The sequence below is a fragment of the Rhinichthys klamathensis genome, unplaced genomic scaffold (genome assembly GCF_029890125.1).
Source record: "Rhinichthys klamathensis goyatoka isolate OS25496 unplaced genomic scaffold, OSU_Roscu_1.1 h1tg000111l_1, whole genome shotgun sequence".
Taxonomy (NCBI): Eukaryota; Metazoa; Chordata; class Actinopteri; order Cypriniformes; family Leuciscidae; genus Rhinichthys; species Rhinichthys klamathensis.
The window spans coordinates 12,510,208-12,654,386 of record NW_026606649.1 but is presented as its reverse complement, the minus strand read 5'-3'; the positions used below and the strand labels follow the sequence as shown (position 1 = coordinate 12,654,386).

The window sequence follows — 144,179 nt, the reverse complement described above, 5'->3', positions numbered from 1 at the left end:
CCATATGACAGTTGCAGCTCATACAGAACGCTGCTGCCAGGATTCTGAGCAGAACCAGAAAATATGAACATATCACACCAGTCCTCAGGTCTTTTACACTGGCTACCAGTCCCAGTTACATTTAGGATTATTTTTCAAAGTATTATTAGTGGTATATACATCATTTAATGGGCTAGGACCTCAATATATTGATCAGATCACTCAGATTATTAGGATCACATCAGCTAGAAATACCAAGGGTTCACTCTAAGCATGGAGAGTCTGCTTTTAGCTATCATGCCAGCCGCAGCTGGAACCAGCTTCCAGAGGAGATCAGATGTGCTCCTACAGTAGTTACATTCAAATCCAGACTCAAAACACATCTGTTTAGCTATGCATTTACTGAATGAGCACTGTGCCACTGTTCGTCCGACTGTTTTTACTGTACTGTACTTTATTTTATTTTTTATTCTAAACTCTTTTCTTATTTGTTTTGATTATTTTAATTTCTTCTATGTAAAGCACTTTGAATTACCATTGTGTATGAAATGTGCTATATAAATAAACTTGCCTTGCCTTGCCTAATATCAGGATTGCCACTGAAAGTTTGAAACATCTCCAATAATCGTTCTGAAAATGCTGCTGGATGCTCCCCTTTCCTCATCTGCATTTCAGATATTTTATCCCACTTAACTGACATCACACACGACTTCAAGCAGTGCCTTTTTTCTCTCTGACTTATTAGCGTTTCTGTCAGGCAAGTGCCAGGCAAGCACATTCTTAACAAAACGCACACATCACCATCTGTTAAATTGTACACTTCAGCATATTCCTCCAAGTTTTCCCGTTTTTCTAATAGATCTTGTTTGGCAGGATCAAATTTACCAATATTCTTGATCACAGTTTCTAGTTCAGTTGGATTAAAGCCTCGGACTATGGTAGAGGTCATTGGTCCTTCCATTCCTTCACTAGCACGCATAATCGAAGTAGTATGGGCTGGTACCATGGGAAATCTGACTCTACAATCAGAGTATTGGATACTGAATGACTGAGAATCTATTTCCCAACCCTCAGCGCTGTCTTCCTGCAAATCTGGCATTTCTGGAACTGGGTTACACAATGTGACACCTAAGAATGTCTTACTACGTTTTTTTCTCAGTTTTGCCATTCTTTATCATAAACTGACAAGCCGCCTTCGCTTCCTCCAAATTGTTGGACATTGTTTCCACAGATGATTTAAGCATACTATTGTTAGTTCTAAGAAGTGCGATCTCTTTCTGCATCTTGACCTTTTCTTCTTTCCATATCGTTTCACTAGCCAGGTAATTTTTTGTAGAAATTACCCCAACACTGAGTTGCTCATTTTCAGCCTTTAACTCATCTACTCTTCCCTAGTTACTTTGTATGAAGCAAAAAGTGCTTGAAGCACATTAGCAATTTTCCCATTTTTGTTCTTAGGCATTTTGGGATCATTTTCAAACTTTTCAACAATATTCTCTATTCCATCAAACATTCCCAGAGAACCGTGTTTAGTGATGTATTTAACAATCATTTCTTCCATTTTCAAAAGTCTTATCGGGCTTTAGAGTATCTCGTGATCTAATAGTTATTCCCAAAGTCTGATTTTAAATAACTACACGTTATCTAATTCCTTTAACAACTTCTCCTGCTAATACTGAATAAATCAAATTCTCTTCTGTCAAATTTTCCTTTCTGGATTTTTTAAACGAGGGGGTTCCCTGACAAAAAACAGCATACATGAAAGAAAAGCTTTTTCTTACCTTTCCCCGCTTTTTTGTTGGAAATACCTCGCTGGGTGGCTCGCCAATGTAAAAAAAAATGATGTGGACATCGAAGATCTAAAAAAATTAAGTTTATTACAGCATAGCAGTGGCAAGGTACACGAAGCACCTTGAGTTCACCGGCGTCAGAATGAACCCATAACATCCAAATCTTAAACCTTTTATCCTGTTACAGTTTACCACTCTTAATGTAAATAAAGTTGCTCTTGTTGAAACAGCTGTGTTCTTTATGTTAATGAAATTGAGACACCCCATTGTCTGAGACGGTTCTCGGTGTCCCACACCCATTCCCATTCTACAATTGTCAAGTCAAGTCAAGTCATCTTCATTTATATAGCGCTTTTAACAATGGATTGTTTCAAAGCAGCTTTACAGAGATAAACATATAATTTAAGGTAACAGAGATTGTTTTGGTTTTATAGCGGTTCTTGAATAATGTTATTTCCAGCTAAAGTTAATTTTGATTGGTTCACCTCCGTCGAAATGATCAGACTTTAAACGCGAACCTGTGATTAACGCTGACGGCGTTCACGTGCACATTCAGAATTGATTCTATAGTTATGTGCTTTTGAAAATATGTGCGCAGGTTTGTAATTCCATACAACCCATGCCTAAACAAACTACTTGTCTTGCCTATAAATTTTGATACAGAATTTTGTTTTATTTTATCACTTCGGGGTACGCGAACTGAAATTCACAACGCTTTATCTGTAGAGTGGGAAAGGGATCCTCCATAGGGAGAGGATAGTTGACACTTCAGCACTGCATTGTCATCGGGTCCAGGCGAATCTCCTTCGTCAGATCTGGATATGGTCTGGATCCGGCAGGCTGCGGGAAAACCTCGGGATAAACAAAGACACTAATATTAGCGTAGATGCCATTCTTCTTATGATGTAACGAGTACATCAAGGGAAGTGTTCCCAGTTCCGGCTGACCTAATCTATGCAGCCTAACATTGAATTATAGAAGTCTATAATGTATTGTGTGTATGCTAGGTCAAAGATATGTGTTTTTAGTCAAGCTTTGAACTGACAGAGTGTGTCTGCTTCCCGGACAATGGTAGGAAGACTGTTCCAAAGTTTTGGTGCTAAATAGGAAAAGGATCTACCGCCAGCAGTCGATTTAGATATTCTAGGTATTATCAACTGGCCGGAATTTTGAGATCGCAATAGGCGTGAAGGACTATAATGCGTTAAGAGCTCGCTGAAGTACTGCGGAGCTAAACCATTTAGTGCTTCGTAAATAATCAACAATATTTTAAAATGTATACAATGTTTAATAGGGAGCCAATGCAGTGTTGACAGAACCGGGCTAATATGGTCATATTTCCTGGTTCTGGTAAGAACTCGAGCTGCTGTGTTTTGAACTAGCTGTAGTTTATTTATTAAGCGTCCAGGGCAACCACCCAGTAGAGCATTACAATAGTCTAGCCTTGAGGTCATGAACGCATTAACTAATTGTTCCGCATTTCCCAATGAGAGCATATGGCGTAGTTTAGATATATTTTTAAGATGGAAAAATGCAGTTTTACAGATACTAGACACGTGGCTTTCAAAGAGAAAGGTTGGTATCAAAGAGCACACCCAGGTTCTTAACCGACGACGAAGACTTAACAGAGCAGCCATCGTGTTAGTGTTAGACAGTGTTAGACAGTATTCTAGGTTATTAGGTGTGGAAGTTTTTTGTCCAATAATTAGAATCTCTGTCTTTTCAGAATTTAGTAGTAGGAAATTACTAGTCATCCAATTTTTTATATCAGCTATGCATTCCGTCAATTTTGTGAATTGGTAAGTTTCGTTAGGTTTTGAAGAAATATATAGCTGAGGATCATCGGCATAACAGTGAAAGCTAACTCCATGTTTCCTAATGATATCTCCTAATGGTAGCATACAGAGTGAACAGCAACGGTCCTAGTACTGAGCCTTGTGGTACGCCATACTGAACTTGTGATCGAAAAGACATCTCTTCATTTACAGCAACAAACTGATAACGGTCAGTTAAGTACGATTTAAACCATGCTAGTGCAATTCCACTAATGCCAACATAGTTTTCTAGTCTATTTAAAGGAATGTTGTGGTCAATTGTGTCAAATGCAGCACTAAGATCGAGTAACACTAATAGAGAGATACAACCACGATCGGATGATAAGAGCAAATCATTTGTGACTCTAATGAGAGCAGTCTCAGTGCTATGGTACGGTCTAAATCCGGACTGAAAATCCTCGCAGATATCATTTGTTTCTAGAAAGGAACACAGTTGTGAGGATACTGCTTTTTCTAATATCTTTGACAGAAAAGGCAGATTCGAGATCGGCCTGTAATTGACTACCATTTGTTCAGGATGTGATCAACCCAAATGGTGAAGAAACAATATAACTTCACTTCCTTCACCTCTATGATAATTAAGCCATTTTGGGGATGAGCTCATTCTAAAATATATTTTGGAGTGGAATCTGGGTCGAGGCAGACTACAATTTCTTACAGAACTGATATAGCTTCTGACACGTCATCGGTCAGTCATGAGTGAGTGAATTAATACATGATTCTTGATGTGATGTGTGAGATGCGACTCCTTCCACAATGTACTCACCATCTCGGTCGATGGAACTGTAAAATAGAACTGTACTTTTACTCAAGTATGTTTCCAGGAACTCTTTACACCTCTGCTTCACTTTTGATCAATTTAATGCAGCCTTGACATTAGCCTAATTATATGGTCTATGACTTCCGTTGAAGTCAACTTTTGTTCTTGATTTCAAAGCTTTTACAAAACCTTATAATGTAAAATTATCATTCAATCCCCAACAATGTATCTGATCAGTTTGTTTTCATTACAGACTGTGACCTTCACGCAGTCAGCAAGAGCTTCTGTCATGCAGAGTTATGTCTTTAAGTGTCTTCTAAAGTCAAACAGGCCCAGAAGCTGTGAATAATTTGTCTTGCAGAGAAGGCGAGACGTGTGCCTTTGAAAGCCCTCAGGGCTTGTACATAGAGACCGAATCCTGACAGCTGAACTTTCTCAACCTTCTTCATAAGCCCTGACATGTGACACCCACAGTTTTACCGTTCAAGGCCTGTAAACAGTTCAGAGCTCTATAAAACATAAAGGGATAGTTAACCCAAAAATTAAAGTTCTGTCATCATTTACTGACCCTCATGTCGCTCCAAGCCTCAATGACATGCTTTGATACTTTGAATAGCATTCATAGTCTTCTGAAGTTTACAAGATTCAGTGAACAATGAGCAATTTTTTTTTATTAATTCAAGCAACTTGGAATACACTCTATTGGCATTGATGCTTCTACCAGAAAGACTCAGGAGATAAAATGATGTAACAAAAGCATATATTTATTAACAACCCAGCAAGCAAATATTTATAAATTTCTTTGGCATAGGCCCCGTCCGTAGCGTGCAATCCGAGGGTAGCGGAATCTGCATTTCCTGCCTGAAGACGAAGGCAGGGGCGCAGCTGACCCCCGGGAGGTATGGGAAGGGACCATCCTGGTGGTGGGGTGGAGGTAATTGTTTGCATCAGCATCTGCGAACTCAGACATGTAAGTACCGATCTTTTATACTCCAAGTATTAGAACATGATTGGTTAGATGTGAAGGTAATAACTGACTTAAAGATTGAGTCTTCCTGGCAGAACTTACGCTAAAGCTCTCATTTCCATGAAGAAATATCCATTGAATCTTTCAATCACACAAACCTTTCCATTTGTGGCGATATGGAAGAAATCCATACCGGCTTTTTCACTTTTTTTTCAAATGGGCGGAAACCAATGAGGAAGTAAAGAGGAAATTTTATATAAAAGAGAGAGAAACGGAAGAGGAGGAGCGGGGAAAAAAACAAACAAACGTGTACTGTAGGTTATCTGAGTGGGACACACGCTACCTGAAAGCAGTCGTTGCTGGAGTCTCTGTGCATGCACTTACTGGGTGAGATGGCCAAAGTGACGGAGAAATTCAGCTCTCAGCTCTACATGGTTCGCCTGCCTGGTGCAACACAATCCAGCCTGGGGTGCGTTTCCCGAACGCATCATTAGCCAACTATGGTCGCAAGTTCCGTCGTTACCAATAGAGTTCAATGGGATTTGCGACCAACTTGCGACCATAGTTGGCTAACGATGCTTTCGGGAAACGCACCCCTGGTTTGTTCGCCTGCCTCAGGTATTAGTCTTGATGTCCATCATCTTTTATCCCCACGGCAAGTCTCCAAACTCTTTCCCCGGCCCTTAATTTGCGACCGCTCAACGCAGTCCAAAAACACACACACACACACACACACATTTTGATTATTATTTATTTTTTTACCTTTTGGTTGAAATTGAACATGAAACACTGAGTAAAAAAGACAAGGGGGGGGGGGGGGGGGGGTGCGTGCACCTGAGACGGGTCTCTCTGTAGGCAAGGGCGTGGTTAGCTGGTGCCTGCTTACATCACAGGGCACCACAACTTCCAATAAGAAAATTCAACTGCAGTAGCCACTCAGACGTTTTTACACCATATATTGTAGAATTAAAACACTTTATACCCAAATGTCAAAAAAATTACTTGAATCAGTGAACAGCATTAATAAAGCCCCAGTCTTACAGATCATTAACTAAAAAAAGTTATTTTAGGGTTTAGTTACCCTTTAAGACATTGAATCAGGGACTCTCTTTTTTGTTTGTAGGTTGAAATGAACTGAACTTGAGCAGCAATCTCCTTACTGTTTGTCTTCATTCACTATTTTGTCATTTGTCATTGTGAGGCAAAGAAAAAATACAAACTCTGTGTGAAAATTTTTACTTTGTTTAACTGTTTTTTTATTTATTTAAAATGTTTGTATAAATAAAAAATTTTGACTGAAACCCTTCAATCTGTGAATGTGTGTCATTTAAGCCCTATATTGTGGGGAAGGCATTCATTTTGTGTAACAGTGGTTTGAGCTATTTCCCGGGAAACTGAACTTCATTTTATATACAGTCGTGCTCAGAATTAATGGTACCCCTGGTAAATATGATCAAACCTGGCTGTAAAAAATAAATCTGCATCGTTTATCCTTTTGATCTTTCATCCAAAAAATTGCCAAATATCTAACCTTAAATTGAAGTAAAATAATTGAAAGTAGGGGGGAAATCACATTATGAAATACATTTTTTTTTCTCCAAAACACGTTGGCCACAATTATTGGCACCCTTTTATTAAATACTTTTTGCAATCTCCTTTTGCCAAGATAACAGCTCTGAGTTTTCTCCTATTATGCCTGATGAGTTTGGAGAACAACTGACAAGAGAGACCATTCCTCCATACAGAATCTCTCCAGATCCTTCAGATTCCCAGATCCATGTTGGTGCTTCTTCTCTCCAGTTCACTCCACTGATCAGGTCAGGGAACTGGGACGGTCATGGCAGAAGCTTAATTTTGTGCTACGTAACACATTTTTGTGTTGATTTTGATGTTTGTTTGGATCACTGTCCTGATGGAAGATCAAACCACGGCCCATTATAAGATTTCTAGCAGAAGCCGTCAGGTTTTGATTTTTTATCTGTTGATATTTGATAGAATCCACGATGCCATGTATCTGAACAAGAAGTCCAGGACCTCCATCAGACAAATATGCCCACAACATTAAAGATCCAATGGTTTATTCAATTGTACACATGGGGTACTTTTTATCCTTGTGTGCACCAAACCCATCTAGCGTGTTTGCTGCCAAAAAGTTCTTTTTTTAGTTTCATCTGATCACAGAACCCTGTGCCGTTTGAAGTTCCAGTCATGTCTGACAACTGAATTTGCTGGAGTTTGTTCTTGGATGAGCGAGGACTAGGAGGATTTTTCTTGAAACCCTCCCAAACAACATGTGGTGATGTAGGGGTTGTTTGATTTTTTTTATAGGCTTTCTGACCCCAATAAACAACTAATCTCTGCAATTCTCCATCTATGACCCTTGAAGAGTCTTTGGCCACTCAAACTTTCATCCTCACCATCCATTAAGGCAATATAGACACACGTCCTCTTCCTGGCAGTTTTGTAATATCTTTAGTTGATTGGAACTTCTTAATTATTGTCCTGATGGTCAAAACGGGGATTTTCAACTCTTTAGCTATTTTCTTACAGCCACTTTCTATTTTGTGATGCTCAACAATCTTTTGATGCACATCAGAACTATATTCTTTGGTTTTACTCATTGTGATGGATGATTAAGGGAATTTGGCCTTTGTGTTCGTAAAAAAGGCCCCCTTGTGGCCGCTAAGCGTCAGATACTTTACTGTGATTTTCTCTCTCCTACTGGAAGACACCTCACTTCACCTGGACTCTTAGCCAAACACAAGTTGATTCAGGATCGCTGCGCGCGGGTAGTATTCTGTCAGAGGCCCCCTTGTGGCCGCTAAGCGTCAGATACTTTACTGTGATTTTCTCTCTCCTACTGGAAGACACCTCACTTCACCTGGACTCTTAGCCAAACACAAGTTGATTCAGGATCGCTGCGCGCGGGTAGTATTCTGTCAGAGAAAATACGCGCCAGTAGTGTACGCTAACTGCACAGACTCATAACCCGCCTTGATACAACTGCTTTATTCTGTGTGCGTCTTTACATGTAAGAATCTGTATTTTGATGTTTTTACTGTCATTGCAAAGGTTAGATTGGTAGTGTTTCGTCTGTTTAGTGTTGCTAAATGTAAGCTCAGGCTTTCCTGCTCGGCTAGGTCTCGTGTCGTGATGCTTCTTTCTATTGATGTATAAGTTGCCACTCTAGCATTATTCTTTGGTTACACATTGTGAAATACCAGTTTAGCACTTTCTGTGCATAGTTTGTAAGCTATCGTGGTGATATTTGCCTTCAATCCAGTTAATCGGTTATAGGGCGCGCGCCTCCCGCATATACACTGGTCATCACGTGAGACCTCTCGGAGCGGCTTGGTTTAGTTATTTATGTGACCAGCAGACGGAGTCATTGTATTGCTAATGGTTTATCCTTTCTCATTGTTACAGTTGTAGTTGTTTAGATCCACAGAACAGCCTTTTTCATTCTTTTAATGCCAGTTTCGGTTATGTTAAAATATTATTGTATTTTATTCTTGCTATATTATTAGAATAGGATACTGTTAATACAAATAGAGGTTTGTTGCATAAGCATTCATTTGCATTCAACTAATTATGTTTGTTTTATTTCTTCTATTTGTTTCAGAACCACACACACGTCAATGTACATATTCAATCATGCAGTTTTAAATTCAATAAATACTTTCGTTAGTTAGAGAAAGGAGACAGCTGAGGAAGCAATGAAAAAGAGCAGAACAAAGTCAGAAGGAGGGACTCAATCTCTTACAAAGGGCCATAAAAGATAAGCTGGCAACATTACGCAGAGCTGAGGACTCAATCTCTTACAAAGGGCCATAAAAGATAAGCTGGCAACATTACGCAGAGCTGAGCGCCTACGGAAACGCTACAAAAAGAAGGAACGTGCGAGGGCTAATTTCTATAAAGACCCATTCAAATTCGTAAAGAAGTTATTCACCAGTGAGAAGAATGGCACTTTAAAAACATCTAGGATTGAGCTAGAGAGATATTTGGAGGACACGCATACAGATGCAAAAAGGCATGAGCCTATGTCAATTCCATCAGACATACCACCTATCAACCCACCAGAATACCAAATGGAGGTCTGTGCACCTAAGTGGAAAGAGGTAGAGCAGGCTGTGAGAAAGGCAAGGGCTTCATCATCTCCAGGGCCTAATGGAGTTCCGTACAGAGTGTACAAGAGTGCTTCAGGAGTTCTGCGAATTCGGTGGAAATTGATAAAAGTGGCATGGGAAAAACAGGTTGTACCTAGAGCATGGCGCAGAGCAGGTGGAGTCTTTATACCTAAAGAAAAAGATGCTACAAGCATCAGTCAGTTTCGTCCTATTTCACTATTAAACGTTGAGGGTAAGATTTTCTTCAGCATTATTGCCCAGAGATTGTCCACCTACCTGTTAAAGAATGGCTTCATTGACACCTCAGTTCAAAAAGCGGGCATTCCAGGGTTCTCAGGATACTTAGAACACATCAATGTTATCTGGCAACGAATTCAGTCAGCTAAAAAGGAGAGGAAGGAGCTCCATGTGACATTCCTGGATTTGGCTAATGCATATGGTTCAGTGCCACATGAGCTTCTTTGGGCAGCATTAGATTTTTTCAGAGTACCAATGTCAATAACAAATTTAGTGAAAGCCTATTTTGGAGATTTGCAATTCAGTTTCTCAACTCCAAAATTCAGCACTGCATGGCAATGCCTAGAGGTTGGAATAATGGCAGGATACACCATTTCTCCACTGGCTTTTACCATGGTGATGGAAGTAATCATGAGGGCATCAAGATGGGTAGTAGGAGGAGAGCGCTTGGCTTCTGGGATGCGACTACAACCAATCAGAGCATACATGGATGACATGACAACCATGACTACAACAGTAGCCTGCACTAATCGGTTATTGGGGAAGTTAACAGATAATATTGAATGGGCACGAATGAAATTTAAGCCCTCTAAATCAAGGAGCATCTCGATAGTTAAAGGAAAGGTAATAGATAAAACATTCTTCATTAATGGTGAGGCAATACAACAGTTTCTGAGAAGCCAGTGAAGAGTCTTGGGAGATGGTACGATGGGGATCTAAAGGACACAGTTCGGGTGGGAGAAGTTAGACGACAAGCAGTGGAAGGGTTGAAGAGCATAAACAGCTGTGCTCTACCTGGTAAACTAAAACTCTAGTGCTTTCAGTTTGGTCTACTGCCGAGGTTGCTGTGGCCACTGACCATGTACGACATTTCTTTGACAACAGTGGATAAGCTGGAAGCGTTGATAAGTTCATACATCAGGAAATGGTTGGGAGTTCCACGCTGCCTCAGCAGAGTAGGACTTTATAGTAAAGGAATATTGCAGCTGCCAGTCTCTGCTTTAACCGAGGAGTTCAAGTGTGCCAAGGTCAGACTGGAAATGACCTTAGTAGAGTCACGCGACAAATGTGTAAGGGAGGCAGCCCCTGTGTTAAAAACTGGTAGAAAGTGGTCAGCAAAGAAATCTGTAGTAGAGGCAAAGGCTGCCCTTCAAATTAGGGATATCGTGGGACAGGTACAGCATGGAAGAGGGGGTTTTGGGCTCAGTTTAGCTCCTCCTAAATGGCACAAGGCAGGCCCAGCTCAAAGGAGGAAGCTGGTAGTCAACGAGGTGCGACAGCAGGAGGAGAGGATGAGGTGTATAAAGGCCATTTCCCAGGCCAAGCAGGGACAGTGGATGAGATGGGAGAGTGTGGAACAACGTAAGATGGGCTGGCAAGACCTTTGTTCAATGGAAGAGAGTAGGATCAGTTTCCTTATTAGGTCAACATATGATGTTCTCCCATCACCGCAGAACCTTAACATCTGGGTAGGAAAGGATCCCTCTTGTCCTTTGTGTTTATCACCTGCCACATTAAGGCACATTTTGACAGGATGTAAGGTGGCTCTTAGCCAAGGTCGGTTTACTTGGCGCCATGACCAAGTACTGCGATGTTTGGCTTTAGCATTGGAAGGCAAGCGTAGTATGACCAATAAGTTGCCGCCTGTTCTAGCAAAACATTACACGCAGAAGACAATATTCCTCCGCCCAGGCGAGCAACCACCAAGAAAAGGTGTTAACACCAATTCTCGCCCAGGACAACTGAAAGCTGCTAGGGACTGGAAGATGCTGGCTGATCTTGACCAACGGCTTATTTTTCCACCTGAGATTGCCACCACTAACCTACGACCAGATATTGTTTTGTGGTCTGGATCAGCACGCATTGTTCAACTGATAGAGTTAACAGTGCCATGGGAGGATGCGGTAGATGAGGCATATGAGAGGAAGAAACTGCGGTATGCTCATCTGGCCACTGAAGCAGAACAGCGAGGATGGAGAGTCCAGTTTTATCCAGTGGAAGTGGGTTGTCGAGGTTTTGTGGCACACTCTACAACCCGGTTCCTCAGAGACATCGGATTTAGCGGCCAAGAGTTGCGTCGCACAGTAAAGAACTTATCTGAAGCAGCAGAAAGGAGCAGCAACTGGCTGTGGTTGAGACGGAAAGATTCTAGCTGGCTGTGTGCAGGCCGCCACGCTACGGTTTCGTAGAATTCTTGAAAACTTGAAGAGTCTGTTGGTTTGTTTGTATACGTTCCTGTGGATATTGCGTGAATGACGGGTGGTTGGGCAGATATTGTGTTTTGCGGTAGGTGGTATGCCATACGGAACCGTTGTCCACTGAAACTGCATATTAACGCACCAGTGGGGCTCGACAGCTTTAGTCAAACGGGTTGGCGCGTATGGTCGGGTTGCGGAGAGATTGTGAGATTGTGGTTAGGTCTCAGCAGCAGGAGGGATGTAGAGGTCAGTAAGCTGGGCTGAGTTGAGTGGGGGACGGAGGGGGGTGACACTGGGACGCCAGAGTCACTGTCGAGTGACGACGGAAGGTGCCCACTTGAAGACCCTAGAGATGTCCCCTACTCGGTTTAATCCAGACGGTTGTCGTGCTGGTCCTGTAGTTGCAGCCGTCACGTGCGCTGACGCGCCAAGTACACTGCTGCCGTTAACGCCGGACAGAAGGGGAGTCACACCACCTTATGGAAAGAAGCGTAAATGAATGGAGAAGCATAGTTTACTGTAAAGCTACGTCTTAGTTTTGCTTATCTTGGCGAAAGCCGAGTACAAATCAGCATGAAGTTTTAACATCTACTCTCGTGTAATACTTCAACTTCAACTTCAACTTCAATCAACTTTATTAATCCCACAAGGGGCAATTAGTTTTAGAGCAGCATGTTTGCAACAATACATAACACAATCAAACACAATATTCAAAACATACTGTCAGTCAGTTATGTGCACATTTACCTCAACCTCAAAAAGCCCTACCTAGAGTTTAATAGTTTAATCGCAGAAGGGATGAAAGATTTGGAGTAGCGGTTCGTCCTACACACAGGAAGCGCATAACGACGCCCAGAAGGCAACATAGAAAATTCACCTGCCACAGCGTGTTCTTCAATGGAAATCAATGAAGAAATCTTGTGTGATTCTGACCGATCACCCGCTGTGAGCTCTACTTAACGATCCACAAACTATCTAAATCAAAGAAGCCAGTCCTCTTCTGCACAAAGTGGTCCTTCGATCCGGAGCCAGAGCCTGCTGCGGATCAAGATGTCTACCACCTCGGATAAAGAGTCTAGTGCACGATCTAGGAGGCAGCGGTCCCTCCCTAACTACTTGCAAGATTATGATTTGTCTGATCTCCCGTCCAGATCTCAAATCCAGAAGTCTTCTGAGTCACAGTCCAGAGAGCGGCAAGACGAAGAGGACCACAGCAGACCTGAATCACGCTCTGCATCCCCAGAAGGTCAGCTGCACCACAGCCCAGCGCGACCGTCAGATACCGATAAATGGGAATCTTCTGCAGATGAGTGGAGAAGGGAGTGCCACATAATAGAGCGTGAAAGGGAAGATCTCCTAGCATTAATGGAGGAATTGAAAATACAGAACGAGCAGCTCAGAGCCAGAGCGGAGCCCAGTATTTCCCGTTCAGAGGCACGTACTGTAACGGCCAGAGATAGACTTTACCGAGAAGGGTTGAATTATGGAGGTGCTTCAACCCGGTATAAATCAGTCTACTTCCGCGACAGGGAGACACAACGGTCCTCGGACAGTCGTCATGGCTACAGCAGAGAGACAACGGACTACAGGGAATCAACCAGGTATGACTCTCCCTCACCTAAGCACTCCCCTGAGCTAGTACGCAACAAGCACCGAAGCTATGAGTCCAGGGAAGGGCGCTACAGTTCTCATTATAATTATGAGCAGTCCAGTCACCGCCGCTCACCTGAGAGCCACGCCAGCTATAGAGATTCTTGTTATTCCTTCAGAGAATACAGAGAACCATCACGCCGAGGTGACTACTCTCCTGCACGCCGCTACACTCCAGACCGGCGTGAGAGACGTAGTCCCCCTTCACCTCGGCACAAGCCCAGGTGCCGGCGCTCCGTGACTCCCCCTGGTGGACAGGAAAGAACATACAGAGGGCCCACTCCTACAATCCCGAACTTCAACCGTCCAAACCCAAGAGACTTTGCGAGACTCCGTATTGCCCTAGACAATCTCCTTCCTAGAGATGCCACTGAACGTTTCAAGTTCCAGATATTAGTGGATCATCTGAAGCTGGAGGAAGCATTGCTGGTGGCAGATTCTTACAGCAATTCTGATTACCCCTTCACTGACACTATGGCAGCTTTAAACCAACAGTATGGGCAGCCACACCAACTCGCCCTTCAGCGTATTGCTGAACTGATGGATGGCCCCAACATTCAGAGTGGAGACATCAAGTCATTCAGGTTGTTCGCCCTGAACGTCAGATCCCTGGTGTGCATTTTGGAGCAACTCGGTTTAAAGGGGCAAGCTGAGCTGGACTGCGGTTCTCATGTCACCCGTCTACTGGGTAAGCTTCCGCACGACCTGAGGTCCAGTTTCAGGTGCTACATCCACCCTCTCCGCATTCCCATTCCTACTCTTCTGGACCTAGCAGATTGGTTGGAATACGAGCTCCAGATCCAGGAGGATATCGCACAATATCGATTGAGAAAGGACACCGGACCTAAGCCCAGAGACTCCAAGCGTACTGTCAAGTCGTCACCTAGGGCCTCAGTCCTCATGCTGAACCCAAATCGGTTAAGGACCCGGCCAAATCCACTCCTCCAACCAGTCTAGATGCAAAAAAGTTCTGCCCATTCTGTGAGAATTACAAGCACACTCTGAATAGTTGCGCAAATTTCAAACTGCTCAGCGCCACCCAGAAACGTAACTGGATTCAGGACAACAACCGATGTTGGCGATGCGGCAGAGAACACAGATCAGCTGAATGTGATCTGAAGATGTGCTGTAAAACATGCAACAGCAGACACTTGCTCGCTCTGCACGATGTCAGCGAGAGAAGTCCAGAAAAGACTGACAAAGCTGAGAGAAGGCCTGACCAGGTGAGGTCCAGTGAGAGCAAACCTTTGTCTGTACCAAGTGCAGACCAAGTGCTATACATTGGCAAGCCACCGCAGGGCCATCGTGTGCTTCTTAAAGGGGAAATGAAGCAGTCAGTCAAGTTTACATAATTTACAAGATGGATTACCACTATAATCAAAAATTATATAAGAAACATGACAAATGTTAACATAAAAGAAAAAAGAAACACCGTTAAATCTTTCGAGCGGCAAGGGCGCCGCCATTGTGCAGTATTATAACTGGTGACGTCACGGGGTTGGTTGACTCTGTGCTGAGTTCAGTAAAATACAGTGAAAGATGCATGTAAGCTGGTCGATCCAGCGAACAACTAACGTTAGGTACAGTCATTGTTAGCTAACAGATGTAAGCATGAACTAGCTAATGATAACTTAGTGTTTAGCTAGTGAACTTTATTAGTACCAGACAAAAAGACGATCGACGTCTAACGTTAACAAACTGCACATGGAAACATTGTTCGTGATGTCTGAAATCATATTCTTGTTTCTTGTCAAAACCATGGTCAAGATCAGCGTCTTGACAGCAGATGGATCGTGCTATCGTGGCGTAATAATATGTTTGGTTGTAAAATGTATTACCTGAATGAAATGAAATCGAATGTGTCGTCCTGTGGAATCATTCATTCACAGACAGCATACGAAGATGTTCAACTAATAAAGATCTTCATCGCTGGCAAACAATTTGATAGATTTGCTTTCACTAGACTGTACTGTAGGTCCATGGCCACTTCATCCAACGCTCTTGATGTTCTTAAATCTTCCTGTTACAACTCCGAGTCGAGTGTGAATAGAAAGCGCGTAAGTGATTCTGTGCGTGCAGAAAACTGAACAGATCATTCAAACTGATTCGCGAACCGATTTAGACAGATCTGCCAACTTGTTTGATGAAGTCTTTGAACATAAACGACAAAAAAAGAGTGATTCATTTGTAAATTGAGCATCGCTCGTGCCCATAAAAAAAGATACAGCCCAAATGGCCCAAATCTCGTTATATGCAGGGATGCAAACGGCGCACTTTATTTTAATGCAAACATGTTGTTAAATGCGCAGTTTATTCCAAGCGCGCTGTATCTTTTTTTATGGGCACGAGCGATGCTCAATTTACAAATGAATCACTTTTTTTTTTGTCGATTCTGTTCAAAAACTTCATCAAACAAGTTGGCAGATCTGTCTAAATCGGTTCGCGAATCAGTTTGAATGATCTGTTCAGTTCTCTGCACGCACTGAATCACTTACACGCTTTCAATTCACACTCGACTCGGAGTTGTAACAGGAAGATTTAAGAACATCAAGAGCGTTGGATGAAGTGGCCATGGACCTACAGTACAGTCTAGTGAAAGCAAATCTATCAAATTGTTTGCCAGCGATGAAGATCTTTATTAGTTGAACATCTTCGTATGCTGTCTGTGAATGAATGATTCCACAGGACGACACATTCGATTTCATTTCATTCAGGTAATACATTTTACAACCAAACATATTATTACGCCACGATAGCACGATCCATCTGCTGTCAAGACGCTGATCTTGACCATGGTTTTGACAAGAAACAAGAATATGATTTCAGACATCACGAACAATGTTTCCATGTGCAGTTTGTTAACGTTAGACGTCGATCGTCTTTTTGTCTGGTACTAATAAAGTTCACTAGCTAAACACTAAGTTATCATTAGCTAGTTCATGCTTACATCTGTTAGCTAACAATGACTGTACCTAACGTTAGTTGTTCGCTGGATCGACCAGCTTACATGCATCTTTCACTGTATTTTACTGAACTCAGCACAGAGCCAACCAACCCCGTGACGTCACCAGTTATAATACTGCACAATGGCGGCGCCCTTGCCGCTCGAAAGATATAACGGTGTTTCTTTTTTCTTTTATATGTTAACATTTGTCATGTTTCTTATATAATTTTTGAATATAGTGGTAATCCATCTTGTAAATTATGTAAACTTGACTGACTGCTTCATTTCCCCTTTAAGGTCAGTAAAGTTATCCTCCGCCATGGTGACCAGACTCTGGAGACATACGCTGTGCTAGACGACGGCTCTGAACACACCCTGCTCCCCCAACTGGCTGTCCAACAACTGGGACTTGAAGGCCAACCCGAGGATTTGCCTCTGCGTACCATCAGACATGCGTACCGTCAGACAAGTCTCATTTAGCATCTCTCCAGCCTGTTCTCCAGCCATGGTATACAACATCCAAGGAGCCTTTACCGCACCCAAGCTCGGTCTAGGCCAGCACACGTATCCCTTCAAAGCACTGCAGAGCAAATACAGACATTACAATACTCTAAAGCAGTACCTTATCGAACAACGCTGTCTTTTCACCACCTTCGGGGCTCCTCCCATGGCGCAGCGAAAAGGCCAGTAGGAGGTCAAGGCAGGACAAGTAGGCCCTTGAAGGCTTGGATAAACAGACGGTGCGAGTAGATGTTGATGGTGTCCATTGCTATGCTACTCCTCTCCTCCGCGTTAGGAACTTCCCTCAGCTCTGCGCACCAGACGAGGCAGTACTTCCTCAGCTTCGAAATACGTAAAGGCGGCTGTGTGCGTCTTTACAAGTAAGAATCTGTATTTTGTTGTTCTTTTACTGTCATTGCAAAGGTTAGATTGGTAGTGTTTCGTCTGTTTAGTGTTGCTAAATGTAAGCTCAGGCTTTCCTGCTCGGCTAGGCCTTGTAGCGACACTGACGGGTATCCGGCCAAAGGTTCGGAATTAGCAAATCCTGGTCAGTGGATTAAAATTACTGGAAGCTAATTTAATCAACCACAATCAACTCTACCCTTCTTTTTGGCTGTGACACAAAGAAGTGTTGTTCGGACTTGATTGAGTCACTGACTACAATTCGCACACACGGCAGTTCTCTCTAATGATTAAGTCAAAGAAGACTTTGTTTACCACCAAAAGACATTTGACCAAGAGCCCCGCTTTGGCGAGATCACGCGGAGAGCGCCCCGAGGGTTTCCTACGAAGATGACAAGACGAGCATTGTCAATTTAAATCCGCACACACAGGATTCCCCGGAGAAAACGCTGACTGAACAATCACATCCACGCATACCCGCACACAAACGACCGTCCTGTATGCATGCATATCTAATTAGTTTTGTCTTATTCTATAGATGTAATTTGAACTGTTCTGTAACTTCGAACCTTAAGTTTATTTCTAAAGAAAGATTCTATAACTCTCCCTCTTGCAAGGTCATAAAACTTTATGACTCCCAAAAGGAATTCCAAGGGAAAATCACGGCTCCCACTTGAATTCTGATGAAGAAAGAGGAATAGACTCTGCAATCTTATATTGTCTATAAGTATAACCACTTAAGAAATGCATAAACATGAATTTGATATTTCCTAGGTCATGGTAGCAGGTATTATGGCTTTATAGTCGTGTGAAGAAACTTTAAAATGCTTGTAATTCTGCATATGAATGTAACTATGTTCTTCTACTTTTACCTGCCATGTCTGGTAGCTGTTTGACCGTCTTGTTTTGACTGAACCAGTCATACATAGGATATTACTGTAAAATCTATGGTCCGGTTTGTACAATCTTTCTGGGTAGGAATGACAAAATGTTATACCATCATAAATGATCCTGACAAGACAAAGAGGAATCTTCCGCGGGCACTTTTCTCCCAGCTGATTGGTGCCTTCATGCCAGAAGGGGCGTGAACCTAAGTGTCCTTAAAGAGACGCGCCGAGCTTCCCTTCTCCCCTTCTTCTGAAAAACGCTTCTGAAAGCTTCCTGAAAACTCTCTGCCTAAACTCCCTGGCTCTTCCTGCTCTTTGTGGCTTCATCATGTGACTCCTCGTGCATCTGGACCTCGCCTTAGTGTGATGATCCATCGTTTCTCTTTTTGTTTTCTTCAAGTTTATTTTATCTTTTTCGAAGTCTCCTCTGTTCATGTCTTCTCGCGAAGAAAATGAACACAGCCAGACTGGCAAGCTTCACCTACAAGGACATTCAAACACGCCGCGCTCGCTGGACGAACCCGAACGCTCGGCATCCACATGACAGAGATACACGCACACGCCCTTTTCAGATCAGTCACACCCAAGAGCTGTACCTGTGCAAGTATCCGTTTTACTATGCTTATTTAAGATCTGTTGATTCTTGGTGTCTAAAAAGGTTCTGTCTGTGATGAATTTTGCCAAACTAGAAGATCTCTCATCTTCTTACTCTCTCTCTCTCTCTCTCTCTCACTCCTGTTTGTTATTCGTCTGTCTCGTTAGTTTTACTGTTTAACTGTACATACATGTATCCTGTGTTCAAATGTAGAATTCTGTATCCGTAGTTTCAATTATTAAAACCATATTCTTGATTGATCCTGAAGTGCTCATTTACCAGTCAATGAAATGCGATCCTACAGCTACAAAAGCTTTATCGTTGACTACGTTGGGTAGTCTAATTTTATAAACACCTGAAAATTAATGTTCACGGCCGGAACATTGAGATTTCTTGGAGTTTATAAAAAGGGATAACGTTGTTGAATTAATTGATGGGTTAATCTTACAGCCGTTTGCTGGACAAACCGATTGTTTGATAGCCAATTGATTCCCTTAAAGTTATCTCATATAATCGATCTGTAATGAGACCATTGATATATGAATGAGGAATTATAATTCGTTATGATTGATCATTCATATATACAATCGATCTATTTTCAATTTCGATAATTTAACTGTAATATGCAATATATTAATCATATTCATGATTAATTATTGAAATTCCCTATGCATAATTTGAGCTAATTAAGGCACATCTCAATGTGGCTACAGCCTCGTGTCGTGATGCTTCTTTCTATTGATGTATAAGTTGCCACTCGGGCATTATTCTTTGGTTACACATTGTGAAATACCAGTTAAGCACTTTCTGTGCATAGTTTGTAAGCTATCGTGGGGATATTTTCCTTCAATCCAGTTAATCGGTTATAGGGCGCGCGCCTCCCGCATATACAGTACACTGGTCATCACGTGACACCTCTCGGAGCGGCTTGGTTTAGTTATTTATGTGACCAGCAGAGGGTGTCACTGTATTGCTAATGGTTTATCCTTTCTAATTGTTATTGTTGTAGTTGTTTAGATCCACAGATCCACAGAACAGCCTTTTTCATTCTGTTAATGCCAGTTTCGGTTATGTTAAAATATTATTGTATTTTATTCTTGCTATATTATTAGAATAGGATACAGTTAATACAAATAGAGGTTTGCTGCATAAGCATTCATTTGCATTCAACTAATTATGTTTGTTTTATTTCTTCTTATTTGTTTCAGAACCACACACACGTCAATGTGCATATTCAATCATGCAGTTTTAAATTCAATAAATACTTTCAATGAAGAAATCTTGTGTGATTCTGCCCGATCACCCGCTGTGAGCTCTACTTAACGATCCTCAAACTATCTTAATCAAAGAAGCCAGTCATCTTCTGCACAGTGTTTCCTCATATTTAAACTCCTGTGAAACAATAAGTCATGGCTGGACAATTTCATGTTCCTAGTCCTCCTGGTGTGCTAAAAAAGGTAAATATTAAAGGCACACTACGCAAGAATTGTACCTTAATATAACAGCTTCAAAGTCATTTCTGTGGTAAACAAACTCATAGTAGAGCGAATCATCCTGGTAGTAAAGCTTGGGGGGGACGCCGCTGGAAAAACCAGCAATGCAAGTTTGAGAGGAGCGCCCCCGACAAATCTCGCGAGAATCACGACATGCTTTACGGCAACGACGTCACACACATCAACAACAACATTTAAAGCATGAAGACACTTGCACGCATTTCAGACGTGATACTCGACGATGGAAAAGGCAAAGAAATCGCGGTCGGAAGAGACTAGGAAAAGGAAAAGAAAATCTGACCGCGTGAGGAACCGGACAAGAGTCCCACTCGGTCGGGCTTTCACTCGTTGGCGCGAGCTAAAAAGCAGTGATGCTGACCTGGCGATCTTGTTGATGGACTAGTAAGTAAATATTTCTAAGTTTGTCAAGTCAAGCCAAGTCACCTTTATTTATATAGCGCTTTTTACAATACAGATTGTATCAAAGCGCTTCACAGTGATAACATGAAAACAATATAACAAAGTTTGTTTCTAAAAGAAATTGCGTCAACGTCCACCTTAAGTAAGGCAGATCAATAATATTATTGAATATTAAATGTTAAATGTCCCCAACTAAGCAAGCCAAAAGCCAAGGCAACAGTGGCAAGGAACCAAAACTCCATCAGGTGACAGAATGGAGAAAAAAACCTTGGGAGAAACCAGACTCAGTCGGGGGGCCAGTTCTCCTCTGGCCAACGAAGGAACAGTGCATGATTCGGGCAGCATTGCAAGTCAGATTGGATCGGAACATTTAGAGTATTTTTTGGAAGTCCAAGTATGCACGCCGGTCTTAAGACGAGTTGTTGAGGATCAGTGCCGTCCACCATAGAGAGTCCATATCGCCCGTGTTGAGTCGTCACTTCATAGGCTTTGTGATTGGAGCATCTGAAGTCTCCGTGAGAGGCTGGATACAAACTGGAGCTGATGAACGCCATTTTCTCGGGACTCGCGTCCCGAGATAACAGCAGAAAAGCAAAGGGAAAATAATTAGCGTAGCTGCTGTTCATAATGATGATTTCCATAACACAGGCGTAAATGACAAAACATGAAGACAGTGACTCTTGCGTCCCAAAATCACCCCCCTCCGTCCCCCACTCTACTCAGCCCAGCTTACTGACCTCTACGTCCCTCCTGCTGCTGAGACCTAACCACAATCTCACAATCTCTCCGCAGCCCAACCATACGCGCCAACCCGTTGACTAAGGCTGTCGAGCCCCACTGGTGCGTGAATAGGCAGTTTCAGTGGACAACGGTTCCGTATGGCATACTACCTACCGCAACACAATATCTGCCCAACCACCCGTCATTCACGCAATATACACAGGAACGTAATGACTGCAAATACTATGCAACCTATACAGATAACCTACAGTCTCTTCAAGTTTTATAGTATTAAATGCATTTGATCTGATTCAGCAGTATTATAAAAGGTAAGCATTATGTAAATGCTTGGCTAAAAAGATGCGTCTTTAATCTAGTTTTAAACTGGGACAGCGAGTCAGAGCCTCGAACAATATCAGGAAGGCTATTCCAGAGTTTAGGAGCTAAATGTGAGAACGCCCTCCCTCCTTTAGTGGACTTAGATATCCTAGGAATGACTAGAAGCCTCGAATTTAGTGATCTTAAAGAACGCGATGGATTGTAGGGCGATAGAAGGTCCATTAAATACACAGGAGCTAAACCATTTAGGGCTTTATAGGTCAGTAATAGTACTTTGTAATTGATACGGAACTTGATAGGTAACCAGTGTAGAGATGATAAAATTGGTGTTATATGATCATATTTTCTTGACCTAGTAAGAACTCTAGCAGCTGCATTTTGCACTAACTGTAGCTTGTTTATTGAGGATGCAGGACAACCAGCTAATAAAGCATTACAGTAATCTAGTCTCGAGGTCATGAATGCATGAACTAACTTTTCAGCATCGGAAACAGATAGCATTTTACGTAATTTAGCAATGTTTCTAAGATGGAAAAAGGCTGTTCTTGTAACATATGAAATATGATTTTCGAAAGACAAGTTGTGGTCTAGTATAACTCCCAGGTCTTTTACCGTAGAGGATAAAGTAACAGGACATCCTTCTATATTAAAGTTGTATTGTAAGTGGTTTTGTGGATAGTTTTTTGGACCAACAAGTAATACCTCCGTTTTATCTGGATTCAGTAGCAGGAAATTATGCGTCATCCAGCATTTTATATCTTTAAGACACTCTGTCAATTTTGATGAGTTAGTGTTTTCATCTGGCCGTGATGAAATATATAATTGAGTGTCATCAGCATGACAGTGGAAATTAATTCCATGTTTTCTTATAATATTACCAAGTGGCAGCATATATATTGAGAATAGCAGAGGGCCTAACACCGATCCTTGCGGCACTCCATAGTCTACTGACGTTATCTTCGATTTTTCCCCATTTAAACAAACAAAATGGTAACGGTCTGATAAATATGATCTGAACCAGCTTAATGCCTGTCCCTGAACACCAGTGTAGATTTGTAGTCGATCCAAGAGTTTTTTATGATCGATAGTGTCAAACGCAGCACTAAGATCGAGTAGAACTAATATTGAGATACAGCCTTGGTCAGAAGCTAAAAGTAAATCATTTGTAATTTTAACTAGCGCAGTTTCTGTGCTATGATGCGGTCTGAATCCTGACTGAAATTTTTCATATATCTCATTTTCTTGCATGAAAGAGCACAATTGAGCGGACACAGTGTTTTCTAGTATTTTAGACATAAATGGAAGATTTGAAATCGGTCTGTAATTTGCTAAGTTATTTGGATCTAATTGCGGTTTCTTAATGAGAGGTTTTATTACTGCCAGCTTGAATATTTTTGGAACATGACCTAAAGATAAAGACGAGTTAATAATATTAAGAAGAGGCTCTTCCACTACAGGTAACACTTCTTTCAGAAATTTAGTTGGTATTGGATCTAATAAACATGTTGTTGGTTTAGATGCAATGATAAGTTTATTTAGCTCTTCCTGTCCTATAGTTGTAAAGCGGTGTAGTTGTTCTTGAGGGGCGATAATTGAGGCTGAATCATAAGACACCATAGAGGATTGTACATTTACAATTGTGTTTCGGATGCTTTCTATTTTCTCATTGAAGTAGTTCATAAAATCATTACAGCTATACTGTAACGGAATAATTTGCTCGGGTGATGTCTGTTTATTTGTTAGTCTAGCCACGGTGTTAAATAAAAACCTTGGATTATTTTGGTTATTTTCTATTAGCTTGCGGAGATGCTCAGCCCTGGCTGCTTTTAGAGCTTTTTTATAACGTGACATACTGTCTTTCCACGCGATTCTAAAGACCTCTAAATTTGTGTGCATTTTATTTTGTGATTTCACCGGAATGAATAGATAGTCTCCGCAACGGCGATAGATTGAAGAGCGCGTCCGAGTGAAGACTGCGTGCGCGCCGCCACAAGAGACACTATGTATCCATGACACTGATAGCAGCGGACACGAGCGCTCAGGTTGAGTTCAAAACACAATTTAGCGCTAGATCTCTTATTTAAAGGCACACTATGCAATATTTGCACCTTAATATAACAGCTTCAAAGGGGTATCAGCCGTGAGTGCAGAGACCAGTCTATGGCAGACGCTCTGCTTGAGTGGCATTTACGACAGTAACGTTAAATACAAGTACTCCACAGCGACTCTAGGGGTCGCTGTTTGACAAAAACGGAATTCCTGCATAGTGTGCCTGCAAATGGGAATATACTTCAGAGATATTTTACTCGTAAAAATTTCTAGGGGTACCAATAATTGTGGCCAACGTGTTTTGGAGAAAAACATTTATTTCATAATGTGATTTAAATTTACATTTATTAAATCAAATTTGATTTGGGGCAGCCACCGTTACACATTGCCCATATTCTTTATAGTAGAAAATGTTTTCTTAGATTAATAATGTTCTTCACACACACAAAAAGGGTTCTTTAATTGCATTGCTGTGAAAAGCCCCTTTTTATTTTTAAGAGTGTAGAGTGCACAATTCACATGAACCAACTGTACATTTGCTGCTTTTTTGTCAATTTTGGTGCTTAAAAGCCTCTGGTCACTAACATGCTATCATTGCATGGAAAATATTTGCATGAACATTCTTCAAAATTTCTCCTTTTGTGTTTCACAGAAGAAAGTAATGTTTCGTAATGACATGAAGTTCTGGTCACATTTAAACCGGCAGAAAAATATAAAACTATTGATTTAAAGATTTCGATTATGTATAGAAACATTTTATGTTTATTGCATATGTAGATATATAAAAACATTTAAAGGTAGGGTATGGGATTTGCAAAATGGCCGGCAGATTTTGAAACTACACAACTCAAAAGGTTCTACCTTCTTTTCTCCAACGCTGGCCCTGACTCCACCCATTCGAAGAACAGGGACGCGCAATCATGCACAAATGGAAGCAACTTGCACTTACTCTCTCTCTCTCTCTGTACCGGGGCGACTTGCACTTACTGTGACTGGGTCACGAGCTTTGAGTATGCGCATGAAGGGGACACGTGAGCGAGGGGGATAGGGGTATGGTAGACCGTTTGATTGACGCACTTACTGTCCAATGATTCTAAGTGGTCTTGCAAATGATTGGCTGGAGTTTTTCGAGTCCTGCCCTTTCCACAGATGATTAAATTGCTTCATTTTCATTTCAGTGCTTCTAACTCAGTGGCTGTAAGTGGGTTAGGAATAGGATTTCAAGTGATTTTGAAAAAATGGTCAAAAAAGAAAATCACATACCCCACCTTTAAAGCAACACAAAGGAACTTTTCCTCTGCGGTCGCCCTACAGGTTGGAAGCGGAATTGTCCATTACCGCTGTCGTAAATAATTTAGCCTACCGCAGCCTACTGTCGCACGCGCATGCTCGCTGTTTATCCAGCACCGGCTTTGGAATCAACAATGGCCACAGACAATTTGAGGAAGTGGTGGGGGAAGTGACATATTCCGTAAAGCAGTCGAATTTTGTAGCTCTTTTTGTGCTCTGGTTACTACCCGAAACCCGAAGTTACATAGTGCAAGTAAAAGCGATACAGACCACGTCAGGCTATGGCTGACGTGTCATTTAACCTATTGTAAGTCGATGTACCATCACAAGGGTCTTGGAAATATATTATGAAGGTTGAAAAACTACATAGTGTTACTTTAAGTAGTTTAAGAGGGAGACTCACTCTTTTACATCTTTCATGATGCTTCATTGGAGTGGTAAATGCATTTATAGCTCCCCGCAACTCTGATTGGCGAATTTTCTTTACAGCATCATGGTTAATGTAGTTTTTCACAAGGAATTCCGGTATTAACTGATTATTTAAAAAATAAGTTGAAATAATGCAAGTTGATGGCTTCTGCAGAAGTATATACTATCGAACAGCCCATAGCTTACAACAGGTTTGTCTTTAAAGGATTAAGTTATTGTTAAAAATCTATTTTTCTATGGAGAAAATTAAAGGATTTTTTTTAACTTCTGGAACCAACTGTAACTGCCTCACAGTTTTAGTTGGGTTTGTTGCTGTTTTTTGGTTCCTACCTGAAAAATAATAGACCGTAGAAGCGGAACTAGCGCCGATTTTGTGTCCGCACCAGGGGCGGATCTACCGGGGTGGCATAGGGTGGCAAATGCCACTCTAAAAGAAAGCCTTGCCACCCCAGTTGGCAGCAACGAATTAAAAGTTATGGCCAATTTGACAATTTACGAGCGCGAATCTCCCATGTCCGACTGCAGTGAATTTGCTACGTGCATAATATGATGACCGTTGACGTTCGTACTTTAGTGTGTGGGCAAATACTTCCGGCGAAAACTTATGGTGATCTGACCGCGAGAGCGGGAGACAGCGAGAGCAAGAGACAACAGCGACCGAGTTGAGTTCCATTACCAGAGAGATACGTTTTCAACCCGACCAACTTTTTAAATGCATATCATTTTCAGTGTATTTCACCTGTGCGTTTCTATGCTTTATATTACTGCATTTATTTTGTGCAAGTGAGATGAGTAAAGCACATCTGTTTCATATATCATGTATCTGTCTGGTGTTTATATGCAGTAGCCTAACTTACGGTATTCCACAGTAAAACGCTCAAGTTGGGTGCTCAACAAAATAATATATATAAAAAAGGGAAAAAAGGTCGGCACACCTTGGCTCCAAAAGTTAAACGCACCCCTGCCTTTATACTCACACAGGGCTGGACTGGCCATAATATTATAACTATTATTATATAGTAGTATAATGTAGACAGACACTATATCACAACTAAAAGAGTTTTGAGTTTTTCTTTGTTCAATTTGGACACTGAATATGGGTTGGAGATCTCTATTTTGAACTCTCAAAGTGCACCAGATTGATGAATTTAACATTAAAAAGCACAACATTTTCTTACGGGGGTGCATGCCCCCGAACCCCCCTAGAGGGACAGAGGTGCACTCACCGCAGATTTCCCAAAATCCTGTGGGAAAAAACGCTATTGCTATACCAATGCAGCTTATAACTTGTTTTAGCATTCATCACTGAGGAGTAGGCCTATAGTTCAACTTAGTAGTTATTTCATCTGTTAACTCTTACTCACTCCTATTCACTTATGTTATGACATTAGTGGTTTTTATAGGAGTTGGTATACATATTCAAGGGAGTGCAAAGTTCGGTTGTGTTTATGATCATATGTAGTGGGCCAGTCTGGGCCAAAATGCCCGGGCCGATTTTTTGTCCCAGTCCAGCACTGTACTCACAGGTGAAGGTTTAAAGGTACTGCTAGAGCAAGAACGTCATATCGCAGAACTTGAAAGACTCGAAACTGAAGCAGCCAATTTACGAGCCAAACAAGAGGTTGAAAATGCAGAAAGACAAGGGGTGCTGGAAGCCAAGCGCAGACAACTAGAAAGACTGGAGACAATTAAGAAGCTAAAGGCTGCAAAGGCGAGACAGCAAGTATATGAACGAAGTGAATGCTCAGATGAAGAAATATTTGGGCTGCTCCATCAATGTGTCCCTCTGAAGGAGAATGAGGAAGTCAAGCATGAAAGTAGCCTATTGCAGCATCGCTCCCCACCTCACTCTCTGACACAACCAAAACAAGAAGACAATACTGCAGCTCTTGTTAGAGCATTCGCAGAGTCCATCAGTGCGAGTCGTCTTCCCGTACCTGAACCAACAACGTTCAACGGCTACCCACTCAGATTCAACAACTGGAAAGTCTCCTTTCAGACACTTATTGACAGGAAAAACATACCAGCTGAAGAGAAAATATACTATCTGTGAAAGTATGTGGGTGGACCAGCCAAAAAGGCCATTGAAAGCTACTTCTTGCTAGGCACAGAGTCAGCTTATTGTGCATCGTGGACCATCCTAGAAGAGAGATACGGCAATCCATTCCTTATCGCTAAGGCCTTCAGAGATAAGCTCGATACATGGCCCAAGATAAGCTCCAAGGGAAGTGTGGAACCTCAAGAACTCGCTGACTTCCTTCGCAGCTGTGAGGCAGCCATGTCTCAGATCAGAGGTCTTGAAGTACTCAACGACTGCAACGAAAACTAGAAAATACTCTCTAAACTTTCAGACTGGCTGACCTCAAGGTGGAATAGGAAGGTAATAGAAGTGGAAGAACAAAGTCACACGTTCCCAAGCCTTAGCCAGTTCGTCAAGTTTCTCACACGTGAAGCCAAAATCGCCTGTAACCCAATAACATCCCTCCACGCTCTAAAACCAAGTGAAAGTGAGAAGATCAAGGTTTCAAAGACAAGAGGTCATGGAGCAAATGTATTGGCAACTAACTCAGATGAGAAAGCTGTTACTACAAGCTGTGTCTTCTGTGAGAAGGCAGGTCACAGTTTACACAAGTGTCGCAAATTTATGGATGAGATGATTTCAGAGCGAGTCAAATTTGTTCAAGAGAAGAAATTGTGTTTCGGCTGTCTGAAGTTTGGCCATCGCTCAAAGGACTGTGAAAGCAGAAAGATCTGCGATATGTGTGAAAAAAGACATCCAGCTTTCCTCCATGACAATCGCACCAAGGAAGAAAGGACGTCAACACGGCCTAGTGGAGCAGGGGACAGTGGCAGGTCAAGGGAAAGGAAAATAGATCGGCCACAAGATAAAGCAGCAAGATCATCACGTGAGGCAACATCCAATAGAGTTATACAGAATGTTAAAGACACTCGCACATCCACAGTCGTTCCTGTATGGTTGTCAGTCACAAGCGAGCCGGATCGTGAAGTTCTTGTGTATGCACTCCTCGATACACAGAGCGACACGACATTCATCCTGGAAGAATCGGCTTCAAGAAACACAGTTGTGTCATGTCGGAAACTGACTGGACTACAAGTGAGAGGATTCTACTCAGACAAGAAAATTCCTCTGCCAGTGACCTACTCGAGAGAATTCATCCCTGCAAACAGAGAGCATATTCCCACACCAGAGACTGCAAAGGTATGGCCTCATCTGGAACACATCGCAGACGAGATTGCTCCTCAACAAAGCTGTGACGTGGGCCTGTTAACCGGCTACAACTGTCCTCAAGCTGTTAATCAACAAAGCTGTGACGTGGGCCTGTTAATCGGCTACAACTGTCCTCAAGCTCTTGTCCCAAGGCAAGTGGTGCCTGGTAAAGAAAATCAGCCCTTTGCTCAGAGAACAGACCTGGGCTGGAGCGTAGTCGGCTATGGCAACCCATGTCTCGACTATGGAGATGAAATTGGAGTAAGTCACCAGGTCATCGGGAGGCAAGTGATGCCTGGTCTTCAGTCCTCTTCAAACCTCACAAGCGAAGTTCACTATGTCTGTAGAACTCAAGTCAAAGAGGTAGTCTCACCTGCAGACGTCATCAAGCTGCTGGAATCTGACTTTGTCGAAAGGTCTTTGGAGGACAGCCACATCTCTCAAGAGGATCTCCGATTCCTGTCAAAGATGGAAAGAGGCATCAGGCTCATGGACAATGGTCATTATGAGATGCCGCTGCCATTCAAGAATGAAATACCCAACTTACCAGATAACATGGTGTGCGTAATCCACCGTCTCAGATGCCTAGAACGGAAGCTGAAAAGAAACAAACAGTACTACAAAGACTACAAGCCCTTCATGGATGAGATCATAACACGTGGAGATGCAGAAAGGGTCCCAGAAGAAGACATCAAGAAAGCTCCAGCATGGTACATCCCACACCATGGGGTGTATCATCCCCAAAAGCCTGGGAAGATACGTGTTGTGTTCGATTGTTCGGCAAGATTTCAAGAGACATCCTTAAACGACCATCTCATGACCGGTCCAGAGCTGACAAACACCTTGGTGGGAGTTCTGTGTCGTTTCCGGAAAGGTCCACTGGCAATCATGTGTGACATAGAACGCATGTTCCACCAGTTCCACGTTAAAGCAGAAGACCAAGATTACCTAAGATTCCTGTGGTGGGAGAATGGAAATCTTGAAGCCAAACCATCCATCTTTCGGATGAAGGTCCACTTGTTTGGTGCTGCTTCATCACCTGGCTGCCCTAACTATGGACTCAAGCACCTCGCAGCCGAAGGATAAGGACACTTCAGTGAAGCAACCATCAAGTTCATTCAGAAGAACTTCTACGTTGATGACGGCTTGTCAAGCTTAGCGTCTGAAAGCGTTAAGTTAGTGAAGGAGGCAAGAGAGCTCTGCAACAGAAGCCAAGACGTTAAAGATTTAGCCCCTCTTAGTAGAAAGCAGCATACGAGGTATGTTCTTTTGTATCCGGTTTTCCATATGTTTCGTGTGAATGCTTGTGTTGACTAGTGTGTAACAATAACGTCACAATTTGTATTCAAGACATACATACATGCATTGTATATTATCCTTTTATTTTTCTCTCTTCCAACACAGTTCTCACAGGTTGAGGGTTGACATATGTTGGAGAAATAAACCCTGTATTTTAAACAAGACCTCGTGTTTCGTGTTGACTACTGAGGGAGCTACACCAACCGTTGCACTCTACTGACAGTAGACCTTCTTTTTTATTTATACTATGCCTTTCAAGCATGTTTTGATATTTCAAAAGGTCCAACAAATAATTTTGCTTTATATGAACACTTACTAAGGAAAAATAGTGAGGAGACTGGGTTTTAATTCTGATTATTTTATTTAATTAAGACACAAGATTCCTATTATTGAAATAAAGAAACAATTAGCCACTTAAGGCTAAAAGTTGTGTAAAGTGTGGTTTTTGATACTGTCATTTGTATACAGACACAGACAACGGGCATACTGTATAACCTTATGCAAGCTCAGCAGCCTGTGCCAAGCACTTTGGCAAGACCACAGGAAAACAATCAAAGCTACAAGGCTTTAAAAATCATTTTCTTGACATTAGAATTGGTGATAGGCAAAGAGTAATCACCATGTGGGTGAAGTGCTTCCAAAACAGTTGTTGAATAGAAACAGTTTTCTTCCTTTGTCCTCAGTCAATATTTTTCCCCTTCAAAACAAATGATGCCCTCAATCCACACACATATCTGGTTTGTACAGTCACAACAACAAAATGGTTTATTGCCATTGTGTGTAAACAGACAGCAGGTCAGCCTGACATATTGACCTGATCTACAAACACATCTCCCAGGCCAGCAATGTGCTCTTAAACTGCCAATGCTGGTTTTAATAGCAGTCGATGGCTTTATCAACAGGCTGTGCTAATTTGGCTTCAGATTTAGGGGCCGTTCACACAGAACGCCTTTTTCCATTCCACTGCACTACTTTTCCTTTTTTTTTTTTTTATGTAAGCGTGCGCTAGACGGACGTCTTTAACCGTTGCGCTCCTGTCTTTTGCAGCTTCTCGTGCATGACACAGCATTTTAAAAACGTGACCCTCAAGTTAAAATGAGTTCAGTTTTTAAAAAAACGTGTCTCTATATATTGCGCTGTTTTTTGTTCTACTGGTCTGCATTCTGTGTGAACCGGCCCTTAGTCATGTATGGAATGGAGATGAAATGATGCACTATTCAAGCATTTAAAAACAAAACAGCATTATTGCAAACCCTTCACTTACCAAAAATGAGTTTAATCATTTTATAAACTACTTGGTATATTGATATAAGGTGCAGCATAAAAGGTTGCATTGTTACTTTTAAAGCCTTTTGTATTGATCATGTAATATTATGTGGGCTGTCAATGGTTGGTCTTATGAGATGGATAAATTAATTTGATTCAATTGATTGCAACCGCACAATACAATATTGTTTGACCTTGGTTCATATAAAAATTCTGCTTTAAGACAAGAAAACCCTTTTCTGACAAACCATGCTTGCCTGTCACTTGTTCCTGGACAAAAAGTTGATTATTATTCACAACCGGTGAAAATCATAAACACGTACTTATGTTGTCACGGTAAAGTGAACAGATAGATGCTCTTTTTCTTTTTGTGGACAAAACATTTGGGCATAGACTGATTTAAAATATTTGAGGCTTGGTATTCTATGACTGAAATGTATCCTGCTTGTATAAAGCCGAGCTTTTAGGTGAATCTCATGAAATCAGTCAATGTCATATTAGTCCATAAAATCAAGAGAAAAATTGCTTAAATAAAAGGAAGATTTTAAGTCCATTATGATATTTTGCAGTGTGACATTTTTTGAGAATTAAGCTAATTTATCTTCAAATTTTCATTACCATAAAAGTATTAATAAATTGTTTAGTTAGTGCATTTGTTTTAATTATTTTAAATTATTTTAATGAAAATGATGAATTTAATAAAATGATGATCATGAAAATGTTTTTTTGTGTGTCATTTGTCACAATGCCAAAAGAAGCTAATGGTTCTAAAGTAGTAATATATTTATATTTTAGCTATAATTTTGTGTGTGTGTGTTGTGTGAGATTCACCTTTTTATTTTAGACTAATTATCAGCAGCATGTCCTAGTGGCATGTTAAAATTGTAAAACATTTAGAAGATTTTGAGAATAAAGTTACAAGATGTTATGAGACCAATGTTGTAATGTTACATTAATAAAGTATAACAATTCAAAAATTAAGTGTAATGGTAACAGGTGTTAAGTAACGATTTACCAACTAAGAAATTCTTGCTCTTTTGGCACAATTTAATCTCGTAACTATACAATTTATTCTTGAAACTTATTGTCTTTATTCATGTAAAAGGCTTATTATGATATCCCCACAATTTTATTACCAAAATCAGTTTTTTTTTTTTTTTTCAACATGCCACTTAAACGGTATTATAATAGACAGAAAAAAATTATTCTACATCTCAGACCTGTGATCTGGGCAGTAGTTTGTCTTACTAAACGATAATATATGTCATATAGTGACTGTGAGGGTGCGAGTCTGATCCATGAGGGTTGTACGATCTGTCTAATGGTTTTAACACACAGTATGTCCGACCCAATCAAATTCTCTCCGCCACGTCATCCTGACAGCACCTCCCAACATGGAATGTCATGGAATGCAAAGAATGATGAGACGGATCTGAATGTGAATTTTTACCTGAGTTTAAACAGCAAGTGATGCACCTGAAGCGAGGCCGCAGGCGAACACTGTGCAACAAAGTGTGAAAACAAGAACCTTATTCTGTGTTTTTCTCTTTCTGCAATATCATCAGAAGGTAGGAAACCTGGATAGTCGTCAACCCGTGGAGTACAGCTCATTTCCCATTATGTACAGAACACAGCGATACACGGTTTTAAATTCAAACAAGCTTTTTTCTTTATATATAGATTTTCTCATATATAGATATATTGATAGAGAGAGAGCTTATTCATACTGTGAATGTTGAAAGAGAACACGACACATAATTTAATGTTAAACATACGATCAGTTTCAAATGCATGCCCCTGACACTATTAAGACCTTGCTGAAAGCTTCAGTCGTCTTTCTCCTCATAAATCGGCGGTGAATTCGAAGGCGACACCTCGCTGTGCGCTGTCTGATTATAGTGCTCATACAAAAGCCACTTTGCTTAAATTTTAAGCACACACGAAAGCAAAGCTGCATTTGAAAACAGCTGTGCAGTTGCTCGAGATGAATGCGGAATCAAATCAGATGGACCTGTGAACGCATCCACATCCGTATATATGAAAAAAAAAAATGCAAACCGGGAATATCTGGAATGTGATTGAACTAATCATTAAGCAAATTTAATAAATTAGATTTCCGTATGAGACTCTCACTCATTTATCAAGATAACAGTGAAGCCATTAGAATTTTTGATTTGCATATTCTAAGGTCCTTTTCCCAAAACGCATCCTTCCGTCCAGCTCTTCAGACGCCGTTCCTGTCCAGACACGAAAGCATGGCATTGCCACATATGCTCAAACCCTTCGGCTGCATTTACATTTGCGATTCTCGTTCGGGCCACAGTTGCGATGCCATGCAGATAGTGAAGATTCAGCACAAAGGTGGGGTCCATCAGAGAGAGAAGAGGAAGTTTGGGGTGGGCGAAACGTGTGTGGCGGGGGCGCGACGGAGACCGGCTCTGCGCGCGTTTAGCTGACTTCAAAGTTCTGAGGCTGCGAGGCCGATTCCGAGGGCGCCTCCTGCTGCTGGGAGGGAGAGATGGCCAGCGCTTCCGGGGGGTCGTCTGTGCTCGTGCTGGTGGAGACCTGAGTGGGCATGTGATGGTGTTGGGCAAGGGGGCATGACCCGCTGGGTCCGGCCTGTGTTTCCTCTTTCTCCTCGTCCTCCTGCTGGGAGCTGGAGTGCTGGAGCAGAGATCCCGGGAGCTTGACGGGGCAGAACGCAGAGCCGGTGGAGATGAAGTTGACCTTGTTTTTGTCAGGGCAGGAGAAAAGGGGGACGGTGGCTGACTGTCTGGACCTGAGAAGGAGAGGAAACAGATTTAAGAGAATGTTCCAAAGGGAATACTAATGTATCGCCAACTAAATACTACACATGCAAGGTTTTTTTTTTTTCACGATTTCTGTCACCTGATAGGAGTTTGCGTTCCTTTGCAACTGTTGCCTTTGGCTTGCTTAGATCGGGACAGTTAAAGGAGCTGTATGTAAGAAATTTATTTCAATTAATCATAAAATGGCCCTGAAATGTCACTAGACATTAAGAAATCATGTACATTTCAAATACTTATATCACTGACAACAGTAGTCTGGCCAGGATATTGTCATTTAAAAAGTGCAGTTGCAGCCCTCAACTGATGTTGATGTTGTCATGTTGTGTTTTGGTCTGATGCTCCACCCTCCACCTATCTACCAATCACGAAGTCAGTAGTGTTGCGGCATCCGGGTTGCCAGCTCTGCTCTAGTTACCACAGCTGCAGCTCGTCACGTTCCTGCTGGATCCTGCAGCCGATCTGGCAACCTCGAGTCAGGGAGGAGGGGGAGGGGATACACCACTCTACAGTAATTTGAAAGTGATTGCAGTACTGGTTTTGGCCACAATCTTACATACAGCTCCTTTAATATTCAGTAATATTATTGTTTTGACTGCACTGACAGTCTTGGATGAGAACAAAACTGAATTGATTTGCATGATGATTTCACTGATTTCTGCAGAGCTGCTTTATAACTGATTGAACTTTGTTATTGAACTGAATAGAATCAAAAGAACTGATGCAAAGTGAAAAACAACACTACTGTCTTCTGTGGAGCTGCTTATAGCTGAATTGGACTAATTTCATAATTGATAAACTTTACACAGAACTGAATCAACACTGAACTCCCTTCAACTGAATATTGACACTATTTTCTTTTTTAGAGCAGCTTTACAGCAGAATTAAATTATTTTTCCATCATTGATCATTATTTTGATGTTTTGTGTTCAAGTCCTTCATTGCGGAGTGCTTTTTTCCCCGCATCATGGCTGATTTGTAGATTGTATATATATATATATATATATATATATAAAAACATTCTGCATTTTCGTATTTCGCATTCATTTTCTAAGGCGATAGTACTAGTGTAACTATGTCAATTTTTATGTGTGTGTGTTCACATAGCTACAAAAGTGCCACAAGAGTCACATTTTGTAACATTCCGATAAAGTAAAATCATTTTAAAAATCAAAACAATTTTCTTTGGTCAAAAGTGGCCAAGGAGCACCTGAAAGTTAATATGATTTTAATTTAATATGAATTTAATATGAATGTTCCATACAGTCAGACGGTGAAATCACGAAATGCAAAACCAAGCCGAATCGTTGTCATTTAGGTTGGCAGGCCATGTAAAGAGCTAAACAACTGGCCTGACGGTGTCAATAAAATAAAATAAAAACATTTTTGTTGAGCCCTGCATGCTATTTCTTAACAAATAGTCTGCGAAACAATATGCAACAATAAACATGCTTCACTGATGTTTTACATTAGCATGTTTAATAATTAGTAATTTAATTACAGAAATAAATAAATTCATTCATGCATTAATGTTTTGCATTTTAAATCCAATTTCCTGAAATTATATATTAAAGAAAGAGATGATGTTTGATATTCTGATTTATTCATCACTCTTAAAATGGAGGATCAAAATGAATGCATTGTATAAGACACTATGTGCTATACTCTGGTTGGATACTGAATATTTTAGCAAATGTTGTAGGTCAACAGAGAATTCCATGCATAAGGAACATTTGAATACTGTGTACATTATACATACTGCATGCTGGTATGCTATTTTAGGCTCACTACAGAAAAAACTCTACTCACGTGATTTCCTCAAACACTTTGATCTTTTCACAGCCCTCTGGAGGCTCCCGTTTGAACATGTAGCTGTTGTTGGGTTTTGGAGACGAGGTGAACTTAGGCAGAGGAGAACTGCTGCCGCTGTCTGCAGGAAGAAATTACAAATCTCAAATTACTCTGGATTATTATCAGAGCTGAGAATCTGTCCAACTCTCATGATATAATACAGCAAACTATCAAATATCATATGAACTTGATATAGCTCCTTGACCAACAATCTGGCTTGATCACTAATCTGTAGGTTTGACCTTTGTCTCTGTCGTCCAGCATCTCGTCAGTGGAGTATGGGCTGCCGTCATGTGAGCGGGGTGGGCATGCGGGTGAGGGGCAGGGCGACAGGCTAGAGCAGCTACTGGAGCGCCCAGGCACTGATGGGGTCTGAGTGTCTATACCACGACTACTGCTGCTGCGCTGCTGGGGAGGAAACGGAGCCCTCCGTCCATCAGGAACCTCCAGCGCCTGAGTGCCAGGCAAAGAGAGAGTCTTTTAACAATTGTGCTCTGTGATCACTCTACTGTACAACAGCAGAATAAAATAGAGCAGATTTGTCCCATTTGTAAACATTAGTTAATGCACCATGAACTAATGTTAGCAGATATAGCATTTGATTTTAATATATTTATCAGTAAAGGTAGAAATTAACATTAACTAAGATTAATAAAGTAGAATAGAACAGAAGTATTATTCATTGTTATTTCATCTTAACTAATGTAGTTAATTAAAAATAACAAAGGAAATCTTATTATAAAGTGTAACTGTTTTTTTTTACTCAAAAGACATTTATAATGTTACAAAAGATTTATTTCATATTATATAGTTCTTTACTTTTTACTCAAAGAATCCTGAATTTTTTTTTTTATATATATATATTAAAAAATATTAAGCAGCATAACTGTTTTCAAAATTGATAATACTATGAAATGTTTCTTGAGCATCAAATCAGCATATTAGAATGATTTCTGAAGGATCATGTGACAATGAAGACTTGATGAAACCTTCTTTTCAACCACACACAATCATTATTTCTGACTTACAATAAGTCAAATTACTGTATCACATGAGTACTGGTATAAAAGTTTACAGTTCGGTTATAAACACTGTCTATGGTAGTTATTATCAAAACACCTTTTGAAAGTAACTGGAAGCTTAAAATAAAGATTGTATAAATGACATTGTTACATCAGTAAAACAAAAACAAGTATGTCACTGAATCATTAAATTCAAGAGATTCGTTCAATAATGCTGATTCATCCAGTAATGAAACAAGTCTTTATGACTAAGTAATTGAATCATTAATTCAATTCGATTAAAAAAAAGAAAAAATCATTCAAATGAATTAAATATGTTTAAAAAGACTGCAGCAATTAACACTTTGTCATTACCTCTAGAGAATTAGACTACATGTTATTGTTTAGTTGTCTATTTAGAATCATGGGAGAATTGTGAACTCTAAAGAAACCAGATCATGATTCTCAATTTATCCAGAATCATGCAGCTTTAGTAGCTCTCAGAGAACGGTCATTTAAAATTGTAATACTATTTTAAAATATTACTTTTTTCACTGTATTTATGTAAAAATAAATGTGTAAAAATAAACTTCTTTCAAAACATTAAAAAAAACTACAGACCCAAAACTGGATTTGAATGATATTGTATGTTGATTATGATCAAGATGTGTAATTAAATACTTTAAATTGTTTTTAGACAAAAATACATTTTACAGGTACTGTATACTGTAGAACAATATACTTAAACACTATTTGATAGTACTCAAATGACATGCATTTTTATTCATGATAAACATTTGTACTGAGTATGGCTTCATGAGTGTGTGTGTACCTTTAGCTCCTCTTTCTCTCCGTTGTCTTTGATGAAGACTTTCTCCAGCTCATGGTTGATGCCTTCCATGCTGCTGGGAACCCTGGAGATGGAGGGCTTTGGCACTGTGATGTTGGATAGTGGCATCTGTGCTGACTTCGACATGGACAACTGTACAGTGAGATGGTACAAATGTGCATTTCACAAACTATTCAGAAATTGCTGCATGTATTTATTAAATACACTGATATTACAGTGTGTGTGAGCGTGTGCGGACCGGAGCTTGGCTGGCTGTGCTGATGGTGGTGGTGCTGGTACAGTAGTGGAGGGGGGAAAGACGCTCTTTACTGTCTTTACACTGCCGGCCTCCGCCCTGTTTACTGCGCTGCAGCTGGAGCCTGAGTTTAGCAATCTGAAAGTCACAGAAAAATAAAGAAATTATAAGGACAGAGGAGACAACAAAGTTATTGTATCATCTACAAGGCTGGTAAATAAAAAAATAAATAAAAGCTGGGACTCGAACTCTGGCCGCCTGAGGCGCAGCTTTGCAAAATGTGAGAGTGCTGCCCATAAGGCTATGGCTACGATAAAATCCCTTAAATTAAAGTGCTTGCTGTAACTCAGCATGGCCACAAGAGGTCAATACAAAACAGGCAGCAATCTGACAAGGCTCGCCCTTTAAATCCTTTACCAACACACACACACACACACACACACAAAAGGCAAATGTCTTTCCTGGTCTATTAAGAATTGCTACCCGTAGTAGGAAGAACAACAACAAATGAATGATATTGTAGACAATATTCAAGATCCAACTGAAAACCCATCTCTTTTGTGAAACCTTAACTGCATCCTACATATTCTATGCTTTTACCATTTCTAAATCCCTCCTTGTTCTAGCTGATACTATTCTGAACAATGTCTGAAATTTTGTAGCGATAGCACATCTTGTGTTATTGCCTCCTTAAAGTCTATTGCTTGTTAAATTACTCATTTGTTACTTTAGACAGAAGTGTCTACTAAATTAATCAAACGTAAATATTGTAAATAATGAATCTACAACAAAAATTGGAAATTGATATTTAACCCTCATGGCCCAGGTCTCAATGTGACCCGCTCCACCTTCTCAAACTGGCGTGATCACTCAATAGTTTACTTTTGAGATTTATCTGCAGTAAATTACAGCTTTTGTTGTCTATATGTCCTGCGACAACTGAACAAGTCTAGACTTGTGCGTTCCTACTGAAAATACAATTGGCTTTCTGTACATGGATGTTTGTCTTGATAATGTTACAGAATATTAAAGTCACCATGAAATCAAAATTGACAATTCTATTTATGAAATATTGCAGTACATATTATTAATTATTTATCCGCGCATATCTTTTTTAAAATTATTATTCATGTGCTCTTTTAATCTTTAAATCAAATTAACTTCCCCTCCCTCTTGCAACAACATTCTCTTCTCTAATGACGTGTTTACCGGCTTGAGGGCGGGACCACCTGTCAATCACATGAGATCACAGCCATAGCAAACCACAACAATTTAAACAATTCCCAATGGACACAAGTCCCGCCCTACATTTTTCACGTTTCACGAGGATATACGTCACAGAAAAAACTATCGTAACTTCCGTTTTGTGCTGACTTTAAACTACAGCCGATACCACACCTCAAAAAGAGGCAGCATTTCCATCCACCTCTGTTTGTTCTACATTAGAGATGCCAATCTAGAAAAGACATGAACATTTAATGCAAATGACATGTACTTCATTTAATTCAAAAAGGCAGCAAAAACGCTGTTTGAAAATTACAGTGAAAAATGGTTTCTAGAGGTGCTGGGCATTGCATCACCTGAAATTACACAGTATGTGTTCAGTTGTAACAAGGGGAAATCCTGAATGTGCTCTCTTATAAAGCCCCTGCAAAGTATGTCAATATACACAACCTAAATCCACTTAAGAGGTGTAAGGGGTTATAAGCCACTAAGTGAAAGCACTTGACATGAACCTGGATAAAAATGTGGATAATGACGACATGAACTTTCCATATGCAGGGAAGGAAAGAAGGCCTAAACAGCCTTTTCTTGGAAAATCTCCCAAATGGGAAACAGTGAGATTATTCAGGCCTTGCAGAATGAGCTCGCTGTGATGAACTCCTAAGAAGCCTCTATTACTTGTGTGTTCATGAATATGAATATGGACACAATCCTGTGGCTGGAAATACAGCAGGAATTGTGTGCAAGCAGCCAAAACGACAGATTCACATAAGAATTTAGAAAAGAAAGAAAAGACAAGGCTGAAAATACCACAAAGTGGTTACTTTGGTGTCTCAAAAATGTAAGTATTAGATGTACAAATCTCATGCTTTTTTTGTTGTTGTGATACCTATTAAATATGTTTAATGCATAACTCTTTACAATAAAGTGCATTAGTTAACTACCTTAGCTAACATGAACTAAGAATGAACAATAACTCTTCAGCATTTATTAATCTTAGTTAATATTAATTTCAACATTTACTAATACGTTGAATTTGTTAACATTAGTTGATGCACTGTGAACTAACATGAACAAACAATGAACAGCTGTATTTGTATTAACTAATGTTGTCAAAGATGAATAAATACTGTAAAAAATGTATTTCTCTTTGTTAGTTCATACATTAACTAATGTTAACTAATGAACCACATGGTAAAGTGTTACCAAGTGTTTCCCCTTGATTACAAAAAAATGCAACTCCTACATTCCTCAGAATTGTGACAACCACAAGATAGCATTATTTGGATGTTTTCTACTGCATGACAGGAAGTAAATGTTCTTATTCTATTTCTAAATGTTTATGCAAGTTGTAGTTTTGACTGCGTTAATCAAGCTCAATCATTCAACCCTGTCACCGAAGGAATTGTAAGAAAACGATCAAACAAATATCTGTCTTTAATTTATGGGAAATATAAGTTGATTAATAATTACAAACCAACATTTGGTGGTTAGCCTATTTTGTGTGACAGCTTAAATTAGGCTAAATTAGCAGCTCTATTACCCATTGTGACATATCAAAATTATTTTTGTAATGTTTATAGCTATAAAAAGTTTAGGTTGAAAGTTTTAAACCATATTTGACAGCTCATAACTTCTGGTAACAGGGTTAAAAAAAAATGGCAAAGCCCATAGAAAATGAACTGCGAATAAAGCGGCTCATTTTCTGAGGGTTAAGCCCAGTGTCATCAGTTCTTTTTCCTAGCAAAAACTAATACTAATAATAACAATTCTGAGCAGACACTAGTTTGAGGGTTTGCACAGGAAATGAATTACTTTTGCACCTGCACGTTGATCATGCAAGAGAGGACTATAAGGCCTTTGTAAATTAGACCGGTTTGTGCACATCAACGATTAGGGCTTTCCATCAACACAATGTCTAATTGATAAAAATGTGACTTCAGTGCGAAAGGACACACGACATGACTTTGCACATATTACTTTCTCTAAAACCCACACGCGCGTATTGTTCCAAAAGCTTGGAGGTGATGGGAAAGCCATCAATTGGCAGGAGTGGGATAATGGTTGTTGCAGAGAGGGGAAGTTGATTGTTAAAGGGGGAGATAGTCTTATCTCACTGTTCCCTGAATAGTCAGGGAGGGGCTGAGCGCCCATGATAAGGCTGACTTTGCTGCGGCTAGCGCTAGCAATAACACGACGCGCAGTGCCGGAAGTCTGAAGCCACACAGGAAATTATATATAGCAGCGGGTGCAGGAGGAGACGGATGGTTCGTCGTGACTTGCAGTCTTGTATAGAGCTGTGTAACGGGGGTTTTATTTCCACCACCTGGCTACTTCGCTGGCCACACAGGATGAGATCATCGCAAATGCAGAAGTGCAATGCTCATCAGTTTCAGGACAGTGAGAGCTCTGTTAATAGCCGTTAGTGTGATTGCACTTTCTTGTTCTTCAAACCCAAGGGGAAAAACTACACAGCTGCGTGTGCAAGACACACATAGTATTTCACTGTTAAAAAAAGGGAGTGTGTTTTGCACTACTGGTGTAAGTACATGTGTGTGTGTGTGTACCTCTTTAAGATGGTCAGAGCTGCCCCAGGATGCTGAGCGCTGGTGTGTGCTCTTTTTCTCTTCGGTCTCGTCACTCCAACATCCAGGAGTCTGAAACACAAAATGCACTTTTGTCTTTTGACTATGGTGAGGATTTTATATTGTTTTAATGTAAAGCTAGTTCTAATTAATACAGACTAACTTCATATTTTTTATAATATATATATATATATATATATATTCATACTCATATCTTATAAATGGATATTGATATATAATATACACAATCATTCAAAAGTTTGGTGTTGATATTTATTATTTTTTTAAAGTCTCTTATGCTCCCCAAGGCTGCATTAAAAAAAATATATTACACCATTTCTCCAGTCTTCAGTGTCACATGATTCTTCAAAATTCATTCTAATATGCTGCTTTGGCTTCTCAAGAAACATGTCTTACTATTATCAATGTTGACAAAACAGTTGTGCTGCTTTATATAAAGTGTTGTAACTCTTTTCAGGATTCTTTGAAGAACAGAAAGTTCAAAAGAACAGCATTTATTTGAAAATCTTTTGTAAATGTATAAATGTGTTTGATGTCCCTTTTGACCAATTAAATGCTGTTTTAGTTTCTTTCAAAACATAAATAAAATCTTGACTTTTGAGCGACAGCGTACAGTGTACACTTTACTTACTTTATAAATAATTTTTACCTTTGGCAGTCCCATAGAGAAGTTTTGAAAGATTTAGTTAACTTCTGGGGACAATTTCCCCCCCAAATTGTAGCCAAGTAAACACACTCACACACACACACAGATAAATCACATTCCCATGCTTCATCCTCCTGACCCACTATTTCACACCAAAATCACAAAGGCAGCATTGTTCCTGCAAACGGTTCCTCAATAAACGGTCACCTACATTCCTTTCAAAAACAACATTCTCTGTTACTATAGGAAAGTCTGCAGGCACACGTGGATATGATGTGTGCACTCAGGTATGTTATTTGTTTAGTCAGCCCACCATGCAGCACACTCACTGTAAAATGTGAAGAGCACATAAATGAGGCCCTGAAGTGTCAATCCAGTGTGTTTAGCAGCATATTATGAAAAAGTCTATCATGAGCAGATGTCCACTGATATCTTCCTATTTTTATCTCAAATGTTGACTGTACAATTGAACTTTTGTATGGCGGTCGTTGGCTCTAGACGGACGCCGTCAAGTTTTTTGGGACGATTCAACATGTAGAATCGGCGTCAGGCCGTCAGTGAGAGAGAACTCTGACTCGTTCGCTAAACTGAACAGCTAATCAGTGCACGAGAATAAGATCAAAAATGACGAAAGCAAGCACAGAAGTCATGACGGCACAGACAGAAGGCTGTTCTTACGTCATCTCACCTGAGCATTCCACTGCGCGAATATTTTCATAATAACATGAGGGGAGTGGAATAAAGAACGTGATCAGCGTGATTGGACGAATACAGCTGCTTAAATAGACAGTTATCTCCTTTACACGCAGGCACAGAACGCGTGCTAGCTGACAATCACCTGTCGTCCTTTCGGTGCGCTCAAGCACAGCTTTTTCCCCCCGATGCAAGCAACGGGAGGCGACAACACAGTCGGCTTTCATCAGAGCTAGTTCTTTGGCGTCGGTTTGGTGTGTCCCTACCTTAACGCGCATTGATCTTATTCTCGTGCACTGATTAGCTGTTCAGTTTAGCGAACGAGTCAGAGTTCTCTCTCACTGACGGCCTGACGCCGATTCTACATGTTGAATCGTCCCAAAAAACTTGACGGTGTCCGTCTAGAGCAGGGGTCACCAACACGGTGCCCGCGGGCACCAGGTCGCCCCCAGGGACCACATGAGTCGCCCGCAGGCCTGGTCTAAAAATAGCACAACTCAGTAGTGAGCTGCGTCTGAAATGTAATTGTATTCTGTTGATATTCTTTTTCAATCACACCTGTTGCATTTATATAGCATATATTTATATATTTATATTTAAAAATGACAATATCTTCTGTTCATTATACATGAGTTTAGATAAGTTTAGGTGAACTCTGACTTACTCTAGTTCAGGGGTCCAAACGTCGCTCGCGAGCTACCAGTAACGTTAGCTCGTGGCCTGATTGGAGGTTGCTCGTCAAGGAGCCGTTCACATATCGAGTCTTTTGCGTCCTCAAGTTCGTTATTTCAAATGTAGGTGCGAGGCAAGCGCGCTCATAATTAAAGCGACGCGCTATTTTTTTCCAGGTGCAGCGAGATGAAAAAAATGCAACTATTCAGTATGCCGCAAACGTACCGCAGGTCAACCAATCAGCTTCACCCTTTCCATAACAACATTGAAAGCTCAGTCAACATGAAGGATGGGGGTGCACCCAAACACTACGGGTGTTTTTCTCTTCTCCGTAAATAAATCTTGTAGCAGAGCTACAGCAAGTGTTTTTCGGTGGTGGAAATCTATTAGCTACTAAAACTTCTTTGTCATTGTGGAGAGCGCAGTGCATGGTTGCATAGCAACGACAGACGCCACGGGAAAATCAGATCGAATTTTACTCTTAATAATAAAAGATAAGCTAATGTGCATTGTAAAAGTCAGTAATTTATCTTTTTTGGCTCATTCTTTTTATAAAAATGATTTAAAGGCTGAAATATGTGAGGTTTATATTTTTATAAAACATTTTTTGTCAAAACTTTATTTGAACTTGTACATACTTGTACAGTAGGCTAGATAACATGTTGCAAGACACTCCTTTAAAATCTAGCCATAATTTTTAATGTTATTATTTTAATGTTTATGTAAACAAAAAGTGCATATTGATGCGGATTTATTTGTTATTTGCTGGTTTTCGACATACAACTTAGTGAATTGATTTCATTGTGTAGTATTAGTACTTTTTGAACAGGATTCTGTGATTACCGTGATCATTTTGGTCACTAATGAAATTAAATTATCATGCCATTTCATATCTAGTCATGATGAACTATAAAATCAACTATAATTATGTGTTTTTACAATATAATATGCAAAGTACAATTTTCTATAAAAAAAATAATCTCTGATTCTGTTCTTTTCTCTGACATTTAAGGGTGACATAGGCATACAAAAACCCTTTTAGGTATAAAATAGTTTAGATAGTTGTTAATATGCAAGTTATGAGACATTATTTCAGAGATTTAAGTATTGTATTACATGAGTAGCTCTCGGCCACTTTCATTTTTAAAAAGTAGCTCTCAAATGAAAAAAGGTTGGAGACCCCTGGTCTAGAGCCAACGACCGACGCTCAAAAATGGCCCGACGAACTTATACAAAAGTTCAATTGTACAGTCAAAATTTTAGATAAAAATAGGAAGATATCAGTTGCACTTAGCACTGAACAACTTCCTGTCTTTGTCACTGGAGAAAAAGAGAAAGAAACATGAAATTGCCATGTAGATTTTATTCCGACCAAAGTACTTTATGTGATAAACAGATTTTCCAAAAGGAACCGGAGGCAGCAATAAATGCAAGAAGAAAACACCAACCACAAAATTCAAATACACTATTTCACAATTTTGTGGTCAGCAAGATTTTTTCCATCAAAAAAAAAAAAAAAAAAAAAAAAAAAAAAAAAAATTTCCACAAACTTTTAAATGGTAGTATATACACAGAATATCAATCACAATTCATTATGCAATGGAGTCATCGCTGTCAGTTACAACTTGCTTTAAAAAAGCAAAACAAGATTAAAAATCTCAATAGCTCTGTTAAACAGCATGACTATCTTCATGATACTTTGGGTTTTTTTAAGGGCTTCCTGTGGACCAATAGATGTGGTGGAAATGTGTATGTGTACCTTGTGAAAAACAGAGGAAATATATTTTCTAGTGAAAGATGAAAATGGCTCTTTTGAGCATACATTGGCTCTATAGGACTGCCTGGAGCTGCTGCTGTGGAGAGAGGCAGATTCAGGCCCAGTAAAACCCCACGCGTTCATCAGCCAAAACAGACGTCACACTTCAAAGCCTGGCCTTTGGAAACAGATCGACACTAGAAGGCCAAAAGGAAGGCTTTGAAAGCCTCGTTTTTTCTTTCTGTTATTCAAATTATTTTAAAGGATTGACAGTACATTTTTTTACTACCCTTTCTTTTTCTGTGAAACACAAAATGGTATATTTTTCATTTAGCTATTTATTTATTATTATTGTCTTTTATTATTATTTGTGAGATACTACTTTTAAAGTACTTCTTGTTCTTTACGAAGTTTGACAGCTCCTGGGCACACATTATTTTTTACATACTTTACATTATTGCAGCACCTCTATTCCTAGTCTGTCTAAAATGTTCTGATTGTCTAGCTGACCCTGTGGGTTGTGATTGGCCAAACACCTCAAGCGTGTGTTGGAAATGTAACAAGTTGCAACCCTTACCAATATCTTGAGTTTAGCTTCCAAGGCTTCTAAAGCAATTGCAAACAAAAATATATGAGCAAAGTGGGAACTGCCCCATTTTTTCAAAGGTAGTCTTTGTACTGGCATTGTACTCTCCTAGGTTCAGGAAGCTGTCCTCCGTAAAATGCACTGTACACAAGCAAATTTTTAGGTTGTACTGATCAGGAACAGCATTATGAATAAATCTTACCCATGACTCCTAAGTTCATCCATTTTTGGAAGGCCAAACAAAGGGGTTTTGCTTTTGCATTGAAACAAATAGCGTCTCCTCGACATGGAGACAACAATGGAATTCACTGAAGCGTCTGCCTTTCTTTGGGTATGCCTTTGGATGGGCATTATGCTAATGTTTCAAATTGTGGCATAAATGTTTGCAGAAGTAATATCGGGACTTTGATCGAGGAGTTTTAGGCAGGTATGGAACAATGATCTCTGTTAGAATAAATCCCTTTTGTGGGAGACTATGAGTTTTGTAACTTTGCAGATCTTATACATGCACAAACAGATATTTAATTGTATGGAAAAGAACAGTGTAAATATGCAACAAACCTCTCCTTGTTTCATGATAGAAAGAAAGTCATAAGGGTTTGGAGTAACATGATGGTGGTGTAAATAATGACAGAGTTTTCTTTTTCTTTCTCTGGGTGCGAACTATGCCTTTAAGAAAAGGGATGCAGGCTTTTGGTTATTCCGAGAGTAGAACATCCCAAAGTCACCGCTGTTCACCTGATCTGACTGTATTACTGCAGAGGAAAGCAGCACTGAATCACTGTAACAAAGGGGACGAGGGGTTAAACCCAAGACACGGTTCAATAATGGAGTGGAAAAAAATCTGAATCCCAACAGAGCTGCCGCACTAATCTATAAAGCTTTTGTCATTTCATCAAACTTTAAAGACAAGCTAACATGAGAGTTGTTTGTAGTTCTTTGACACCGGTGAGTAATAAAGGGTGAGACTTGAGATGGCCAGTCTTGGTAACACCCAGGCTTTGGCAAGTGAACATAATTATTGCAGGTTTTTAAACTGACTGGTTATACAAAGAATATTTAAAGAACTTCTTGCATGAAATTTCACACCAAGGAAATACAGTAAGCACTAAAATAATTCAGTATCTCGGTGTCAGTAAGCAGAGCAGAGCAGAGCCGCAGAGAGTGTGTGGCCTCCGTTGCCATGCAGCAGTGAAAACAGGATGCGGGGGGTCATGTGACGCGCTGCAACTCCTCCGCTGCTCTCACACGTCCAAATGGACCACAACACCTGACCTCTGACCCTTCATTCACTCACTGCATGTGTAAAAGGGGCCATATTTGGATCTTTTGTAGCATTATACTCTTATAATGTTACTCAAGGCTTGCAAAAGAAACCGTCGTAATAGTTTACATAATCATTTTCCATCCTTTGTTACTTTTTTAGAGTCAGGAGACTGAAGGCTAAACTAGAAGTTTTTGCTTCTGTATCTTTAAGCTCCTGTTTGTAAATGACCTCTGTTATGATTGACTAACCTCTGTGAAATGAATATCAGCACTCTGTCACTCATGTTGCCTTCAAATCGCCAATTCTCATTTATAATGAATGCATTCTGGTCAATTTGTTGCTGCAAATTGTTATCAGCATGAATGTCCTTTAAAGTTACATCACAGCTGTGTTATTTTAGGATAATTTACATTACTATACTATTTTTATAATTAGCTTTTATTTGTATGTTTTCAGTTTTCATTTTAGTAATTTTACTATGTGCTTTTTGTCATTTTTATTTAAGTTTTTTAAAATATTTTTAGATTAATTTTTAATTAAGTTTTAGTAATTTACCTAACAAAAAACTATCATGTGACTTCAAAAGACTCAAAATATTGCGTATGAGACACTTGGTGAACACTATGATGTTCTTTTTGGAGCTTGGTAGTACATGAGAACTACATGAGATTGAACGTTCACCCAAAAATGAAATTTACTCAAAGCACAAATAAAGTTCCAACAGAATTACAGACTAGCGTCTGGTTTACACAGAATGTGTTTTTGCTTTGAAAAAACGCAAGACGCGGGTAGTGGAATGGATAAAAACTGCATGGTCTCAAGACACGTTTTTAGTCGAACTTCTTTTAACTTGAGTGCCACGTTTTTAGAATGCTGTGTCATGCGCGAGCTGCTGCAAAATACGCAAGACATGAGCGCAACAGTTAAAGATGTCCATCTATCGCGTGTTTACATTGAAAATCAGTCGAAAAGTAGCGCAGTAGAATGAAAAAAAAATGCTTTCTGTGTGAACGGCCCCTAAGAACATACTGGACAGATGCACAATGTAGTTTTTTTTCTTCATAAACAAGGGGTTAACAGTGGAGGCCTTTAACAAGGAGGAACGGCATTCTTGTGCCATCTCGTCTTTCTGAACGGTTATATGACACTATGCATGCTGAAGCATACAATAAGAGGCACGGCAGAGTCATTACCTTTAGACACACTGCACTCCCGGAGGTGCCAAATCTCACCTTCAGTGTAGCAGCAGATGGTGGGTGGAACTGTGGGATTGTGGTGATTGTGTTCCGCCTGATACACCTGCTGACATTTGAGGGTAAATCAGCACCTGACCATAGGACAGGTGTGCGTGAGGTACGTTGTGTTTTCTCTAAGGACATGCCGTAGTAATCGACTAGTCACAGAGGCTATTTGCTCTGTAACTAACACCTCAAATTGACTGATTAAGCTTGACCTGCAACTAACCTCAACCACGTATGCACACAGGACTGTGATGACAGTGTGAAAGACACTCAGGACAGTTGACTAAATGGTTGATCAGTCAACGCTGCTTCGTCACGAAATTTTATCATTTGCACGATTTTAAACCATTAAAGTTCAAGAGGTTACAAGTCACAGAATTCAGTTCAGTATTCTTTTAGCGCACAAACACTGAATTGTTGAAAATTATGTCAAAATGCGTGTCTTGGCAATATTCCTGTCGGTTATGTCTTAAGTGAATGTAAACAACTGATAAAGAAAATGTATGTGTCAGTATATTGGATCCATGCATTAGATCTGTGACAGCAGCCTAATATTCCTGCTGCTGTCTGTGTCATTAATGTTAATCAAAGAACAAAAGAAAAAGAGAAAAATTACTTATTGCTATTGACTGAATAACTTTAATAAAGGATTCATCTATATTTAATTTATACAGAATGATGCAGTGCTTTCTTACATTTGATTATTTCAATTTCTGTACCTGAACACTACTGATAGACCTACCTGAAAAACTTAAAGCACTGTTTATTTCATTTGTATCACTGTTCTATTGTATTTATTGGTGCTATTGCTTGTAATGTGTTTATTTGTTCTTATTTTATTCTGACTGTTTGCTTGTCTTTAATTATTAAACTTTATTAGTTAGGCTAGTAGATTTTGTTGTTGAATCGAGAATTTCAAAATATTTGTTATCATAACCTTATTTATTAGAATACAAGGTTACATGGGTAAAAAAAACAATTGAAACAATAACTGCTTTATTTTACTGCTTTATTTATTTTTACATAGCAGGTTTTGACATTGCTCTGACAAAATGCTTGTATCAAATTATTTCACTCTACCTAATTAATCTTCTAATAATGATAGAACTGTGCTAGATAATGAGAGAGAGAAAGGAGATTTTTGGGAGCGAGGGCACCGGCATGTGTGTCTGGCTATTTTCACTTCCAAGGTAACAGATTGGTGTGCGTTCCTATTCTATGGCACATGATACATCAAGACCTGTCAATCTGAGCGATCAAACCAATCCAAGCTTGCTCCAGCTGTACAAAAGTGTCCGATTGGTCTCTACACATCGTCCCTACACACTAAACCAACCCATCACACCGGAGATCCAGTTTCCATTGGTTGAACTTTCAAATGACGTTGGAAAACACAATGCGTCATGATCGCATTCATCGATTCATCCTAAAGTCTTACAGCTTTAGCCAAACAGCATGTCATGTCACTGTGATCTACGCATTGACTTATGTTGTGATTGGGCTCGTTCGAGGCCACCTGCTCTAAATAAAGATATGTGATCTACTATGGTTTACTTATGTATTGCGAAGTTACAAACAACAACACGCCGCAAAAGCATCATGAGTATACGGTTTACACGTGTGTCGGCGGCGCTTTTTCATACAAATACTTGTCATAAATCATTGAAAAGGTACCAAACTATACCAAGTCTATCTGTTATGTTCGATGATCTTACAGATCTCATTTTCATGTAAGCAGTTATTTTTACATAGCTAATGTCATTTTTACATTACTGAAACAAATATGCTTGTTTTCTGCTAGTTGAGACCTTTTCAATGACTTATGACACAAGTCTATCTGTTGTGTTTGATGATTTTACAGATCTTATTTTCATGTAAAACAGTTATTTTTTCATGTTATGAAAATAGATCACTTCTGATATGTCAGCAAATTTAAAAGCACTTGTTAAGTGATGGTCATATTCCATATATTCACTGTAAAGCCAAGCTTCTAAGCTTTAAAACAACACTTATTTTGCGTTGGTTAAGCAAGTGGTTGTTAAGTAAAGTAATAACTTAGTAGCGCCCACTGTTTCGGATTAATGAGGTTAAGGTTGACGATTAATCGATTATTTGATCGTTAATTTAAACAATGATCGATTATGGGAATTTATGTAAATTGACATCCAAAGTAGGTAGTAGATGGCAAGGCAGCCCATGTTCATTAATAAATACTCAAACTCCACTACAATCACAACTGGTGATCATTACAGCCTCTGATAAAGTATTACAGTCTCTGAGTGATTTCTGCAATTCAGCTGTGGGTCAAATACCAGGCCCCATGTGTAAGCTGTGAAAGTCTTGGTTCCCAGTCTGTGGTTAATGGTTTATTTAATGCCAATAACAGTTTCATGCCAAATGCTAAAGGTAACTACAGTTTACAACCCTGAAGTTCTTTTAAAGTTTCCACGCATTTTGACCGATGAAGAATTTAAAAATAATTGATATATAATGTGAATATTACGTTAAAAAACAGTTAGTGTTTACACTTATTGAGAATCATCAGTTGGTTTCAGCTCACAGAAATCCCAGAAAATAGTCTAAAGTAACACAGGAAACATGCAAAAACCCAGAAGAACGATGTACCTGTAAAAGCTGTCAACCTAACGCTTGCAAACACACCTGAACACACAGGCTTTGAAGCCACAGTTAGATTTGGAGCACAGTGGGTAAAAGTGCCTACCTGCGTGGACTTGTCTTTCATGCAAGAGGGGTTGTGCAGGTGGGATTCACGTGGCCACTGCCCTATCAGGTAGGGCCCGGTGATAGCACCCAAAGAGGAAGTCCGTCTGATAGAACCTGTGCTCCACACCTGTTGCGACTTTGACCTCTCAACTGCCATAAGGAACAAACAGAAAGAGAAACAGATGGGTGATGAGCAGACGGACTGGGGTTGCAGCAGCCCTAAAGTTATTTCCCTACAAACTGCTACCCGTTTACTAGGCCTGCAACTAATGATTATTTTGATAATCGATTAATCTGATGATGGAGAGGAAAAAAAACAACAACTTTAAAATATTATACATTAAAAAGTATTTAAATTAAAATAAAAAATAATAATTTTAAATTAAAGATTTGAATCCATTATTTTAAACAATATTATTCCACATCCTACCCAATGCTGTCTTCAAACTGATGTGTAATATTAAGCCTATGAAAACAAATATAGTGAATGTATTAAATGTAGGCTATGCTGTACATTATAAGCAAAAAATATACAATTTGATTGCTAAAAACAACTGATTGCTTACTATTTTAAAGCAGAAATTAAAACAACTAAATTAAAAATGATAATAAACAAAAACCACAAAATGTTAACATACGAGGCATGAAAAACACATTCACGAATCACTCGTTTGAATGGACATAGAATTTATATTACATTAATGGGCTATTCCAACAATAGTGCCATAGAATTTTGTGAACTATCCCTTTACTATTTTGGTGAACTATCCCTTTACAAAGCTGCATAATTATAAAAATATCTTATCAGTCCATTCTGCTCATATCCCATCTACCGTAGATGTAGACTGGGGCTACAGAAGCAGGTTAACTTGTTTGCACTATGCATTTAAGCAGAATATCAATCCTCAATGCATTTGATAAAAATACCTCATATACATTCCTCATCCCACAAAGATGGAGGGAAACTGGGCCAAGGGCACATGAACTTTTCTAGTCAGCGATAGTCAGAGCGTGACATCTTCCTACAGCAGAGATGACAATATTTACTTCTCTCTGTGGCACTATGAATACATCATCAGATCCATGGATCATCTTTATGGCTTTCAGAAGACTAACTGTGTACACAAGGCAGCTGTATGCAAACTGATCTTTTGTCTTTATGAAAAGCTGAGCCATGGGAAGTAAATACAATGCCCTGGTGTTGAGTTCAAGTCAAGATTATTAACATTCATCAATAAACTCAATAGTTGACTTCCCTAAAAGTGCACTAATTGACATTAACAACTAGTTGACCATCAAGACCAATCTCTGGCAACCAGAATTGATGGTCAACAGCATGGATATGCTGGTCCACCAGCTAGACTAACACTAACCAGCATAATCCCACCTGGACAAGCATGAATCTAAACCAACTGGTAAACTGTTGGTCAGCAACTTCTAGTCTGGTGAATAATTTCAAAAAAGCAATTTTGCATTTTATCACATTTATGTGGTTCAGTACAACTAAACTAATAAGCTAGTCATGTTGTTGGAGGAATGGTTGGCCAGTCTGTCTCAATCTAGCAAAGTTTGTCTGGTCAACAGAATGGCTATGCTGGTCCACCAGTTAGACTAACACTGACCAGCATAAACCAGTGTGGAGCAGCATGCATATTCGGGATGAATCTAGAACTACATTTGTGACCATCTACATCTGTGACCTGTTGACTAGCAACTTCCAGGCTAGTCCTCAATTTTGCAATTTAAGAATTTCGAATTTTATCACGTTTATGTGCAATTTTGAAGTGTGCACCCTCACCCCGCACATCAAAAGTGACTTTTGACAGAAGTCAAGTTTAAGAGAGAACTCAACACAATAAATGTGTTATTACACTGTGACCCAAGTCGACTGCTTATTTTACAGCTACTGTATCGGTTGCAGGTTGCCAAAAGCTGTTCACACCTCCCTCAATTATATTATCATCGCCCATGTGTTTGCATGGTGTGAAGACAAGCAAAGCGAGCATCAAGTGAAACCAACAGAGAGAGTAGTAGCGATAAAAACTCAAAGGAGATGAGAGATCCATTGTTAGTTGATGAGCAAATGTCAGAGCAAGTGTGCAAAAAGTAAACCACGTGTTTTCAGATATGCGGTGTAAATAATTAGATCTCTAAGGTACTAAGCAGGATCCAGAGAATGGGATTAGGACTAAAAGACAAACGTGTGTACGAGACGCTGTGGACACGGAGAGTGTACTGTTGCTATGGTGATGAACAGGGTCATTCAAAGAAAAGCTTATGGATTATACAGTCCATTATAGAAGACCATATTTAGACTTGGCCCTTATCTCACTGTGTGCTAGGAAGTGCCTAACTAGAGACAGAGTCACTGGAAAATGTAGGTTAAATCATCTCAAACTACAATATAAATGGTTTTAACTGCAATCATACAGAATTTTCTTTTAGTATCTTACTTGTCATTGTTGCAAAGTGCACTGCTATAAAGATGACATTCATTGAGAAAAATCATATGGGTTACACTTTTTAACTTCTTTCATTAGTAATACTACTAACTCATAAATATCATGATTTTAGACCAGCAAATCATATGCATATTATATTGGATTTTCATGACATGCATTTGAATGCACATTAAAGGAAATCAGGTTACCATGAAGAAATATTAACCTGAATAAACAAACAAGAGTGCACTGACAATTATGCATTTACAGTAGGACAAATGTTGATTTAAAATGCACATTTTGTTTGCTTTTAGACTCTTTGGCAATTGACAGCATGTTGACAGCTTAATTTGCATTTAACTAATGTCATGTAATAATGTTTGTTCTTAATTTAAGGTATTATAAAGTTTTATCAATCATTTTAGTATTGAATACATATGAAGGGATGAAAGCTCTCTCTATTCAGATAGATGGGAAAAGCTAAAGAGAGGGAGTGAATGACAAATATCAGGTTAAGTACGATGTTGTAAAACAAGCTTATGCTGAGTTCCAATATCAAAGTTTGGCTCTGACATCTGGACTCAGGCCAGATATACCAGTGCAGTGCATTCACAAGTTCTTTTATAGATATATAAAAACAACCTCACTGAGAACTGTGTTAACAAAGGAACAGACCTGTCACCAGTCCTAAACACTTGATTCATCAAGTTGAAATGACAAAATACTATGATGTTCAAAACATATACAGTACGACATTGATGTTTGAGCACTGAAGACTGAAAGATTCAAAACTACTACAGTGGTTAAAGGTTCTACAACAAACACAACTTTTATTGAAACAGTAAGTTGGGGTGAGACATATGAAGAGGTTTGTCATTTTGTAGCCATTTTAGTTTGTCATAGCCTGGCAAAACCTTGACTTGCTATTTGCTAAGGCTAGTAAGAGGCAGGTGGCACTTTGTTAAACAAAAAATGCATAATTTTTTTTTTATTAACTGCATTTAATTGTGTGTATCTGCTAAAATATTATTTTACCAACATTTAGGAGTTTTCTAGTGTTTAAAAAAAATGTTCAAGCTTATTTTAAAATGGATAGTTCAATGAACATTATGACATTATTTACTCAACCTTATGTCATTCCAATCGGTATGACTTTCTTTTTTGTTAGATTTTAGATTAGTCCATGACCCTCAACATCCCAAAAAGGCTCATTCACACTATATTAAGCTATGCTTCTTTACAGGTGCCATAGTTCAACATGTTGTAGTATGTGTGCTAACTGTCAGACCACAGCTCCAACCTGAAATAGTTTTTTTTAGCCAAACTGTGCAGTGCATTTAGAAATGCACATTACAAAAACCTAAAGCTTGATTGAGTCAGAAATATGGCCTGGCAGTAATTTACTAAAAACAAATGCTTCTCACACGTGTGCTTTGTGACAATAACAGCTATGCTTATTTGCACGTCAAGTTGGTATTGCTAAACATGAGGGGGTCGAGGTTGACTTGGTGCACGGTTTGACTTGCCCAAATGTTGCTCAGTGAGTGTGGAAGGCATTTGCTCATGGAGCCCTGGCATTGGAATGCTTCCTCTCAGCCTGTTTTACAGTTTCCTGAGAGCAGATGGAAAGGCAGGGCAGGTTTAAGCCAAGAACCGTTTCAGGAGAGCACACTGACACCCCCACAGCAGGGCAGGGCATACAGATTGAGAGATTTCGTCATGTCATCTTTCCCTTTAATCACTTTAGAACTAACAACCATTTTGTTTACCGATTAATATGTTAATTATTTATATTATTTATTTGATTAATCAATGAATCAGATATATCAAATGAATAAAAAAATTCAGTAATTCCATTAAAATTCATTAAAAAAATGATATATACCATTATAAATGTTCACATTACAAGAATAAAAAAAGTTAAATGTAAGTAAATGTGTTTTTTCTTTGAGTATGAGCTCCGCATATTCTCACTATATTATACTATACGAACCATAAAAGCCTGATGAATCAAATGATACTCAACAAAAAAAAAAGTGCAAACTTTTTAAAAATAAAAATAAATTTAAAAAAAAAGAATCTGAGTATTATGTCATGCTTTACAGGGTTAAAGTGATGACACAGCACAAAAATAAATAACTAATCGTGAATAAATTTAGTTTTATTATTTTATTATATTATAATATAATCAGTTTTATTGTTTTAATCTATTAGCCGTGCTGTGTAAAAGGAACGGCACTATGAATGTCGTTAGTAAATGCGTGAGAGGTGACATTCAGTAAAATACTGCGCTAGCAAACAGAGAGAGAGTGCATGGGTGGACGAAACACTGAAAGACCTTCTGTTGTCATTCACACAATCACATTTTGACAAACATCGTCGCAATACAGCCCGTTTGGCTTCGAGCTGTGAATTAGGTCATATTAGACGAGGGACAGGTGGTTTTGCTTGCTGCACGGTGGGAAATAAAACAGAGTAATTGCTTCGCTGCAGAATTGCAGCCTGCAGGTTATGATGTCTTCACATGTTTGGAATTCTTTTATGGCATTAATGTGATTTAATTGGAATTGATGATCACTGCTCCTGGCATTCGTTCTTGATTCAGTTACTGCGGGTAAAGTGGGGTGAGCAAACTTTATTTAGTGGGATATATAGCGCATTAGTGTGACAGCCAAGGTAAAGGAAGTGCAAACCAATAACATCATGAACACTGAATATGTGGAAGTTTAAGGCTTTCAGAAGTAAATACAGTCCCTGTTGGGAGTCGATTTGCATTGCAGTAAACACAGGCGCTATTGTACGACATCCATCAGCACAGTCGGAGTGCTGTTGGGCCGAGCGAAGCGTTTCGCGCAAGGAAACAAAAACGAACTGCGAGGCAGGGGGACATGCAAACGTGAACTTTTCCCCTGCAAACGCATCAGTGTTCACCGCTCTTCTACGAACTCACCCGCGCACGTCACATTTTGAATCACAACATCACTACAGTATTCAGACAATCCTCTTTCACTTTTGGACGCCACACATCACATTAAAAAGCTGGGGTCATACATTTAATGGTAACACTTTACAACAAGAGCTCATTTGTTAACATTAGTTGTTAATGTATTAATAATATGAACTAACCATGAGCAATACATTTGTTACTGTATTTGTTAATGTTAGTTAATAAAATACAGCTGTTCATTGTTTGTTTGTTACTTCACAGTGCATTAACTAATGTTAACAAATACAACTTTTGATTTTAATAATGTATTAGTAAATGTTGAAATTAACATTAACAAAGATTAATAAATGCTGTAGAAGTGCAGTTCATATTAGTTCATGTTAACCAATGTACTTTACTAATGTTAACAAATGAAACCTTATTGTAAAGTGTTACCAAATTATTGTTCATTGTAAGTTCATGAAACCTAATAGTAAAGTGTATTAACCTCTTAACTGAGTAAGTAATAATTAGGATTCTGCACTATTTCTCGGTCACTAATCAAATTTGTGGCTTTGACCATTCAAACTTTGTACAGACGGTCAGATGTTATACTTCTATTGAAGCTTAATGCTCTTTGGATCATCCCAAATCATGCTTGAGAACATGATGATCATCAGATTTTACACAAACTTGTGGAGTTCATACAGCTCAACTGCCGATAATTTGCAATTTAAAAAGTATTTAAAAAATTTGCATAGGCAAAACTGCGCAATAGAAACATTGCATTTCAAATGTATCGATTTGATTGCAAGAGATCACTTTTTTACATTATTATATGATACATATTGTGGGTATTCAGTAACCTCTGAATATCCATAATGTAAGGTCAACAATAAACAGGGGTTTTTGCAATGCTTTTTTTTAATAGTTTGGGTGGCAATGGACCCTTTTTTCACATTTCCGGGGTTTTTAGAAGCGCAAATCATCATACTTGGGAAAACTTGTATAGCGGTGAATAGGATATGACAGCAAATATAATTTTTGTATTTGCATTTGCTATAAAAGAAAAAGAAAAAAATCTGCAATAGTGTTTCCACAACTTTCCAAAGAAAGATTAATTACAGCTGTCAGAAAGATGTCAATTTTGTTATCACTCCCTTAGCCATTGTATTAGAGACACCCATGGGAGCAGTGTTAATTCGTTTTGTCATTTACTGCCAAGGTAATATAACACAAAGTATAGCATTATAAATGTGTATTACATTTTGTTCATCACAGTCTGTGAAAAGGGTCAATTAAAGCATTGGAACAAATAATGTGTGGTATTACATATATGCAAAAAACTAGATTACTATTAGCAAATCTGGAGTCAATAGTTTACAGCTGTCAAGGTGTATTATTAAAAACAAAACCGAGAATACAAGTTGCAAGTATAAGAGAAAAACAACTTCAGCTAGGCCTATATCTGTACAATATGGTAGAAATGTGGTTGAAAGCCGCTGTACTAAAAGTAGGAACAGTCTTTTCTGATGATGCTGCAAAATGTTCTATGGTGCAAAATCACTTGTATTCCAGAAATAGCCCTTATTTAATAATTAATACAAATAAGAACTGAAGTCAGGGCAAGAAGCAAGTCAGTCTCCAATTAAATGTTGAAACACCCAAAGCCAGAGATATTTTCACACTGAACTATATATGGCAGATTGAAAAACATAATCAAATATTGATCTACTATCTACAGTATTACCATTATGTTACTGATAATTGTTTGGTACCTCAACGCTCAAAGATTTAAAATAAACACACCAAACCAGCATGTGTAGAAACATGCATTGGGCGATACTCCTCATAGTAAAATCATCCTATCGTCAACGTGTGAGATCGCTGATACACTAGATATTCGTCGGGGTGGGTGCTTTTTTTACTTAAGTAAATGAATGATCAAATTAATGAGCAAATTTGCCTGTTTATTTACTAATTTGTTTAATTATTTACTTACTTTTATTATCACAAGAAAATGACGTGAACAAAATGTGAATCGTAGTCCATCATTTTGCAAGCCAAGAAGGAGTTGGTGATAGAGAAAAAAATGTCACGTCGCAATATAGGAAACATTTCAGTTTTCCACATGAAGGTGAATTATGAGGTGAGTGGATGAGTGGACATAACACAAGCAATGTGCAAACTTTGTGCAAGAGATAAGTCGGCGAAGGAGTCCCAAACCCCAGTCAATTATTCACTACAGAAAATGAAATTAAAAATTGACAGAGCTTTCTTCATCTGACTCAGAGACGACGAGAGATGAATCTACTTCAACATATGCTGATAAGATAACGGTATATAACGGTCTTGCTTTATTTTCTTAATATTTCTCTTGTGGCACATACGTTAGAGAAAAAATTAGAAGAGAATTATTTTGTTTAACAAGTTTGTGTTTGAAATAAAGCTGCTCTTAATTTTCATTGATGACTCATTATAGACTGCTGTTACATAATTTTAATTATATAATTAATTGTATAATTGACCTACACGTTTTTAAATCCTTTTCAATGAGGAGTAAGCTAATTTATCCAAGCTTTTATTATCACAGAGTCGGTGTGATTCGCTAATTTGATAATAATAGTAGCCTAAAAATAATAATTTAGTACATTAATTAGAAATGCCAAATCCTCTTGATATATCGTCGATAGCTGATGCTTTCGACAATATCTCTGGCTTTCTTCGATACAACATATCAACATATATCTGCACAACCCTACATTTGTGTTGCATTTGTAAACTACTGTGAACAAGTCATGCTGTTGAATACAACAATTTCACACCACAACACTCACTGTAGACCAAAAAATTGTAAACATCCCTGAATTGCTGTGGGGTTTCTTTTGATTTAATATGTCCTGTCAAACTTAAAATAAACAAGAAAACATTGCATTGCATCTTGATATAAATAATATGTTATACATGATTATTAGCCTTTCAGGACATTACAATTACGTGCTAGATATTTTTGGCACAGATACATTACAAAGATCAACATGGGAACTGATAAATAGATAGTATATCCTTCATCTTTTGCTATTTTTATGTACTGTAATCAATTTCAAATAAGTCTATCATATGTTGTTGTAGAGAAGGGAAGTGAGAGAAAGTGTGTTTTTTTGTGATTATGTCATGATGCTGCTCTCAGGCCTGTTATCACACATCCACCCAGAAGCTGCACTTCAACAGCACTCCAATGCTCACTTGTCACGGCCAAAAATACTGCTGTCTTAGAGAACAAGACAAAAACTTACTAAGTACAACAGAAGTAATGTATTTCTCCAATAAATTAACTCCAGTGTTTCCCAAATTATGTAGATTCTGGTGGCCCACGATAGTCTAATCTGTCCTGCCACATTTTCACAATGAACCGAAAATATTTTTAAACTTCACCTAATATCATATAAGGTCTCCAACAATGTGTTTTGCGCCATTGCTTTGGCAAAGTATCTGTCAAACAAGCTAAATCGAAAGCATCCTTATCCAATAGCAAAAGGCTGCAAAAGTGCGATTTAAGCAAATAGTCTGTTGTAGGGCTGAAACTAAAGATTAGTTTTATTAAAGATTTAATAAAATTAAATAAAATAAATCATTAATCGGAGTAAAAATCTAGAAATTATTATACAAAAAAAATTTATTTGAATGAATCCATTATTTTAAGCAATGTTATTCCACATCCTGCCCAATGCTGTCTTCCAAACAATGTGTAATATAAAACTAAAGCACAAAATGTTGTTAACTTGTACGAGGAATGAAGAACACGCACTTACTCGTCTGAACATAATTATATTACATTAATGGACTTTTCCAACAATAGTGACTTTACTGTTACTGCTCTCATAAATATGACTGCTTGTGTTACATGACGAATTTTAAACTTACACTTAATATCTAAAAAATATATATATATTAGCAAAATGTGTATTTTAGTCAGAACTATTTTGCTCCTATTCCATTGCGTTGTCTGTTTAACGGGCTCGTTCATTTCATGTCGGTGAGGTTTAACAAGTCTCACTTGTTGTCAGAATATGCAAAACAGAAATGCTTGGGGGACTTTCTAACATTTACAGATAAGGATACAACCCTAAAATGTAAGTTGAGGAAAACACTTGTCAGAGGCATTAAAAAGCGAATGCATCTGTCAAAGCACCACGAAAGGGCAAACCACGGTAACAAGCTCTTATAAATATAAAGCATTCTTCTGTTTTGGACAACTTGGATCATGTACCTTTCCCGCAGCTTACTTTGTGTCTTCCGCTATTTTCCATATGCGTATTGTCCATTAGAAATTTGCTACTGTAAAGCGACGTGACTGGCTGATGGTTTCCGAGCACAGCGCGCCGACGCGACTAATCGATAATCAAATTCGTTGTCGATTATTTTTATTATCAATAATAATCAATTTTATCGATTAGTATTTGCAGCCTTAGTCTGTTGCGCTCCATGTTTAAAGCAAAGTGCAAACTTTTCTCACGTGATGAAAATGTGATCCACTCAGTTCACTGTGAATCCAGCGAACTACTCTATGCATGCGTTTAACACACATTTGGGAACAGTTAGTTCACCCAAAAATGAAAATTATCCCACAATTTACTCACCCCCAAGGCATCCTATATGACATTCTTTTTTCAGCGAAACACATTTAGAGTTATATTAAAAAATATCCTGGCCTTGGGTGTAATAATAATAATAATAATTGATGCATTTAACATTGCACAAAAATGTATTTTGGGTGGGGGGAGGGGTACAGTCTCATAAAATCACACGCCCCGTACAGTCTCATAAAATCCTGTGGGAAACACTGAACTCAGTCTACACTTAACATGACACTGAATTATGAGAGCTCAGAGACAGCATGTCTGAAACAAGAGTTACACTTCTAAAAATATCTGACTGTTCATTTAATTCATGATAAAAGGCCACAGAATCTTTGATGATTTCTGTAATTCAAAGAAACTACTGTAAATTAAAAGCTGACAATTTTTGTCAGTAGGTAGTTGATATGACATCAAGCAGTGTTAGCAGTGTGACACGATATACTTCATTTAAACTATTTTAACTAAAACTATTTTGAAATTCTTATTGAACATGCAACTTTATATCAAGGAATGGGTCCCACTTTTTGAGGCTAGTTGCTTAGTAAAAGCTTTTAAGGAAATCAATCTGATTACTTGGCTGTAAAATAAGCTGGGATATGATACAGTGTTTTAACATTAACAATCACACACAACGTTTAAATTAAACACACTTTCCTTTAAATATATACATACAAGATTAACTTAAAATCCGGATGCTGAATATTACAAATTAATAATAATATTCATCATATGATGTCCAACTTTGTGCCGTAATGCACATTACAAATTGCTTATTATAATAATAAAAACAATTTATAGTTAATTAATATTGTATTTGTAATATTTTTGTTATTTACAAATCTATTAATAAGCAAATATAGCCTTTGCACACTGCAGAAAAATACAGTGAGAACTTCAAACTGAAATTCAAACTTCAAATGGCAAAAGATATATGATTTTTCCAATGCTTGTTCAATGTCTAAACCAAAGGAACTTGAAAGAGAACATTTTCTTTCTTGGCTAAAAAAAACATTTAAAAAAAATTGAGCTCCTTCTAGAGATGGGTCATTCATGAACGATTTGTTCATTGCGTCTGTCAGGACTTGTAAGGTAAAGTAATTATTTATGTTCCTCATAAATTATATATATATATATATTTTTTAGTTTAGTTAGTTTTATTTCAGGAATACACGGCCTCTCGGCCCATAGTTCCAAAGTCACAATAGCATGACAGATGCTCTTTTTTTCATTCCATGATATATATATATAAATTATATTTGGCTGCATTATAATGATTTCTGAAGACTAAAAATGTACTGTTTAATGTTATTTTTTAGTATTATTTTTCTTTATTCATTTTCATAACTCCATAATGTATTTTATGAGTCAGAGTATGTTTGTACATGTGTGGTGATGAGAGAGCTGGGAGAGTTATATATTTTGCATACAAGTATGTGTGCAATGTAACGTTCACTGAGCAGAGATGTTCCACTAATGATGATACTTCAGTTGGCATGTTCTTTACAAGGAAATTAATGTTTCAACTTATGCAAATGTACCACTAATGTATACACAGAGGGAAAGTGGATTGTACCATGAGTAAGCATGAGGTATACGTTCCATTTTAAACATAAGCAACATGTTTTTCTACCTTACAGGGAAGTTGTAAGTCCCAGAGTGGTGTATATAAGCTTAATCTTACTGTACCACCTCAGAAAAACACAAAAGCATGAGGGGGTGAGGGAGGAGAAACCCAGAGAAACCATTTACAGCTGGCATGATGGGGTGAGAGGATAGAGAAATGGGGAACAGCGAAATCTGGAATGAAGACCACCTCTCATGTAGCCTTATTCTTCTATGCCTGTTTCTCTCTGTCTGATATGTATATTAAATAATAAATAGAGATCTCTTGGCAAAGTAACTGGTGTAGCCTCCGTGATTCAACAATAATGGGGAAAAGCATGATTTTCAAATCTACAATCTCCTAATTCGGAATATGATCAAGATTGCGTAGGTGGACGTGTTCAGGTATTTTGTCTGTTGAAAATATAACATTTAACGCCACTCAAATGAACAAAATGACTTCAATAAAGAAGATCCGTTCATTTTGATGAACGAGATTGAATGTCCGTAGTTTTTCCTCTTTGTCGCCATCTCTGTTCAAAATCTGCAATTGCAGTTATTCGCGGAATTATCAACTTTACGTGGGTTGTGCCTCGGCACGGCACAGTGCGGATGAATCCAATGTTTTGAGGAGAATGTGCGGCTGTCAGTCAACGCGCCGGTGTGGATACTGTCATTTGGAATCACAGATTCTACTTTTTGGAAACGACCAACATAAGAATTTTCACCGGAAAATGTCATCTGAACAAGTAACATCCACTTTTGTTCTGACCAACTTTGTTCTCAAATTGTTAATGTTAAAGTGTAAATTGCAGGTTACATTTTTCACGAAGATAATGCAATGTGCTTACTAAACATAAAGATAAGAACCGCCCACCATTGTTTTTTATACCAAAATGCTGAATATATTTTGAAAAGTTGGTACTTTTTACACTCCCCCTCCCTTCCACTAGGCTGGGCGTGACGTCATAAAAGCCTAGAGTTACCGTTAGTCTAACGGCAAGTAGGCTAGCAGTTATATAAAAACGTTTTTTTGGATTCAGAAGTGATGAATGAAATAACTCAATTGTAAACATACTTGTGTGTGCTGGCTTCAAGAGGACCGTGATCCTGCCTGAAATGAGAGTAAGCTATTCGCAAAACAAAGGGTTCAGGCAGCAATCGTCAAAACCAGGATGCTGCGTGAGGCACGTCAGATTTGCCGGTCGCGGGTCGAAAACGCGTTCACCTCACGGCAGCATACTCTCCACTGCTGATTCCATTGGGTGGCATAGCCCACACAAACACCTGTCAAAAACAGTGATAGGGACATCGATCTCTTTTTTTCTTTCTGACAATGAGCATAGCTAATTAGTTGCGTTTTAGCACAGGCAATATCGCGTTCTGTCAGCAGATGCCAGCAAAAGCGCCATTGTGCCTGTGCATTGTGTGCATCTCTACAGCTCTGATTAGGACTACTAACACCATGTAAATAATGTCTTCAGTCGTTGTCCCTCCTTGCTATTCTACATGACGGCAAGATTTTGAAAAGACTTTGGCTTGTTCCCTAATGTTATCCGGGTTAGCACCAGGCTAACCTAGGCTAGCTCTAGCTACTCACCAGGACACCTGGCCAACCCTCCACTCATTTTCCTCACACCAAGCATTGATAATTGATAAATTGTAGGGCTGTGGTCCATCAAGAATTTGATGGTTTCCCACCTCCTCAGTCTCCCAGTCGTTCTCCATAGTCAAGCCACAAACAGTAGGAATCTAGCAGAGTATGGGTTGCTACTCCCTCTTATGACGTCATCACCCAGTTACTGTAAAAAACATGCTACATTTGAAACCCCAATAAATGTTATTTTAACACATTTTAAGACAGAAATGTTATATACATATTGAGCACTTTAATTTACACATTAATTGGTTGTGGTGGTTAACCTGCAATTTACACTTTAACAACATCAGCATTGCGTGACTACATTTAATGCCCTTCAGATATTTTCCTTGTTTTCGCATGGGCCCGGTTGCAGTCTCTTTTTTTCTGTAGCCACTCAGAAGGAATGCCTTACCACAAACACCAATTCATAATCAATGATCAAAATAATGTCAAGGGATTCATGACGATAATGTCAACAAAAATGACTGCATACTTAAAGGGGTCATATAATGCCATTTTTATACAAGTTAATATGATTCTTTAGGGTCTAAATGAAAAGTTTGTTATATACTTTAATTAAAAATTCTCATTAGTATTGTAAGAAAACACTAATTTTACCTGGTCAAAAACAGCTCTGTTTTCAGCACGCCATTTAACTGCGTGTCTTTAAATGATAATGAGCTTCGATCACTCCACCCCTCTGTTCTGCGGGCGTTTTGACACGTGGAGTGTGGCCTTGACAACAGTTGAGGGTATATTTTGGAGAAAGAATGGCAGCGGGAGTCTCTGAGGACACATCTGTGCAACCGTATCAATTTGAACCGGAGTCAGACCCGGAACAAGATGACGGCTCCAAAGAAGTTCGACTTGAATGGTTGGTTAACGTAATGTCACTTTGATCTATCTTTGTATGTACTGGCAGGGTAGAGTAGTAAGATACGAACGCTATGTGTTTACTGATGTAACTTATACGTACAAAGTTTGTATTAACACAATAACCATAACGCGTTGTTCATTATAAACATGGGATTATGAATTATATTAAGAACGTCGTACATAGAAAGCATGCCGTAATGTACCCTGAGTGTAAACCATCGTGAAGCGTGCAAGCGATTTGCAAAGATTAATATAAAGGTTAATAAAACTTTACACTCACTTCTTTTGGAGGTGCAGCAGGAACACGAATAGTTGGTACCGATTCTTTTTTCAGGAGCAGCTTCTTAGCAAAACCAGCTTTATACTGACCCTTGTTTATAAAGCAGTCTGGTGAGAAATGATTCGCGCAAATATGAAAACATTGACGTTGATCGTGGGAAATATTTCCTTCGAAAACAAAACTCAGCCACTGCGTCTTCAGCGGTTCGGATTTAGGAACATCAAAATGACTGCTGTTTTCGTTATTACACCCAAGAACAGAACACCACAATCGCTTAGACGCCATTCTGCTCCAGCGTATCAACAATGGCGGACTATGATGACCGCTCGCTCAGGGCGGGTCTGTGTTGAAACGCTGCTGTCAATCAACAATCGTGGGAGGAGCGTCCAACCGCGTGACGTCACACAGTCAGACGGCTCGATTAGAGATAGGGGAAAACATATAAGGAGATAAAAAAATAAAAAAAAACACTGGATGTATTTTTATCATTATATGATGGTTGTGTACAGGCACTGCCAACACGCATTTCAGTACAATCAACTTGTAAAAGTACATGTACCATTATATGACCCCTTTAAACCACAATCTCCATCCATATACATTGGCCTCAGAAAGTATTTGGACTCACTTGCTCTCTAAATGTGATATCACTGCATGCAAATAAATTGTTTTTGGTTTGATATTTTGTTAATGCAATGGATTAAAAACAAATGTGAATTAAACATCCAAATCATTGATCTCTATAGCATAGATATCTATATCATTTTAGCAGAAGGGCCTGGATATGAAGACTGAAAATGGGAATGAATGAACATTTTACATGTTATTTATCTTAAATATACAGGCAACACGTCAAGTCGTTAAATACGGTTTTAGGTGCTCAATTTGCAACATTTAGGTTTCATAATAATGTGTTATGAAGCAGAACAGCAGGGTTGAGGTTGTGTGTTTGTGACGAGGCCCCCTGTGTGTGGCCTTAACACACACACACACACAACCTCCAATTACCCACGTAATTCTTTCCATCCCTGCCCGATAAACAACAATGAATTAACTACAACCATGAGAAAGACATGCAAGCTCATTCAAGACTGGAGACATAGAAAGAACGTAATATTGGTAGTTGTGCGTATGTTTATAAAGCTACAGATCGCTAGCTTTAGCAGGAGCTGACCCAGCGCGGGCCGTGTCTCTCTCTCGAAACCTAGCGAGCTCACTACATAGACGGCTTTTCTGGGCATCACAGGGGGCGTGTACACGGGACGCATTCTTGCGTTTAAGACAGAAACAGAATGGAACCGAACGCAGCGTTTCAAAAAACGCTTATGACACAACGGGATAAACGTTCGTGTTCGCGATATGCGATGACTGTCTAGGCAACTCACTAGGTTTTAAATCACAGCCATGGTCATGATGCATAAACATCCTGATTATGCACATTGGTATATATTAACGCTTTAAACGCATTTGGTTTCGATCTTAAATAAATAAGCAGATTTAGTTAATAGGGTTAAATGTAATTTAAATATGTATTCACTGTAATATATCTACATCTGTGATTTCTGTGTCATGTACCGGTATAACTGTTATGCGTTTCTGGTTTATAGCGCTATACAGTGACAGTTTTATGTGAAGAATATGGATGCGTTTTTCATATACAGTACATGACAAACACCCTGACCCAATTAAACGACTCCAGCAGCAGCGTATGTGAAGATGCTTAAATGAATGGCAGTAAATGAAGCAGGATTTGGGCCTGTTGTTTACCTCTCAGGACAGGTGAATGAGGGCAGCGCTCGGGTGAGCTCCTGTGGTCCGGAGGAGAGCGCCTCTGCCCCGGGATCAGCCGACCGTCCAGCGAGCCGTTTCCTGCCGGACTGGCGAGCGTCGGGCTGTCGGAACTGGAGCTGCTGAGCTGGGCTGCTACGGTCGGTTCTGTGTTGCTTCCGACTGAGATGGAGGAGGAGAAGGAGGAGGATAAGGAGGACGCGGGAGGGCGGGTCGGGCTGTGCTGCTGATTTCCACGCAGGAGCTGGTAGGGCACCGTGGCGCGAATGGGCTGCAACCGGCTCGTGTTGCCGGCGGAGGATGATGATGATGATGCTGAGAAAGAGGAGGAGGAGGTGTTGATGGGGGACCCGTCATTGACGCGCTTGACCCGAGCCGAATGCACAGGTGATGCTGACATGACTGAACCTAACTATGTGGTAGATTTACTAAAAAATACACTAATACATTCCTTACCAAGCCTTCATTAACTAAACTTATGTCATTAATTAAACTTCTTATTAAAAGTATTTTAACAGTTAAAAAAGCAGAAGCTTATTTTAATGTTGGTGTAATGCGCAGCCTCAGCTTGTTGGTTAGTGTGCTGAAATTGTAGCAATGTAGCTTCCCTGAACGAAGTTTTTGTCCTTTAGTCATGCAGATGATTGGATGACGCTAACTTGTCCTTAAAATGTGTCAGGGGTTCATCCTAGTCTGGAAACCTAAAAAAGTTGACGCTGAAGAAATGTTATCCCGACTGTCGTGTGTCTCTGCACCCCTCTTTGCCTAGTGTACTCCAAATGACAGGCTCTTCAGCGGCACAGTCATCGAGACGTGTGGGCGGGAGCGTCCGGCGCTCCTACGACCTCTGATTGGTGCATCGCAAGATCAAAATAAAATATGATTGGTTTGGCGAAAATGATGGACTCAGAAGGAGCCAATGGACTCATTGTGGTTAAGAACGTTTGGGATTCTGTCTTGCTATTGGTTGAGACTGTAAACTGACAGACTAATCTAATGGTGCAAAGTACAAACATTAATACTAGATAACACAGATGGTGTACTGTAACGGACTTAACGGTAAGCAATGCAAAGAGCATTAGAAGACATACGAGTGACCGGGGCTCTAAATGTCATTTATTAAATTTATTAATTACAATTTTAGCTCGAAGGTTGAGCAGCAGTTTTATCATGATAAGTTAACCCAATACATTTCAAATTGGGGCAAGTTGTCACAGTTTAAATGTCATTTATTACATTTGTTAATTTAAATGTCATTTATTCAATTCAGTAATTTAAAAGGTTTTTGGACAAAACAGTGGTGTGACATTTTTGTTAACATTACATTTTTTTGCCTTTTCTGGAATAGTTTTATATATATAAATAAATGTATTTTACCTATAAGTACAGTCGTCAATTTTATATAATTTTTGTGCTAAATAATATTTGCAAGATATGTACATTCAAAACAGCAAATTGCAACAAAACAATGTATGCAAATACGATTTTAATTAAACATTTTCATTACATTCCGCTCATGCTCAGAATTTAGCATAAACATCATGTGGGATCAGAATCAATGAGGAATTCTGTTCCAGATATGAATCAATAAGGAATCCATAGTTAAAGTGACATTACATTATTTTACAGACATTTTAAAGGGCAAAGACAGCACAATGCAAACTTTGATTACTTCAGTACAGTGTTTTGAAAAAGACTGGTCAGTGACTGAAAAATTAGGAGGAACCTTAGATTAAATAACTGCATCTGACAAATCAAAACAAATACCAATAAATACATATATATATTTAATAAACAAAAGTGAGATTTGATGTGATAAAGCAAATAAACTATCAAGTAAAGTACAGAGGATGTAAAGGAGACACAGCTAAACCTGAGTGCATTGTGTACATAGCAGCACGCACTATAAAACCCATTCATTAACAGAAATTCAGATGAAAGAGGGAGAAAAAGAGATCAACAACTATGTAGCCTGTTCAAACAGAACAGTAAATCCTATTAAAATCCATGTGCATGTTTTTGCAATCAAACAATGTTCAGAATACATATCTGCCTCTAAAAATGGGGCGTTATCTAAGCAGAACTTAAAATCTTCATGCATTAAAACCAAACAACAACAGTAGATGTATGCAGTTCACACCAACATTTTTTTATATATATGCATACATTTACAAACAAAGAGATATAATATTGGCCTATTTATAATGAGCAGTGAAATGTCCGTCTCTCAATTTTAAGTGCGATTTTTTCACTTAAGGTGATGTGTGTAATTTTTGTGTTGTAAAAATACTTCATATCCCAACTTAATATGCAGACACAACTACAAGTAAGCAAAATTCGAATTATAAAAACAAAATACTCAAAGGCACTCGCGTGGTGAATGTAAAAAGTCAAAACGTGTAGATATACACTTTTATTTGTAGGTTTTTAATGATTAAGCCCAGTTAATTAAAGGCTTTTTATTTTCACCATGTGAGTGCCTTGGACTATTTCATCTTTAGTTTGATCCAATGAGCACCAGTGGCTACGTAAAGACTACTGTGCAGTGTGCACCATTCTCTGCTTTTGTTGTTTTATAAGCTTTATTCTATACTGATTTCCCTGAAAAGTGTAAACACCATCAAAACATTGTTTGCATCCCGAACAGCCCGGCACAGCAACACTGACTCAACCAATGGCGTCAGTTAACGGCGGGACTATCTGTTTAGTTGACCAGTAGCAGACAGAGGAGTGTTTTTGCTACACCTTTAAGGTTTATAGGTACTCACTGTAGAGTTACAGCAAATCTAGTGGATTAGCCAAAAGGCCATTATGATTGTCATTTTTAATATTTATTTATATTTTAAAAATATAATTTATTTTGAATTAAATACTTAGAACTGTTTTCCAATTATTTATTTTAGATGTTTAAAGAATTGCATTGTTGAGTGACAGATTACTATAAAATCCTTCTTTCTATGTATCATGACTGGTTTAAGTGAACGATCTGCAAGCAAACTTCTTGAAACCGGTTCCATAAATTACAGTAAGTCTTTGCAGAACTAAGGAAAAACTGAGGAAGGCCAACGCAGACTGCGATGTCTGAAACATCAAACAACCGAATGCAACTACTGAGAAACACAGCTGTTTCGAAACAATTTCAGCCTATTATCTTATGCTACAGGACCCCACAGAGTCAAAATGCAAAATTGCACAGAATTTACACCCGTAAAATTGAAACAAACTACATTTGAAAAATGTAAAGCCATAGGTCATCTTATAAATACTCATCTACTGTTTTTAAATGAGGCGGTAACACTCATCTCACACAATCAAGTGCAAGATCCTGAGAGACTGTAAACCATCTTGATGCGAACTTCACTAACTTATTTAAACTAAATGGACAATATGTTCGTTTGAGCCCAACACCCTATAGTCAGTGACCGATTTTTTTCAGCTAACTAAAACTAGATCTTCATTTATTTAATTAAGAGGCAAGCGGTTAAGGAGAATCTTGACAACCAAAGCCTCATAGTTCATCACGTGTTAGTGATATGACCGATGGGCTGAGAGTCACGGCTCACAAAGCACAGAGTTCTCCAAGGAGAAGTCATAACGAAAGTTGGCTAGTTTGTCATTTATGTCGTGAGGCAAGGTGATATCTGTTACAAAGGGCAGGCCTGTCTGCATGGCAAGGATGTGTGGTGCTAAAGTGAACGGTATATCGCCTAGAAGTTCAGGGAGAGCAGGGGTGGCGTCTACACCGTGCGTTTCTGAGGACATCTTAGCAGATGTGGGCTGAGAGGAAGGCTGAGCCGTCTCTGCAAATCCTCTGTTCCCGGCACTGGATGGCTGAACAAAAAGAAAGAAAATCCACAGTGAAAACTGAGAAACCTGATCTGTTGAAGAGCAGTACTGTTATTATGTTCATCACAGCATGTGTGACTCAACTATAGTACCATTTACCAAATTGTGAGCAGGTCTTTAAATCCTCTTTAAATCCTCATCAATGTTGAATAAGTTCAGCCTTTACTCATTATCATCACCATCAAGATCAGGTGATATAATGTGTCAGGTATCAATTCCTTTAGCATTATTTGTTATTAGTAAGACTGACTGCAATGAGTCAAAAATGTGCCTCTCATTATTACCCCTAAAAAGAGAAAGCCTGCAGCCACAGAGCTGAGAAATCTGGTCTCATATGAGGTGGATGAGGATTCATTACAGCCCTGAAACATCACGATGAAGGAAGTCACATGTTGTACCACAACTAGAGCTGAACTTCACAGTCTGACACAACTAATGATGCACAGATGTGCAAAACAGTACAGCACATTTAAAACTGTTTGTAAATACAAGTGAATTATTTTCATCAAGACAATAAACAATTCTCATGCAACTACACTACTGTTTAAAAGTTTTGGGCCAGTGAGATTTTTCATTTATTGAAAGAAATTAAAACTGTTATTTATCAAGGACACATTCAATTCATCAAAAGTGCCAGTAAACACTTTTATATTGTCACAAAAGATCTCAACTTTTAAATGCTAGTCTTTTGAACTTTCTATTCATCAAATAATCCTAAAAGAAATTGTATCATGGTTGAAGACTGAAAAGTATTGATGCTGAAAATTCAACATTGTCATCACAGGAATAGATTACATTTGAAAATATATTCAAATAGAAAACAGATATATTATATTTTACTGTATTTTTTATTTAAAAAAAAAATACAGCCTTGGTGAGCATAAATGACCAAATCCTGACCAAAACCTTTGTATGGCAAAGAAAATTCTAAAGTATATAATAGTTTGTGTGTAGTGGTGTATTATAACATAATCAGCTCTAATACACCAGTTAAGACACTGTCAATGTGCATTATCAGTTAAGGTCAAATGTGAAACTAAATGCTCAAAAATATGTTAATTTGTCAGTGATTAAATGAGCAAAGCTTTCTTAAGCTGCAGGTAAACAGAATCTGGTTGTCTTAGTTGTGGAGGCTGGAGGTGGTTTCTTACTTTTCCTGTTTGTCTTATATGAGTGCCAAACAAATGTCAGACAGGGAATGATGATCTATTAATGTCAGTTCTTTACTGTAACACGAGACTGTAACAATACATAGAGGGAGAAGCAAAAACACTGAACAACTAACTGAACTAAATAAGGTGGAAATCTTAAATTCTATACTAATGAAAGTGGATGGTGATCGAAAGCTGTCCAGCCCCAACAAAGACTAAAAATAAATCCGAGTGAAACAGAAAAAAAAAAAATGTAGGGCAGGAGGACCTTTTGGATTTTGTCCATTGGGAACTGATTGGATCCTTGTTAATTGCTGCAATCTCATGTTAGCAACAGGTTGCTGGAGAAGAGGGATTATTGTCCCAGTGCACACGTCATCAGAGACGAGATGTTACAAGAGGGAGAGGACGTTAATGTTTTTATTAAAGATTACTTAAAAAAAAAAGGATGATGTGCAGTTGTGCACAGATAAATACTTTATAACAAACACCGCACCAATCCATAAAAAATAAGAATTTTCTATATTGATTTCATAGTGACTTTAACATTAAAGGGTTAGTTCACCCAAAAAAGAAAATTCTGCCAACAATTCCTCACTCTCATGTCGTTCCAAACCCTTAAGACTTTTGTTCATCTTCGGTGCACAAATTAAGATATTTTTAATGAAATCTGAGAATCTAGAGTCCATTCACCCATAAAGAGTTCATAAAGAGCTTGTAAAAGTAATCCATATTAATGGTTTAATTGATCAGCGAACTTACACAGAGCACTCAAATATAGTAAACGGAAGCTCAACTCTACTTTCTTGACGCATGAGACAGACCTCTGTTCTCTCAAATTCCATTAAAAATATCTTCATTTGTGCATCGAAGATGAATCAAAGTCTTATGGGATTGTAACGATATGAGAGTGAGTAAATAATGACAGAATTTTCATTTGTGAACTAAACCTTTAAAGCAGGGGTGTCGAACCTTGGTCCTGGAGGGCCACTGTCCTGCAGAGTTTTGCTCCAACATGCCTCAACACACCTGCCTGGAAGTTTCTAGTATGCCTAGTAAGACCTTGATTATCAGGTTCAGGTGGTGTGTTTAATTGGGGTTGGGGAACTAAACTTAATGTTTAGTTGCTGATGTGCTGAAGTTTTTCATGTGTTTTTTTCCATTATTTTGTCCACGTGATTGTAAAACGCACTCACAAGTCAACTCCAATAACTGACTCTAGGCTTTGGGATTTTGTGAAAGCCTCTCATATTCAATGAGAAAGAGTGAGACTGAGTGTCTTTCATTAGCCATATGTCTCCAGGCAGTGCTGGAACAGATTGCTGAATGGCAGCGGCACATGTTGGCGCTGTTCAGTCCTTTCCACCTGGCACCTGTCACACACCCGTTCGGCCAGCGCAACTCAAGGGGCTCTTTCTCTCCTCAGTGCTGTTGCGCGCCCAGCACACAGCATATGGAAATCACGCCAACCCACTAACATAGACGACTCTATGAGTGATCCTTAAGATTTAATTAGGATCATACTGAAAACGTAGCATACTATGTTTACTGATACTCAGCTCTAAGCAAAGAATGTTTTGATGTTTCATCATCCGCCAGGTCAAACTCGTAAGTTTGATCACTTAAAAAAAAAAAAAGTAACAGCACACCTTTCCTCAACAAGCATGCACATCATAGAGTCTTTATACAGCTCTTTGTGTAATGTGCGGTGACACTAGTGAAAATTTGCCAGCAAAAAAGTCCACTGTTAATGGTGCATCTATGTGTAAATAAAAAGTCACTTTAAAAATGAGCAGCTTTCTGTTGTTCAACTAAATTAAACCTGTTGCAAATCTTTCTGTGGAAATTTCTCTCCCTCACGAGAAATTCCAGGATTCCAAAAAAATGACAGATTTTTGCCCATGTAAATAACGGTAAATTTGACTGCACCTTGAATGCTGTCTTTATGATTCTGACTTGTGATGTGCACTACATTTACAGTCTTCTGCTATGTGATAGATTTATGTGAAGAATGGACTAAAATTTAAGTTGTTATTCACTGATAATCTTGCCCTCCAGTGAACCAGTGAACCTCTGGGTCTGGACCAATGAGTCAGTGAATTGTTCAATATTTTGAGCCTATACTTTCAATGAACCAGCAACGGCAATTTGTTACTGGTTTGTTTTGGAAAATTGGTGGGTAATTCAAATTAATTTCTACATGTTTGTATTATCTGCTTACGCCCTACTAATGGTTAGGTTCAGGGTTGGACCTTCATGCTTTTCCATACGAATCACATCGTACAAATTCATACAAAGTTTCAGTCTCACATTAACAGGTCACTGGATGGGAAGATTATAAGTGAATGATGACTTAAATTTTGTTTGAAGTTTGTTGTCATACCATCATTAAGTATTTGTAATTATGGATCACTCTACGAAGTAAAACAAAACACACCTTAGATGGTTGTACTATTACATTTGTTGCAGGCTGCTCAATGTTCATGGATTGAATCTTCCGTCGCTGGTCCTCGACAGTTTCACCTGAAAGGCAAAGTATAAAAACAATGAATACTTTTCAAATCAACCAGAGAAGAAAGGCATAGCGATTCCCAACGCCAGTCATAGACGCTTTACGGTAATGGCTTGATTTTCAAAAAGAATAATACATTTTCCTCCACGGCCAGGACAATAATGTGGATAGATTACTTTCTTAGATTACTATCGTAGATATATTATATTACAAAGCATTCCTTCTACGTACTTACAGCCACAATCAACGGTGTTACATAAGAGTAACCTGCAACACCTTGAAACCATAACTAGACCGAATGCTGTGTAACATAAAAAGGCATTATCCATGTAAGACCCGTTCGCATCATTACATCTTTTTCCTGTCTGAAGTTACAGATGGTGTAGTTCCTGCTTGAAAATGAAAGCCAGCCTCTTCCTGTTGCTCCTGAAAATCACACAGCTGAATGTCTTGGTGATCGTCTGCTCACCTCTGGGGCCTTCACACACACACACGCTCCTCCTTGTGTTATTAACACCTTCACAACACCTCCACAAATAACTCCCTCTGAGATGGTGTCCATTGTTTATGTTCAGGGAAAAAGCTTGTATGACTTGCGTTTAAAGGGGCGTTCACACTGACAGCGATATAAGTGGCACCAGAGGTCACCAGGTCTTGGTGTTAGTTTGCAAGTCACTGTTCCTCTCCTGGACTGCAGTTTCCGACTGCATCATGATGTGGGTCACATTCACTGCTTTTATTTTTTTTGCATGGGCAATGCTCTCTGTTCCTCATGTAGTCTCAAACTGCCATCTCCAAACGACAATGAATTATTTGCTGCAAAACACTGTAAGAGGGAATTTCTTTTAAGACCTTCCCTATACCAATTGCTATTGCAATTATGGTATTCGGTATTGCACCAAAATATATTTTTTAACGAAAACCACAATTCAAGTTTCATTTCCCTTTTGTTTTGATGTTTTAACTGAAAATCAAAACTGAAAGTAAAGTTTTGGTAATTGAACTCTGGTTTGATTGCTGTTAGGGTGTTCTGAACATTGTGTTCTCAGATAATAAATTAAGTTGATAGAGCTGATTCTTGATATTTCACCCAAAGAAATTTTACATATTGCAACCTGATGCTGAAGGCTGAAAGAGTCAAAACATAGTTTGTCTATTACTGTATTAAAGTTTGAGATCATTGTGACAGTCTGCTTTCCTGTTGTTCTTTTTTTAAAGGCCTTCCTGTGTGTTTTTGGTCATGCACCAGCTTGAAAGGTTTTTTTCTTTTTTTTTGGATGTGCACTGCACATACAGTAATTGGAGAAAAGCATAATTTAAAAAAGCGCTAATTAAACTGCATTATGTCGATCAATGATTTTGGCTGAAACCGAAAAAGGGCATATTTTTTGGTTGCCAGAATTTTGGTGCATCGCTAACAGACCTGATCCAATTATGACCAGATCGGACAAAATGGCTCTTTATGTTGGCCAAATTTGTCATATAATAAACTAGGGGTGGGGGAAAAAATCGATTCTTAGATGCATCGCGATGCGGATGTGGACGATTCTGAATCGATTCACAATTGTCAAAAATCGATTTAAAAAAAAAAAAAAAAAATTTAGATATATATTTATAATAACGTAATATTGACGGAACGCGAAAGACGGAACTCTGAAGCGCGGAAGTGCAGTGGCCGGACCGTCTGTGGCGTGCACATAACAGACGCGGACGCGATGGCTGAGCGCCAAATCCAAACACCCTCCTCGTTAAAAGCTGACGTGTGGAAATATTTTGGCTTCTGAAGTTGAAGGGGGAAAGGAGCTGGACAAGAGCCACACTAGTTGTAAGCTTTGTAGAGTAAAACTAAAATATAGCTGCGAGCAGCGATTACGGGCCCAAGCCGGTGGCACCGCAACCCCGGTGCCTTTAGTTACCTAAAGGCACCGGGGTGGCGGTGCCGCCGGCTTTGGCCCTTCATCGCTGCTCGCAGCTATATTTATATATATATATATATATATATATATATATATATATAAAGCCGGTGGCACCGCCACCCTGGTGCCTTTAGGGTTATTGTGCACGACGTGACACAAAATATCTGCTCGCTATCTGCCGAACGGCTCTGGTAGTTCTGCTTCAACACTGATGATGTTGTAGAAATAGTGCGCTCTGGTTGGTCTGGATTATTCGGGATTTTTTATTTTATACAGAAATAAGTTATTTATAATTCAGATGAGAATAAAGTTAGTGTTGATTAAAATGAAGGAAAACAAATATATTTATCTGAAATATAGCACATTAGTTTTAAATTTATTTAGGTTCAATTACCAAACATACAATCTTAATTTAATTTAAAGCAAACAATACATTTAAAATATATGGCGTGTATGCACTTTTTTTTTTATAAAAAAAAAAAGATATATATCCAAAAAGACAAGGCCTTAAAGGGTTAAACTCTTGTCACTGTAACAGACACAATCTCTCTCTCTCACACACACACACACACACACACACACACACACACACACACACACACACACACACACGTCAAGTCACTTACATTTTAGATGCAATATTGAATAAGCAGAAAAATCGGATTTTCTGCTCTGAAAATATAAATAAGCTTAAAAATTGAATAAGCACTTTGAATATTCTAAACAGAATAAGCACTGGTCGCTAATGTATAAGTACTAGTACTTAATGGAATAGATACTAGTATCTAAAAAATAAGTACTAGTAGCATGAAAATAGAGACTAGTAGGTTAAAATGATTAAATGTTAAAACGGCTTGCCATATTGGCTCAGAGAGAGAGAGAGAGAGAGAGAGAGAGAGAGAGAGAGAAAATTACCTTTTAGATACTAGTACCTATTAATAGATACTAGTATTTAGGCTCTAGATCCACTCCGAAAGTCACTTCGTGATCATTTAACCGCTTCATTTGAGAAAAACTATCATTATGACATAAACAAACAAACTCAAAATGTCTTCACGGCAACCCGTCAAAATAAAAGTTCGGTTTAACTTGACAGAAATATATTACCGGTGTACAGTAGAATTTAGATATGTCCCAATGTAATAATACTAACACTAATCCAAATAAATTATCATCAAAACTGAATTTAAGGAATAATCCATGTTTTAATTTTAACAGTAAAGCTCATTGTGCAGCACGTTATTTGACAAAAAGTTTATTTAATTTCATATGATTAAAATTGATGATAAATGATACAATTTGTGTTTTATGTCTTCATTTTATTACCAGAAAAAACACAACACAGAATTAGTGTGACATTTTTTTTCATATATTTTTTTAAATGTTGTATACGTTTAATGATTCATAATACACTATTTCAATTAATTAGACATGCTTTTTGATTGCTAAAAAATTTACACCACGTATTCGTAATACACCTGCTCCGCAACACTAGCAGTTCCCCCAATCCCCCACCCCCCCCCCCCCTGAAAAAAAATCCTAGGGGAAACACTGGGCATTCATAACGGTGCGCGTCCATGGCGACGAGCGAGCAGAGCTGAGCGAACGTTTAGTTAATTTATTCATTCGAGCGCTCTGCAAGCGCCACCATTATCAATGTGGACGTCCGTATTTAAAAGCTCTCGATCCTCAGTCACATACCAAATATGTATATAATTTTGAACACAAGAGGGCAGTATGGCCCTATGTATGAGTTGGTGTTTAAACTAAACTATCACTCAAAGAGCCCCTTCCCCCTTCCCCCTTCCCCCCACAGACACACACACACAAACAGAATGGCAGGGGGACAAGAAATCCATTCAAACTACAATATCTGACTTTCTGTTGCTCTGAGCTAATGACTTTAAATTAGAAAGTCGATTGGCTTGATGAGAACAATATGTGTGGCAAGTTTTGTAACTGTAGGTAAAACGAGCAAAGTTATAACACACTTTATGTGTCCTTTTTTAGTCATAAAATTAATTTCCTCGCCACGGCCAAACCGTTCGAGATATCAAAAATCCCTCCGGAATTTAGCATCATCAATGTCTTGACGTCATGCTGACCGAGTTTGCTTGAAATCCGATCAATTCCCAAGGAGAATTAAATAGAATTTCAGGGGTATGCGTTTCCAAACAAACCATGATAGCCGGCTTCCTGTTGGGATGTCGTAAAACTTAGAGCACGAAAGTTGTTCAACCCAATGAGATCTATAAGTGTACCGAGTTTCATATTATTACATGCAAGTGTCTTTGATTTATGGACAAGTGTTCGAATCCCAGTCCAGGGGGCGCTGTCGGTCCGCCCTGCCACGCCCGGGTACCAGCTTCAGTCCGGCCCTGATGGCCACGGGTTCTGACCCGTGTGCAAAGTTTCAAGAGTTTTAGAGGATGTTAAGGGCCCCAAAAGCCCCCAAAACCTTGATCAACAATAATTAAAAGCTTTGTCACTCAAACAGACACATCCCCCTCCCCCCACAGACACAGAGGTATGCAGAGAGAGGGAGAGAGTGACAGAGATTACTCCAAAACATCCCATTCAAACCAAAATATCTGACTTCCTGTTGTTCGGAACCAAAATCTGTAAATTAGAAAGTTGTCCGGCTTGATCTGAACAATATGCCTACCGAGTTTTAAGATTGCAGGTAAAACTATGAAACTAACCCTCTCACTTTTGTCAAAAGGTGGCGCTACTGAGTCCCTGCACCACGCCCGTTCCTGAAACTTTGCACATGTCTACTGGCTAATATATGTGACATGTCTGTCGAGTTTCATGCAATTTCAAGCATGCTAAGAGTCTCAAAAGCCTCAAAAAAGAATTTTGAAGTTTGATGTGTTGCCACGGTAACAGTATCAAAGATATCAAGAATCCATTCACAGGTCTACATCTGGCGTATGTTTACATTATAGTAGTGAAGTTTGAAGCAAATCGGGTAAAAATAAGAGGGTGATTTAAAAGCATTTTGAAAGTGACACACTTCCTGCTGCCAGTTGGTGGCGCTATAACTTTGACTCACAAAAGTCACATCCATGTGATCGGCCTCTTACAGCGAACACACTGCTGAAGTTTCATCAAGATCAGTTAATGTATGTAGAAGTTATAACACACTTCCTGTTTCACGTTTCTCGCCATAATTTCGTTTCCTCGCCACGGCCAAACCGTTCGAGATATCAAAAATCCCCTCGCAATTTTTCATCCTCAATGTCTTGAGTTCATGCTGACCGAGTTTCGTGGCATTTCTTTGAATTCTCTAGGAGAAGTACTTTAAATTCCATTGCATGCGTTTTACAAACAACCCTAAATAGCCGACTTCCTGTTGGGCTGGGGTAAAAAGTAAGAGCATGAAGTATATATGAACCGATGAGATCTATATGTGTACCGAGTTTCATATTCTTACATACAAGTGTGTTTGATTTATGGACCAAGTTTTCGGAGCCCATTCCAGGGGGCGCTGTCGAGCCCCCCTGCCACGCCCGGGTACCATCTTCACCCCGACCCTGATGGCCGCGGGTTCTGACCCGTGTGCAAAGTTTCAAGAGTTTTCGTGCACGTTAAGAGCCCCAAAAGTGCCCGAATAGTCGTAAGAAAAATAAAAGAGGAGAAAAAAAAAAAAAATAATCCTAAGGAAAACAATAGGGCCTTCGCCTTTTCAAGGCTTGGGCCCTAAATATTTCGGAAACAAGACACAAATGAGAAGCCATATGACACGTTTCCAGCCAGAGGAGGAAAAACACTCGGCTGTAACGTTACCGGTCGTTGTTATATTATTAATTTACTACAAATATGCTGCTGCTAGTTCAGACACACATGTATTTTCCTGTTGGTTCTTTGCAATGTTAATAAAATATATTGTACGTTAATTCTTTATGGGTCATTACTTTGTACTTTTAAAGCAAAGTATTTATAGTCACACACACACAAAAAAAAGATTCTGATAATCGATTTAGCATCGAATCGCAGCCCTCTGAATCGTAATCGAATCGAATCGTGAGGTGCCTAGAGATTCCCACCCCTATAATAAACACATGCTCTTCTTGAATGTATAAAGTCCCAAATCAGTTTTATACAGCTTTAATAGCTAATATCACGGAAAACCAACTGTAGCACATGGACACATTAAGTGCGAAAGAGCACAATTATTGAATTCATTCACTGGAAACCTTTACATTACACAAGCATCTGAAATCAAATAAAAAAAAACAATATTAAGAAGAGTAGAAAACTGTACTCAGTGCTATTGGCTGGATGACCTTAGCTGTAATACAGTCAGTCCCTTACAGCATTAAATCAATATCAACACCAAGAACGATAACTATCATCAAAGTAAAAAAAAAAAAAAAAATAGCACCCACACCACAACCGTAACGATATCGTTGGAATCACTTTCAGATCGATTTTTTTCAGGCTGGTGACCAATAAAAACATTGACAGCCAATCAAATCCATTTACTTTAAAGCGTGTGTTCTGGGTGTAGTGTTCTCAGGTGCTTAGAATAAACAGAATGTTATTGTCTCTTGGTGTGGATTGTGGACGCCAAGAGGTATATCGCTTGTTATAGCATTTGTTCTTGCTGTGAATGGGCATTTAATATTATATTAAATAATTCAAACAATTACAATTATAATGGAAACAATTACAAAACTCAACATTTTGCTTGTACTGTCCTTGTTCCAAAAATCATGGCGACGGACGGATATAGGATTACGTTTCTCACAGCCACCGCACTAGCCATTAATTTTAATCGAAGGAGACGTAGGCATGTTATCTAAGCATTAATGGCAAGGAAAACCCCTTATACTGGGAGCGGCCACATATGAGGTGTTTCTGGGAGGTTAAAGTACGCATAATTCTTTTGTCTTTTGAGTTTAATAAAATAACTTGTCTTCTGTCCAAACATACCACGCACACCCTCTTTAAAGAATGATGTGACTTTTACGGACGCCAAGTGACCTGTAAATGCAACAACAACAAAAAACATTGTTTCCATTGCAATTTTGCGAAATATTCCTTTTTCGAATTGCCCGAAAAACCACCTAATACGAGCGTAAAACCTTTTTTGCAAAATTGACGCGTTTAAGTGATCAACGCAGCCAAAACTGATTTGAAACAATCTGTATTGTATAAAGCACTATATAAATAAAGGTGAGTTGACATGGAACATAAACTGATCCTTTGCTAAGCTCCTACTATTTGCCATTTTACAAATCATATATGGCCTCATTTGCACTTCAAAGTCAAAGCAAGGAATTTCTTTCCCCAAGAGAAGTGGATCTGTGGCACAGATAAATAATGCAATGTAAAGTAAGCCTATATCGTGTCCCTTATGTGCTGTCAGCATGTTACCGCAGCCGCATACACAAGTTCCTTGGGCCTGTTCTAGTGTGCTGGAGGTGAACCGAATGAGAGGCTGCTCACTCCAGAGCCAATGAATGGAGCATGACGTACAGATCCCCTTCCATGTAATCTGGGCGTAATGAGTGGAGCTAGAAGGTCCAACCACACCCTAACCCTACCAATAACTATATCCCTCCACCCATTAGATCAACAGAGGTGGAGCTGGACTAGGTCAAGCTCCACCCATGATGTCCAGAGAGGGGGAGCTGGACGTCATTTGGCTCTGCAGTGAGCACTTCATATGAACAGCTCACACTCAGCAGGAGTTATGTGCAGTGCTACATATATCAATGACATGATAGACTAATTGTCAATTGCGATTCCATAAAGGAAAGATTATCAGAAATTTCAGGTAGTCAATTTGGAATGTGAACAAAACCGTATTTAGTGCTCCAAACCAAATCGACAATGTGTTCTGCTGCTGTGTGAAGGTAGCGGTCATGTGTTTGTCCCGTCAGCCAGGCGAACCCCTTAGGTCTAGTTCCAGGTTGAGCCAGAGCACTTCAATGTAGTCCAGGAATCATGCTTGAGTTGAGTTAATCTACAATTCTACCCTAAAGTACTAAGACTATGACTCAGAAATCAATAGAACAATAATAGATTTATAATCAGTTTGAAATAAACACTGAGACTTTAAATTAAAAATAATAATAATAATTTATACATCCCAGAACCAAACACAGTCAATATGAAATCAAAAACTGAGCCTATTTACTATATTTATGTAGGCCATACGGCCTTGCCAATAGTGCAAAATAGTATAATTTAATATCAGTTAACATTATTTTCATGATTTGCAGGCTTCATATAAATGTTAACTTCAAATTAAAAGCATCAAAGCATCACTCTCCTATAGTGAAATGATCTGTTTATTTCCAAAACATTCTCACAGCATGGTTAGCCTACATTGGAGAACCAGCATAGTTTGCCAAACATCCATCTATCCTCAGCAGTAATGTTCCATTCCCTGGTTACCAATATTTCCTCAAACTACATGAGCATGTGGTGCGAGCTATTCAAATCTCGCTCAAGCCCTCAGTAAACATATCCTGCTTTTTATGAAGCAAGGGATCTCTCTTACCCTTTGACCTACATTCCCTCTAATATAGTAAAATGTAGGCTGGGAGGCATAAAAACATAAAACCTTATTACTGTAAGTTGCAACTAGCACAACAAAAGGTAGGCTATGTTATATCATTGTATTAACTGTCGAGGCTGTGGCATTTGACCAACACTGGCCCTTGGCCATCTGTATCCACTTCAGGTACAGGAAATGGTGGTCTGCAGAGGTACAGAGAACCCCAAATACATGTCCTGATTGATTGCTACCTCATATTAAGGAAAAACACGTAAATGAGACTAGATAGAATTGTATTAACTATTACTATTGAAGAACTAACGTTACATTCGCACGGAATGTGATGATTGAACTATACTGTCCTCTTGTGGTGGATAGGAATTAACCAAACAATGTTTGGATTTATAGTTTACTATTAACAATATTTTGGATGGATGGATGGTCACACGGACAGGCAGTTAGATAGATAAACAGACAGAGAGATAGATAGATTTCACTTACTTATTCAACTAAAATAATAAAACAAAATATAGACAATGAGAAAGGTGCTTCTAAAATAAAATGACCAAATTACTTACCAATGATGACAAATCCATCAGTTTCCCTCTCAGAAGATTTTTTGGCTCCGTCATTCTTGAATCCGAAAAACTTAAACATCTTGTGTGCGTCTGTGTTTAAAAGCAGTCACTCCTCAACACACGTGATGATATGCTGATATGAAGCAGATTTCGCAATCAATCGAGTGTAACAAATATAATTTTCTTTTTCTGTATGCATTCAAAATCAATGTGATCTATATAAAGTCACAACATGAAGTCAATGAAAACTGCTGCTGCTTTGTTTTTCCCAGACAGCTCAAGAAACAAGCAAGTTAGCAAGCGTTGCTATACTACATTTCTGCTGAAATACAGTGAACAATAAAAAGAACAATCTTTTTGAGATTTGAAATACTGTCTTACTTAAAATCATATGAGTATAATATTTCAGTTGTGTTGTGGTAAAAGCGAGCTACTCGACTGAAGTTTTGTTTACGAGTCTTTCCCACGTCGTGTCCGTCTGCTTTTTCGCTCCGTGTGAAAACCAAAAGAAGCTTTTGCGTTTCACTCTTACAATGCGTTTCGAATAATTTTTTTTTAAAATGCGACAGTACTTCAAGCTCACGTAGTAAACCATTAAATATTTACTAGCATGTCCCTTACTAACAACTGTGAATATACTCTTATTATGTATGTGCCTATTAAATAACCACGTGCATGTGATTGTGGGTTGGAGAGTGTTGTTCACTTGGGGGTGACGTGACTTGAGAATTATTCTCTGTAAATATGAAAAAAGTTTCATTTTATTTTGATAGACAGATAATGCAATCAAATGGCTTTTATTATAAATCTATTTCTAATGATGGAAAATACCATATGAATAAACACAAATGGACTAAAGGAAAACCAAACTTATTGTTATTTTATGTAGAAAATGATTATTAGCCCTAGTGAGTAACTTATTTTTTTCTTATTTTTTTTTCCTCAAACTGTTATACTGTATTTTGATTCGGACTTACCACAACTAGGAACTATAGTTAACAGGCTATTTGTTTCGAGCGTTTTTCTCTGACGCACCGGAAACGTGGTCATCCGGGAAAAATACGTCACTTAATCCGAGTTTTCCCGCGGTTCTGTTTGACTCGACTGAAGTCATTTTGGGTTTTATTTCTTGTGTGTTTTGCCGTAAATATCCGCAATGTCAGGCGTTTATGAGTCCCCGAAGACCAGAATCAATACGTCGATGTTGTCTCAATACATCAATCGACCAGTCTGCTTCATTGGACGCTTGGAAAAGGTATTGACCGATTATTCACTTCTATTCGTGTCCTGAATTATGAACATTATATAATTTATTTACTCCGTAATGAGCCATCTAACGTTAGCTGTACGTTATAATGAAAATCAAGCACGAATGATGCATGATATGAGTGTTATGATACAGTGTAGTGTGTTTGAGTAGATTTCAGTATCATATTAACTGCAAGACGGACGAAGTGTTCCACGCATTGCAAAATAAAATCGTTTTGGAAGAGTATGAGTTCTGTCTAGCGTGTGAACATGACAGTATGGTTGTGTATTGACAGGTCCATCCATCAGGAAAGACTCTTACTCTTTCAGATGGAGAAGGAAAGACTGCATCAGTGGAGCTCAATGATCCTGTGAGTGATCAGTTCAGCAGCATATGATGCACTTCTGTGTATGATGTTGGTATTTATTAAAAAGGTCATATTTTCCCTGTCCTGTTTTAGTTGGATGAAGAGCTGAGTGGGATTGTAGAGGTTATTGGAATGGTGTCCAACAAAGGAACAATCATGGCTGTTTCACATACCCAGTATCGTGAGGACAAAGTCTCTTTCGGTATTAATTGTTATATTGATTATGATAGTTGTGTTGTCAGTGTCATTTGCACTGGCATGTAAAAGATTTCCCTTTTGCTTTGCAGATCTGGAACTGTACAACGAAAGCCTGAAAGTCCTTAATGACTATCCCCAGTATTACCCGTTTGAGGTGTCATTAAGCGGTTAAAAACAGCACTTTTATTTTCATTTTACAGTTTTTGTATAATTGGATATTTACTGTTTGTCCAGTTTTTGTTACTTGAAATAAAACTTATATAAAACTTTTGTTCACATTATTTAATTATTGAAGACTTCTACAGCTGTACATTGACAAAAATAATTCTGGAAGTTATTTACAACAAAATATTAGGTAAGTAAAATAAAGTTTGTACCATTTTTACACTGTTTTTTTTTTTTTCATCATGAAGCAAAGCATGACTAAATGAATGGATTTGTCTTAATTTAGCCAATTATTTTAGTTACAATGAGAGCGTTTTGTGCTAGATTTTACTGATGAATTACAATTTGTTTTAAAAGTGTAAAGTATACTTGTACAAAGTATATTTGCATTTAAAGTGAACTGAGCATAGTTCAAAAATTAATGTACCAAAAGGTTTTTTTGAATTTTATTAATGTGGTTATTTTTAAATAAGAATTTCATGTTTAAATGCACATTGATTATACTCAAAAAATAAAAATTTAATGACTGATCAGTCATTTAAGTAATCAAGTAAATTTTTGTTTTTCTAACTGTAATGGGTGAACAGGAGTGGTATGATACCGTATTGTGTTTAAACAGTTTTGTGTATCATAACTGCAAGATGAGTATAATAAAGGGATAGTTCATCCAAAAATGAAAATTCTGTCATCATTTACTTACCCTCGAGTTTGAATCTTCTGCTGAACATAAAATAAGATATTTTGAAGAATGTTTGTAACCAATCAGTTGATGGACCCCATTGACTTCCATAGTATGGAAATAAATACTATGGATATCAATGGTGTCCCACAACTGATTGGTTTCCGACATTCTTCAAAATATCTTCTTTTGTGTTCAGCAGGAGAAAGAAACTCATTCAGGTTTGGACAACGCGAGGGTGAGTAAATGATGATAGAATTTTTATTTTTGGGTAACCTCTCGCTTCGAGGCGATTACTATGCACATTGGAAGTAATAAACAAGATTGGGCAGCACTTGATGAACGAGGGGATATTTGAGGCTGGTCTACAGACATGTTTATTATTCCACATTCAAAAGTTAATTAATTATTCTTTTCAGGTTATTTTTTTCCAATGCGAAATGTGGACACCAAGATTAATCATTTTGGGCTTTTTTTGTATACAAGACTGGGTTCAATAAACTTGTTTTTATTCTACCACTAGATGGCAATGAAGTGAAAAACTAAACATGAAGGCCATGAGTTGGAATCATAGACTGTACAAATGGAATACACAATTTTATTTTATTTTATTTTTTAAATAGACAAAAAACATTTTGTTCATTTTTGTTGTTATGCTTTTACAACACAAGACCTAAATTGCAAGAAGTGAGGAAAACCATAAAGTTTAGCATCATCTTACTGTTTTACTTTTTATAAATAAAAAAAGTCTCTGGATTTGAACTGGTCTTGGTTTCATTTTATGAATTTTGATTATGAAAAATTTTAGTTAACTAACATTATTTGTAATATAATGTAAGACTATACTATACTAAAACTATGGTCTTATATTTACTATTTATGTATACTTATATTTAGCCTACTATTTACTCCAGACCAGTGAGCAGAGGAGACTGACACTCTTTGGAAATTAAAACCAGAATATTGGAATTTTCTTCTTTAATTATGCGAGGGGGGCTAATATTTCTATGGAAAAAACTTGTACAATTACAAAATTCATCAATCAGTAAATCACAACGTGTCAGGAGGGGGCGAATGAGCCAAATACCTCAATCAGTCACTTCAGCTGTCATGTTGAGTAACTCTTTGACAGGACAAACCATCTTCATTAGGATAAAAGGCATTAGGGTAAAATATGCATTCTGCATGTTGTAGTATTTAATATGATGAGCAATGGATAGCCTGCCTCTGTAGTGCTCAATGGTGTGGTGAGTTGCCCGAGGTCAAGCAGCTGCCATATTGTTGCAAGTTCTAACAAAGTGCTGTTTGTACCACTTGCACAGGAGTGTGGCAGTATCTATAGCCAGAAAAAAAAGTTATGTACATAAAAATTCACATTTTATTTTATTAGTATTGGAAAAGACTACAACATTCTCTTTTTAAAATATAAAATATGTTAAATAAAACAGCAGGAACCAAAAGACCAATTTGATTTTGTTTGTATTTGAAATGAGTATGTAACATCCTCTTCTCATTTACTACTGCAAATTTATACCAGCTTTTGGTATAAGAAACTCGTTGATCACATTTGATTAGGATAATATATATATATATATATATATATATATATACTGTATATATATTTATATATATACTGTATATATATATATATATATATATATATACACTGTATATATATATATATATATATATATATATATATATATATATATATATGTGTGTGTGTGTGTGTGTGTGTGTGTGTGTGTCTGTATCATATATATATATATGTATTATCCTAATCAAATGTGATCAACGAGTTAGGTCAAAAGGAATGTGTAAATTTAATAGATTGTTGCTAACTACAATTGTCTTCATGTAGCCTAATTAGTATTCATGGACTACAATTTGTAAGTAGCCTACTCAGCACTGTGATATTTACTTTCTAAATGGTTTTATTTCTAGGTCAGAAATTGAATAGGCTATATGCCGATTTTATCAGATGTAAAATACGTTTAATAGAGTCAAGCTTTTCACCTCTGACAGCTAGGAGAACAGCTAGGCTACTTTAAGAATAAATGAATTATTAGGCCTATAATAGACAGCCTAGCCTATACTTTTTAGAAACATAAATTGATTAGCTGAAGTGGATCGACCATGTGGTCATCCAAGTGCTAGTTTGATCAAACACTTATTCTGTTTCTAAAGATTAATATTCAGTCATGAGTTTTTTTTTTATTCAGTATGCTATAACAAATACGCCGACCAAATGTGCAAACCAACCCGATCTCTGGGTGTTCACACTTGGCAGATTTGGTCAGCTTCGAGCGAACTCTGGTGGGGTTCAAGAAAGCAACACGGACCAAAAGACAAATGAACCAAAAACGGGACGAGATGCAACCCTAAAAAGGAAATTGCTCAAGCGGCTGTTTTTTCTCGTCATACTCCCGAATCGTGATGTCCATCACAGTTCGGTTCAGGCATCAGAACCGCGTCTCCTCGCAGCAGGTCTTCATGTGTGACGGAGGAATTTCCGCTGCTGTTTTGACTCCTTTACACATTTTATAATCTCTTCACGAGTTCTCAGCTGGTCAAAATACCATCATATGCAGGCAACGCACATACAACAAGCGCATTTAGCCCAGCACACAGCATCTAGGATGTTCGGTAAGTTCCGTCATGAAATGTAGGCTAATAAAAGCTGACTAATCAGGTTGTGAACATATCCATGTGCCTTAAGGTTCGGTACATGGTCCGGTGTTAAAAATGCCAATGTGAACGCTAATTGACTTTATGCACAGCTGCACTACTTCCTGAACTTAAGCCAGCTCCTTTATTTCCTGTCTTACATTATTGGACACACTGATTAATCCAGGTGTGTCTGATTATTGTTGCTATGACTACTGAGGTCAGGCACACCTGAATTAATCAGTGTCCAATATTGTAAGACAGGAAATAAAGGAGCTGGCTTAAGTTCAGGAAGTAGTGCAGCTGTGCATAAAGTCAATTGGAACAAGACAATTTCTTTCTTCTTCTTTTTTTTGTCCGGACCAAACGAACCAATCAAACCGACCTACAAATGTGAACACAACACACCCAAGGAAAAAAGTAACTAGCCTATTTTACGAGGTGCCGATTTTGTATTCGTTAAATGTTAATCAAAGAACGTAAAGGTCCACCGCTAAACATAGGCCGTCTATGACTGGGGTGTAAACAAATTCTAAAATGTAGGCTATGTATGGATGAGTTTGTACAAATTCATAGTTAGGCTATTAGCCACCAATTTGTCAAAATAGTTACAACTTGCCATTAGATTGTGTTGGCAAACCCATCTGAAGTTCATGACCTTGTAGATTAAAAGTAACCCACTGCCACATGCCATTAAGTTGACACCTTGACCTTTGCCCTTAATTAAGATAACACAACTTCATACTGTATTTTTCTTCTAAAACAGCCTTTTCTGATTCATCTAAGCGTTTAAGGGTTTGCACTAAGAGATTTCCAATAGCATCAGATCTATCTGCTCCATGGTTGTGCTCACTGCCTCAGGAAGGTTTCTCCATATCATCTTCTGACATGTTTAACAAATCACCCAAGCACAATTGGTTCAAGAAAACCTTCGTACCCTGTGGTCATGCATGTAAGTTCCCAGGGCCGTCTTTTAGTGCATGCAACAGCAAATCTCTGCAGCACTTTACATTTGCATCTATTCGTTTAGCAGATGCAATTTATCCAACGAAAGGGCAACAACAGAAGCACATATTATACATATTTTGGCCATACTGAACATCTAAAGTTCACAAGTGAAGTCAAAGCTCATTCTGCAGTTGGTTCTTGTGCAAATGCTTAAAGGCACAGAATGATTAAAACATCAGTTTTTCCTTGTCATGACTCCCTTTGATGCGCCCCGGGCAGCAGATTTGGAATTTACTTCAATTTGGAGACTTCATCAAAGTACTAAAATCATTTTTTTTTTAAAATGAAAAATGGGATTTAAAGTGGAGCAGCAGAGAGGAAACCAACTTGACAAACTCAACCAGAAACAATTTGTAGAGAAATTATTTTTCATACTGTCAACAGAAACCGCAAAAATGGGCATATCACATCATATTTGGTGTAAATCTGTCAATTACTGTCAGTTCTGGATATCAACTGATTATATTGAATATGGATCACCTGCAGTTCCTTTCTGAAGCCTAATCCTGGCATAATACAACGTTTAATGGACTTAATGTTGTTGATAACAAAATAATAGATTTTTTTTTCTTTTTCTCTTTGTATTTTTTTTAATCAATTTGGTACAATATTATCCTATTCAAATCGATGTGATAAACAAGTTAGCTCAAAAGTAATCTAAAAGTAATCAAAAAGTATTTAAACTACAATTTTCATCATGGACTACAATTTGTAAGGTCTCAGGTCAGAAGAAAAGGGATATACTATAGGGATATTAGATGTATAAATACAATGACTGTTTCAGAGTCAACCTTTTCACCTTTGACTCAAACATTTCATGTAGAATCGCCACTTTAAAATATTGAGGATGTAAATAGCAGACATGGTTCATCTCTTGCATAAAGTGTCAACTTTTCCCGTATGACTTGGTGCTTCAAGTGACATCTTAAGTGCTGTTTAAAAATATGGCTCATGATGACATTAGTCTACTAAAGGACGAGGATACGGAAGTAGAATATACACTTGTTTATTTGACACGTAAAGCAAGCTCCAAGACAACAGAAGACATCAGATCCAATCAGAGGTATTCAGCACACTGGATATACTTTACTGGAACAGTCCTGGGTACAGATCAATCACCAGATGATTCGCGAAGTTTCCGGATCAAAGGAAGCACTGGTGAATGAAGCTTGGTGATTCAAGGGCGATCTCCACGTTGAAGCTGTTCAGGAGACACAGATAGGTTGTTAGCATGAGACTGACAATACTTTGCAAAAGGAGTCTTTCTAGAACCAGACAAAGATGGTTTGGAACCAGAGGGTCGTGGGTATCGTATAGACGAGACCGGACGCTGAGTGGAAAGTGACAGGGCTTTTTAAGCAGTGAGCGATAGAGGTGAGTGATGATGACATGCAGGTGGAACTGATCAGAACTCCGGAGATGATGAGCGAGACCAGGTGCGCTGAGTTGAGTTTGGTTGGGATGTGTCATTGCTGATGGGATCCGTGACAGACATCACATTGTCATAATACGTGTAATGCGATCTGAGCTTTTACATCTGAGGCATAGCTTAGTTAATTACAACAGGACAGCAAGCATTTTTAAACAGATTTATGATTTTTACATTAGAGGAAATATATTTGACTTTCAGAGGCAGACAAATGAAATTTATTCTACCATTAATAATAACTTATTGACGGCTGTTGCTGTATTTGCTGTGGTTCTCCACTGATGTTCTCCGACGACTCCTCCCTGTAAGTCATTTTGAGTGCCTCGTTGTCCTGTCACATTTTTTGTAGCTTGTCAAGTGGAGAGGTATTTCACTGACTGTGCCATCAAGAGGGTTTGATCGTTTCCACATTTTTCCACAGATTTATCAGATGACAAGGTTGGGAATAGGGTATGTGATTTGACCCTTTTCTGAACTAGTAGTTCAAGGAAACATTCAGGAAAAGTAGATGGCATCAAAAGTTTCAACACACCCACTCTTTTTTTAAAAATTATTATTTCTGCAATATACAAACTGAAGTAATGGAATGGTGTAGTGACCAAACAATTCCCAAATGATCTTATATTTTATGTTCATCAAAGTCGACAGCCATTCCAGTCCTGTTCATTCTGGACCTGCTTAATGAGGTCCATTCTGGGAAGCTGTAATAGTTTTTCCTGCACTGGTCCAATCCATCCATTGAAACAAAAAAAAGTATAAATGTATAAAATAATATAATATATTATATAATATAATAATGTAAATATAAAAATATGTAATATTTTATATATATATATATATATATATATATATATATAAATATATATATTGTAGAGGTACAATTTATCTACAAAATTAATTTCAAGCATTTCAAATGCATTTCAAAAGCATTTCAGCATTAAGATTTAATGATATGATAGATATACACACAAAGTTTTTTCTCCACTGGTCCAACTCATCCATATTGTATAGAAATACTATAAAATATGAAACCTTTCACTAGCAGTATAGGCCTATACATAATGCCTTCTGTTTGTAAAACACAACCTAAACATTTCTTTAGAAATAATAAAAATCTTTAAAAAAACAAATTGAAATCTGTGACGTCCTTGTGTGTATATGAAAACAAATTAAATGAAAGAAATTACATTTAAAAGGCTATATTTTTTAGGTGAGATAGGGCTTCAATTCCTAAAAGAGACTTCCCTTTCAAGGGAACTTCGAGCTGCGTCAAACGCTGTGGGAACGCCCCTGCGTTGTGCGTCATGAAGCACATACGGAATCAGCCCAATGGAGAGATGAAACGTCATAGGCGGGTGACGTCATCGACCAGGAAACTATAAAGCACCCCAAAAACACAAGCGCAGTAGCTTCTGTGCCTTCAGTCGCGCTACATGTGAATCTGTCCCTGTGTGATATTGTCTGTCTTTACATACTCTGCACCACACAAACAATTTATATATATATATTGAGAGAATGGCGGACGAACAACAGTTTAAGAAGTGTGTTCCTCCCTGCTCGCGCTATCTAACGGGTGGGGATACACACGTTCTTTGCGTTGTTTGTTTGGGAGTGCAGCATGCCCAGTCAGCTCTCGAGGGAGCTGACTGTGAGCATTGCGAGCGTCTGCCGTTAAGGACGCTCCGCTCCCACCGGGCGCTCTTTGACGAGAGCGGTTCGGTGTGCGCTCCCCGCGGTTCGGGTCCCGCTTCTGCCGAGGCAGAGCGGCGGCGCTTATCGTGGGGATCGCAGATGGATCTCTCAGCGGGGGTTGAGACGGGCGCTGCCTTATCTCTCCCTTCACCTGTGAGATCCAGTGCCTCAGTCCCGGGTTCGGAAGCACGCACTGCTGTTTCTTCCGCTCGGGCTGAGGCACCAACACTGCAACTATCCAGTTCTGAGGATCTGGATGTTGTTAGTGTTGAGGGAGATGGGGAGGATTCGCCACCCCACACTCCCGAAAGTGATGAGTTAATGGAGGTATTGACGAGAGCTGTTGAAAAACTCAGTATCGAGTGGCCAGTGACTAGACAGGAGTCTGTTTTTAAATCAAAATTGGATGAGAGATTTTTGCCGTCACGTGTGCAGCCTCCACGCCGGTGCCTGCCGTTTTTCCACGATCTCCACACCGAGGTGTCGAAATCGTGGAGAAGACCGGTATCATATAGAGTGTTTAGTCCCCAGACTTCAACGTATTCAAATATTGTGGGGGCTAAGGCTTATGGTTATGGTGCTTTGCCTCGCGTGGAAGAGACGCTTGCGAGCCATCTCTCCCCCGAGGCAGCATCATCTTTCAAGGCACCGGCATTACCCACCAAGCCTTTAAGAAACACCTCGGCTTTGATGGGTAAAGCGTATTCGGCGGCGGGTCAAGCTGTGTCATGCCTGCATACGATGTCAATCTTGCAGGCATACCAGGCTGATCTGCTAAGGGACGTGAGTGAGAGTGAGGAGGTCAGGCTGCTGATTTATCCTTGCGTGCCACCAGAGAATCGGCCAAGCTAGTGGGTCGTTCTATGGCAGCTCTGGTGGCCGCAGAAAGAAAGGCTGCTGGGCGGGAGCAGCCCCGGCCGTCCACGAGCTCATCGCATAGGGCGCAGCAGAAGCAGAGTGTCGCGTCTCGTGCTCCCCCTGCTGGACAGTGGGCTCAGCTGCGGCACTCTCAGCCGAAGTCTTCTAGCAATAGAACTGATCTGAGGACAGTTATATTGGCTAAGAAGGCTTCGGCTAAGAAGAAGTCCTGACGCCAAGGCGTTCAGGATACTGAGGGTGGTCCCCGCCGAGGCGGAAAGGTGTTCACCTCTTTTTACGGTGCCCATTCTTCCTCGGTGCCCTCAGGGGCCCGTTCTGCCAACCCCGCCTTCATGCCGGGGTGCAGACGGTCCCAGCGAGCGCTTTCCCGAGGGACGCTCGCTCCCTCTGATGAGGGTCTCAGAGCAGTTAAACCAGTCGTTCCCTGCCGGTGCGCCATTACAGGGCGCTGGGTTTGCTGCTCAAGTTACACCAGAGGCCAGTCTCGAGAGACTGGTACCCTTAGTAGATTTTCTGGCAGAGTGGAAAAGCCTTCCAAAAATATCTCATTGGGTCCTGCAGACAGTAGAAAAGGGTTATGCTATCCAGTTCAGGTGTCGTCCACCAAAATTCAGGGGGGTTCTGCACACAGTGGTGGGCCCCGAGCAGGCTCTGGTAATGGAACAAGAGGTGAAAACGCTCCTTCAAGAGGAGGCTATAGAACGGGTTCCTCCTCCCAGTTTGGAGTCAGGTTATTACAGCCGATATTTCATCGTTTCAAAGAAGGATGGGGGGTTGCGTCCAATTTTAGACCTGCGCCTATTGAATCGCTCGGTAGGGAAGCTAAAATTCAAGATGCTCACTATCAAGCAGATCGTGTCTCAAATCAGATCCGAGGACTGGTTTGTCACGATAGATCTAAAGGACGCATACTTCCACATTTCCATCCTTCCACAACACAGGAAGTTCCTGAGGTTCGCCTTCGGGGGCGAGGCGTACCAATACAGGGTTCTTCCGTTTGGCCTAGCCTTATCTCCCCGCACTTTCACGAAATGCATGGATGCAGCACTAGTGCCTCTGAGGCTTCAGGTCATTCGTATTCTCAATTATATCGACGATTGGTTGATTTTAGCTCAGACGGAGCAGATGGCAGTTCGGCATCGAGATGTCGTCCTCGCTCATATCAGAAAGTTGGGGTTGAGGCTGAACGCAAAGAAAAGTGTATTATCTCCTTCCCAGAAGACCACTTTTCTGGGTGTCGTTTGGGATTCGGTCTCGATGCGGGCGCGACTCTCTCCGACCCGCATCGCTTCGATTCTCTCAGCTGTGAAACAAGTAAAGCTAGGCCAGCTACTCACTGTGAAGCAGTTTCAGAGACTGTTGGGTCTGATGGCAGCAGCGTCCAACGTTATACCTTGCGGCCTGTTGTACATGAGACCGCTACAGTGGTGGCTCAGGACCAAGGGATTCGGTGTTTCCCTTGGTCCTGTTTCCAAGGGAAACGATGGTGTTTGGCGGTGTTTCAGGCTCTGAAGCACTTCCTAGCAGACCTGAGAGGTCATCATGTGTTAGTTCAGTCAGACAACACGTCGGTGGTTTCTTATATCAATCATCAGGGGGGCCTGCTGTCTCGCCGGCTTTACAAGTTGGCCCGTCAGATCCTCCTGTGGTCCCAGGGGAAGCTACTATCACTGAGAGCAATGTATCTTCCCGGGTATTTAAATGTGGTAGCGGACTCCCTGTCGAGGCAGGGGCCGAGGCCGGGGGAATGGAGACTCCACCCCGAGGTCAAGTCAAGTCAAGTCAAGTCACCTTTATTTATATAGCGCTTTTTACAATACAGATTGTATCAAAGCGCTTCACAGTGATAACATGAAAACAATATAACAAAAACAATATAACAATATAACAAAGTTTGTTTCTAAAAGAAATTGCGTCAACGTCCACCTTAAGTAAGGCAGATCAATAATATTATTGAATATTAAATGTTAAATGTCCCCAACTAAGCAAGCCAAAAGCCAAGGCAACAGTGGCAAGGAACCAAAACTCCATCAGGGACAGAATGGAGAAAAAAACCTTGGGAGAAACCAGACTCAGTCGGGGGGCCAGTTCTCCTCTGGCCAACGAAGGAACAGTGCATGATTCGGGCAGCATTACAAGTCAGATTGGATCGGAACATTTAGAGTATTTTTTGGAAGTCCAAGTATGCACGCCGGTCTTAAGACGAGTTGTTGAGGATCAGTGCCGTCCACCATAGAGAGTCCATATCGCCCGTGTTGAGTCGTCACTTCATAGGCTTTGTGATTGGAGCATCTGAAGTCTCCGTGAGAGGCTGGATACAAACTGGAGCTGACGAACGCCATTTTCTCGGGACTCGCGTCCCGAGACAACAGCAGAAAAGCAAAGGGAAAATAATTAGCGTAGCTGCTGTTCATAATGATGATTTCCATAACACAGGCGTAAAAGACAAAACATGAAGACAGTGACTCTTGCGTCCCAAAATCACCCCCCTCCGTCCCCCACTCAACTCAGCCCAGCTTACTGACCTCTACGTCCCTCCTGCTGCTGAGACCTAACCACAATCTCACAATCTCTCCGCAACCCAACCATACGCACCAACCCGTTGACTAAGGCTGTCGAGCCCCACTGGTGCGTGAATAGGCAGTTTCAGTGGACAACGGTTCCGTATGGCATACTACCTACCGCAACACAATATCTGCCCAACCACCCGTCATTCACGCAATATACACAGGAACGTAATGACTGCAAATACTATGCAACCTATACAGATAACCTACAGTCTCTTCAAGTTTTATAGTATTAAATGCATTTGATCTGATTCAGCAGTATAATAAAAGGTAAGCATTATGTAAATGCTTGGCTAAAAAGATGCGTCTTTAATCTAGTTTTAAACTGGGACAGCGAGTCAGAGCCTCGAACAATATCAGGAAGGCTATTCCAGAGTTTAGGAGCTAAATGTGAGAACGCCCTCCCTCCTTTAGTGGACTTAGATATCCTAGGAATGACTAGAAGCCTCGAATTTAGTGATCTTAAAGAACGCGATGGATTGTAGGGCGATAGAAGGTCCATTAAATACACAGGAGCTAAACCATTTAGGGCTTTATAGGTCAGTAATAGTACTTTGTAATTGATACGGAACTTGATAGGTAACCAGTGTAGAGATGATAAAATTGGTGTTATATGATCATATTTTCTTGACCTAGTAAGAACTCTAGCGGCTGCATTTTGCACTAACTGTAGCTTGTTTATTGAGGATGCAGGACAACCGGCTAATAAAGCATTACAATAATCTAGTCTCGAGGTCATGAATGCATGGACTAACTTTTCTGCATCGGAAACAGATAGCATGTTACGTAATTTAGCAATGTTTCTAAGATGGAAAAAGGCTGTTCTTGTAACATATGAAATATGATTTTCGAAAGACAAGTTGTGGTCTAGTATAACTCCCAGGTCTTTTACCGTAGAGGATAAAGTAACAGGACATCCTTCTATATTAAAGTTGTATTGTTAGTGGTTTTGTGGATAGTTTTTTGGACCAACAAGTAATACCTCCGTTTTATCTGGATTTAGTAGCAGGAAATTATGCGTCATCCAGCATTTTATATCTTTAAGACACTCTGTCAATTTTGATGAGTTAGTGTTTTCATCTGGCCGTGATGAAATATATAATTGAGTGTCATCAGCATAACAGTGGAAATTAATTCCATGTTTTCTTATGATATTACCAAGTGGCAGCATATATATTGAGAATAGCAGAGGGCCTAACACCGATCCTTGCGGCACTCCATAGTCTACTGACGTTATCTTCGATTTTTCCCCATTTAAACAAACAAAATGGTAACGGTCTGATAAATACGATCTGAACCAGCTTAATGCCTGTCCCTGAACACCAGTGTAGATTTGTAGTCGATCCAAGAGTATTTTATGATCGATAGTGTCAAACGCAGCACTAAGATCGAGTAGAACTAGTATTGAGATACAGCCTTGGTCAGAAGCTAAAAGTAAATCATTTGTAATTTTAACTAGTGCAGTTTCTGTGCTATGATGCGGTCTGAATCCTGACTGAAATTTTTCATATATCTCATTTTCTTGCATGAAAGAGCACAATTGAGCGGACACAGTCTTTTCTAGTATTTTAGACATAAATGGAAGATTTGAAATCGGTCTGTAATTTGCTAAGTTATTTGGATCTAATTGCGGTTTCTTAATGAGAGGTTTTATTACTGCCAGCTTGAATATTTTTGGAACATGACCTAAAGATAAAGACGAGTTAATAATATTAAGAAGAGGCTCTTCCACTACAGGTAACACTTCTTTCAGAAATTTAGTTGGTATTGGATCTAATAAACATGTTGTTGGTTTAGATGCAATGATAAGTTTATTTAGCTCTTCCTGTCCTACAGTTGTAAAGCGGTGTAGTTGTTCTTGAGGGGCGATAATTGAGGCTGAATCATAAGACACCATAGAGGATTGTACATTTACAATTGTGTTTCGGATGCTTTCTATTTTCTCATTGAAGTAGTTCATAAAATCATTACAGCTATACTGTAACGGAATAATTTGCTCGGGTGATGTCTGTTTATTTGTTAGTCTAGCCACGGTGTTAAATAAAAACCTTGGATTATTTTGGTTATTTTCTATTAGTTTGCGGAGATGCTCAGCCCTGGCTGCTTTTAGAGGTTTTTTATAACGTGACATACTGTCTTTCCACGCGATTCTAAAGACCTCTAAATTAGTTTGTTTCCATTTACGCTCTAGGTTACGAGTTTCTCTCTTGATAGCATGCGTAGCACTGTTGTACCATGGTGCTTTAGTTTTCTCTCTAACCTTTTTTGATCTAATTGGTGCAACAATATCTAATGTACTAGAGAAAATGGTGCTCAAACTGCTAGTCATTTCCTCTAGTTCATCTGTTTGTTTGGGTTCTCTGAGCAGCTGAGATAGATCAGGTAAGCTATTTGAGAATCTATCTATAGTGGTCGGAAGGATTGTTCTGCCTGGTCTATAACGTGGCGCAACATGACAAATTTCAGCAGTGCGTATTATACAAGTTACCATGTGATGATCGGTGAGATCGTCACTTTGCGGTATAATATCTATATCGGTTAGATTGGTTCCCTATGATATAATTAAATCTAGTGTATGATTTAGACGATGAGTGGGACCACTGACATTCTGCTTGACCCCAAAGGAGTTTAATAAATCTGTAAACGCAGTCCCTAACGCATCGTTTGTGTTATCTACGTGTATGTTAAAATCTCCAACAATTATTGCTTTATCGGCATTGACCAATAGATCTGAGAGAAAGTCTGCAAACTCTTTTAGGAAATCAGCATATGGTCCTGGAGGTCTATATACAGTAGCCAAGGCTAGAGATAATAGGGATTTATTTCTTACATCTAAGAGCGCAACGTTTAGCACCAGTACTTCAAATGAATTAAACCTGTGACCTGTTTTCTGAGTTACATTAATAATATCTCTATAGATTGTTGCAACAACGCCGCCACGACCGATCAGACGGGGCTCATGTTTATAACAGTATCCTGGCGGAGTAGACTCATTTAGACCGAAATACTCGTTTGGTTTAAGCCAGGTTTCAGTAAGGCAAAGTACATCGAAGCTATTATCTGTGACCATTTCATTTACAATAGGAGCTCCACCCGAGGTGGTGGAGCTCCTTTGGTTGAGTTTCGGTCGCGCCGAGGTGGACCTATTTGCTTCCAAGGAGACCACACATTGTCATCTGTGGTTCTCCATCAGTCTTCCAGCCCCTCTGGGGTTGGACGCTATGGTGCAGCCGTGGCCAAGGTCACGCCTGTACGCCTTTCCCCCGATTGCTCTGCTACCAGGAGTTCTGGAAAGGGTTCGCCGGGATGGGGTCAGCTTACTATTAGTAGCCCCGTTCTGGCAGGCCCGAGTATGGTTCACGGACCTGATTTCTTTCCTGGACGGCTCTCCTTTGGAGCTCCCGGTCAGGAGGGATCTTCTCTCTCAGGCGGGCGGCACGATATTTCACCCTCGCCCAGAATTGTGGAAATTGTGGGCTTGGCCTCTGAGGGGGCCCAGCTCATAGATTCTGGTCTCTGAATCGAGGTTGTTGAGACCATTCTTCACTCCAGAGCTCCATCCACGAGGAAGCTTTATGCCTTGAAGTGGAAACTTTTCACTTCTTGGTGTGGAGAACACCTGCAGGACCCAGTTAACTGCCCAGTGGGTGCAGTGCTGGAATTCCTCCAGGAGCGCTTCTCCACAGGGTTATCCCCCTCCACACTAAAGGTGTATGTGGCGGCACTAGCTGCTTACCATGTCCCTTTCAGTGGAGTTTCTCTCGGAAGACACCCGCTTATAACTCGTTTCCTTCGTGGCACTTTGAGGCTGAGGCCAACAGTTCGTACGAGGGTGCCGACCTGGGATCTGGCCATTGTATTAGAAGGTCTTTCACTAGCTCCTTTTGAACCTATCGAAGAAGTTCCTGAGAAGTTTCTCACTTTTAAAACTATCTTTCTACTTGCTATCTCCTCACTAAAAAGAATCGGAGAGTCGCAGGCTCTGTCGGTTTCACCCTCGTGCCTGGAATTTTCGCCTGGCATGGTTAAGGCTTTTCTGCATCCTAGACCAGGGTACGTTCCCAAGGTCCCTACTAATGTTGTTAGACCTACGGTTCTGCAGGCTTTCTGTCCTCCATTTATGTCATCGGACCAGGAGAAACTTAATTTACTCTGCCCTGTTAGGGCATTAGACGCTTATGTCCACAGAGCTGCCCTGTGGAGGAAATCAGAACAACTATTTGTATGTTTCGGGCCACCCAGGAAAGGGTGTCCTGCGTCTAAACAGAGAATGAGCAAGTGGGTGGTCAAGGCTATCTCACTTGCTCATGAGTCGGCTGGCCAGCCTTCACCTTTGGCTGTTCGAGCCCACTCTACCAGGAATATGGCTGCTTCCAAAGCTCTATTGTCGGGAGTTTCCCTGAGTGATGTTTGTGATGCGGCTGGATGGTCTTCACCGCATACTTTTATTAAGTTTCTATGACCTAGACTTAAGCTCTACCCCTGGGGCACAGGTGCTCTCGTCCTCTGTGCGCTAGTTCTCACATGGCGGTCATTTGGTCCTATGGCGACGTGGGTATTCGCGTTCCCACAGCGTTTGACGCAGCTCGAAGTTCCCTTGAAAGGGAACGTCTCGGTTACGTATGTAACCCTAGTTCCCTGATAGGGAACGAGACGCTGCGTCGTTCCGCCATACTCCCGGCACTCCCGTTAGCGCTTCCTTCAGGCCTATCAGAAGCTACTGCGCTTGTGTTTTTGGGGTGCTTTATAGTTTCCTGGTCGATGACGTCACCCGCCTATGACGTTTCATCTCTCCATTGGGCTGATTCCATACGTGCTTCATGACGCACAACGCAGGGGCGTTCCCACAGTGTTTGGCGCAGCGTCTCGTCCCTATAATGGAACTAGGGTTACATACGTAACCGAGATGATTTTTTAGCTTGAGGATACTGATAGAAATCCAGTTTAGACCTGCATATTTCTCAAAGGATTTTCTTCTGCCATCTGCCCATGATAGTTGTATTAAAGTTAGAGCGCAAGCAATTGTTATATTAGTAGAATTTAACTGAAGGCAGTCTTGTTTATTTTTCCAGTGACTTTTTACACTACATCTGTGAGCTAATGGCTGATAAAGACACCCATAAAATGTTTGACAGGAATACAGGAATCAAGCCTGTCAGAATAATCGCCCTCCCAATCCACTGGCAAAAGGGGGTTTAACTCTATGAGTCCCAGAGCAGTGAGCCGGTTACTGTCAGGATACTGGCACACTGAGCACAGAGTGAGTGTACAGAGAGGGTATTACTGCATTATTCACAGAATATATGCCTGGCCTCAATGAAACTTTGCCTATTCTGCCTCTAGCTCTTTCATACGGAGATATCACACACGATGAGGATGTAACTGGACATGAATGATTAACTGGATGACTGGATTATAAAGGAGACAGACAGTACAGCAGTAAATATTTAGGTAAGGAACCACCATAATTGATTCCTACTGTTAATTTCCATACTATTTTTCTTATTTTGTTGGACACAAGAAAGTAGAGAGTCTACAAATTGAAAAGATTTCCTTTGTGTTACGGCTATTGATATGAATAAGTCCAGATCTTCATGATACAGAGAGTAAAATAATTGATGTGTTAAATATGATATTATTTGTAATATTATATTATATTATATTATATTATATTATATGTTTTATTTGTAGCAGCACAGAAGGGGTTTAAAAAACTTTCACCTAAAAAAGGGATACAATGTGCATTTACTTGTGGAAAAAAGAACATCACCATCATAAAAATGTAAAGTTTCCTCAGTAAAATTCACTGGAATAGTAGCAGCATGCTTGTGTCACACTGTACCGCAGTGAAGTGATTTTGTAGCACCTTGAGGGCTAAAATTGACAGGCCACGTGCATGACTGCCTCAGGGTAGTTCATAGTATATTGCTCTTCCTGACCCTCATAATTTCTATTGTCAAGATTCCGATTTTCAGATGCGGAACTTTGGGCCAGGTGTACAAGTGTAATGATCAGTTTAATTGTTTGACTTAAAATCTAATTACACTATTAATCATTGCAGTAAACTGCATACAAATTGGAGTGGAGATGGCTTGAAAACATGTTTCCCAGGAATAAAGAAACATTGATTATTAAAGAAAAAATCTAATTAGGGCAATTAATTACAGGGATTTTTTTTACCACAGATAAGGATTGCTTATTGCCTAATTTTTTTTTACTGTGGTAAAAAATACTGTAACGCAGTACCGGGTAACTGTTTTTATGAACGTTTTATTTTGCATTTATTAATGGATATACTGCCCACAGTTGGTTGCCAAACACAATTGTATTAACATGTATAATGTTTTTTATGTTTCTGCAATGCTGTTATTAAGGATCTGTCAGGATGTACTTAGGATGTCAAAAATTAATGCATTATTTTAGAGACATGTTTTCAAAACTAAATATGAAATGTATAATACGATTCATTTGTAGTGTGACGGTGTGAAAAGCAGGAAGGATGCAGTGTGTTGTGATGTTGTGTCTCCTGCTGCTGATACTGTCCTGTAGTGCTAGTAGCAAGAACAGAAGAAAGAACAGACAGAAGCCTGACAACACTGTCAACCAAAATGAAGTCAAAAGTAAGTAATCTGTCTGTCTGCCTGTCTGTCTGTCTGTCTACCCAAACCTCTCTAATGTTTTTCAGAGAATTTTTTTTTTTTTTTTTTTTTTACAATTGCTTGAACCAATTTCTCAATACTTTGGTTACTTTTTCAAAACTCTTCACACAGTGAGCACAACAGCAGTCTATGTGTGCTAAACTGTGGATAATTTTACATTGCTTTGGCACAAAATGCATTCAATGACTACATCTTTCAAATTACATTATTTTCTCACTTCGGTTTTCCTGGCTTGTAACTTTTCTGTGTTTTCTGTGTTTCCTTTCTTTTTCCAATGTTTCTAGAATGTTCTCTTTTGTTGTCACAATCACTCATTGTTTGACTGATTTGATTCAACTGTTCCTTGTTCAGCCCTTTAATTACTTAAATACTCATTTATTTTTAGTTGGATGTTATTCTCCTGTGTTCCAGATTTCTCCTGTGCTCCTGCATGTTTTTTGTTTTGTTTTATTGTTTAATAAAATGACTGCTGTGTATAGATCCTGTCTCAACTTCTTTTCCTTCCTGCAACTAACTGTGACAGAAGAACAGTCCTACATATGGATCTACCAGCAGTTCAGATTCTCCTCCTAAGCCAGGAGGACAGCACCCTTGAGGACCACACAAGAAACTTTTTTTTCATAACTGGTGCCCTTGGTGCATCATCCTGATTCCTCCCCTGTGTGTGTTTCTTAGAGCTGGTCTAAACAGTCAAACTAAAGCATGCTTGCCTGGAGATGGTCCTCGGGGGATTTTTTGTGAATACATTGAGTGAGTGTTATTCCACTCTGGTTCCTCCTGGACAGTGGTTGAGGAGGAAGAAGTAAAAGCTCCAGATCCCATTCAGCCCCTTGTCAAGCCTAACACTGACCCTGAGCCTGAGGCACGGAGCCAGAGCCTGGTGCCACTTCCATCCCGGTGCTGGAGCCTTCCCCAAAGTCTGACCAGGGGTGAGAGAAGGCACCAATGTCAATCCCAGAAGGTGTTTTAGTGGAGTTCGAGGGCATGGATTTGAGCCCTGCCCATACTTCTGCCACTGAGGGTGAGCTGAAGGTGTTTTAGCGGAGTTCGAGGGCATGGAGTGGAGGGCATGGAGTGGAGCCATGCCCATACTTCTGCCACTGAGGGTGATCTGAGCCCAGACCCTCCTAAACGGTATGATGATCTGAATTATATCGGTGTCCAAAATAACGGTCTCCCCTAATCCTTTCCAGTTGCCAGTCTTCTTTGTCACTGCTGGACCTGCCCAGCTCCAAGTCTTTTTTGTCACCACTGGTTCCGCCCAGCTCCAAATCTCCTTCGTTGCAGCTAATTAGACCCAGCTCCAAGTCTCCTTCGTCGCCACTGGTCCCGCCCAGCCTCCCACTCCCTCCTCCTCTGACTACTCCATTAAATTCCTCAGCCCTGCCTCAGCTGGCTCCCTTCAGACCCTTCTTCAGTGGCTCTGCCAAGCTGCTTGGATCCGCCTTGGGCTTCCTGGTCCACAGCCTTGGTGTGTTGTTCCTCTGGCTCCACCTCGGGCCTCCGAGCCAGTTACTCCACCTCGGCCCATCGACAAGTCAGCTCCACCTAGGTTTCTTGCTCCCTTGGCTACACCAGCTCCCTTGCCACTCCGACTCCACCTTGGTCAGTCATCGCTCTGCCTCCACCACAGACTTCAGGGCCAACGACTGCGCCTCATCCTGCCTCATCTTTGCTTCGGCTCCGTTGGATTCCTTCTTTCCTCTGGCTCCTCCTCAATCCTCTCTCCCACTGGCTCAGTCGACACCCTGGCTTCACCTCGGCTGCTCGTCACCGCTGCTCCACCTTGGCCTCCTGGTCGTTCCAGTGTCGCCCAGTCCCTCCGTACACCAGACTCCACATGGGTCTACACCTCTCCCGGCTTCACCTCAGTCATTTGGGCTCATGACTGCTGCACATAGATCCTGCCTCAACTTCTCTTCCTTTCTGCAACCAACTGTGACAGAAGGCTGCACTTTTTTTGTATGGCAAATAATACTTTCAACAGTACAAATGCATTGCTGTATGTGGTACTGTAACAGGATTCACAGTTACTATTTTCTGTTGATCTGACAATAAATTATAGTCTCCAAACCCTTTCACCATGCGTCCTTACTCATGTTCTTCCTGGCTGTTGACCCTGTTTGTTTCCTTGTTGTTGTTGGTTTCTTTTTCCATTGTCAGAAATTGTAACACTGTGTTGTGCTTTATATATTCTTGCCAATCGAAGGTTCATGAGATGCACCCCTGAGCTGTTGATCATTGGTTGATTTAATGCTTTACATTCCCAATTTATAGTGAGATTTAAGATTTACCTGTGCAATTTATCAATACAGGACACATTTACAGAAGAGTTTAATAGAAATGTATAGAAAATAATGCTTGACAGATTATGACAAGTTCAACCATTTTGCTTTTAATAATTTATGCAGTGAACTAATTCCTAGAGGTTTTGGGGGTAAGACTATGCAACAAAGAGCCAGAATAGTATATTCTGATCAACATGAGCAATTGATAATGTAGGAAACAGCAGATAATTGTACATAATCAATTGCATGAATGTAGTAAAGCATTGACAATTTGATCAAAATAATGAAAAATTGCTTTTATGATTTGCACAAGTGACTAGATGATGTGGAAGTTGAACAGGTAGTTTTGAGAATTAGTTGTGATCTGAGAAATGCACCAAAGCATCTCAGAAAAAACTGTAGTGTTTTTAAGGTCATTGTTTTTTTTTTAGTGTGTTTGTTGGGTGAAAACTACTTGTTAGTATGAGTTGATTTAAGACATGCATGAAGTGTTTTGAAAGTTTTGGTGCATTTTGGACATCAAATAAACTTCTGTACAAAACTAAAAGTTAATTAGGAGAACTAGAAAAAGTGTAATTTTGAGAAAGACCAAAATATTGAGAAATGTGTCCTAGAAATTGTAAAAAATAAAATTTAAAAAAGCTGTTGTTTTATTTTTCTGCAGCTCTGTTCTGTCCAGTGGAGTTGGCCTTTTTGGTGGACAGTTCAGAGAAAGCTACAATACTTCTGTTTGAGAGGCAGAGGGATTTCGTGTTGCGCTTCAGCACCAGGCTGATGCAGATGCAGGTGCCCGGCTGGCGTATGCGGGTGAGAATCGCCGTCCTGCAGTACAGCAGCAACGTCTTAGTGGAGCACAACTTCCGGGACTGGCAGGACATAGATGTGTTCCAAAGCCGAGTGGATGCTATGACCTACATCGGCCAAGGCACCTTCTCAGCTTATGCCATCTCAAACGCCACTCAGCTCTTCGTCCGAGAGACAGCGGCCAGCAGCTTAAGAGCAGTGCTTCTGTTGACGGATGGGATTGACCACCCGCGCAGCCCCAGTGCTGGGACTGCAGCTGCAGATGCAAAGATCAACAACATCCGTATGTTTGTCATTGGGCTGTCGGGATCCACACGAGACGAGCAAGACAACGGTAGACTGAGGTCCATCGCCAGCGCACCGCCTCAGCAGCACCTGTTCAGCCTCACTGACCCACAGCTAGATGAAAAGCTCTTCAGGGAACTGGTGAGTGTTTGGAGTAGGACATGTTTGGAGTAGGACCTCGAAGGCATAAGAGATGGTTAGGATGCATTTCCTCCAAGCTAACAGGACATGTACCCAGAACATCAGTCTACAATGCTCTCTTTTCTCTTTTACAGAGTGAACTTGCGAACACAGTTGTAAGTACAGTTATCTCATAAAAATATTCAAATACTCAGTTTTTCAACAGTTTCTCTGTTTTTCAAACTGATATGTGATGGATAACAGTCATTTTACTATAATGACCAGCTAACTGTACATTATCCTACTTATTACATAAATGTTGTTGATAAATGTAAGTATTTATAAATGTCTGCAAAACTGCAAAGCACAAAGTCCACTTCAAAGGGAGTTTTTTCTTCCTAGAATGTACACTTGACAATTTTCCTAATTTAAATAATTCCCGCCCAAGGCATACGCAAAATAGGGCAATTCCGAAACATGTTCGAAGAAGGAGCTTCATAGAGACAGAAACTAAATAGAGCTTTACTTACAGACTAGGAAGGGAGATGTTGCATTAATGTAAAATATGTGAAAAATAATGTTTTTTTGAACATTCAACCATGAAATCCTATTCGAGACCCCAAAAACAAAATCAGGACCTTGTAAAAGGTCATAAAATGGCCTATTTAAAATAAAATAAAATAGTTACGGTTATGTTTGGTTCTATGGACTCTTATTGTGATATTCTGTTTTGTTTTCCTTGGTTTCTGTTTCCCTGCTGTGTTTAGTTTCGATTTCCTATAGGCTTATGATTAAATCCTTGTTTGTTTCTATAGTTACGTATTATCCCGAGCCTTGTTATATTCCCTGTTTGGCTATGCCCTTTGTCGTGTATCTTTCGTGTTCATTAAAGAATTTGTTATTTCGGTGTCAGTGTTTGGATCACGACAATCATACACATGACAAAAATAAAATAAAATAAAAAGTAGTAAACACTGCGATTCCACATAATATGGCATGCTGTATCACTTATCTCTAATGGCTTATTTCTCTGTTACAGTGTCCTCAGCCCAAATCCTGTCTGTGTGATAAAGGAAAGAGAGGTCCTCCTGGAAAACCAGTGAGTTCATATCTAAATCAGTTTGACAGCCCAGTCAATTCTCATCATATCATATCCAGCTTTCTCTGCAGATTGATAAAATAGGAAATAATTGTAGATGTTCATAATCACAAAAGTACCAACATGATTAATCTGTCATTGGCTCTTAAACATTACAGCCAGGGTCATTACAGTTAACTATAACTAAAACCATAAAAACGTTTGATTCTTGAAATAAAGGTAACACTTTATTGTGATGGTCTCTTTTGAAAATTCTGTTTAACTAAGTAACTTTGCAACAACATGTCAACTTATTAAACTCTCATTAAAGTATTAGTAGACTGCCTGCTTCATATCTGCAAACACTTTATTGTGATGGTCCTCCAACAGACATTCTACTGACTATAAGAAACTTTGCAACTACATGTCAACTTATTCTAACCCTAACCCTACCAGTCTACTAATACTCTAATGAGTTATTAGACATGTACAGTAGGTGCAACGTTACTTGTAGCCAACAGAATGTCTTAAAGTGACCATCAAAATAAAGTGAAACCGAAATAAAATACTGCAAACTTTAACTGAAATAAAATAAAATATCAAAACTATTTTTTTTCAGCTAGTTACAAAAACAACAGCATTTCTCATTTCCATTTCGTTTTACTTGAAGTACTAAAATTACCAAAACTAAAACTTTTAAAAATAATAAAAATCACAAAAACATAACAAAATGACTAAAAAAGTAAACTAAAATTCAAATGAAAGCAGAATTTTTTTGAAAAACAACTATTTAATAATATTAACAGAAATTACAACAGTCTCTCCATAATACTAAAATAACAGCTTAATATTTTTTTTTTTTTTTTTTTGTCTAATCAGTCTCTGAATACTCTGAATGGAGACATCAGACCTATGATGTGGAAGACAGTTTCAAACACTACAGTAGATCCTGGCCTGATCCATGCACATGAACAAACAAAGTTCGAATTGTTTGAGGAAGAATTGTTAAACAGCAGTAATCCTCTCTCTGAGCTGTGTTTGATCTAACAATGTGAAGCGGTTAACTCCATCGCTCTGAGTCTGAAAGCCCTGGTTTACAGCCAGAGCAGAGCAGGTGGATTCAGGACGATCAGAGAGGCGGTACATGAAAGCGTAGGAAGTGTTTCCCACACTGCAAGTGTAGCAGGTGCTGGAGCATTCAAGAGGACCCCTCTGTGCTTTCAAATATGTGTACGCTTCACAGGGGGTTTAGGATCAAGACCAGGGCCCAGTTGTCCAAAAGTAATCTAATCAGATTTCGGCTATTGGATTGGATCAAACCTTGAAAATGGGTCGTTCAAAAGAAAAAAAGGATTCTGAAATTGGATTAGATCACAAAATACAATCTTGGTTTTGATTGATCAGCAAATTGTCAATTTGTGTTGTTTAAAACTTTTTAGTAAGATTGTGTTAAGAAAAATGTTTGCTTTCCCCCAAGACACTTTGCATTCACTTCACTCTCAAAACTTGAGTTCTTTGCAAATTGACACAGTTTATTGGAAGAACGCAAATCTTTTGCAAAAGAACTCAAAAGTATTAAAATATATAATTGTTCCCATCACCATATCCCTTTAGTGCCACAGTAAAGGTCTTATTGTTTAAAGGAAATTGAAAATGAAAGGGGATGCTTGTTTGTTGTTTACTTTCTCTTCAAATAAAACACTTCAAGTGACCCGACATTGACTCTTCTACCTTTTGATGTCCAAATATAGATAAATCTGATCCAGATTAAACTTTTTGAACAACAGGGCCCATGGGATTATGCAGTGTTAAACAAACAAAAAGTTTTGCATCAAAATCAACACTCATAAATCTATGCAGAATTAATGTGGAGGTCAAATCCACTGACTCAGAACTTAAATGGGAAAGCTTTCACTTGTCAGTAAATACCTAGTTCTTGGCCTGAAACTAGATGGTGCAGGCTATTAGTCTTTAATAGTTTTAATATTCTTATATAGGTCTTTAACTCATTTGGTAGCAATCACGTCATTTATATACATAGCACAGCTGATTGGTTGTTGTTGCATCAGCAGCCAATGAGCTGCGGCTCAACATTCAACCATGCTATTTAAAATGTATGTTTGAAGTTATTTTGCCTGCTCATTCTATAACTTCTTGTAAATATTAGGGTAAACCAGGCGATCCAGGAGTTGATGGGCCTCCTGGTCCTAAAGGATCTAAAGTAAGTACAATTTGAATACAAATTCTGTGTTATTTTTTGTTCGCTTAAGATGAACAGAGTTGTGATTTTTGATTGGAAAATTATTTTATATATAAATATATTACATAAAAAAATAGAGATGACACGTATAGACCAGAGGTAAACTACCACCTAGCAACCAGTCAGAACATAGCAACACCCTGGCGACCACCCACTACACCCTGGAATTGTGGAAGCGAGTTGTGCACAGGCAAAAATCACTTGTATTTTCCTCAGAACATGTAAAGAATTGTTCTCAAATCTGATTTTAGGGTTTTCTCTTTTTATTCATAGGGGGAAGGAGGTTTAAATGGACGTCCAGGATTAGAGGGTATAAGGGTACTATATCCTCATATATTATTATGTATATATTTTTATTATTACATTAGTATGTATATTTTTTTGCATGTTCATTGGTTGGTTTCTGAGCGATCAAGTCTGTTGTTTTGTTACAGGGAAGACCAGGACCAAGAGGAGAAAAGGCTAGTATATTTGACTTAATGACAGTGTATTCCGTAATTTTACTGTACAACATGAAGCTATTCTGCTTGTCAGTAAATTATGAAAGCTGTTTAATCCTGACTGATGCTTTTAAAACATCAGGAGACTATGTCACAGAAGACAGCCTGAGGATGAAGCGTTATAGATGATATTAGACACATGATAATGAAATTAACTTCCACTCTCTCTCCGTATAGGGTGGAAAAGGAGAATGTGGCACCCCAGGGGTGAAAGGAGATGAAGTACGTTTTGTAAATGATTCTCTTGATCTGTGGTCTGCGGCCCACAATCTGTCATGATGATCCTGTCCTTCATTCCCACAGGGCCAGGACGGACCTCCTGGACCACGTGGACAACGAGGAGATCAGGTTGCCTTTTTTATCCTCTTTTTATAGTGTTAAAAATGTTGGGATTTGTACGATTTTTTTTAAATAAGTCTCTTATGTTCACCAAGGCGGCATTTATTTGATCTAAAATACAGTAAAAACAGAAATATTATTACTGTTCAACTGTATTACTGTTTTCAATTTTAATATATTTTTTTAAATGATGGCAAAGGTGAATTTTCAGCATCATTACTCCAATCTTCAGTGTCACATGATCCTTCAGAAATTATTCTAATATGCTGCTCAAGAAACATTTATTATTATTATCAATGTTGAAAACAGTTGTGTACAATTCTTTTTCAGGATTCTTTGATAAATAAAAAGTTCAAAAGAACAGCATTTATCTGAAATAGAAAGCTTTTGTAAAATAATAATTGTTTGTACTTTTTTATCAATTTAGTGCATCCTTGCTGAATAAAAGTATTAATTTCTTTAAAAAAATAATATTCTAACTAACCCCAAACTTTTGAATGGTACTGTATAATGTTACAAAAGCTTTCTATTTCAGATAAATGCTGTTCTTTTAAACTTTCTATTAGTCAAAGAATCCTAAAAAAAATGTTTCAACATTGATAATAATAATACATGTCTCTTGAGTAGTAAATCAGAATATTAGAATGATTTCTGAATGATCATGATTGGATTAATGATGCTGAAAATTCAGCTTTGACATCATAGGAATAAATTACATTTTAAAATATATTCAAATAGAAAATGGTTATTTTAAATTGTAATAATATTTCACAATATTCCTGTTTTTATGTTATTTTTGATCAAATAAATGCAGCCTTGGTGAGCATAAGAGACTTCTTTTAAAATTGTTAAGAAATCTTACCGATCCCAGACTTTTGAACGGTAGTGTGTGTGTGTGTGTGTGTGTGTGCAAAAAAGGTACTATTTGCTATTTTATCAAATATTTTGATAAAAAAAAATAAACAAACAGTATAAATGAATCAAATATTACCAATATTAAATAAATATTAATTATTATTAAATTGAATTATTAAATTGAATTATTAAATATTTGATATAATTACAGTAATGAATGAAGAGTAACATACCTCCCAAACTCAGTGAGGAAATGATCCCACTCACACAGTCAGATAGCCTCTCCTCCCTGCACTTATGGAATGTGATTGAGGGATCAAGTGCTGTTCTTACACTAATGTAACATAGCTAAAGAAGTGAATCCAGGCCTACACGCCATTGTTCCTCTCTGACGGGTTTCTTTGTTCCTCTGGATTAGCATGGGGACAGGGGTTACTATCTCCTGCCCTCCTACTTCAATCTCTGTCCTTGTGGTTTTGGTTTGATGACAGTTTGTAGCCTCCATTTTTTGACCCGATTCAGATTTAGAGAGCTTCAGTTTCCCACACAGTCTATTCTCTGGTGTGTCTGGCTGTCATGTGTCCAGTTAAAACACATTATAATTGATGGCATAGCTTGGTAGAGGTCTAGTACACTGTAAAAGTCCTTCAATATTTAAATAGACACCCTCTTTCAGTACAACTAGCTCATAGATCATAGATGTGATTTGCGTGTAAAATATAATAGACTAATAAATTAATGTCTACCTGTTTCAGGGACTGAGCGGCAACCCTGGTGACTCTGGCCCTGAGGGCCCTGTTGGACCTAAAGTAAGGATGTTGCATCTCACCATTATGATGTGGTATTATGAATGGAAACATGAAAATGATATGGATCATGGAATGACAGTGACATCTTTCCCAGGGTGAGAGAGGACCTAGCGGACCCACCGGACATCCAGGGGACCCAGGGGTTGGGTTTCCTGGTGCAAAGGTAATGACTTTAGATTAGCTAATTAGTTTTGATTTCAAGATAATGCCAAACATATTTTAATATCTGGTTAGACAACATTTGTTACACAACATTTCAATCCGTGTTCTGCAGTGACATGCTACATTTTTATTTATAATTGTCATGCATGCAGTTTATGTATTTTATGAATAATTGAGATAACAAGACAATTGTCACACCACAGAACTGTTTTCTTTTATATACACTTCCATTCATAAGTTTGGGTTCAGTACTATTTTTTTTTTTTCAGCAAGGATACATTAAATTTATCAAATGTGACAGCACAGACCTTTACGTTGTCACAAAAATATTCAATTTCAAATGAATTATATTCTTTGAACTTTCTATTTGTCAAATAATCCTGAAAAAAAATGTATCATGGTTTCCACTGATAACTTGATAATAATAAGAAATGTTTCTTGAGCAGCAAAACAGCATATTAAAATGATTTCTGAAGGATCATGTGATGCTGAAGACTGGAGTAATGATGCTGAAAATTCAGCTTTGCATCACAAAAATATATTACACACACACACACACACACACACACACACACACACACACACACACACACACACACGCACACACACACACACACACACACACACACACACACACACACACACACACACACACATATATATAGTTATTTTATATTTTAATAATATTTTACAAGATTACTGTTTTTAGTGTACAGCTATGTTGAGCATATGAAACTTTACCATTAAAGAAATGTACGCACCCCAAACTTTTGAACAGTAGTGTATCAGTATGCAGTTTTTATTATAATTATAATGTAATCATATCCATGTAAACTCTTTGTGTTTTGTAAGGGGGAAAAAGGTAGCCAAGGCAGACCTGGGCCCACCGGGCCTGTTGGTATAGGGGAGCCAGGAATGCCTGTGAGTGAAGTGATTCGGCAGTAGAGGGAGACACATCCTCAGTCATGTGTTTTTCTGCAACAGGCAACTATCGGGCATCTTATCCACTGGGTATGTATAGTATAATGTGCTAATATTTCATATCTGTTTGTTAGGGCCAATCAGGACCTCAAGGAGTTCAAGGCAACCAAGGGTTTCCAGGAGAAGGTTTACCAGGGCCAAAGGCAAGAGTTAACAATACAAACCTCTATCTACCTCCCCTTGTGAAAAATAAGTGTGCTTAATTGTTTTTAATGTGCACTTGAAGTGTACTTTATATCTTAAAAAATTACATTTATAAAAAAAACAGGCAAGCCACTTAAGTGTACTAAAGAGAGTACACTTTCATGACTGTTTCTTCAAACATTTAAGTGCACTTTTTAAAAATGGATTAAAAAGTGAATAATGTCAAATTAAATTTTTTAAAGTACATTTTATTCATTATGTTTTAATTATCTTTTTTCATGCTTTAAAGAAGTACACTTGTTTTGATGTGTTGACTAACATATTAAAGCCCATGTGAAGTATTTGATAATAATTTAGTTTAGTTTGTTATTCGATATTTCATTTAAAGTTAAGACTGAATTGCAACTTCATTTATACTTACATTTAAAGTATGTACTAAACATTATAAGTGTGTAATTAAAAATATATTTAAATACTTGTATATTTTAGTTTACCATAATATTTTAGCATATTTAGTTAGCTTGTCAGTACATTCAGTACACTTTAACCATATTTCAATAACAATAGAAATAAATATGAAATTACATAAGTGGGTCAAAAAAGCACCCTATAAAGTTCAGCTAATTTCATTTATTAAAAATTTAAATTATAATACATTTTCATTCAATTTTAAATTAACATGTAATTAAGTGTCTGAAAACATTACATACATTAACACACTCAGGTATATTCCTTTAAAGTGTATCATTTCCTTAAGTACTATTTTTGCTATGTAAAAATGCTAGTATGCTAAAGTGCGCTGCTCATGTGATTGACATCTAATTATGTACTGAATAATGTAATGATGCTTTCAGGGTGACCGGGGATTTGAGGGTCCTAAAGGTGTACGTGGACCTCCTGGGTTTAGCATCAAGGGTGATAAGGTACAATACATTATAAAAAAAAAAAAAAAATTACATGCTGTCGTGGAGTGTAATCAGATCCAACAATAAGACACTGCTCTAAGTACTTATTTCCTTCTTCTGTAGGGTAACACAGGGGAACTGGGTTTACCTGGACTGATGGGATTTCCAGGAGTAGGGATCCAGGGTGAAAAGGTAAAGCAAAGTTCTTATCTATCCATAGGTTGCACCCAAATGCCGACATTGTTTTATAGGAAATCATAGTACAGCATTCAATTTGAAAATACTTTTTGATGTGGCATCTCTGGCTGCAGGGAGACCTGGGACCCATTGGACCACCTGGACCAAGAGGCCCCACTGGAGTGGGCATGGTGGGCCCTAAGGTGCAGTGTGTGTGTGTGTGTGTGTGTGTGTGGTTCGTTCAAGTAAACCCTACATTATGGGGACAAAATGTCCCCACAAAGATGGAAATCCTTGTCCGTGTGAGGTATTTTTTTGGTCCCCATTAGGAAAACAGCTTATAAATCATAGAGAATAGTGTTTTTTGAAAGTCATTTCAAAAAGTTATTTTCAGAAAGTTTTCTGTTATGCAAAGGTTTAGGGATAGAATATACAGTTTGTACAGTATAAAATCATTATGTCTATGGAAAGTCCCCACAAAACATGGAAACCCAATGCGTGCATGCGGTTATTGAATGCAAGACATCTTTATATTTCTATGATCATAAATAATGCAGTAAATAAGACTTTTAAAGGGATGGTTCACTCTCAAAAGAAACTCACTGTCATATGGTTTCAAATCAGTAAAACTAATTAAAATAATTGTAATAATTAAAATAAATATGAAATAAAACAAAATATAAATATTAGATATAAAAACAAATGTAAAAATTGGAAGTTTTAAATGTCGCTTTGGCAACTAACTGAAATACTGTAAATTTGTTGTAAATACATTACTGTAAATGTCACTGTAAATACTAAAATGACTAAAACTGAAATGAGTTTTCATTAAAGCTATATAGAAATATAAAACATAATATTCAAATAAAACAATAGTATATAAATAATACTACAATAACACTGTTTAAAACGTTTGGGATGAATTATTCCATTAATGGTTTGTGTGATTATCAGTGTTTGTGATTGTATAAATGTTCCCAGGGAGATCAAGGCTTTCCAGGAGAATCTGGGCCACAAGGTGAGAGAGGAATAGGAGAACCAGGACCAAAAGTATGTACAATTTTAATGTCCTCACAAACCAAATTAAATATTAACTATATGACCATATACAGGTGAAACTCGAAAAATTTGAATATCGTGCAAAAGTTCATTTATTTCAGTAATTCAACTTAAAAGGTGAAACTAATATATTATATAGACTCATTACATGCAAAGTGAGATATTTCAAGCCTTTATTTGTTGTAATTTTGATGATTATGGCTTACAGCTTATAAAAAAACCTTTTCACAATATTCTAATTTTTCGAGTTTCACCTGTATTTAATATACTCTATGTTTTATGTAATAGTGATATAGTTGTTTCATGAATTAAGGGTGAACCAGGACCAGATGGAGCACCTGGCATTCCTGGCATCCCAGGTGAAGATGGCTCTGTGGGTCCAAAGGTACAGTGAAACACAACATCCTGGCTCACAGGTTTCTTGTAATATGGTTACTATTTCATTTAAAAATTAACCAATGGACCGTCACTTAAGCTACCCTTAACAATTAATGAATGTCATATAAAGTCATAAGTTTTAAGGTGTGCCTTAAATGTCTACATATTTCTGGAGCCACTGTGACTATAACACATTCTTATTTGACAGCAAATACAGGAAAGCTTCAATAAAGCACACATGCATTGCTTTCCTATATTGTTTCCTCACCCGGGCATTTCTGTCTTTTCTTTATTATGTTAGGGTGAGATGGGTTTGCCTGGTGCACGAGGTCCAGAAGGCTCACCTGGGAAAGGAATTCCCGGTGAGAAGGTATGACGTTTCTTTCTAAAAATGTTTCTTACTTACCACAATTATACGGATTAAGTTATAGTTGAAAAGCATCTCTCATGGTTAAACAGTGAGTTATACATTCAGTGAGTCCAGGAGTCAATATTTGCCCTTTTGGGAAACAATGTAATATATTTTCTGTCATTTGCAAACATTGTCTCATTCTCTGCGAACAATAAAGTAGTTTAACACAGGTTGTAACCATTTCAATTGGTGGAAAGATATCTGTCACCGGATGTTTTATATAATTTAGTTTAGGGCTGAATCTCACAAAACCAGCCAAGTCCAGATTGCATATCACATTGTTATCAAAAGAAAGTACTCTACTATTCAAAAGTTTGGGGTCAGTAAGGTTTTGCCTTTTTGTTACACTATTTTAAGGTGTCCCTGATACAATGTAACTACACATTTAAGTACTAAATCATATTAATTAACAACATGTAAGGGCTAGAATTAAGGTTTGGTTTAAGGTTAGTTGCATGTAATTATGCATAATATACTGTTTTTACTACAGTAAGTACATGACTGTAAAATAAAGTGTTACCGAAATGTATACTTTTGTTCAGAAGAGATGTATTCAATAGATTGAAAGTGAGTAAAAACATTTATAATGCTACAAAATATTTTTGTTTCAAATTAATGCTGTTCTTTTGACCCTTCTATTCATCAAAGAATCATGAAAATGAAAATGTATCACAGTTTCCTCAAAAATATTAAACGGCACAACTGTTTTCGATATTGATTAGGCCTATTATAATAAATGTTTCTGGAGCAGCAAATCAGCATTTTCAAATTAATTCTGAAGGATCATGTGACACTGAAGATTGAAGTAATGATGCTGAATATTCAGGTTTGCATCACAGGAATAAATTACATTTTCAAATATATTCAAATAGAAAACAGTTATTTTAAATTGTAAACTTATTTCAAAATATTATTGTTTTTACTGTATTTCGGATCAAATAAATACAATATTTGTGAGCATAAGTAATTTTTCAAAAACATAAAAATGTAATATTGTAATATTATTATTTTTGTAATTTTATGTTACGGTTTCCTTAATTTTTTTAGTATGGTAGTATTTGTTCTACTGCCTTTTTGCAGATTTTAATAAAAAACACTGTATTAGATTTTTTTTTTTTTTTTTACTGTCACAGCAATAATGATGCGAATCAACATTGTCTTAACATCAACCTTGAATAATGAGAATTACAAAAAAACTCAAAAGTAAATGTCTTAAAATATGCTGTCGCAAGTCCTAAAAATAGCCTCCATTTTCTTGCAAAATATAACATCTTAATATCTTACATGTGTATTCATGAGGCTTGAGTTTGAAATAAAATACTGCATAACATCATGCCACTCAACTCCATTTCAAAGTTAGTCTATGATCAAAAAGCTGAATAATCTCAAATACTGTCTTTGAATGTATTGAAGTGAAAAATGTCACTGTCATAATCACACTAAATAGTGTTTATGAATCTCTCCACAGGGGGACAGAGGTGACAGAGGATCTCGGGGTCTCCCAGGAAGCCCTGGAGCAGCGGGACCCCCAGGGGCCAAGGTGGGTGGGACACATTTACCCTTTACATTTAATTTTGCAATGTGGAGGTTAATGCCCAGGTTGTTATGTTTCGAGGTTTGGAATGTCATATTTCATGATCAGATGACTTTTAAGGAGTTCATAAATGGTCTTTAGAGTTTAGTTGTACACTTTTATGGTTTCTCATAATCAATAATTTAACAGTCGGCCTTGGGTTGTGAGAATATTCATCCATAAACCCATAAACTAATAAAATATATTGCAAATCTAAAATGTATTTCCTGGACTTTGTCACTAAAAAAGTCGTTGGAAATAGGCACAAAGCAACAACTCTTATAGGACATGCTGGATTCAATATATTATCTCATCAGTCTAAATTAATTTGTTATTTCAAAACCTACAAAATTAGCACAACCCTTGCTAGTGTTAAGGAAGAATGAGTTGATTTGAGACATGAATGAAGTGTTTTTGCATTTTGAATGTCAGATTAACTGCTGTCAAATTAACTGCTGAAATGTGTCCTAGCTATTGTTAATACAACTATTTTTTTCTTCAAAAGTATCTATATTGTTTTAAACTATAATTATATTCCATAAATGCTTTCTTGATATTCAATATTGCAGTAACACTCCTGCTCTTTATAAATTATAATATGATCGTTCACTGATCACAATGCCTTATATACAGTACACTATTACCATTTTTAAAAATGATTGCTATTAATACAATATGTCCTTTTCATTTATAGGGAGAACCAGGGAGTTTAGGTATGATGGGGTTACCTGGACCTCCGGGTCGAGGATTGCCTGGTTCAAAGGTATGTATATGTCTCACAAAAGTGCAAATAGAGATAGATGCTATTCACGCAAAGTGTAAAAAGAAGTAATATCCTGTTTGTACTAAAGGTAAATAGCCGAGAAATGGTGGGCGGAGCTAGTGAAAATAGCTTTTGCCAACAAGGTTGGCTATTTGCATTCTTACCTAATGTTATACATTATTGTATATACTGTACATGCTCTTCATCATTATGTTGGTTGCATATGTATTGTTAGGGTGAGCCAGGACCAGCAGGCCCCTCCGGTCCTGTTGGAGAGCCCGGTGTTGGGACTACAGGCCCTAAGGTTATAGATACAAATACATATTACATAGTTTAATAGGAGTTTTTTTTTTTTCTCTAATAAAATCTACATTGGCATGTTTCAGGGTGACAGAGGAAGTCCAGGACCAGTGGGGCCACTAGGAATGAAGGGGGAGGGTTACCCCGGACCACGGGTGCGTAAAGGAGATGAACAACACAGAAACAAAAGACTTTCAGAAAACAAAAGCAGTAATATCTATACATGTGATATATTCTCAGGGGTTTCCAGGGTTGCCTGGGCTGCCGGGTGAAGTTGGACCTGAAGGACAAGGAATTCCTGGTCCAAAGGTATTGGTCATTATGCAATTTTAAAATAAACAATTGCTGACTTTATATCTTTCAGAAAGTGAGCAAAGTAAGCGTTTCTGCTAAATTGATGTTGTTTTCAGGGAGACAGGGGCTCACCCGGAGCAACTGGCCCTTCAGGGCCCCCAGGAATTGGACTGATGGGATCAAAGGTTCAATATCACTAGAACATACTGTATGTAGAGCCAATACACATTTTATGTTGATTAATTCTTATGAGATTGTTATAGGGTGCAGTTGGCCAGCCTGGTGCTCCAGGTCTTCCAGGCCCTACAGGAGAGGGAATTCAGGGTCCCAAGGTAAGGCTCCAAGGCCTGCAGGCCTCATTATACGGTAGCTCTATCAACTAGGACATAAAGCAAAACATAACTTTATCATACAAAAGCTTAGAACTCTAAATAAACATTTTGTTATCACAGGGAAACTCTGGTTTTCAAGGGCCCCCTGGTCCAAGAGGGCCTCCAGGTGATGGCCTGCCAGGAGAGAAGGTACTAGAAAGGCAAACACTGACTGATTGTGATGTATGTCAGTATGGTTAATATAGTACTCTTCAAAAGACAATGTAACAAAGTCTGATGGTTTTAGGGTGACAGAGGCCTAGTGGGTGAGCGTGGGAGAAAAGGAGAGAGAGGAGAACATGGAGTGCCTGGACAATCAGGAACCAAGGTAATATCCAGTTATCAGTTAGCAAATGCTCATATCATGGTTTACTAGGCGGCCTTGTAGTTGAGACCAGCTAATTTGAGTCTAAGTGCAGGCTGAGACCTGTGAAGGTTGAGTCAGAGTCAAGGTTGAGACCACAGACCACAAAACATATCTAGTGTTGTAGTATTCAAGACTGGACTTGGGCTCGAGTCAAGAACAAGTCCAAATGCTCCCAAGTCCATAACAAGACCATACAGACTCAAGACAGAGTATAGCCGAGTTCTACAACACGGTTTCAAAATTTCAATTCTAGTCCTGGAGGCATTACAAGTACAAAAACCAGTGATCAAGTAATCAAGACAGTTTGTCTTCGGCTTGCAGCTATATTTCATCTGTTAGTTATTCGCTATCATGACTATCATTATTAAAGTGCAGTCACATTAATAAAAAAGTCCATATTGTAGCGATGAATGAAGCACTACTCACACAGATGTCACTTCCAAAACCAAGCTTTTTGTTGCGAATCTGCGTGAAGAACTTGAATCCGTTGCCGAATTTGCATGGGGAATTCTTTTACCATCACATAAAATTCTATTAAACCGACTGGATTTCATCCGTTAAAATTCACCAAACAATTTTAAACGTGACCGGACATTTACTCTAATGTAACCTCAACAGATTGTAGCCCACCTTTAATTCAGTTCCTATTTACCTAAAGCAGATGTTTCAAGATAATGTAGAATATCCAGAAAATACCCTGTTACTAATAAAATTCTACTTAAATTGTATAGGGAAAACCAGGAGAGAAGGGAGATCCTGGCCTATCTGTGAGTCAAAACATGTTTCATAAACACTTTGTCATCAGATACTCACAAATATTGTATAAATAACATACATTGAACTTCACCCCCGCAGAGAGAAGAGGTTATCAGAATAATCCGGGAAATATGTGGTATATAACCATCCCTACCACTCAAACTGCAAAACTATATATAGGCTGTTTAATCTGTGTTAGGTGGAGGCTCTTACTTTTTTTGCGTTTTCTCTCAGGATGTGGTGTGAAATGCCGGACGGGTCCTCTGGAGCTGGTCTTTATCATCGACAGCTCAGAGAGTGTGGGTCCGGAGAACTTTGAGGTCGTGAAGGACTTCGTGAACGCTCTGATCGATCGCATGTCCGTGAGCCGAGAAGCTACGCGTGTTGGGGTGGTGCAGTACAGTCATGTTGACGAGGTGGTGGCGAGTCTACAACAGCTGTCTGACCAGGCTGGCATCAAAACTGCTGTGCGCAGGATGCTGTACCTGGGCGAGGGCACCTTCACGGGCAGCGCCGTCCACCGGGCCACTCAGCTCTTTCAAGCAGCTCGGCCCGGCGTTAGAAAGGTTGCAGTCGTGTTGACGGATGGTCAGGCCGACAAGCGCGATGCAGTGAGCCTGAAAGACGCTGCAGAAGAGGCTCACGATGCTGGGATTGAAATCCTCGTGATTGGTATAATGAACAGAAGTGACTCCCAGTATGCAGAGTTTAAGAAGGAGATGAACATTTTGGCATCTGATCCTGATGAAGAGTATGTCTACTTAATTGATGACTTCATGAGACTGCACAGTACGTACTCCTGTATTTCTTTTAAATATGGTGTACTTGGCTAAATATTTTAATGCTAAGGTTTTGCGATTTTTCAGCACTGGAGATTAAACTGCTAAGTCAGATCTGTGAGCGTGATGATGGAACGCTCTTCACCCCAAACGGCAAAACATTCCCTCCATTTAGGCCTGATCCACTTCCAGATGGAACTGAAGCTTCCACCAGTGATTATTTCATCACAGTAGGCAAAGAGGTCATTTTGCATACTACAGAAAAACACCGTAAAAAGAAGACACTATACAGATTGAGCAAAATGTTTTTTAAAGAGAAATATTAAACTTGTCAGTCAAATTAAAATGGTAGAGCCCCGCACATGATGTGAAAAAAAAAAAAAAAAAAAAAAGATGTTTTGAGCACAAATTAAAGATTTGCTCCCATATTTTAGGTAAATCATGGCCACGATTTCCCTAAGATGAGGGAATTAATTAATGAAATGTGGCCATGAATTAAGTCATGAATCTCATGATTAAGTTTTTTTTTTTTTAATGATGTGTGGGCTTCGTAAAAATACACTTAAAATATAAACTTTTTTAACAAGAAAAACGTCACGTTGATTTCGTGATGTAACCATCAAGTAAAAAAGTAATAACATATTTTCCTTACACCTAATCATTATTTTCAAAAACATTTTTAAATTTATTTTTCAAAATAAAAAAGGAACAACTTTTTTTTTCAAATATCTAATCAGTTATGAATACTAAGAAATTAAAGCCCTGCTCATCGCTAAAGTAATTTATAAAATGTCATTATATTTACATGCATTTCTGAATAAATTAATAGATCTGGACACAAAATGCTGTTAATATCATAAAATATGAACAGAAATAACAAAAACATTGATATGGAGAAAAAGTAGCACATAAAATGATCGATAATCATAATGTAAACACCAACTGAAGGTGATATTTTGCTGGAAAGAGCTTATGTTTGTGCTGCCACAATGCCGCATGCCATACAGTCTGAAAAATTCTCTTTATCACAGGCTGAACTTCCAACAGAGTTTGAGAGCACCCTTTCTCCTCAACAACCAGATGAATATTATGACACGAATACTGACACAAACTGGAATACCTTTGACGAATCTGTCAATGAGCTCCCTAAGGTGACAGAGGCCCCAGCTGGAGATAAGATGAGACAGCAGTCCTCCATCTCAGTAGTAGGACCCCAGACGCCCATAAACTGGCGGCATGTTCCAGAAATCAGCCCTCCTCCACGAAATCTACCTGCACCGCCCCCTCAGCCTGATGCCTTCGTGAAAGGTAAATGCACTGGCTTACACCACAATTATCTATCATCCTGGGTCACTTCTTGAGCATTCACATTTAAATTTAGTTTGAATCCAGATTTTGTTCAAGTACTTCAGATCTATGTTGTTGTTGTTTTTCAGATGTAGACTGTAGGCAGGGATTGGACCCTGGGCCATGTAGAGAGTACAGGGTGATGTGGTACTATGACCCGGAGGCCAACTCGTGCGCACAATTCTGGTATGGTGGTTGCCAAGGCAACAGCAACCGCTTTGTGACAGAAGACATTTGTATAAGCGCTTGTGTGCAGACATAACACACATTCACAATAAAGCACAGGGCTTCATTCAGTAGATTTATTTTTCTTTTTTTTTAAGCTGTCAACTTTGCAGTCATGCACTATGCATTTTCATAGTACATGTCTTTTATGAGAACAGTAAGGAATCCTACACTGACTGTAGATCCGATTGTGGACCAACTACTTTAATTATTGTTTACTAGACTTAGTGCTGCTCCATTTTCTTGAGAATAACATGTATATTCTTCCTAGTCGCACTGAAAGTATCATTAATTTCTTCATTTTAAATAATCATTTTCTGTATGTTGCAACCTTAAAAATACAGCATTGTAAATATTTTTGTTTATTGTGATTTCCGTCAACTTACTAGTGAATTATAACTTACTTTTTCCAAAAAGTGGTAAAAAAGAGGTGATGGTAATCCCCTTTGTTTTAAAATAATTATGAAATATGCTTATATACATAATTTGGGGTCATCATATGTGGTCATCACCGGGCAATTCTGCAGGGAGTCCACCAATTACTGTTTAACTGCAAAGTATTTTTGTAAACAAAAAAAAATGCGTTAAATAATACATTACGTTAACTTCAAAGCTAATGTTAAGAAGCTAAAGTTCTGCTAAAGTGACCCTCCCTCATTAAACTGTATAAAGTAAAATTTAATGTATGCCACTCTAAATCCATGATTATTTGAATGGTTTTGCAATGTAAGCATCATAAAGTATGTACATACATTAAGATGATACTATAGACCAATATATTATGCAACAGAAAAGTATTGCACAAAATTACTAATACTATGTACCGGGAAGTACTTGTATTATATTATAGTAGTAGTTGTATTATATTGTGTGATTTAACAGAATTTGCATTTCAAGGATGTTTACCCATATATCATGTTTCATGTTTACTTAGCAGTGAGCATGACTCATAATAAAAGACAATTAAACATCCAGAAGTCATTTCCGATATAATTAATGACATCCAAAGTTTGGATTAACTTGTTTTACATTTGACAGATTTTAACAAATATTCTCAACTTGAATTTTTTACGTTCGGTCTGTGATGAAGCGAACCATTGTGTTTCCGGAGCTTATGTTATTAATGTTTTGAACAATAAAGTTCTTAGTCTGTAACTTTGTAAAACCTGTTTTAATATGTATTATAGAACAATAAATATAACATTATTTACATGTAATGGTCTTACTGTGAAGTAATGTAAACATGTATTAATAAATTTCACTTTAAAAGATAACATTTTGAATGCTGTCTTATTTTTAGATTTTCTGTTGTTTCTATTATTTGTTAATCAGTTAATCTGGGTTAAATCTGTATTTATATCCATATGGGCGTAAGTGGTAGGTGTAGTACTCTAGTGTGTGCATTCCCACTGCATCTATGTAGTGGAAAGAGATGGCTAAATCTGAACAGCATCCAGGGCCCTAAAAACACAAGAACAGAACAATGTATATTAAGATAAAGAACAATCAATCAAATCCCAGCTGAGAAGGAGAGTCAAGAGAGACCTACGAAAGGAGTTTTTATTTTTTTTACTGTACTCATATACATCTTGCTTCTCTCTTTTAGGTCTATATACCTAAATCATCCCTGAATATAAATGTGATTTTTCTTTACTATGTCCTGGTTATATCTGCATCTGACTGATTGATCATAAGCCAGGAAATGTGAAAAAGGCCTAGAGGTATTTTATTTTCATTCCAAGGGGGTTTAACAGTCAAATCATCATCATTATTATTACTGATTATTATCATAATAATAATAATTATTATTGCTGTGGATGTAGCATCATGCAAAAGCAAACATTTTGGGATAAGATGCCATTGTAGAATTACCCTACGTCAATAATGACATGTTCCTGGATCAACATCCTGAACACACCTCTTAACTGGAAACTTGTCAATCAAATACAAATAGTTAATTACAGAGTTGTTCCTGGACCAACAAGGAAGCAGAAATTGTCTGACTTGATTGTTTCAACTCCCACGACTGGGTAGGAATACGGTTAGAATACTTTTCGACAGTAATGTAATGTTGTTCCAGGATCAACAAAAGATGTTTATCCAGGATAGTGTCTTGTAAAACTCACAGCCACCAGTATTTAGCTGGAACTCACAACCGAACGGTTTAATAAAGGGGCACTAAATATTCATGTGACAGTGATCCAGTGGCATACACTCACCTAAAGGATTATTAGGAACACCATACTAATACTGTGTTTGACCCCCTTTCGCCTTCAGAACTCCCTTAATTCTACGTGGCATTGATTCAACAAGGTGCTGAAAGCATTCTTTAGAAATGTTGGCCCATATTGATAGGATAGCATCTTGCAGTTGATGGAGATTTGTGGGATGCACATCCAGGGCACGAAGCTCCCATTCCACCACATCCCAAAGATGCTCTATTGGGTTGAGATCTGGTGACTGTGGGGGCCATTTTAGTACAGTGAACTCATTGTCATGTTCAAGAAACCAATTTGAAATGATTCGAGCTTTGTGACATGGTGCATTATCCTGCTGGAAGTAGCCATCAGAGGATGGGTACATGGTGGCCATAAAGGGATGGACATGGTCAGAAACAATGCTCAGGTAGGCCGTGGCATTTAAACGATGCCCAATTGGCACTAAGGGGCCTAAAGTGTGCCAAGAAAACATCCCCCACACCATTACACCACCACTACCAGCCTGCACAGTGGTAACAAGGCATGATGGATCCATGTTCTCATTCTGTTTACGCCAAATTCTGACTCTACTGACTCTTCTGCTGTTGTAGCCCATCCACCTCAAGGTTGTGCGTGTTGTGGCTTCACAAATTCTTTGCTGCATACCTCGGTTGTAATGACTGGTTATTTCAGTCAAAGTTGCTCTTCTATCAGCTTGAATCAGTCGGCCCATTCTCCTCTGACCTCTAGCATCAACAAGGCATTTTCGCCCACAGGACTGCCGCATACTGGATGTTTTTCCCTTTTCATACCATTCTTTGTAAACCCTAGAAATGGTTATGCGTGAAAATCCCAGTAACTGAGCAGATTGTGAAATACTCAGACTGGCCCGTCTGGCACCAACAACCATACCACGCTCAAAATTGCTTAAATCACCTTTCTTTCCCATTCTGACATTCAGTTTGGAGTTCAGGAGATTGTCTTGACCAGGACCACACCCCTAAATGCATTGAAGCAACTGCCATGTGATTGGTTGATTAGATAATTGCATTAATGAGAAATTGAACAGGTGTTACTAATAATCCTTTAGGTGAGTGTAGTTCTCAAGTCAACAGTACACGGACACTGTGATGGCTGTTCTCGAATCTAGAGCTGGGTACTAGAACACTAAACCGAGACCAGTCTTGGACTTGGACATGTCCATGTTGCTGAGAGCCAATGAGCTGCTGACAGACTGAGCATGTGGACTTGTGAACCAAGGACTTGGATGAGGGGAGGGGGTGAATTTTTCTTTAATAACAATTAATTGAATAAAATGTAAATCAGCTACATGCACATAAACATCACTTCATTTAATTTTTTTTATTTGAGTCTGTATTTTCACCCACAGGAATGATAGAATGAATTAATGGCATCTTTATCATTTGTTATCATTTGAAGGTGATGACCCACATTAGCCTAAAGGCTGGTATTCACTACACAACTTTTAAAATCTGAACAGGTTTTTAATCATTTAGCATCATACACTTTGTATGACTGACTTTGTAAATGGCTAAAAGGAAAAACTGGGTATTGTATGCTAAACGACTGAGGGTCACACACTGCTGAACGCAACAACCGCACAAGCGCCTAGATGCTAGCGGGGCGAAAGGTAGTGAGGATTTTAGGGGCCCCCGGCCTTAGGAGGGCCCCACAATTTCATCCGATGATTTCATGTGCAGGGGTGCGTTTTCCGTACAATGACGTAACTCGCTGCTTAACTGCTGTAGTACGATGCATCGTTGAAGAAATCCCTCCCGAAACCATATTTTTCGCAAATTTGTCATTCAACCACGTTGGTAATGATTTCATGCATGTGGTGGAGTAATAACCCTTTTTAATGAATCTGTTTGAGATCGAATTAATGCTAGATGTTTTGCTATAAATCACAGACATGGCAGGACTATTTCAAATTTTTCTCAGTTACTTTGCTTTATTTCCAGATTCAATCATAGGCTCGTTCTTAGAGCACGTTTACACATGTGCACTCTTCAAAAACAACGCTTTAAATCTCTTGACAAAATAATAGACGTAAATGACATTTGTATGTATTGTATTCTGAATAAAAGATATAGATTGTACTGAATGTCAGCTTGCTTATTTGGCTCAAGATAAGGATTTGTTGAGTCCACATGTCATGCAAACTAGAAACTCTGCTTCTAATCACAGGTCAAGAGCTGTCGTTCCAAACACACAACTTTGCGATGCTGATTGCGAATGTTCGTTAGAACTATGTTTTCGGGAAACACAGACTCGTTGAACTATGCTGATAACGACGGAACTTGCGACCATAGTTGGCTAACGATGCTTTTGGGAAACGCACCCCTGGTTGTTGCTGTGGGCCCCAGCTATGGCTCTGGACACAGGACAACAACACAGGACATGTTCTAAAATCGGCTCAAAAGATCAAACATGTTTGATCTCCTTTGACTGGAAGGAATTACAGTCTTGAAGATTAAAAAAAATCTGAATCTGTGCCCATCATACTCTACATGATTTTCTGTGAAATTTGTCAACTTTATGTTTGTTTAACTTTATGACTTTTGACTCCTCCGGACTGTAAATTGGGGCAGAAATCAGGGCAAAAGTTGTTTAGTGTATTCCAGCCTTGATTCACTCTAAAACATCTCCTTCTTACCTCAACAGGGTCATAATGCTCATAGAGGAGGTGCCAGGGTCGTGGTCTGGGTAGCTGTCTGGGCAGGTAATAGCCTGGAGGGTAAGGGTGAAAGGTTTGTCTCATCAACGCGTCTCTGGAATCACCTGTCCTAACTTTCATTGTCTCCATGCATTGTCCCAATCCAGTATCCTCAAGTTCTGTGTTGTGTGTGCAAAGTCCATTAGCAAAACCTTTCACGAATCTCCTCAAAGCTTCCTTACTGAGGACATAACCAGCCCCTCCGCTCATGTAGCCCTGTTTAACGAATGGTGCGAACCTACGTCCAAAATACAGTGGCTCCTCTGTGTTGTGCTTGGACAGACCGTAGCGCAAATTCTCAAGGACAACAAACGTGTCATCGTCAGCTTTGAGGAACCAATCAGCATCATCCAGATGGTGCTTGTGAATGTGCTGGAAGGCCCGTATGGTCTTCCAGTAGAGTTGACTGCGTCCTTCTGACACGTTGAGCCCTACCGTGGGGAAGTCTGACTCCTTCGAGCTCATGTACAGAATGATGTTGCAGCGTTTGCCCCATGTGTCACGCACATGTTGGGTTCTAGATTCCAGGTGTTCAGGCTGCGTCATTACCCAGCATAACACTCTGACCTTCTGGCTAAGGTCTTGTGCTGCTCTTCTGCTCTGGGCTATAAGAATATTAGAGTTTAGCTTAGTTCATTTTACATTTGTTCATTTAGCAGATTTCAATTACAATTGAGGAATACAACAAGTGATTCATCTTAAAGAGGCAATAAACATGAGAAGCGCATACAAAGTTTCAGCCATTGTTCAGGATAGTACAAGCCAAGTTCACAACAAGGATGGTATCTACAACAATAAAGATATACCGGTAGTTGTAAAAGTCATTGAATAGCAGAGTCCACACCACAACTAAAACGATCAAAACGATATCATTGGAATCAATTTAAAAAATATATTTTTGTTTGTTTTCAGCTGATGAACGATACATTGACAGCCAATCAGAATCCTCCCCACTTTAAAAGATATTTGATTTTTTTTTTAAAAATTATTTAAAGTGGCAGTCAACAAAACTGTAGCGTGCACTTATAACAAACAGGATGTTATCGTGCGTTGGTGTGGATGCTAATAATAGTTATACGTTTATAATTAGCATTTTTGGTGTGAACGGGCCTGGTTTAGCTTAGAAACAGAAAGAGACTGAGAATCAGTGGCTATGCAGTAGAGAATGACTTACTGTACCATACTCTCAATATTTTTGCAGTATGTATACTGAGCTTAGTATGCAAATGTTATGCAGGCAAGGAAAACAAGGGTGATCTATTACATTTGTCAAAGTGTGCGGTATACAACAGACCACACTACAGTATACAGTATATACAAACTGGATTAAAAATGCTAAATAACGGTAATAGCCCTATGGAAAAGAAGTGTACTTAATTGTATTGAATGTGCGCTTGTAGTGTAATTCAAATCTTAAAAGTATATGTTTTAAACAAAAACTGTACATGCAGATAATATAATATTAATGCAATAAAATATTATACATATAATATAATATAAATATAATATATTATTATAGTGTACGTAAACAGAGACGACCCTGGCAACACTGTTTTTTGACACACTTAAGTACACTTTTAAAACGTGCACTTTGTAATGCAAAACTAAAAGTTTTACTTTAATACATTTTAAATTATTGTTTTAATCTTTTGTCATGCTTTAAACAAGTACACTTACATTGATGTGTTGACTAACGTACAGGTAAAGTACTTATAAATTATAATTTTAGCCGTAGTTTATTTTAAATGTACTACATTGCAAACGTCATAATTACAAATGTGTAATTACAAATGTTTAAAAAATAAGACTTGTTAAGTTAAAATAGAAATTACATTGAAGTATAATTCAGTTTACTATAAATGTTGTCTGTACATTCAACAGTGCACTTTAACCATATTTCAAAGACAATAGAATTAATCATTGTCATAATACACTTACATATAAAGTTGTACTTAAGTCCTACTTAAATCACTGCACTGGGTCAAAGTTAAGGTAATTCCATTTCATAATACATTTTCATTTAATTTCAAATAACATGTAATTAAGTGTCTGAAAACATTACAAGTACTTCCAAGTATTTCCGCAATAAGTATGGCTATATACTCTTATGTATGCCAAAATGTACTTTTTGTTTTTACAAAGTTAATAAGTTATTTCAAAGATGATAATGGGTGTCATTTGTTAATGTGAAGAGGTTGTATGACAACAATTGAGCACATGTCCAGAATTACATAACACACTTTATTCATGGTAAATTCTTCAAGAAATGTATACAGTATATAGGCCTACATTTATATGCAGCAGACAAGTAAGCTATCCATTCCAATTGTATGTATTTTGTTTGTTTTTGAGTAAATGTTGTAGGTCATCTGGGTATACAGAAAATGTTATTTTCTTTTTGTAAATATTTTGTTTAAGTACGTTTTTTTTAGTAAGTTTTAAGTACGTTTTTTAAAGTTTATTTTAAGTAAGAGATTGTTTTTGAGTAAATGATGTAGGTCATCTATACAGAAAATTGTCATACTGTGTGTAGTATACATAGGAGCAATAGTAAGAGTAGTATAGTATATTCTTTCCAACAGTTTCTGTCCTCTTTTCTGCTTCTTTTTTTATTTACTGTGGTTGTGGCTGATTATAGAGGAGAAATATAAGAGTAGAGAAAAAGCCTTTGTCTTACCTGTATGCCATACAGTATATGCATTCCTTGCATGCACGGCACATGCAGGTGTCAGAGTCCTTAGAACATGTGAATAAGTTATTGAGAGAAGCACACTCACTGCTACGCCACTTAAAAATAAAATGTAGCGCTTAAATATTCTCATGTCTACGATATGTATGATAAAATTTTCTTCAACTCAAAAACAAAGACAGCATCTCTTCAATGCTCCGAACATCCTGCTCTTAAACACACAGATGACTTTACAGATTGTGCAACAAAGTTCTACAGGTTTTTTTTCTCATGTTGTTACTTTCCCCCTCATGTTTATATTAATTATATTATATTATATTATATTATCATAATAATGTATCTGAATATTTCTGAACATATTTTAAAGAAAAAAATATGTTCCTTTGCATGTTTTTTTTATATACATAAAAAAATATTTTGTCTTGTTCTGTTTCTTATTTTTCTTACTTTAACATCTATATATAATTCAGTACTGCAATAATAATATAAATAAAGTGTTTATTCAATGTTGAAAAATGTTCATATAAAACATATGATAGCCTATTATTACCCATTTTAATACACTACAAACCTGTCCCAAATAACAACAAAACCTCTCATGATTATCACGATTAAGTTATTGATTTGTAAACATTAACTTGGCAAAATAATTATAATAAAATGTTCTAAATAAGATTTAAATTAACTTTTAATAGGTTGGGTATTATTGGGTGACGTATTTGAATGAGAAAGTGATTGGCGCCCGTTTCCTTAGTTGCACTACATTCCAATCGGCACCAGAGGGCAGCAGCGGCTGTAATAACACTCATAGCGTTGCGGTGAAGAAGACTGCATGTACGGTTGAGTAATCAACAGTGTTATGTACATATGACCTTTTATAATAAATAATATCAGATCGGTTCATCTTTCTCATGAGCTATGGTTTTTAGGCTGGTGCACTAACACTTCGTTGCTGTGTTCAAACAGGACGCACTTGTCGCTGTATAATATCTAGACGAGGTTACTGTCTGTCAGATTGTGAAGTTATGGCACATCCAGCACATGTATCAGTGGTTCGATCTTTGTATAAGAGAATCCTGTTACTGCACCGCTTCCTGCCCATAGACCTGCGGGCTCTGGGTGACCAGTATGTGAAGGATGAATTCAGAAGAAACAAGTCTGCATCAGGTGAAGATGTCACACGCTTCATGACAGAATGGAAGGTAAGAGCAGCTGTGAGCTTCTGTCACCTGACTGCAGAGAAAGCAAATACTCATTAAAAAATAAAAAATAAAATCATTAATTACATGACAGTGCTTGAATGGAATCAAGTCTTATAATGGGGGTCCCCCACAATCATTTATTTTATTTTATTTTTTGGTGGTGTGGCTAATAGTACTATTGTGTTTTTTGTCACTGTGCATCACTGCATTTACATCATGCCACTGACTGTACATCATCATTCTCACATAACCCCACATGTAAATTCCCCTTATTATTTGTCATCCTCATCCTATTTGTATATGTTGTCAGTGCATTGTTGTTGTAAAATGGAAACAAATTGATATTTACAAAAGATGTTACCAAATCTTAAGTTATTTAAAGGGATAGTTCACCCAAAAAGGAAAATGTTGTCATCATTTACTCGCCCTCATGTTGTTCCAAACCTGTATGAGTTTGTTTCTTATGTTGAACACAAAAGAAGATATTTTGAAGAGTATTGGTAATCAGACAGTTGACGGTAGACGGCTCATACAGGTTTGGAACAACTTGAGGGTGAGTAAATGACAACATTTTCTTTTCTTTTTTGGGTGAACTATCCCTTTAATGAGTCAGGCGTTGCTGAAATATTCCACATGATGGCAGCACCTTCCTGAAGTCTCTATCATCATGAAAACACAATGGAATTCATCCATAACCCATAACCCCATAACTAACTAATCCTTTTCTGCCAGGGAGCACAGCTGTTTCCTGACACCATCTGTGGACATTAATTACACTTTAATCCAGCATCAATTTGATGAGACCTGATTCTTTAATTTCAGTTATGTGGTTACAGAATCGTGCCACTTATGAGAGCTCTGACGCCATGCTCGTATGAAATGTTCCATGACAAATCCAAAGATCGAATTCAACGCATGAACTCCATTTAAACATGCAGCAGCATGCATTCAAGGAGCAATAATCCAGATCTTAAGCCTGGATATTGGAGTTGATTTTTGAGCTGTCAAACTTCACAAGATGTATTGCACTTCTAGTATGGTTCTGGTATAGCTCATGATTGTGGACAAAGCTCTTATTGCATTTTCACAGTCATGCAGTATGATTTCAGAGGACTCGATGTTCTGGACTGGCTTTGACAGAAACAGATATTCTTTAAGAGGGTAAAAATCTCACCCTTGCCGGTAATGAGAGTCACTCTGTCCTTGTACAGAAGGACACGTACACGTCCTTCCAAAATGGGCAGCTGACTGTCCTGAAAAAATTAGTCTAGCCCTTTGCAACATTTCGCTTTATGCACATACACAGTTACAAAATAAATATGGTAAACACAGAAAATGTAATAAAATACACAGAGTAAACCTTAAAGGAGCATTGCGGAAGTTCTTAAATTTCTTACCGTTACTGACACCAGTGGCCGTTAGAGAAACTGCACCCAGTCTCATGCTCGTTCTCGGTGCGCACACTCATTGGCCACACTAGATAAGGCTTTAAAAAAAAAAAAAAACTTACGAGGAGTTTCCGTGTGTATCTGGATTGTGCTGGAGGCTGGTCGCTTCTTTCCGTCCGCAGAGTCCATTCGAAACACTACTGCTAGCGATTGCCGCTGCTTACTAATGGCTGCCATACGGATGTAAGCCCAAGTAGACGAGAACGCGCATGACGTCACATTTTGTGAATTTTCACGCCAATTCGGACCCGACTCCTCCACACACAATTGAGCCTACAGGCTGATAGAGGCAACCGTGGTGGACAGTCAAGGTGTCATTCTTTCTATTACATTATGGTTGGCTCATAAATGTACAAATGAAGACTCTATCTTAAAGATTTTTTTAAGTAAAAACCTACACAATGCCCCTTTAAAGAGATAATTTACCCCAAAAAGAAAATGCTGTCATAATTTACTCACCCTCATGTCATTCCAAACCTGTGTTACTTTCTTTTGTGGAACACAAAATGCCATACATCAGCTTTGTTTGGGAAGAGACTGAAATTTAAGTCATTGTTCACTGATAATATTCCCCTCCAGTGAACTGGTAGCAGTTTGTGACTGAATCATTGAGTGAGTTAAACTCGAGTACAGATAATTCAGACCATTTTTGTGAACTGGATAACACAATTGAAAAGATTTGACTCAAAAGAACAATTTATTCATAAGTAAGACTTCACAAATTCTTTCATCAACACATCAAAGACAGCTACAACTTAACAATTTTGATATTTTTCTCACACAAAGCTGTCGTATGACTTTAGAACACGTTAGAACCATCGTTTGGACCACTTTTATGAGACTTTTACAGTAAGTGGCTTCTTTGTCATTTTGATAGCCCGTTCACTTTTAGTATAATGATAAGATTGCCTGTATATTTCTCAGAAATGCACTGTTAGTGTTGCATGGATAAAAGTGAATTATACAGATTTGGAATAACATAAGGCTGAGTAAATGTTGACAGAATTTTCCAGTAGATGATTCCAGTAGAGTTTGATATTAGTATGTTACTAAGCAAACCATATGATGTGATAATTGTAAAAGAAATAATAATGGGTAAAAGTCATCACTTGAGTTCACTTGCAGCGAGGAAACACATAGTTTGTGCCGATCACAATGTGCTTTTGTGGTTGCATTGAGCATGAAACCCTTTAAATTCAATTTACAGTTTATGAAATACAGTTTCCAATGTCCACTGTAAAACCTGGGTCCAGAATCAAAAACAGTGTGAGCCTTTTTCTGTATATTATAGGAACATGCCTATGTTGACTTAAAGGGATAGTTCACCCAAAAAATTCTTTCATTATTACTCACCCATATGTCGTTCTAAACCTGCATGAATTTCTTTCTTCTGTTAAACACAAAATATGATATTTGAAAGTGCCCCTATTATGCTATTTTTAAAGTTTTTCAGGATTACATGCATCAAAGGTCAAAAAACTGTTTCATTTTCTCATAATATAGGCTATATTTGCACAACACCACATTTTTAATGATTCTCGAACGACTCATCAGATGAATCAATCTTTCTAAATCCCTCCTTTCCCCGAGCTACTCTGCTCTGATTGGCCAGACAGCTCAGTCTGTTGTGATTGGTCTACCACGTACCAATGGTGTCGAAAACAAAAAAAACCATTGCCATAACAACGTCAGCTCTGCTTGTCCTGAGGCTTCCTACACCGTAAATTAAACACAGTAACGAATGATGACGGTTTTATCATATCAATCCGAGCACGAGTCCGATGATGAAACATTTGAAGAACTATTCACCTCCATTGCAAGGGCGACTCGAGCAGGACATTTCTCAGTGATACACTACTAAGTTTGAGGTACATTATAAGATGTTGCAACTGTTATTCCTCACCATCAGCATTAACAAGTGCATGTCCATCAACAAACTGATTATTTTACTTATTTATTTACTGAGTATTTTTTTCTAATTTATTGCGGTGAACGTGGAAACTGTATCAATAACAGTGCATACATTAGTCGAGCTCTAGCATGAATGACTGATTAAATGTTGGTAAAACAAATTATGCTCCATGCTTAACCTTTCCTCAAATTATGAATTAATAATTTTAAGTGACACAGTTTTAGGTAATAGTGGCCCACAGATGCTTAGCAGAAGTATTTCAGTAAGACAGTAATAACATGAGTTAGCCAGTTAGCAGGAGACCTACACATTATAAAACTCAAGTAACTCAACTAAGTATTTTGAACACCATCTTTTAAGAGCAAGGGGTTTGCAAATCCTGCATTGAACTCCGTGATTTGAGAAACAGTCGTCAGGAAAATAAAGGAAACACAGCAAAAGTTTAGGATTATACTGCTGTGGTATTGTGGTAAAGATGAATTTTAACCACTGATTCTTCAGATGCTCGTCCTTGGGCAGTTTACCTTCACATTGTAGAGCACAGGGTCTTCTGGACATGATGCTGTCCATTATCTACAGGAATTAGCTGCTGGTTTGAGGGGGTTCAAGTTAATAAGTGGGTGGGCAATATGCTAATGTTTCGTCTTGACGTCACAACGAAACGGCTTATGACTCGTTTGAAAAACGAATTAATTTCATTGACTCAGAGTTGACTCTTACTTTTGAAAGACAATAACTTAATATACGGTGCACTTTCAGATTTAAAACTTTGCAGGATGTTTTCATTCTCTTAGAGCTATGTTACACACTACATAAAAGGTAATTTTCAAAAATCCATAATAGGGGCACTTTAAAGAATAAAAGCCTAAATTCAATCTGTTAATCATATAAAGTGATCTAATCTCTTCAGAAAATGTGGACTTGAGTGCTCAATTCAAATGGATTAGTTTTATGATCTCTTTATGAACTTTTTGAAGCATCAAAGTCATATGCGTAACTTGCGGGTGGGACATGTCCCCACCACTTTTTGCATGGGTCGATAATTGTCCCCACCCCGGCCACCACTTTTTGAAACCTCTCGCAGCATTGATGTACCTAATACAGATAAATAAAACATCTCCGGTTAACTAGTAGGACATCCATTTCATTCATTTGTTAAATAAGAGATGATCTAGTGCTGAAATGTGTTGTTTTTTAAATCAAGCTGAGTGCTCGTTGCCTCTGCTATTAGTGGCGCGGATACAGTGTTCTCTTGGTCTTCGCACGGACACACGCTTTAATCTATCGTTTAAACTGCTTAATATACAATCACTGATTAACATATTCTCTTTTGATGATGGAAAAAAAACAATACGAGTGCGGATTAGAACCTGAAACCTCTGACACGCTTGGCAAAATCACTTGACCAATAAAATACACAAGCAAATTCTAGACACTAACAATGTTAGATCTCATTAAACAACAAATTAAACCCAATGAATGTACTATTTAAATTGATTTCTGGACATTGTAATGTTATTTTTCCCCCGAAAATGTTTATTGTACTAATATTGTACACATACAGTATCTTACACCCTCTCACCCCCCACACCCACACACACCTGTCCCACCCACTTTTTAAAACAAAGTTATGCCACTGGACAAAGTGTCAGTTGCTTAGCTGTCTATGGAGGAATAGAAAGCTCTCAGATTTCATCAAAAAGATCATCATTTGTGTTCCGAAAATGAACGACATATTTTTCAGTTTTGGGTGAACTAACCCTTTAAAGGTAATCTCCACCCAAAAATGAATGTTGTGTCATTATTTACTCACCCTCATGACATTCTAAACTTATGTGACTTGCTTTCTTCTTGGGAACATATAGAAACATATTTTGAGAAATATCTAATTTGTTTGTTTGGCAATACAATAGATGCCAATGGGCTTCAATGCTGTTTGGTTCCCAATGGTCTTCCAAATATCTCTTGTGTTCGCAAGAAGAAAGTAAGTCATACTGGTCTAGGTAGGCATCTCACTATTTTACAACAGAGCTGTAGTGCTTCACACTCGCTCACAATACAGCTGTGAAAGGAGGAGTTCACTCTTAACATTAGTTCTGGGAAGGAGTCTGTGTGTGCTTAAGATCCCCCTCCCCACTCGCTCATTAGGAGGTGAGTGAATCACTGTGGGGTCTCGGTTTTCAAAGCACTGTTGGAAAAAAAAACAATGAGGAAGGGTGGGGGAGCCAGGAACAGACGTAGAGCGAGCTTCCAAATGTGATTAGGAGCACTGAGTGTTCACTTTAATCCAGTTACACCAGAGGGCCCAGGGGGCTTCTCATCGCCTAATAAATCGACCGCATTGCAACAGACAAGCTTTCCCTGAGGAATGAAAGAAAAGGAGAATGTGAAGGAGTGAAAAGTGTGTGCATTGTTGTTTTTATATATGGGTTTGCCATTTTCGCCTGGTAGATGATAAATCTGACAAAGACATTTTATAGACTTATTTTGATGGAAGGGTCAGAATATCTTGGCATATTGGGAAGACTTGGGACAAGCCAGAACACCATATTAGTCATCGACGTCTAGTAACCTTATGTTAAAAACAACTCAGAACACCATAAAAAGCTAATGACAATGCCCAGGTAACCACCCAGAGCTTTTCAATGTGCAAACACCACACCATTTTTCTTCATAAAATTTTAAATATGTAACTAGGTCTGGGTGACAAAATGTGGATATCAAAGAAACTCAGGCGCACCACAGCACCATGTGTCAGAAGCAAGTGCATTACCACTAAGCTTATATTAAAGGTGATGTGAGATACAAAATATGAAGGGGAAATGAAGTTAATGAATATTAAAATAATAGCAGGACCGAGCATTTGTGTCTGCATACTTGCATATAGTTTACTTTATATTTATTATATTATATATTTATTAGTTTATTTATAGTTTGCTTTTTTTTTTAAATGTTGCACGTAGCAATGAAAACAGGTGTGACAAAGTGCTGGTTAACCTTTTAACCAGAAATTTGCTGGTTCATGAACTATAAAGGTCCTGATCTACTCTCTGTGAAGTTGTTCTTCGTTCTTTGCTCAGGGATAAACAGATGTTTCAAATAGTTGTACAGTGGTCTACTGCTTGCGACCATTCCAACTCCGGCCATGCTGCTAGTGGTGTCAAAAATGACAGTGGTGAGAAAAGACTAGCATCAAGAAAGCATCTGATCATAGAGATGTGGTTAATATGTGTGCACCAGCTTTATATGTTTGAATTTGATGAACTGAGCGAAAAGTGAACCAGAAAATATTTTAGCATCAAAGAATGTGGAGCCCAAAATGCACCCATGTTTAACCAAAGTCTATTTTTCGACAAGTCATTTCACTCAGCGTCCATCTTTGAAACGCCTCTCGGGCATGCAAGTACAGCCCCTATCTTTTTGAATGGGGAAACATCAAATTCTCTAAAACTGTTCACCAAGCTTACGATTAAATTTCTTATTTGAAATCACCAATGAAATCTGACAACAACTGTCTGATAAATTTTGTTTCTAAAGGCTAAATCTAAACGAATCATGATTTAAGTGCGCGTCTCACTGTTTCTATAGGAACTGGATCTTCTAACAGCAGCCGTAGTGAGCGTTGCACTTTTCCCCATTCAAAACATTAGTGACACATCTTTAGTCTTTGCGTTTAACTGTCATTGCAGTTCAAAGGTCCTTAACTGTCATTGCGATATTTAGTTTTTCTGCGATAATTACAATATTGAAACAGTTTCACCAGATGAATAGCTCTATTTAGAAATAATTAATCATTCTAGAATGATTGGGGTAATTTTGTTGGGGAGTGAATATGCATATAAAACAATGAACAAATTACAAGCATAGATAAATACAATAGAACAAAGATATACAACTGAAATAAATGTTTTAGTTTAACAGTATTCAGGTATGGAAATTGAATAATCAAATGTGAAATAACACTGCATAGTCTTCACTGTATTTCTTAAATATAATTCATCTTTAAGCTACAAAAGTGATTGTTTTTTGTTGTTTGATTAAGATCAATGACGGATTCAGTATAAGGATTCACATCCATTTTCTTTCTCAATTGTTTAAGGTCCCATAAGCCATACTCGCTGAGACGGGCATTTTGACATAATTTAGCGTGTATGTGTCTGTTCAAGCACAAATAGACGAGAAAGAGAACGGAATTCGGTGTTTGCGTGCTGTGTGCGCACAGAAAACAATGCACAAGATCAGAATTGAGTTCTCTTTCGCATCATCTTGCGCTTGAATGGTTTAAAATCGCTTGAATGTTTAAACTGGTCCCTGGTCTACACGGATCACACATCAACTACAATCCCTACTTGACATCCCGATATTGATGCTAGAACAATATATCGTGCAGCCCTAAGTTGGATCTACGTTTTCCGGAAACTTCAGAAAACTTTTCCAACTCTAAAACACTTACATTTGAGATTTTGTTTGAGATTTTGCTTGATGTAAATTGGAGCCTTGAGCCATCTCCATTAACCCCAGGTTGCTTCCAGGGGATTGTCTCTGTAATTATTGTAATATGTCACTTTGGATAAAAGCATCTCTTAAATTACTACTGACTTAACTATGAATCCATTGGTATTTCAGCGGCACGTTTCGAAGCTGTACTGTGCATACAAAGTAGTGGTCATAGACCTAATCTATTTATCAGTATAGATCTTTAAAGTTCTGTGCCCTTGGGAAAGTCAGGCTTTTCCAGACAAACATAAAACGGGTTGCCTGATTACGTCAATGCGATGGGATGTGAGGTGTTTATATTCAGAAGGTGAGCTTCACCAAAAAGCTTGCCATTCAGAATGCCCACATCCCTTCCATTCTTAAAATATTACTCTTTGGCAAATGTTCAATCTAATTACATTATGTAGAGGAGGAAGCTTCTCGGACAAATGGCCTTTTGCTTCCAAAATTGAATTGCGTCCAAATTCCAAGATGTTAGGAGAGTGAATGAGAGTTCTTAATGGTTTTGTTTTCAGTGTGTTTTTCTGAATGAGTCTGCCCGTAATGTCTTGTAGGTTTGATCATAAGCAGTCATGACAGACGTGAAGGACAAGTTTCAATTAAGACAGAAGCTCATATGATAGAATCATTGGTATGGTGTAAATATGTTTAGTTCTTCTCTGGGACTTTGTGTACTAGTGCTACAAGGATTATGCAGGACAATCGTATTTAACAATTATGGTTCTGATTCCAATTAATCATCATCTTAGTACGTTTGTGGATGACCAACCCACAATAATTTATCCTATATACTACGGACAGAATGTTTTTAGTAACAATCAAGTGATTGTTTTAATAATTAAAATACTTAATAGAACAAAATCTATTGTGAGCGTCTGTCTTTAGCACATTGGACAATCAGTCGGTATTTACAGATATCTTAGTGTCATGAGTAGACACAACAACACACTTTATTTATTTACTTTATTTAGAATCAGACACGACTTGAAGGTGAGGGAAGTGAGGGAATCGCTAAGACTGAATCAAACCAAGCATTTTTGAGCTACTTCTTACAACAAATGTATTGGACTACACTGGTCATGCTGTATGTTTGTTTCTTTATCTGTGGTTCTGTACATTCAGTAAGAAACTTTCAGTGTTTTGTACATGGCAGCAGAATAATGTAGACCTTGAAGACCTTGATACAAATGAAAACAGTTTGGTTGCAGTATTTTTTTTAATGGAATTGATTATGAAAAAGAACTGAGAACTCCACCAAGGATGCACTATGAGGAGCCAGAAAGTGTTGACATAATATAACAACTGTTCTTTACTTGGTTAACAGAAAAAAACCTCAGATATATTGTAAGGCCAATTTTACTAGCAAGTTGAAGAGCATTGGCTTTGTAAAACTTGTAGAGACTTTGGACCTTCGTACAGGTGGTAATCACTGATATAGAGGGAGTGATTTAAGTGGGCTTAGAGAGAGCAGAAGGCATTGACCTCCATTAGACCTTAGTGGATTCCATGATACTTCGCAACCCCCGTGACCTGCATTTCATCTTGTGAATTGCAATCAATGAATCTCCAACAAAGAGAAATAAATAATTCTGTCACAGTCTGTTATAGTAAATCAATAGCGCTCTATAAAATTAATTTCTTAATTGTGCCAGTGTGTCAAATCAATACAAGAACCATAGCAGGCACACAAGTGTTAAGGTTTTAGTTATCTCAGAAAAGTTCTAAAGTAGCTAAAAAATAAAAAGTTGCTTATGTTTTTTTAATGTATCCGTCTTATTTTCTGTGCAGAACTACAAAGACACCCTACAGACGCAGGTGCTGGAAGCGGTGGGAAACAAGAAGTTGGTATTTGGCGCTGATTTATCGGAAGATAAACTCAAAGACTTTCAAGAAGAGCAGATGGGGCAGCTTTACGAGCTTATGCTTGAGTCCACAAAACCCAACCGGCAGTTTAATATTCAAGAGGAGGGAACGCCAAAGTAACACCATCTGAAGGGAAAAGAAGGGGAAGCCACCCGACGGGTCATAGTTTGACTTATTATAAAATACTGTTGTACATAGCCAAGTCTGATAAATACATTAAACTGCTACAAAGAGCTACAAATACGTGTCTCATATTTTTAAGAGAAAAACCTCATTTTGTTTGATAATCCACTTACGCCTGTCACTCAGAAGTAAAAAAATGTTGTCAGTTGGCCAGGTAGTGAAACTAAAGCATGCACGACATTTAATGGTCATTTCCAATGATTGACATGATGTGTGAATGATATCTTACCGCTAAAAAGAGGGAATGCTGTTGTTTCTGTGAACAGCACATTTGTGTATTTACCAAAAAAAGTTGTTCTGGTAATTTTTCGGTAATTTACCAAAATTACTGTGTGAAAGGTGCTATTGTCATTGCCATCATGTGCACACAGAAAAAGTTTGCAGACACGATAAAAAGTAATTCTCCAGACACTCTTTTCCTTCATTACAGATGAAAAAAGCCCAAATCAATAATGGTTCTCTCACTCTCTGAATCATTAGATTGTCTGAAAAATAATACCTCATTAGCCTTAGACAGTATCTGCGTATACACTTTCATCGTAGAGCTGCACAAAAAGCTTCGGCACTGTCAGCTAGCATCAGCTGATTGGTTGTGAGATATTTTCCCCCATGTTGAACTTTACCAAATACTGCTCTAGAAGACAAGCATCTTTAGTCAAGTAAGAAAACCAATTTAGTTGACACTGAACACTAAAATCAATGGTTTGTGAAGAAATCAGTATTCATGTGAGAGCATACAGTCTCAATACAAATAATGGCAAGGAATGGTCCAAAGTGTTTTGAATAGAGGCGTTTAAGCGGAGGTGGTTTGTTTTGTTGCACTTCAGCATGACTCCCTTAACACGCAGATTCATTTCTGAATGCCACTTCAATAATAAAACAAACTGTAATGACACAATACAGCTCCTATAAGTGTGCACAAGCCATAAACTGATCTCCCACAACAAAAATGTTGCGCAATGACAGTCACGCCACATAAATCTTCTTTATTTTTATTTTTTTTGCTATTTCTTATTATAGTCATGATAATTTAAAAGTGTTTTTTTTCTTTATTTTAATGCTGACTTCAAGTTAGTGTCAGGGTGGAATAAAACATGCAACATACCGCTCCATGAAGACGTACACCCTAGGTCCTTTGTGCTGTCATGTTAGAAGGGCATGACACTGGATCGAATGGCTTCTGACTGGAGAGAAAGTGAATGCGTATCCTCAGGGATTATGAGAAGACTTGGAGGTAATCTCTATTCTTTTCGTCTCAGAACACAGAGAGAAAGTGATAAAAC

At 38.6% G+C, this 144,179-nt stretch overlaps 6 protein-coding genes across 6 annotated transcripts; 3 read left to right on the top strand and 3 right to left on the bottom strand.

Annotated features, from left to right (window-relative positions):
* Positions 1–33,652: 33,652 nt before the first annotated feature.
* On the bottom strand, positions 33,653–68,558 carry glcci1a (glucocorticoid induced 1a). Its single transcript, XM_056254519.1, has 8 exons — positions 67,743–68,558; positions 51,567–51,718; positions 41,945–42,034; positions 38,157–38,291; positions 37,901–38,050; positions 36,310–36,520; positions 36,026–36,146; positions 33,653–34,188 (listed from the first exon to the last, which is right to left on the bottom strand). Exons 1-8 carry the CDS (start codon positions 68,161–68,163, stop codon positions 33,858–33,860), a joined length of 1,611 nt encoding a protein of 536 aa, XP_056110494.1. The 5' UTR covers positions 68,164–68,558; the 3' UTR covers positions 33,653–33,857.
* A 2,114-nt stretch (positions 68,559–70,672) lies between these two features.
* On the bottom strand, positions 70,673–84,785 carry umad1 (UBAP1-MVB12-associated (UMA) domain containing 1). Its single transcript, XM_056254520.1, has 4 exons — positions 84,659–84,785; positions 84,278–84,410; positions 75,198–75,283; positions 70,673–71,594 (listed from the first exon to the last, which is right to left on the bottom strand). The coding sequence occupies exons 2-4, from the start codon at positions 84,354–84,356 to the stop codon at positions 71,316–71,318; spliced, it is 444 nt and encodes a 147-aa protein (XP_056110495.1). The 5' UTR covers positions 84,357–84,410; positions 84,659–84,785; the 3' UTR covers positions 70,673–71,315.
* A 539-nt stretch (positions 84,786–85,324) lies between these two features.
* rpa3 (replication protein A3) lies at positions 85,325–86,360 on the top strand. Its single transcript, XM_056254522.1, has 4 exons — positions 85,325–85,532; positions 85,822–85,896; positions 85,987–86,095; positions 86,181–86,360. The coding sequence occupies exons 1-4, from the start codon at positions 85,434–85,436 to the stop codon at positions 86,261–86,263; spliced, it is 366 nt and encodes a 121-aa protein (XP_056110497.1). The 5' UTR covers positions 85,325–85,433; the 3' UTR covers positions 86,264–86,360.
* Positions 86,361–102,472: 16,112 nt separating this feature from the next.
* Positions 102,473–124,243, top strand: col28a1a (collagen, type XXVIII, alpha 1a). The gene is made up of 35 exons (XM_056254525.1): positions 102,473–102,628; positions 103,652–103,797; positions 106,789–107,354; positions 107,489–107,509; positions 108,373–108,432; positions 110,579–110,632; positions 110,945–110,989; positions 111,106–111,132; positions 111,349–111,393; positions 111,475–111,519; positions 113,121–113,174; positions 113,269–113,337; positions 114,189–114,257; positions 114,392–114,460; positions 115,316–115,384; positions 115,490–115,558; positions 115,678–115,746; positions 116,525–116,593; positions 116,916–116,987; positions 117,282–117,350; positions 118,861–118,932; positions 119,660–119,728; positions 119,964–120,032; positions 120,115–120,183; positions 120,269–120,337; positions 120,439–120,507; positions 120,586–120,654; positions 120,775–120,843; positions 120,941–121,021; positions 121,792–121,827; positions 121,916–121,952; positions 122,051–122,605; positions 122,683–122,837; positions 123,627–123,903; positions 124,032–124,243. The coding sequence occupies exons 2-35, from the start codon at positions 103,677–103,679 to the stop codon at positions 124,202–124,204; spliced, it is 3,531 nt and encodes a 1,176-aa protein (XP_056110500.1). The 5' UTR covers positions 102,473–102,628; positions 103,652–103,676; the 3' UTR covers positions 124,205–124,243.
* Positions 124,244–125,322: 1,079 nt separating this feature from the next.
* Positions 125,323–131,969, bottom strand: c1galt1a (core 1 synthase, glycoprotein-N-acetylgalactosamine 3-beta-galactosyltransferase 1a). Its single transcript, XM_056254526.1, has 3 exons — positions 131,780–131,969; positions 129,043–129,707; positions 125,323–125,628 (listed from the first exon to the last, which is right to left on the bottom strand). Exons 1-3 carry the CDS (start codon positions 131,922–131,924, stop codon positions 125,500–125,502), a joined length of 939 nt encoding a protein of 312 aa, XP_056110501.1. The 5' UTR covers positions 131,925–131,969; the 3' UTR covers positions 125,323–125,499.
* Positions 131,970–132,585: 616 nt separating this feature from the next.
* Positions 132,586–142,954, top strand: sdhaf3 (succinate dehydrogenase complex assembly factor 3). The gene is made up of 2 exons (XM_056254521.1): positions 132,586–132,993; positions 142,639–142,954. The coding sequence occupies exons 1-2, from the start codon at positions 132,817–132,819 to the stop codon at positions 142,831–142,833; spliced, it is 372 nt and encodes a 123-aa protein (XP_056110496.1). The 5' UTR covers positions 132,586–132,816; the 3' UTR covers positions 142,834–142,954.
* The last annotated feature ends 1,225 nt before the right edge of the window (positions 142,955–144,179 follow it).

Bases quoted from the DNA above. Each gene is read 5' to 3' on its own strand.
- rpa3 (XM_056254522.1), top strand. From the start codon at position 85,434: ATGTCAGGCGTTTATGAGTCCCCGAAGACCAGAATCAATACGTCGATG. The intron at 85,533-85,821 runs GTATTGACCGAT...GTGTATTGACAG, and splicing joins TCATTGGACGCTTGGAAAAG to GTCCATCCATCAGGAAAGAC. The intron at 86,096-86,180 runs GTATTAATTGTT...TTTGCTTTGCAG, and splicing joins TGAGGACAAAGTCTCTTTCG to ATCTGGAACTGTACAACGAA.
- c1galt1a (XM_056254526.1), bottom strand. From the start codon at position 131,924: ATGAGAATATTTAAGCGCTACATTTTATTTTTAAGTGGCGTAGCAGTG. The intron at 129,708-131,779 runs GTAAGACAAAGG...ATATTCTTATAG, and splicing joins ATATACTGTATGGCATACAG to CCCAGAGCAGAAGAGCAGCA. The intron at 125,629-129,042 runs GTAAGAAGGAGA...TTGTGTTTTTAG, and splicing joins AGCATTATGACCCTGTTGAG to GGCCCTGGATGCTGTTCAGA.
- umad1 (XM_056254520.1), bottom strand. From the start codon at position 84,356: ATGTTTAAGTTTTTCGGATTCAAGAATGACGGAGCCAAAAAATCTTCT. The intron at 75,284-84,277 runs GTAAGTAATTTG...TTTGCCTTTCAG, and splicing joins TGATGGATTTGTCATCATTG to GTGAAACTGTCGAGGACCAG. The intron at 71,595-75,197 runs GTGTGTTTTGTT...CTTTTTGTTCAG, and splicing joins TAATAGTACAACCATCTAAG to CCATCCAGTGCCGGGAACAG.
- sdhaf3 (XM_056254521.1), top strand. From the start codon at position 132,817: ATGGCACATCCAGCACATGTATCAGTGGTTCGATCTTTGTATAAGAGA. The intron at 132,994-142,638 runs GTAAGAGCAGCT...TTTTCTGTGCAG, and splicing joins GCTTCATGACAGAATGGAAG to AACTACAAAGACACCCTACA.
- col28a1a (XM_056254525.1), top strand. From the start codon at position 103,677: ATGCAGTGTGTTGTGATGTTGTGTCTCCTGCTGCTGATACTGTCCTGT. The intron at 113,338-114,188 runs GTAATGACTTTA...GTGTTTTGTAAG, and splicing joins TTGGGTTTCCTGGTGCAAAG to GGGGAAAAAGGTAGCCAAGG. The intron at 115,747-116,524 runs GTGCAGTGTGTG...AAATGTTCCCAG, and splicing joins TGGGCATGGTGGGCCCTAAG to GGAGATCAAGGCTTTCCAGG.
- glcci1a (XM_056254519.1), bottom strand. From the start codon at position 68,163: ATGTCAGCATCACCTGTGCATTCGGCTCGGGTCAAGCGCGTCAATGAC. The intron at 51,719-67,742 runs GTAAACAACAGG...TCCTTATGGCAG, and splicing joins TCATTCACCTGTCCTGAGAG to TTGAGAGGTCAAAGTCGCAA. The intron at 36,147-36,309 runs GTCAAACCTACA...TTCTTCCTGCAG, and splicing joins GCTGGACGACAGAGACAAAG to ACAGCGGCAGCAGTTCTCCT.